This window comes from Ambystoma mexicanum, chromosome 10 (assembly GCF_040938575.1).
Source record: "Ambystoma mexicanum isolate Mex_15411 chromosome 10, UKY_AmexF1_1, whole genome shotgun sequence".
Classification (NCBI taxonomy): Eukaryota; Metazoa; Chordata; class Amphibia; order Caudata; family Ambystomatidae; genus Ambystoma; species Ambystoma mexicanum.
Window position 1 is genome coordinate 981,309,048 of NC_090932.1, and position 144,179 is coordinate 981,453,226.

Here is a 144,179-nt window from a genome sequence, read left to right on the forward strand (position 1 = left end):
CCCTACTCGTGACACATGTGGTGGAGCCACAGCACCACCATTCCACCGACGCATTATGTATGCACAATAGTTCATGCAAGTCTAGGGAAGCAAAATACCCCAGCCTTGCATCCGACTGGGCTTGCATATCTGGACACTGCAAGCTAAGGGGAATCATGTTTCCCTACATGTGCAAGGCCAGATCAGGAGCCTGCTGCAGCTGAGCGTGCTTCTTAGCTACTGCTCAATGGGTAGCAGTGCATGTGCACCTATTGTGGATGAGTTGCCACGGCTGACACTGAGCATGGTAATGTCAGAAAGTGGCATCAGAATGCAAAGGATTCCGAGCAAACATGTACCCTGTCAGCAATTATGTGACTAAGCTCCTGTGCTGTTTTAGGGCTCCAAACAAGACAGCATGTTAATAATACCATTTAGATCAAAACTAATATGAGAGATTAAAAAACTTCAGATCTAAAGAATATGACAGACGAGCTGCCCTTAAAGTGCAAGCTGAGAGTGAAAGATGAGTATTCCCTCTCCTCTTCTCCACTACACCAGCCACTGAAGGCCCCAAGTAAGACATCCAGGAAGTACTGAAGACCACACATCGTCCAGACATCTTGGCTCATTGCTGACATTTCCTAACTCTCCCCTCACCTTTCATCAGCAGTTGCTGCTGCCGCACTACCAGGGAGTATGTGGTCTCTTAATCGCGGAGAGGCGCTGCCCAGGACACAGGAAGCCCCAGACGTAAAGCTGCATCACAATGAACATCAGGTCCTTCTCAAAGAAATGTCACTCAATGCTGGTGGAGAGTGAACTGAGGATGATAACCCTGCTTGCGAAGAGCAAATCAGGGAGGCAGCAGAACAGCTGTTCCTTATTGGTCTTTTGTTGTATAAACTGCCTTAAAGAAATTCACCCAGTAAAATACCTATCCAAAGAAACAGCCATTTAACCAGGGAATACTCTTAGCCTCTGCAACTCTTTTAAATTAGTTTAAACCTTTTGAGGTGGGAGGACATTTTTAACCAATGAAGGCAAAAGGTGCACTCTCCTAGAATGGATACACCAGACGGTCAGCGACGGATGCACTCACAGGTTTTTTAGAGGTTAATTGTCCCACATGAAGGGCAGGTGAGATCGAACACACAATGTATGTGAGGAATGATGACAGCAGGACAAGAAAGGGAAACATTGAAGATGCTATCTTAATAACAAGCATTGCAAAACATGAAATAAACCTCAGATTCCTGGCAGTCAGAAACCTGACAAGCCCGATGGAATACACACAAGCAACCAAAATGAGACTTCAGAAAACTATAAGTGGGTCGGTCAAACACTAAGAGTGGGAAGTGTAACTGAAATTACCCCTTACTTCCTCATTTCACCAACACTGTAAGAAAGCAGATGAAGATGCCCCTATCTGGCAGACCTTGACCTTTGAAGAGGGATCCACCAGAAGAAGCAACAGCTGGTCACAGGATCCTTAGTGCTGATTAAAAAAGAAAACAATGCCTAAGTGTCTGATTCCAAAACAGGAAAACTAGCAAAGAGCAATGAAACATGTTCACATAGGCGTTCCTCAGGCCTAACGCAGCCAGTACCCAGTCTGAGTGTCCACCCACCAGATTGCACACATCCACTGATATCTTCATCATCACACCTACCATTAGAAAGCAGCTTGTATCCAACAATCACACCAGCTGCACAAATATCTGTTGCACCCATGCACCATACGACACTATCTCTCTTTACTGACTCGATCTACGGTTCGCGAGGGCATTCAACCTGCCAGCGCTTTGAGGTCATACCAATGATATATAAGGCACTATATAAATTCCAAGTAACATAACATAACATAACATAGTGTTCCTAAATTCAGTCAGATAAGCCGGTTTGACATGCATCAATGTCAAACACCCACCCGCGCAATATATTTTCCATTCCACTTGGTGGACAACGTCGATTACATTTATCTACATACTTGCTATGGTCGAATTCTGAAACAGCTTACATGAATCACTTAAGTTGATAAATGTAAGTGATCTTATGCTGAGAACAAACAAGACCAAATAACCTGTTTGGTGGGATGGTACCCAAGCACAACGGTCTAGAAACACCTTTAGCTCTCTGTTCTATAAAATATGAGAAATATGTGTTTGTGTATCATTCAGGTCCCACCCACAAGGACAGTGCAGCACTGAAATGCCAAACAACTTTCCTCACACTATGAGGACCGACCGCAACCTGATATATGTGTGTGTGCAAGATTGGGGTTCATCAGTGAGGTGTGGCTGAAGAACAGAATCTCTCTAAGCCAATTGTTGGCAAATGATTTAATGCTGAGTTCCCATTGGCAATTTTTTTTTAAAGTTTGGCGACCCAACTAGGAGGCTCCCAGATTAGTACTAGGTCGCCCATGGGAGACGGTATAGTGGAAGGCAGGCTTGTGGTGCAGAGACTATTTACATTTAGTTTCACGCTATGGTCGAGGTGCAAGCAAAAGGCTCCCACTGCCAAGCATACCTCTCAACCGAGTCGTCATCAAAGGGCGGTGCCATACATTTTTTAAGGCAACCACATTGAGGTAACTAAGAGTCTTTTCGTTGGTACGGTAAAGATGAGTCCAGGAGAAATGACAGCTTTGACACGAGGGAGATTTAATAGGATTGTATACATGATGGGAAGCTTCGCACTGGGGCATGATTCTAGGGTAGGCGTTTTATTGGGTTCTATGTCAAAATCTGGCTTGTTGGAGGCCACACCCCAAAAAGAGTGTCGTTTTTACCCTGATTTTGGTAGCCTTCAATGGGGCGGCGGGGGGGGGCATTATGACAGTTTTGGGGGTGACTCTGCCCCGAATCTCCATAAACACCTCTCCCCCATCCACGCTTCTACTCCCACCTTGACCTGTGCTGGCATGATTTGATTTCTATAGGGGAGAGCTTCACGCCTCGAACTCCTCTTTGCTCCCCCTCCCACCCCTGCCCTGCCCCATACGTTCTACCCCATTCTCTCCAGCCCTTGCACAGCCCACAGACACACGCACACACAGTACCTCTTTCTGTCTCTCTCTCTCTCTGTGTCTCTCTCTCTCTCTTTCACACACACACACACACACACTTATCTGCTCCCCAAACCAGGTGACTTCCCTCTTCCAGGCCACTCCTATCAGTCCCTGCATGCGCTGGAGCTAGGAAGGCTGCGGTATTCAACCTGTTTGCCGCAATCAATAGATCACAGGCAAAAGACCTAATACCTTTTATTGATCATAGTCTTCAACATGAGTAAAGGTAGTAACATGGACTAAATTCTCAGAGTGGGGTGCAGCCACAGACTTTATCACAAGGCAATACGTTATGTGTACTGCATGAGTTTATTACTGTCCATGTTTTCATCTGCGCCTGTCCTTCATTCTTCTTCCCCTGTCTTCTTACTCAATTGTCCCAACATTGTATTACTCTGCCTCCCATGTTGCTTATTTTAGTCCTCACTCTTCTGCTCTTGTTCTGTCAACCTTCTTTCTTTCCCTGCCTCACCTGTGCAAGCTCTAGTTACACACTCTTCTGATCTCCTTCTACTGTTCTCTCACCTTGCCTTTGAATTCTCCCTCTCTCTCTTCTTTCCTTCACACCCCTTCTAATCCATCCCTTCTCTGTCACTATATGTCATTCCTTCTTGTTCTCTTTTCCTCTGTCTCTCCCGGTTTGTCTCCATCTTCTCGTAGTGTCTATTCCAGTTCTGCTTTTGCAGTTGTGACTTTGTTAATTCTTTTCCTTTCATTCTGTCTTTTGACAATTTCTCTCATTCTTGTTCTCTTTTATCTCGAATGTGCTCTCCCTCCATCGCCTCTTTTCTCTCCCGATACTGTTTATTTTACCCTTCTATCTTAGTCCCCTGTTCTGTCTTCCTCACACCTTTTCTCTCTCCCACCCCTTATCGTCCCCTCTCTCTCACTTCATCATATGATGTGTGTCTCTCTTTCATTCCTCTCTCATCCCATTCTGTCAATGTTCTTTCTATATTGCTGCCAAGCTCTTTCACCCATGTATTTAGGTATCCTTGCCTCCCTTGGTCCCCTTTTTCAATTATTGCTCCTTTATTTCACCTTTGTGTCTTTCATTTCGTTCCAGCCTGCCAGGGCCTGCAAATGTGAATGTGGCTTATTATCTGGTAGACAGGCACCAGCCTGCCAAGTGATTAACCCGGGGTGGGGTGCAGCCAGGATATTGGCTGCATCTGCACACATCCTGAACCCTTGGGGGAAAACTGGAGCCAGCCAGTAGATTCATTAATTTATGATTCCACCATCATGTAGAACACTCATTGGCAATGCCAATAGTTTTGGCATTTACTGCTGTTATTTGCTTTTTGCATTTCTAGGTACCAGGGTCGAAGGGGAAGGGTGCAAAGTTTCAAAGGAGGATGTGATTAGGGGCGCGGTGTGCAAGAGAATGAGAAGGGAGAAGAATACAGCACAAGCCCAATATGAAATAACTGTAGCTGGGAAATGGAAAGCCACTGACCAGACTTGTTTCTTACGAAGCTGCTGATTGGAGCAAACATTATTAGGGAACTTCTCAAGTGCTGTACTTAGAACATATTCAAATACTTCTTCCATTTAAACTTGATGGTTTTCTTTGATCGAACTGGCTTCGGGATCATAATGTTGGATTTTTGCACATTTATTTTCAAATCGTTTTCGTCTGCATAGTTCACTGGCCTCCGAAGTCCTGTGGGTGTTTGGTCCTGTAGGACCAGATCATCGGCAGTTGTGCTATATAAAAGCCACTAACATGCCCTGCAACAAGAACTGTATTTATTTGATATTTTTTATTTGAATAGATTGAATTCCACTACTTGCTCAGTACGTTATATTTAAAGTTATGTCAGAAGTGAAAATACAGAAAAAGTTGGATTTTCAGGTATAAATGGGGCCCTTCTGCTGCCGAATAATGAAATATGCCAGATAATTGAGTAAGGGTTAGTCAGCCGTGAAACAAAATAAAATGTCTGAATAACAAAGCTTCCGGCCCTTCTGTTTTGTTTTACTAGACCTCCTCTATCTGGGACCTAGTCGGTTATTCTCTTCCGAAATGTATCTGGCATTTCAATAAAAAGAAGGTTATAAATATAACTGGAATAACAGAGCATTCCAGATGATGGAGGGCCAGATAGCAAAGCTTCTTCTGTAAACACGTAGTAAACATGAAATGTGCAAATGGATAAACATTGGATAACCAGCAGCCGCATATGATATTCAGAAGCGTATGTTATTTTCAGTAGATCCCCATAGGGTCCCCGTCGATCTACAGCATCTTCGTGAATGGCCGGTCTGAGAGGAGGGTGGGAAGATATGCCAGGCTCTTCCCTGGTGAAACAGAGCTGAGCAGGGCCCGCTCGCATCACAGAGGGATCTGGGCATCCTTGGCCATGGGCAAGGCAGTGACAGACACGCAGCCAGGCTCCCTATAAAGGCATGGCCAAGAACGAGCCGGCCAGGATGATAGGCAAGAGTTCAGGCTAGTAAAGGGATCTGAGTGTACACAGTAATGGGAGCATGAGTGTAGCATCCGGGTGCCGATGAAAAGCAGAGCATGTGTTAACCACAATAGAAGGGGCAGGGAAAGATTGGCTGTGGAAGCCACCTCAACACTGTACAAGGCCCTAGCATGCTGTGTTTACAGGTGGTCCACTTTAGAGCACCATGCTCCAGAGACGTTTTTATGGGAGGGGGAAAAGGGGCACTTGCCCAGGCCACCAACTTGGAGTGGGCCCCACAAGGCTGCCTGTTCTAAATAAGTAAGATTCAATGTGTCATCAGACTTAAACAGCACATGTCAGGATATGTGATGATGTGCTGCTGAGGCTCTAAACCTATTGCCTGTCGGTTTTTCTGCCATGATTAACTCAACATGTAATGCTGTCAGTGTTCACTGTGGTATACATAGTGTGCTCACTACTGCCCAACTCCTGTAGAATTCCTTTCTTCCTGTTGGAATTATGTTGATCATGTGCAATAGCCAACGTTGAAATGCATATTGATAGTTCAGAAGTTAGCTCAGGGTGTTAAGGACTCATTGCGGAGGCATGTGTTTATATGCAAGATTAGAATAGCACATTCCAGCAGGGCTGGCTGAGCCTTTCCTAGAACTGAAGTGTATAAACCTGCCTGCATATGTACTTGGTTTTGCAGCACAAAAGGTGCTATTATCAGCAATATAGCTGCACCAGATGGATGTTGCTATACAATGTAACATGTCATCAGATGATGACGGTCTAGAAATTGGTTTGTTCAGATGGGGTGTTGTAAAACCTAGGCAATTACCACCAATGATAAACATAAGCTGATAGCCAAAGAGGTGAATAGGTATCCAACTTCAAGACTGTGGAATCAAAGAGTTCATTCTTACTGGTCAAATCATCTAATATGTCTTACATCTCTATGCTGTCTTCTGTGAGGTTTGCCTTCTCGCATGCTGGTGGCATTGTTTAGCCCATTACTTTATCTTTCTTCTTGTCCATTTGAGTGGAAGGCGTGGTAGACAGAAGAGAGCGGACCAGATGTTGTAGGCCTCGGTCAAGCATATCTTAAGGTCTGCTCATACGACACAAAAAACGATTTGCTCTTTTGTAAAAAAGTCAAAGGTTTTTCTGCACGTATATAAATGACAATTTCACAAACCAGTGTTTTGGAAGTATTTAAATATTTAAAATACAAAAAACAAACCCAGAGCAAATCTGTTCAATCACATTGATTTCTATGCTGGTACTTATATACTTCCCTTGATGATGGAGAGAACGAAGCTAGAATCCTTCCCATTTTGCATAGACCCTTCTATAACATTTTGTTTTTAAAAATTGGTCATGTTTCGTAATGTAATTTGTGTACTTTCCAAGCCAATTTTATAAAATTAGATTATTTTAGTACATGGTAAGAACTGAGGAAAGAAGTGCTTCAATGCAGAAATTGCAGAGTTGGCACACATCCCAGCTTCAATCCTTAACTAATGTATGATCATGGCCATCTCATTTAATCCTTTATTGCCTAACCTCTGAAAATTGCCAGTCCACAAACCTTTCAAAATTGTCAGCCCTTCAGAGTGATATCCTTCTCATGGTATGAACTTCAAAAGAGCCTCACCCATGGTTTCACTGGCTATATTGTTGCTTCCACTATAACAGTGAGCATTGATATATTGCACACCACAGGCATTTGTTCCTTTGATCTCTAATGGCAGCACTATTTGTAAACCATGTGCCACTTTTAATCTTAGTCTGTCTGAAAACAGACACCTTTGTGGTAGCTTCTAATCTGCATCCACTATCCATGCTATGCTAAGTGTAGCTTTCTCCTTCCCTCCAATTGGTCTCCTGTATCCATGCTTGAGCACGTTTGCATTCTGTGAGGCAGATAATGTGAGTCTCTGTCTATTCTGGGTGACATGAACCTTTAACATACGGTCCTGCATGTTACTACAGGCTGTATTACTTACTGGATGCTATTGATAAAATTTCTCCTGTATCTATACTAGAACAGAAGTAACCTCTTTGTAGACTGCTAATGTTGGCATTCACATGCTACTTGTTTATAATTCTGATTAGAGCAAGAATGAAGTGGGTAAAATGACTTAACGGGAGTACTATTGCATGCTGCAAGGCAGCATATCAACTTATAGGTTGTGATTACAACGAGGGGGGTAGGTTGAGACCAGATATTCTTGATCACTTAATTCCTTTGGTTTGGTGGAGGGGCCTCAAATATGTCAGTGTGCAGGGCCCCAAGCATGTTTAAAATGGCCCTGCCATGTACAAAGAAACAGTGGCAATGCCAAGGGGTTTGGCTTGTTTATGAGCATTGTATGGGCATTCATCATGCACTACTGGTGGTATTGGTATTCCATGCCAGGATACTACAACTGTTTACTCTCCTACTTGCAACAGACGCCAAGTGTACTATGACTTATCATCTATTGGCATCAAATGCACAGGGCCCTGTGGGACACTGGGCCGGGCCTAAACGCTTAAGTGCAAGTAGTGATAGTGCGAACATCTTGGCCACTGACTACGGCAGTGTTCTCTGTGCTGGACCCTCAGCAGGCTACACCAAGGGAATGCAGGCACTGATTGAATCAAAAATGCCACATCAGACCCCTCTTCGGCCTCAAATGCCAGCCACAAGCCAATTGCATTAGCAGCATTCAGTGGCAGCCAGTAGAGAGAGAGAGTAGCATTCGAAACCTGATGCATCGCCTTAAAATACTTACAACCCTAAACCACCAAGTATCTCCAGGCCAATGACACACCACCAAATCATGCAGGCACCACCTTCGACCCCCAAGGACTGCCTGTAAAAACAGGGGTGGCAGATGATTCTCTGCAATTGGCACCACTTCCAGGCCAGGAGCAAAGGTTTGTTATTACCCCAATGTAATGGTATGCAATTAATAGACTTAGAAGGATGAAGGGCTGAGTTGACAATGAAATGATTTGAAACTGTGATGATGCCTTTTACATAAGAATCCGAGGTGAGTGTGTAACACTATCAGATAGTTTAATTAACATTGTGAAACACAGGAGGCAGTTTCTGGGGTACAAATTAATTAATTAATGCTGCCATATTCCCAGCCCCAGTAAAAGACACCAGACTAGCCTTTAAAATATTTCCACGTGGGCCTTTTGTTTATTTCAAATAAACTCAAATGACCTGTGTCCTCCTCGTTGGCAAACAGTCTGTCATGGTTTATGAAAGCAGCAAAGGGGAGCGCATGGCAGGTGCATAAGTACTTTGTTACTGTGTGTGTATGTGTATGTGTTGTGTGGAATGTGGACTCCTCTGACAGTAAGTTGCCCCTGATGCTAAAATCAACACTAGAACCCTGTTGACTCGGGCAGTTGTCTGCCTGGCACAATTCCCACCCGCTGGTGGGTCATGTGACGCAGCCGTGCCTGGGTCCACCAACTTTGTGGAAAGACCGGCGCTGAGGGAGATACATAGCCCCCCTGCCAATCCCCACAAGAAAAGAGAGGAAACTCTATTTCTGACCAGTAATGTTGTGTTTAGGTAACATTGAGAGGCTCTGCCCTTCTCTTGCATTATAGAGTGATGATGTGGGCCTTACACTGCCGTCAGGCTGCAAACGTGGGACTCATGGATCTCACATGCATCTCACGTACAGTTTTGTCCATGGAACGTTTTGAATAGAGAGTGAAAACGCTGAGAAGGGAGGCCTGCCTCAGTCTCCATTTCAAAACGATATCACTTCACGTTGGAAGTCACACAGACACGTGACATGTGACAGTACTCCTGATTCAGAGAAAAGGCATAAAACAAGGCACTAATGGATTACATGAGCATATTACAACATTAATTAAGTGCATTGGAAATTGTCATGCCAACCATGAAGACTGCTTCTTGGAATCCCTTTCTTTACTGTTGCAATGGTGTTGGCAATATTTTGATGGCTTATGCCACCAAAAAGCACCAAAACCAAAAATGCTGACTCAGAAGGAACTTGCTTCCAGGTTTTTTGAAACACAGTACCCTTGATCCTGAATACCCTGAACACTAAACTGGCATGGGAGACACAGAAAGAGCCAAAGGCTGGACTTTCCCTGTTTTTTTCAATATGCGGGAGACACAAGGCCCCCTTAAGGCGGCACACACCACAGTCTGAGTATCACTGTCCTTCTCAAAGAAAGACAGGGAACCATCTCTTGATTACGCTTACCAATTTAAGGTGATATCACAAGTGTTCAACATTTTCCAAATATGTGAGAGACATAAGGGTCTACTCTCTGGGTCTGCAACCTGCAGCTCGAGGATCTCGGTGTGCAATACAGCTCAATTGAATCCTCACCATTTTCATTTTCACAGCTGGCTCAGACTGATGGGAATTGTTGTGCAAAACATCAAGAGAAACAAAGGATGTGGCTCCCTGCTCGGCAATGTCATTTTTCCTCGATTAAATGAATCAAAGAAATAAATAACCATTTCCGTATCATTCAGATCCCACCCACAAGGACAGTCCTATAGCAAAATGCCAAGCAATTCTCCTCTTAGCAAGGGCACCAATTGCAACCTCACCCTTTTATGTTGTCTTTTAAATACTGATTTTGCATGAACAGTAATGATTAATGGAAAGATTCATGATTACAAGTGTGTGTTGAATTTCTTTAACTGATTTGGGGTTTTATCAATGTGCTTGAGATCCACATGAAATACATAGCATTTTGAAGCATAGCGTAATGAGTTATTAGCCATTTCTAAGCCTTTATCCCAGATACAATGGCCCTCATTACGGTTTTGCCACCAGCATTTATTGCGGACTGGCAAAACACAAGTTTTCTGGTGGGTGCTACGGATCTCCCGGCAGGTCCGACCTTCTGGTACATCAGGTAGTAGCAGTGCCAGTGATTCAGGCAATCCCATCCCATGGACTCCATTGAAATGGCAGCGTACCAGCTCTCTGCCACCCGTTATATCCCAGTAATATTGGGATATCGGGTGGCAGAGATGGTATGGGCAATTTGCCAGTATCCTGGCTGGACATAACATGATATGGCATGCATAACGCGCCTATACACAAGTGTTTTAAGGCAAGGGAGGGGGAACAGAGGGAAGACAGAGACACTGATCTTACTAGGCCTGGTAACATTGAGATTGCGCAAGTGAAGGGGAGGTGGGAGGGAAAAGTGCAGGGGGGAGGAGGAAGTGCAGTGCATAGATTAAACAGTAAAATAAATAAAGACTATAAATAAATACAAAGTGCAGCCAGCTGGTGGCAGTGCAAGGGTAAGTGCAGACTGTGGGATATATTGACCCACTCAATGGCACTGCCTCACATCACTGAGCTGCCTGTGCGCAAGAAACAGTAACCTGGCAGTGTTGGCTCTTGTGCGCACCAGGACCTCAAAGCTGCTTTTGGCAGCAACAACAGAAAAATGGCTGCACCATTTTGTCTCACACACTTTGGGCAAAATGGAACAAGGCGACACACTGAAAAATAGGCCAGTGTGTTCTGAAACATATATGGAATCAAGTGAAAAGGAAAGCCTAGCATTTCTGCAAAAGCCAAAATCCCCTTCAAAATGAAACCATTTTCACCATTTCAAAATGCGGCTTTGTTGCCAATTTCATCTGTTATTCTGAAACCACTGTGAGTTAAAAGGCCCAGTTAAAACCAACTCTCAGAGAAATCAAAAGCAAACTTAATTTTCACTTGCACGGGAAACACACATTTATTTCTTGACAAAATGTATCCAGGCTCAGCAGTTCAAAGAGACTTTTTACCCTCTGAGCCAGGTCAAGGAGAATTGTATCTATACTTTAGATATGAGTCCTGCTGCAAGGAAAATGACTACAGCTGCAAAGACAGTGGCAATCTGAGGAGCTGCAAACCGACTTAAAGAAATAAATGATAACAGTTTAAAACACATAGGCTGGAGTTGCAAGCTCTCAGAAACCTGTAATTCCAGTTGCAATCTATGAAACTCCTCCTAGGAAGGGAGATACGCCCTAAATCCAGGACACTTAGGTGCGAAGTACCAGCTTGAAAAACTTTGAATGGAAAAGGACAATGACAGTTCACATGCTCATCAGACATTCGTCTTTGCTCCAGGCTTGGACAGTAGCAGTCCTGGGACCCTCACCTGTCAAGTGTGAAGGGCAATAAAACCTTCAATTAAGAGAGAGGCCCCCCATCCGGCTTGGAAGAAACTGCCAGTTGGTGTTAGCTGAGAAGAATAAAATGACAGACAATGACTCCCAGTTTCTTAGGACTATTTTAGAAAGAACTTTACTTTACAAAGACTTATATCTCAGCTGTCAACATTGGTAAAAATGTTGAATTTTCACAGCATAAAAGTGGAATTGTGGTCTGTGTTTGAAAACTTGGTAGAATGTAGAGACACACTATGGACAGAAATGGTGATATATGTTGTATTACCAGAAAAGCATCGATGTTGCAAATGTCAAATTTTGTACATACATCACTGGGGACAATTTGCATCTGTGTATAAAATTGGGGAATTGTGGGCCAAATCTTAAATGTGGAAAATTACCAAAATGTGTCAGAAAGACGAAACAAGGTCTCACAGACTGGAGGCTTGGACTAATCTGTGCTGCACCAAATATGTAACCTGTGTATCTGATTTACTAAGAGGTGGCAACTGCATAAATATCTGTTTTTGGCAAAATCAGATTTTCAGTAAAGGAAATGTGGGAGTTTCTAGATACAGTAAAAAATCACCTCATAAACATGACATCACTTTTCTAATATCCAACCAATTGTGAACAAGGCGGAGACTATGCCCTTGCCCAATCCTATTGTTAGGGGGGTGGGTAGTGAATCCTGCCCTTGTCACATACTGTAATTATGTCATCTGGCATTATAAATAAGGGCCCCTGACTAGCACTCAAGACACACACTGATTCCTACGCTGGCAACCTGTTCCTGTCTGTTCCTGTCTTCATCCTGCATCTATCCATCTAAACTCCATATCCCAACCACAAGGACAAGCAATTGCTGATCCTGCTTCAGCTAGGCCTCAATTCTAAAATAATCCTCATAACCAAGGGAAGCGCTGTGGTGTTTTGGGGGAAGAATCCTGAATTTACCCGCTTGCTGTCACTCACTGCATGCTGCTACTATCCTGCTATCCTGACACTCTATAGTATCCAGTAACCAGAACTGCCAGTCCAGAAGAACTATCCTTTGGTATCCAGTCCCTGCCCAGCTGACTATGCCCCGCTGAGTTTGTCCAGCTGCCCTGTGTTAGACCAGATCCGTGTCGTGATCCAGAGCGCTGACTGTCCAAAATCTAAACTAAAAGTGGACTGTGAGTATCAATAGGAACCATAGAAACATTGAAAACCTTGCCTTGCTTTGTTCCATCCCAATCTCTAAGTCTTCCAATCCTCATCCTGATAACTGTTATATTCTCACAATCATTCTTGAAACCCTGCTTTTGATTCCTTGTGCTAGCGCCAATATCTTTAATAATTTTGTCTTGTGAAATTCTAAGCCCTCAGTGTTCCCTCGGGTAATCGGACTGGTGCCGCCAGGGCGGGCGCAGAGGTGCTAGGGTTGATTCCGCAGATCAACCCCGGAGCTTACTGTGTCTCAATCTGGTCACCTAACCCGAATGCCCTAGTGTAGAGTAAAACTGTCCTTGTCAAAATTGATTTCTGTTCCTTTTTCGCACCTTTATTTTCCAAAAATGCACCTCACTAGATATTGCATAACTCACTCAATTTAACAGCTAGAGACCTCATCCCAATTTCATATTGTATCTAGGATCCATAGCTACACCCCAACCCCAAATCCAGGTTTACAATATTTCACCCATTTTTATTAAAAACCGTTTTGTTAAATTCAGACGGGATTTGCAAAAGTGTGTAATTTTACATGTCATTTTGGTTATAAACAGTTTCCAATCTTCCATTCAATTTCAAATGATTTGCTTTTGCTCAATCCATTGCTTGTGATGGCTAGTATCTTTCCAGTGTTGCTCCAGTAAATAATTGTTTTTGTTTCAAGAGTTTTAGACACATTCATTGTTTATCCATTCATATCCGAGTGTCATTTTAGCATTGCCAGGGTTTAAATCTGTTTTCTCTCTTGTTTGGGGAGGGAAAGTCGGATTTCTATTCTGTTTCTTAATTGTTATTCCTGATTACCTGCTGATTCTGTTTATCTGCTTAAAAACGATTATTTGTGGGTTGAGGGGACGTTTCAGGGGGAAACTCCAATGCTATCTTACCTAAAATCAAAAGTACTCCTATTCCCTGGTGTTTTGTAGTTGCGTCAATAGAAGGTTAAACAAAGTGCATTGCTTACATTCATATTGTTCTTATCACCCCATTGGTGATTGCTGCCCCATTTATTAAAAAGTGTGTGATTTTCTTGAATTTCTAAATAAATAAATAAATAAATAAATAAATAAATAAATAAATAAATAAATAAATAAATATTACCATTACCAACCAGCCTGGTTCCTGGTCCATTGTGACCCAGGGTATTTGAAAAGGGGGTGTGATATGAGTGGTGTGTCTTTCAAATATTGAACCTATACATACCAAATAAGCATTTCAGTTGTGCACTGCATACTAGGCTGAGACCAGGGTGTATCGCCTGATTGAAATCCTTAACAAGACATCAGGTGTCAAGTGCTGGTAGGGGCCTGTAGGGATACAGAAAAAGTCCCTGAGTGCAAGGGTTGCTTGGGGGTCAGTGCAGGTGTGCAAGTGGTGGGGAGGGGACCTGGGCACGAGATCAGAGGGTAGCCAGGAAACCAGTGCAGTTTCATGTCCAGCCAGGAGATCAGCAGGGGAGAGGAGGAGAGAAAGCAGAAGCAAAGAGGAAGGTCTTGAGGTGCTTCTGGAACTGGAGATGGTTCTCTTCAAGTTTCAGAGAGGCAGGGAGGCTGTTCCAGAGGGAGGCCCCAGCAGATGAAAGAGATCTACCAACATCTTGTTGCTTGGAGTAGCGACTGACCCTGAGGGAATTGGAGGTGGATGAGTGAATATTTTGGAAGAGAGAGTTGAAGATATTGAGGCCTCAGGCCCCAGAAGGTCTCTTGCACAATGCACATGGTTTTTAACTTAATCCTCACCGCCACTGGGAGCCAGTTTAGACATTTCAGTCCTGGAGAGATACGATACCTGGGCTTGAGGCCAAGGACAAGTCTTGCAGTCCTGTTTTGGATGAGTTGCAGAGGGCGGAGAGTAGGGGCAGGCAGATTTAGAAAGATGCTGTTGCCGTAGTCCAGCCTAGAGAGAACCAGAGCTCTGGAGACAGTGATCTTCTGGGGAAGGAGAGGAAAGGAAGAATACCTCTGAGGAGGTGCAGCTGGTAGTGTGACTTCTTAGAGATGTCTTACTGACATTAATGCAGAGATCATTGGCGGCACACACACCTGGATAGCAGACAGACAGTCATAGATGAGAGAAGGAGAAGAGGTGGCAGAAGGGAGCCTGAAAATGAGTTGGGTGTCATCTGCATAGCACTGAAAGTTGGGGCAGAGAGCAGCAATGCAGTGGTCAAGAAGTGCCAGGTATTGGTTAAACTGCCAGGGAGAGAGGTTAGACACCTGGGGAACACCCCAGGTAGAGATAGAGGAAAGGAAGGACCCAAGTTGGACCTAGGAGGGTCGATCGGATGGAGGAAAGAGGTCAGCCAGGCCAGGGCCTGATCCATGATACCTAGGTTATCACGGAGACAGTTGAGTAGGATGGCATGGTTGACCATGTTAAAGGCAGAAGACAGATCAAGTAAGATGAGGATACCGGCAAACTCTTAATGGGGTCCAATGTCTAAGAGGTGTCATCAAATACTAAATAACAATTCTTTACCTTTCAATTTAACATATACCTTATACTGAAAACTAAGTCAGAATACTAGAGCAATGGTAAAATGCGTACAGAGTTAAAACAAAAGAGATCAGAAGATATAAAAGACAGCCCCCCAGCCAATGGTTGACCATAACGAAAGAAATAGACAGCACATAGACTGTAGATAACCTCAATATATATGAAAGACGTTTCATGGAAAAATCGCCATTTTCTCTGTTAGTCACACATCTCATAAAACATCTCCAGTTTTACATTTTGTGAAGGGGACGAGAGAGTGGTTGCTCTTGACCTTTCAGTTGCTCTAGTTGACCTGAACCACAAAATCATACATACACAGTAACGTGGATGCACAAAATAAGTTGCACACAGACACAGAAACCAAGCTCCAATTTCTCTTCAATTTAGAATTGACCACCAACAACTTTATATTAACAAAATGGTGGGAGACCCACATTGTCAGGGAGAAGCCCACTAAGATGTCAATGTGTAGCATGTACCAGAGGATGGGGGCAATAATCTAACATACAGAGAGGCATTGCCCATCCGTCACATGTATTGGTACACACAAATACACACACACACGCCCTGCCCCACTGGCATTGATCCACAATGTTGGCTACTTTTTACTTGTTAGCCATCATTCCTTTTCGGTCATTTGCACCACTAACACATGACCTCCTTATCTCAGGAACTGTACACTGGGCCACATCCCAAACTGAGTAATGCTACTACTGAAAGGCTACCCAAAATAGACCAACAATTGCCAGTTAACCCACAACAACACCCTGGGACATATAGCCACCAACCAAAAACGCCCACCAATCACCTCTGGATATAATGACGAGTCAATCCCAATCACAACTGAAGGTCAAGTGCAGAATAATGATTTCACAGATTGGAAATGCTATGATGCTTAGCATAAGGCCACCACTACCCTGCAATGCATCTGGTATGAAGTCCACAGCTTGGTGTTGAGGACCTTGAGAGGGAGGACCTTTGGGGTTGATTCCCTTCATGAACTAGAGCATGATCAGCTCAGCAGGGTTGTTATGGGGAGGATCCACTGGTCATCCGTCCTTGGTGCCCATGGGAGGACATATCACCATCAATTTGGACCTCCAAACACACACCCAATCCTTGTGCTCGATCATGATGCTCCCAAAAGCCACACCCAAGGTCCTTTACAGGAATCATCCACACCTGGGATCAGGGATACTTCAAATCCCCAAAGAAAACAAATTGTTAAACTTGGCATAAGGTTAGCAGAGAGCCTTGCTATGTTTGCAAGAAGCATGGAGGTTTCCAGAGAACCTGACGCTCTAGAGTGGGTTTTTGAACCCTTCCTGCATGTTTCCTGAACTCTGTGCGGCCTGCAAATCCTGCACTCTGAACCCAATAGAAAGGGATGCTGGTTCACCAACCAGCAGCAAGACTCCCTCTCGTTAACCCACACGTCCTGCAGGGCTCACAGACCCCTCAAGATCCCATCAAGCAAAGTGTTACCAGTAGGATAATCTGTATCCACGGATCTAGACTTATAGTTTTACTGCAGAGGCACCTTCCCTCTGTATTTCTAAGGGCCATCACAATTAAACGTTTTCAGCTACTCAACACAGGTGCTTTTGAAAGTAGATGGTGGAACCCTTCCCACGCAGCGCTCATCACAAACTAAACAGGGTAGGTGTCCTAATAAAAGCTTGGTCCAGCTCCTTCTATGGCAATTAGACCCATTGGGATTTAAAGAACACAGCAATTTATAGGAAACACTACATGTACAGACCCTCACCTAGAGTCTAGCCAAATCATCACACTATTTAAGCTCAGGCTCCCTGTCAGTTCGTGTGAGAATTTGGAGAAGGTGGTTGGAGTGCTTGATTCAGCAGAGCTGGAGAAGGGTGCCTGTTGGAGTATGTTGGAGATCATTGGAGCAGAAGGAGCTGGGAGGAGAGTTTGGAGAGTTGGGGGAGGCTAAATACCAGAGAGGGAGAAGGAAGATGAAGGAGAGTGTGGAGGAGGCTTTAAACCAGAGTCAGAGAAGGAGGTGGTAGGAGAGTTTGGAGGAGGTTGGAGACAAAGGGGGAAGCTAGAAGGACATTTGGAGTTTGGTGTAGGCTATGGAAGAAAGATGGCAGTAAATCATATTAGGAGAGGAGGTTGCAGAACAGTTGGGGTATAGGCAAAAGAACATCAGGAAAGGAGTTTGAAGGAAGACAGAACAGAGAAATACTTGACAGTGGTGACACAAGAGAGTCAGCTGGAGGAGGTAAATAGATAGACTAAGAGGGTACCAGCCTTTGACCCGATGCAGGGACTAAAGGTCAGAGTAGGAACACATTAGAGACACGAAGGTCGGGCGAGGTGTACAGAGGCAGAGAAGTGGAGAGGAGGGAGATTGACAAGAACCAAAGAAAACACCAGTGTGAAGATGTAGGAGAGGGGGAGTCATAACTGCCGCTTTCCCCAGTGAAAATCAGCTTCTGTGTTACCAATTTGTGGCAGACACCACAACATATCCATGAAGTCAATGTCTGAGGACGATCATACAAGAAGGTTTGGGACCATCTTGAAACCTACAACAAACATCAAAGAAGTATGCAGGCATCCCTTAAACCCAGATCTAAAACTGAAGGACACACAAAGTCCAACTCTGACATATCAAACCTGCAAAAAGTTGAAACAATATCAAAACCCAAACCTTTTTGTGACTATGTCCTTTCTTTGATCTTCCTAATATGATTGTTCTAGTTGTCATTAATAAAGAGGTCTCATCAAATATTATTTGAGTCCAGTCTTTTTGTGCCTCCTACTCGTCATATAACATAACAGTGTCACATGTCATAAAGAGTGTTGACGGCATTCGCTTGCACTGCTTCCGTGCTGCTCAAAGTTCCGTCAGACAATGGGCCCGAATCATGGACTTTTTTTGTACAGTCCAAGTGACTTTGCACTGCTGAAAAGGGACATTGCACTGCCGACACAAACCCTGATTCATGGATCTGTGCAAAGTCTATGTTTGCAGTGCAAAGTCAGTGTAATAACATTTTAGAAGTATGCTGATGCCATACCTACATTTTAATATTGAGTCTGTCATGTAACTGAGCAGCAAGCAAAGCTGAAGAAAACAACATCCCTTTGTTGCATAATGTCTGCCAAGATTGTATTTGTTTAGTTCTGTAATGTGAGCGCTCTTAGTGATATTTGAATAAGAAGAATATGCTGGCAGTGTTAGTTTGATTGTTGACATGTGTGCCTAAAGCCGCACGTTTAGGAACTCTTGAATTCGCTCATTCTGATGTCACTTCATTTATAGGACAAGATTGAATAGAATTTACCTTGAGCATGTGTGGGGCACTGTGAATGTTATAACCCGTGGAAAATGTGCAGGAAAACGCAATGCCAGAAATTGGCTTGCTAGCTAAGGGGCCTTTGAGAGGCGTGCTCTTGGAAAGACCCCCTAATAATCTATAACATGGAAGATGATGGGAATATGCACTCAGTGCTGGAGTGGGGCCACCGTGTCCTGGATTCAGAGCTGGGCAAACATTGTCTGCACGGATTCTGAATCCAGGGGAATCAAAAGCCGGTGCCCAATCCCGAGACACCTTAATTTAATGCACGCCTGGCGATCCGATGTTCCCCGCCCTCAGAGACATTTCGCGCACAGACGAGCTTTGCTCCTCCTACTTTATGTTTTGTTTGATTTGAATGTAAGCACATTAGAGCGCAATTAATCTTAAATGGCTGCAGCCCCAGCAGCCAGTAGATACTCGGAGTGGCTATTGTCTCTTAGAAGATGTGAATTGTGGGTGATTAATATACGATGGATGCACAATGCTGCATTGCACGTGGCAAAAGGACAACAATCAGGGGCATTTTCTTTCAATGCGTTTCTTTGAAGAGGAGGTTATTTTTCACATTTCTATTCTCATTGGAAGTTATAGGCTTGCATTTAGGATGGGAACAATAAAGATAGAATCATATAGGTTTTTCTAAACTGTATTGCCATCTTAGTTTATTAAGTCATTTGGACACGTTTCCAGTCATTTCTTTAAAAGTAGTGTTTTGTTTTCAGTTCTGTGTTTTTCACACTCACTTGTCATAAGCCTGCCGCTTGTCTGCCATGACTCAGCCTATAGACCCCTCCACATCACTCCCTCCGCCCCCCAGGTGGAATCCGAGAGTCTGTGCTTTCCATTACCAGCACTGCAAGCACCGTAAAACATCTCCACTGTTTACCAGGTCTCCATGCACAAAGCCGTCTTCATAACTACAAGCGCAAAGCAATGTTTTGCTTAACGTTGCACGAACGTAGACTAAGTGCCCAAGCTGCTGTGTATGTGATGTGACAGATGCTGTACAACAAACCGCGAAATATTCATAACGCCTTGCGGAGACTCTTGCTTGGAGTGTGTTTTCACTCCTCTTCTCATGTGCATCAAAGAATGATTCAAAAGGCAGTTTTTGCAGTGCGTAAACTGCACACTCTTTTGTTATACCACCAAATTTCCACAATTTGAGTGGATAAAGACTCTCTTGGGTTACTGGTTACACAATTCTCGCGAGTTCTGCGCTGCATAAGTTGTGCATCAATCTTGCATCTTTGAAGCTCGCTCTGATATTTGCCTACTGCCGCTGTGTCTGTGTTGTGTTTCATTTTACTTCTTGTACTAATGACCATTTAGAGGCAAACCAGCACCTTTTCAATTTAAAATGCAATCTTATTTGCTTTCATACTATGTTTAATGTAAAAAGGTGCTTAATATACTGGGCACTCTTCTTCTGTGACATGTTTTAAAAGTATCCGATCAGTTCTAGTTACTTGCAACACAGACATGGCTTGCCCTACACTCCTACTTTAGATAATGTGGTTTCCTAAGATCAACTCCTTTTTCCAAGTTGATCCATTAGATTGCAATGGGGCTGTAGAGGAGCAGGTGGGCGTATTTTCCCTAACTCCCGTCCCCTCACTGCCGTCATACTGGAACATTAGGAGGAGAACCCTGCATGGGACTCCATATGTTATGCCTATACCGCCTCGACTGTACGAAAGACAATATGCACTCAGACAACCGTATAAAATGTATCCTCGCACTAGGAAAGTGGAAGAATATTGTGTGGAAGGATGTCCGCACGCACTATTGGACATATTGTAATGCTAAGTGAAATCATACGAGGGCAGAGTGATGTCATGAAAAAGTTGTACAAAGACATACTGAAACGATATGAAAATACTTAAGAGTGACATGTACGCATTGATAAAGTGGTTATATACAAAGAAGACAAAGTAATTTGATAATAAATAAGTGTAAATACACAGCAACGCTAGGTAGATGAGACATATAGAAGCTTGCCATCGAGAAAAATATGACGTGGCAAGGACGGCCATGATAGAAAATTGATGTCAGCTTGTGTAAAGATTCAATTCAGATACATCAGAGGCAGGCCAGGGGTGCAGAGTCAAGAGACACTAGAAAACAGCATTGTGTGAAAAATGAAGAGTAGTCTGCATAGGCCTGGGATCAATGATCCTATTAAAGGAATAGCTGCAAAGCACAAAGGTTGGCAGAGGGGTAGGTCATGGACGCAAGACATATTTCTCTTAGACTAAAGAAGAAAACATTCACAAGAGCCAAGTATTTGACAATTAAAAGTGTATAAAGTCAATACCAGATGGAGTGAGCAAATCTCTAGAGGCCAGGAGGAGCAATGTCACCCAGCATAATTGAATTAAATAGCAGTAAATAAGAGCTGTACATGGACACATTTGTGGTCTCTTCACACGTGATCCAGAAAGCAAAAACAAGGGCTATTCATTAAGCTTTAAATGAAGATATTGATGTGCTCACACTCCATTGAATATCCCAAGGCTAAAAGGTCAACTACAGACAGGAAACCTTGGCTCATGGCGGTACTGATGAGAGATGAAGGACTAATTGGGAAAGTGGTGAGTAATCTGGCGTGGCTCAAGCACCTGGGTTTCATTTCACTCACGTGCTGTTGGCTGAGCCGAAAGTCAAAGGTTGAGTGGGGATGCAAGCCAATCAGCCAATCCATGGGGAAACCTGCTATACAATGTTGCATAGACCAATCCACTGCAATTTTGTCTGCAATAATCAGTATTATACGTATTTAGAGGTAGTTCAAGGCATCCCTTACAGATAAGAGACAACCAATGAAGTACTTACGCATATATAGTCTATAATAAGATATGTTCCCCTAAGCAATCCCTACCGTCAATAGGTTTTACAGTTTGATGCTCTAGCACCTTGAAGTGGTTTTTGTGCTAGATGGAATTACAATAATGATCTCAGACCAAATAATTAGACAGACTCAAATAATATGGGAAAGCACTACTTTATTATCTATTTAATAAAGCGGGAGAACTGGCAGACATCGCACTGATGCATGCACTCTCACAAACAAACTTGATTGAATGGAGCTCTTATACCCCAATACGCGTCATCTATCATGTTATTCTACGTGATGAAATACAAAACCTGTCAGGGGAACGGATTGGTGAAAAGGGAAATATCTACTTATAGAACATATAAGGATTAGTGCATCATTGGTTAACCCTTCTCTGTAGAGCATGCCTTGTGCTATCTCTAAATAAGTATAGTACTGATAATAGTGGACATAACAACAGTGGATTGGTATATGCTACATTGCGTGTTAGGTTGTCTCCCAACCCCACTTATTGGTTGGCATACTATCCCAACCTTGGACATTTGGCTCCTTAGCAGCACATATGAGAAATGAAACCTGGGTGTTTGACTCCCATCAGACTACTCCCCATTTTCCCAATTAGTCCATCATCTCCCATCAGTAGGCTTTCAGCCAAAGTCTTCCATTTTGTAGTTTGACCTTGTGTCTGCTTATTGTCCTGGAACATTCAAGCGAGTGTGAGCACACCACTATCTTAGCTTAAGGCTCTCATAAGTAGCCATTGTTTTCAACTTCTGAGTCACATGTGAAAAGATCACAAATGTGTCAATTTCAGCATTTCATTTAATTCTATTTAATTCAATGATGCAGAGTGCTATTGCTCCTCTTAGCCTATAGAGTCTTCCTCACATCAACTCACATGAACCTTGTATGCTTTTAATTGACCAACAGTTTGGCTCTCACATATGTTTTCATCTTATTCCATCTATAAATAATGTCCCACATTCAAATCTTATCCATGTACTCCCTTTGTGCACTGTGCTAATCCTTTGAAAATAGCATTGTTAACTGGGGACCAACCATGACTCATCGTCGGCTCTGTACACAAAGCTGTTTTCCTGCATCTCCTGATCCTACAGCCTTGGCCCACTTCTGAAGTAGCCTTGTTAAGTACAACGTGAGCCACCATCCATTTTCCTACTATAGCCATCCTTGCCATGTTATATATTCCTCTATAGCAAGCTTTGCTACATTTCATTCCTTTCTTGTGTTACTGCATATTTAAATTTATTGGTCAGTAAGTTAATTTATCTTCTTTAGATCCATGATTACTTTAGCTTTTGGTATATGTTGCCTTTAGTGCTTCAGTTACATCGTTACTTTTAAGTATTTTCATTTTGTTTCAGCATAGGTTCATATATCCTCTTCATGACATCACTTTGTCTTTGTTGGAATTCATTTTAACATCCATCCATAATATTCATTAATGCATTCTGACATCTTGGCAGATATATCCTTGCATGTAGCATTCTTCCATGCGACAACCTTCCACACTTTCAGTGTGAGGGTACATTCTGCGTGGCTGTCTGAGTGCATAATGTCTCTCATACACTCAATGTGGTATATGGACGAAGCAGGGGGTCCATGAATCGCTTTTCTTTGACTGGAACACACACAATTGTAAGGCTACCCCTCCCTCTATTGTGCAAGTAATATAACCTATCTCTTGAAGTGTGCAGTTTGTAGCAAGCAAATACTGCACTTGACCTCTATTTTTTCATACAGTAATTTTATTCAAACAAAAAACGCATATCATTCTAAAATCAGTGGTGACATTCAGCACAACAATGGAGGTGATTCATACTTTCTTAAACATTTCATATATTGCCACACAATAACAATTAAAAACACAACATTGGTGACAAAATAGTAGCAAGTAGTGAAGTTTCTCTGCTCATTAAAGTGAATTTGATATTACATACATTCAAGTGTGAAAAATATATGGGGATGGTGTATTAAAGTGCAATGTTTACAGTAAAACACGGGGTGTGTATTTTTGGGAATGTATTCTATTCTTGCAGGTTGGAATGGGCAAGCAGTTAAGCCTTACACACATAGACCTTCTTATTGATGACTCTTGGTCTGATTATTCTAGATTTTGGTCACATTTCTTACATTGGCTTCTGCATGCTAACATTTTCCTGTGGTTTTAACTATGTTTTAACATTCCACAAAAAGGGAAGGATATCTTTAAAAATATCTAGTCAATGCTAGGTGTCTTGGCCCTTAGTTGAAGTGCTGCGCCATCCCTGCGTGCTCTTTAAATAATTGAAGTTCGGGCCTTCATTAGGACATATATTGGATTGAATTTCAGTGTACCAGTTGTACAGTTACCCCTTGATCTCTTTTCTTTTACATCTGAGCTATATTCACACACATGGATGGTTTTGGTTTTTACTTTTGTGAGCTACTTCTAGTTCCGTGGTTAGTCATGATTGACTTTGTAAGTGACTTCAATCCAGCACTCCGACTAAGTCAATGCCTAGTCTGGGATGCCCAATGGAAGCCCTTATTTATATATTTTTATGTCAAAGTTCTTTAAATCTGGATGATGAACCCTTATATAACGCCCCTCTCTTTGAATCCCCCTGACCTCACTGAGCCAAGAAGTAGGTTTGTTTTGCAAATTAAAAGGTTTATTTGAAGAATTGAACAATATATATATATCACACTTTTATGAATATAAACAATATCTGAATAGCACACTTATGAATATGAACAGTGATCAGCAATGGGTAATATTACAGTCTCAACAATCTCTTTAATCAATAAGGAGTAGGACTAGGAAGGATAAGGTAACAGAGAATACTTTTATGGTTCAAGGAAATGCAAGATGGAAAAATGCAACACAGAAATAAACTTGATATGGTTTCAATCAAAAGACAAGATAATCACTTTTCCCCTGTAACTACTCACTCCCCCCAGTATGCAATATGAAGAGATGGAAATGAGGGCACACAGGTGCTCCCAGTTCCCCCAGCAAGCTTAGAGAAAACAGGTATGATTTTAAAACACAGGCCAAAAAGGCTTTGAATGTGATTGCAATGAATGGGAAAAATATGCTAAAATGATTTTAATTCACTAAAGGAGATTCAGGATAGGTGATAGTTACTTTGGATTTGTTCAAGTCAACACTAGCAATGATTCATGAATGATTATCAGATTGAATACGAATCTCAGCAGTTTAAAACAAGAAACAGCTATTTTAACAGAAAAATGAAATTGAGCCAAATTGCAATTTGCGGCAACTTTTCCGTGTGCGTGCATCGCGATTATGGAAAAACTATAAGGAATTGGAATGTCGTTTTGAGGTTGTTAGAAAGCTTAGTATCGTAGCTTCACAATGAAATACATTTTGATTCTAGGACGTATGGTTCAAAAGTTACAGAGGTTTTTGTGAAGGTAGATTTTTCAGAAATAAACTGAAGATTTCAGAAATGACAGATTGCGCTTTACAGATTTGGAATCAACAGGATGGACACAAGATTCTATAATACAGTTCTGGACAGGTTGAAATGGATGAGATAAGATTACTTTAGACTAAGAGATGACTATGCACAGTTCTAGACTAGATACCCACTCCCAGGCTTGGGAATAGAAGGGGCCCCGTCAGGATCTGGTCAAGGGTTTGGCTTCACTCGCCACCGGACAGGTCTCAGGCACTCTGGGTTCTGCTCTCAGCACTGCATTGAGGTCTGCACAGCCTCTTGAACTGGATCTGATGGGTTCTGGATACAGCACTGCTTTCTGGGTTTGGACCTTGGTTCTAGCACAGGGTTCTAGGCTAGAATAGCAAAACAGCACAGCCCGGCTGTTGGATGTGAGAGCCCCTTGGCAGTTTAGGGGTTAGAATCAGGTTGCTAGATTCTGCAGGCCTGCTGAGAAGGTTTCAGCTTTTGGATTAGGCCTCTCTGCTTCTAAGTTCTAGAGTTTGGTTCTAGAGTTGGTTCTAGATATGGAGTCTGGAGTCTAAGTTCTGGAGTCTTCCAGCAGGGTGCTGCGCCAAGAATAGTTGAGTAGTGGAAAAGAGTGTGTCTCTGGGTCTCAGCAGTCCCTTATTTATGTATTTCCAAAGTGGATGGGGAGGCTGATTCTCTATGCCCAACCCTCTAAGGATTTGATTGGATAGAGGATTCCCTGTCCCCTGACTGGAGAAAGGATCAGCGTGTCACCCGGTGTCATGTTTATGGCTTAGGTGAAAACACCCCCCTTTGTGTCTGTACAGCATATCTAATTTTTTATAAAACCCATATTTACAATATACACACGTGTTAATGCTACCTAAATTGCATGATAGATTGCTTGAGGTGCATTTCTGTTCAAGTCCGATGTTTCTACGAGCTTGGGTTCAGAAATGACCACTTATTCGCACTTTTGGTGGGTTTCCCAATATTGGTTCTGCACCAAATTTGATACATACATGCATATCTTCTCTGAGCATATTACTGAAATTTCTTAGGTTCATAGCAAAAATACTGCAGCTACAATATGAATAAATTCTGGGGTTTAGTCTCAGAACATCGCACGGCGTCCTACTTCGTCTTAAACTGTGAGTGAATTTTTCAATTTCACAATCTCAAAGTTTTACATTTTTGTCAGTTCAGTGCACTTTGTTATAAGCATTTTTATAAAAAAGTACATTTGCTTTCAATTCAATTCACATCTCAGTCTGGTCCGCCCCTTAGAGCTGGGCTGACTCAAAGGGTCACATGGCCTGTCCTCCTGCCAGGGGTTGTTGTCAGTTACACCCAAATTTAGCATATTCTATTCAGTTGAAAGACTCTATTGTCCCTTTCTCCTGCCAGCAGAGAAAATCCCCTTCCCATTTGATTAACATGTCCATGCGACTTCCTCCCTTTTGGTGAGAAGGCCCAAGGTGTGAAGGGTTCTCAGGGGAAGCAAGCCTTTTGGAGTTTTAACTGCATCAGGTTACTTTGTGATCAATTGCAACATAGTTCCATGTAAAAAAAAGTACATTATACACTTAAAATAAGCAACATATTTTTAAATCCAGTCTTTTTCCACATTAAATCAATGTGTGGCACTCTATATGGCATTTTGATGGCATTCTCTTCTTTGACATATTTAACTTCTGAAACACAGCTCTCCTGTCAGAATTATAAATCGCCAGCACCTGACAGAGGCGAGTAACGGTACTACACCCATTTTGACAGCTATCTTTCCATCAAGCATCTTTAAAATAGGATTTTGTTCTGAGAACATATGATTCTTGCTGACATTGTATTGATGTGGATTCTTGCAGTAGAGTAATGTGGAACAACCAACAAGAAGGTTGGATCTTTTTGGTGGTTTTGTGAGCCATGATTTTAGCAAATTTTGACAATCAAGAAAACGGATTTTCAAACAGCTCTGTGTTTCTTTTTCAATCAGCATTGCTATTTCCAAGTGGTTTCAGGCTACTTTGTGGGTAGCCCAATCATGGTTTTTGGCATTGATCTCCTGTGCTCACTAAGATAGGCAAACGTGGATGGTGGCCTATTTTTCAGGTTTTCACTGCACACTTTCTGGTGATTTCTGGCGAGCAGCATGCTTTCCAGTGGCCATTCTGATGTTTCTGCTGCCAGCAATGCACAGTGATGTTGCAGGGCTTGGATGAGTGGGTTGATACATCCCACAAGCCCCCCTCTTGCGATGGCCGTTGATCTTTCATCAATGGAACTTCGCAAGACTAGGATGTTAGCCTCATCTCTCCGGATTCCACAAATGGCAAAGTTCATTGTCTTTTCCTCCATCAGGGGTGGATAGATTGGTTCTCCTCGCCAGTCCTCATGGGAGTATTGAGCGATACCCCGGGCCCCTCGGATCTTTGCTCCCGGTCCCCGGGTCATCTACTTGGTCAATCTCCGTGGTTTCCAGTCAACTATAGGTTGCCTCTCCTAGGATGACAAAGCAAAAACATATTCGTAGACATTTCCCCACCACTATTAATGTAGTGGGGCGGACATATACATTTGGTAATTCAGGAGACATTTGCATTATTGTATTTTATAGACTATATCGGGAATATATTAAGGTTGGAATTTTATGGATCTGGAGTGGCCCCCTCTGGGGTTCCAGAAGACTCCTCCAGTTGCTGCAGAGTGTGCCTAGGATGGCAACACTTCAGCTGATTAATATGGACCCACTTGTCTTCCCCCTCTGCCAAACTGCCTTTGGGAATGCGGATCTTGTAGGCGACTGGTGAGATCTTGTCTACAATTTCAAAAGGTCCCTTCCAGGTAGGCAGACATTTCTGCTCTTTGGCCTGGTTCCTTTGGAAATTGTATAGATAAACCTGGTCTCATGCATTGTATTCTTTTCTAGTAGTCTTCAAGTCATAGTGGGTCTTCATGCATCTTTCTAGATTTTGCTGAGCATAGGCAAAAGCATGTTGAAGGTGTTTTCTTACATTTTCAACATACTCATGTGTTGTGGAGGCATTGATCAATGTCTGCTCTTGGGTCCTGTAGAGCAAATGCTGGAGAAGCACCATCCTGTGTCCAGTCATCAGTTCAAATGGTGACATTTTAGTTGCAGATGAAGGGGTAGATTTGATGGTCATTAGGACAAGAGGTAATCGGATATCCCAACTTGGCCCAGAATCTGCCACAAACTTATTTAACATGCTCACAATGGTTATGTTGTAATGTTCAACTGCACCACTAGAGGCTAGCCGGTAAGTAATGTGTAGCTTCCTTTTAACCCCAAGTATCTCCCACATCTTTGTCATTACTTCGCTGATGAAATGGCTTCCTCTGTCTGACTCAATCCTTTGAAAAGACGAAAACGTGAAAAGATGTGTTTGATCATCAGGGCAGCTGCTGTTTCTGGCTTGCAGTTTGGGGCCGGGAGACATTTCAACCATTTAGTAAATAAGCATGTCACGGTCAACATGTACTTATTCCCCCTAGAGGAGCGAATAATGGGCCCGATAAAGTCGACTTGCAAATCTGACCATGACAGTGTCATCCCCCTCTTTTGGAGAGACGCACGGTGTGTGAGGGATGTTGGCTGAAATTGTGCACACACAAAACACCCCTTCAAATATTGGTCGAGGTCCTGCCCCATGTGTGGCCAGTATGGAACCTCACTTAAGATTTTAAGTGTTGTATGAAACTTCCTAGGACCGGGTGTGGCCGCGTAATGGGCGTGACTTAACATAAGGCTTCGGAATGAGGTAGAAACCACCCACTGATCATGGCCAGCTTGGGATTTCCTTACCGACAAACTGTCTTGGATTCTGCACATTTTTGAACATTTCATCAACAATCTGAGGTCCTCTTTCCCAATGTAATCGGTATCCGTCAGGGGAAAGTTCTCAGGGTCCTCAATGTGTTGATAAAACTTACCAAATTTTTGGATCCCCTTTCTGAGCCGTAATCAAATCAGCTTCTGGGGTCTCCTTACTCCAATGTGCAGTTGAAAGATCATTGTGAGCATTTGTCTGGGACCTAGTGATAGCAGTGACCTGGATTTCCCCCAACAGTGACTCAATCTCTATTAGATCCCGTTGGGTGGCCCCAGTTTTGGACAGCTGATCAGCTAAGCCATTTACAGTTTTGTCTGGTCCCTCTACTTTGGAATGACCCTTGATCTTTTTCCAGTAGATGGTCAAGCCATTCAAGGTGACCAGATCATCAATATTTTGGATTAACTTCCCATGTTTCAAGGGTTTGTTATTAGCACATAACATGCCTCTGGTTTTCCAATTAACCAGGTGCTCCACGAACCCGTTCCGTACATAATCCGAATCTGTGATTATGACCATTCGGGGAGTTGATATTGGACAGCAGTGAGGATGGCCTGATGCACAGCTATCAACTCTGCCACTTGAGTACTTCGGGGACCAATCTTGTATCCAGCGGAGAGTTCTGGGGACTTATTCACCCATGCATTCCCTACGCCGGCCACAAGTTCTTTTTCCCTGTTGTTGTCAACATGGTAAGAGCATCCATCCACATAAACAGTGGGCATTCCCTCACACTTGTCTTCTTCAAAGACTTTGTGTGGGGAATTGAGGTATGCCTCCATGTTGTTGTAACGCTCACCTGGTATCCATGGGGACGTCATTCAGCCTGTTCTGACCTCTTACGACCTCAAACCCTTCCCTGGAGGCTATTCGACTGGAGACTGGGCCTGAGACACAGGATTGGTAGAGTTTAACTCCCTATTGTCTCTGTGTGCTTGTACCCCTTCTTCCCCGGTGTCCAACCCTTCCCTTTGATCCACAGCTCACGTTGTTTTCTTGGATATTGTGCTATCCATCCTGCCTTCAGCGCAGTGGCGTGTTGATTGATGCGGGCTCGTTGCTGCCTAGTTACTTCACTGGCAAGAGTCCGACAGGTAAGTATAATGTGTCATGATCTCTGCTTCCAAAGGGTCAGGACTTACCCAACTCCCTTGGAAGCAGACCCATAACCCCGGTTCCGGGTGCCGGCCAGTCCCAATTGGGACCTTTTGGACCCTGTCCTGGCGCCAGTGGCACCAGGCTCATAAATATGCCCAGTCCCAGCGCTGGAAGCGCCGGGCTCATAATGCTTGGGTGGACTTACCTGCAGCAGACCATGCTGCTTACTTACCTGCCAGTTGAGCCCCTGATCCTCTTCTGTTTGGGACTACTTTTCCTGTTGGGTGGGGCAGGAGCCACTCCCTAGGTTCAGAACACTGGAACTCTTCTGGAAAGCAGGAACTCTTTTCTTACCTAGGCGAGGCCGTGGAAGGAGACACCTCAGCACTACAGGAGGCTATTTAAACCACACCCGATGGATGAATCTTGCTTTGCGTTATTCTGCATTCTCTGCAGCAGAACGCTCACCGTGTCTTCTGATCCTGTGCCTAAGGGAACAAAGGCTTACCATCCTGGAATCCAGTCTTCAGCAGCACCTATAAAGACAAAGAAAGAACAGGTTAGCACTACGGTCTTCAGTGGCAGCGCATCTCTTACCTGGTCCAGCGGCTGTCACCAACGCCTCGCGCTGCATACCTGCATCTGAAAGACAAAGGCTTACCGACTCTTTGCACGCTCCGGAGGTCTTCGCGCTGCATTCCGGCATCTGAAAGACAAAAGAAGGTGCGTTTAGAGACATTGGGCAACTTTACTACTCATGTGCCATCACTCCTTCCCACGCCGAAATCAGCGGGTATCCCAGCACCCTTCAGCTTCTCTAAAGCTCCGAACTTGTACCTGCAAGGTAAAAGAGACAGTTAGTGCGCATCGTGAAGCAGGCAATAAGCGCTCACTTACGTGCTTCCAAGCGCTTCTATTCCTCACGCGGGTTCGATCCTCAACTCTCTTCAGCCCGCCATCCGCCATCGCCGGAACCCTGCAAAACAAGAGGTATCATTACAAAAGAACTTTACATAAGTCAAAAGCCATACTCACGTGCTCCTCGGCACCGCTCCACAGCAGCTACGCCTTACGCACTTAAAGACTTTTAAGACATTTGAAGTGCCCAGAACTTACCGTTCGTGCAGTAAATGACGGACAGCAGTCCTCTGAGGTCAAGAGGCCTGCACCCTTATCCAGTGAAGAAACTGGTTACGGCACCCTGCCCCCGAGGCAGATGGAAAGCTCGGCGTTCACCTACCTAAGGTGAGATCGTTAACATTTGGGGTCCTACAGGAGAAGAGAAAGGGAAGAGGAGAGAGGCACCCAATAACCCCAGTTCATTAATCCCATATTTTCTATCTGCAGACATCTTACTCTCCGAGTCAGACACACAGTGCACAGAGGTCCAGCCCGAGGAACCAACCGTGTGTCACACATCACCTTTGAAGACACGGCATTCACCCAGTCAAGACCGGCGCCTCTGCGGGAATCAGGTGAGCGTTACAGAACGCAAAGCCCACCGCAAAACTCCCACCCAGGCGCTATGGAAACCTCGGATACCGACCAGCTAGCCCAGTTACTTGGGGAACTAAGAGCAGAAGTGCATGCAGCCCGCCAGGAAACGAATGCTCTAAGAAGGGAACTGATTATTTCCAAGGAGCGAACAGATGATCTCGCTAGACAATTGCTACAGTCACAAGCCGGACAAACTCAGTTGCCCGCATCAGGGGCAAATCATCCTTCAACATCCTCTACGAACCCAGTGCAGATCAACCTACCCGGGAATGTGCCTCTGGCTCCGCCCGAACGATTTTCTGGTGACCCAAAGAGGTTTGCAGTATTCATTAATCAGTGCTGCTTGCACTTCTTATGCCGGCCAGCAGCCTTCCCAACAGATCAAGCTAAGGTAGCTTTCGTGCTTTCGTACCTCAGTGGCAGTGCGGCAGATTGGTCGATCCCTCTAGTTAATCAGGATGATCCGGTTCTCCATGATTTTCAAGCTTTTCAGCTCAGCATGGAAAAACTGTTCGCAAGACATTCACTGGGGCAGGCCTTGGACAATGAGCTCCTTTCATTACGACAGGGTAATCAAGACCTTTTGGCTTATATTGCGTCTTTCAACAGACTGATAGTGGAAACCCAATGGCCTGAGGACAAAAGGATTACGCTGTTTTATAGAGGTCTACGTGGAGAGCTCAAAGATGTGTTAGCCCAAGTAGTGAATCCCCCGCAAGACTGCTCGGACTATATTGACTTAGTCGTTCAAATAGACCACAGACTACAGAACAGGAAGGCCGATCGTTCCAAGTTTGATGCTCGAGTGTTTTCCAAACCACCAACTCCTACCAAAGGAGCAGACTCCGGGGAACCCATGCAAATAGGGGGCCTGAAAGGACCACTAACCCAAAAGGAGCGGGAAAGGAGAAAACAGCTGCAATTATGCCTTTATTGTGGAAACTCGGGGCACTTTCTTCGAGACTGTCCGGTGAAACCAGCCAAGAAGGCAGTAGGAGCTGCAGTTACCAGGGTCACAAACTCTGAGCAGGGAAACGACCTCGCCCGACAAGAATAGATGTCCTCTTGCCGAGCGTTAAAACCAGTTCCGTGACCTCGCATTTCGTGATACCTATGGTCCTCATTAGCCCTGAACGTCCGGATCGATTACATGCGATTGAAGCTTATGTCGACAGCGGTGCCATCGGCAATTATGTGGATCATGAAATGGTATTGAGGATGAATCTGACTCTTTGTCCAAAGGCTGTAAAGGACGTCATTACTACGGTGGATGGTACGGAGATAGCTTCCGGACCAGTAACGCATACCACCCAAGAAGTGACGTTAGTAAGTCAAGATGGACACTATGAGAAGATCGTGTTCGATGTGATCAAGGCCCCTCAGTTCCAGATTATTCTAGGAATTCCTTGCTTAGAGAAGCACAATCCTCAGATCGATTGGCGAGCAAGAACGGTTCGGTTTCCAAAATGTGTCTCCATTTGTTACCCTCGACCTGATGTTGCACTGGCAGCAATTTCTTCGGAGGTTCCCCAGTTACCTCCCGAATACCTAGAATTCCAAGATGTCTTCCGGAAGGATCAAGCTAACTCTCTACCTCCTCATAGGTCTTATGACTGTCAGATAGACCTGATACCTGGATCTACCCCTCCTTGTAGTAGAATTTATGCCCTCACCGAGCCTGAGAATCTTCACCTCCGACAATACCTGGATCAATACCTAGCGAATGGGTTTATCCGTCCTTCCAAGTCCCCTGCTTCCTCAGCTTTGTTCTTCGTTCCAAAAAAAGAAGGGGACCTTAGAACTTGTATAGATTATCGCGCCCTGAACCAGATCACCGTTAAGAATAGATATCCGTTACCTTTGATCCCTGAACTCCTGGACCAAGTCAGAAAAGCATGCATATATACAAAGCTGGATCTTAGAGGAGCCTACCACTTGGTACGAGTAAAAGAGGGCGATGAATGGAAGACGGCCTTCCGCACCAAGTATGGGCTATTTGAATATCAGGTCATGCCCTTCGGACTTTGCAATGCCCCGGCCGCCTTTCAATATTTTATGAACGACGTCCTCAGAGAGCTCATAGATGTGTGTGTCGTTGTCTATATTGACGACATCCTCGTTTATTCTTCATCGGAAACTGAACATCGGAAACACGTGAAAATGGTCCTCGAGAGGTTGCGTCAACACAAACTTTTCGCTAAGTTGGAAAAATGTGTTTTCAACGTGACTGAAGTTGAATTCTTGGGATTCATATTATCACCTAGCGGAGTGCGTATGGATTCAAAGAAGGTCGATGCAATTCTCAAGTGGTCTTCGCCATCCTCCGTAAAAGGTGTTCAAAGCATGTTAGGCTTCGCTAACTTTTACCGCAGGTTTATCCCCGAATTCTCTCGAATAGTCCAGCCCATCACCGCCCTGTTAAAGAAAAACAAACGTTTTGAATGGTCTACCGAGGCGGAACAAGCTTTCCAGAATTTGAAGACTAAATTTATCTCTGCACCGATCTTAAAACATCCTCGCCCAGAACTCCCCTACATTGTTGAAACTGATGCTTCGAGTCTTGCCATGGGAGCAGTTTTATCACAAAAGGACCCAGTAACCAATCAGTTGCATCCCGTGGCATTTTGGTCCCGCAAATTCTCGCCTCCTGAAATCAATTACACTATTACTGATAAGGAACTTCTGGCTATCAAGTCCGCCTTTAAGGCTTGGCGGCATTATCTTCTGGGGGCCCGACACACCGTTACTGTGATCACAGATCACCGTAACCTGCAATATTTGAAAACCGCGAAAGCTCAATCCTCTAGGCAACTCCGTTGGGCACTATTCTTTGCCGAGTTTGACTTCATAATTACCTACCGACCTGGTACGAAAAACGGTAAAGCTGACGCCCTTTCTCGGATGGGAGTGGAAGAACATTTGATCAATCCTAAACCTGTACCTATCATTCCCGAACAAAGAATTCTGGGTGTAATCGCCACACAATCCATTGAAGAAGTTAAGGATAAAGCAAGGCAACTGGTAACTCCAGCACACATACAGAATTGGCATCTGCAGGGAAAGGACTTTACGGTGAAGGACAATCTATTGTATTTCCAAGGACGGTTATACCTGCCCAGCACAGATTTACAGAAAAAGGTAATCTCCTGTTATCACGATTCTTTAATGGAAGGACATCCCGGTATGGCCAAAACCTCGGAAAAGATCAAGCGCTACTTCTGGTGGGCGTCTTGGAAAAAAGATATCAGAGACTTTATAATGTCCTGTGGAGTATGCGCCCAAAACAAGAGTCAAAAGGAAAAACCAGCCGGCCTCTTACGCCCTATTGACATCCCACCTCGCCCTTGGCATACGCTTTCTATGGACTTCATCACCGATCTACCTCCATGCTCCGGATACAATACGATCTTAGTAATCGTGGACCTATTCTCCAAGATGGCGCACTTCATTCCACTCAAAGGCTTACCATCAGCAGCAACTCTGGCCCGAGAATTTCTCGAAAACATCGTCCGACTGCACGGTTTTTCTTCGGTTCTAATTTCGGATCGAGGAAGTCAATTTATTTCTCATTTTTGGCGAAGTTGCTGTCGGTCGGCTCAAATTGATGTGAGACTTTCGACCAGCCACCACCCCCAAACCGACGGACAAACCGAGAGGACCAATCAAACTCTGGAACAGTATTTACGCTGCATGCTGCAACAAACTGAAAAAACTTGGAAAGATATCCATTGGATAGCCGAATATGCCTACAATAACTCTGTCCACTCGGGAACCGGGAAGACCCCGTTCTTTCTTTTATACGGTAGTCACCCTCGAACCTCGGATTTGGATCCACTCCAAGATCTTGGAACACCAGCAGTAGACCACCTGCATTCTACAATCACCCAAGCCTTTAAGGAAGCCGTTTCTCACCTTCAAAGGGCTAAAGAACAATACAAGAAATGAGCAGACCAACATCGGAAGGAAGCCCCCCAATATCAAGTAGGAGATCAAGTCTGGTTATCCACCAAATATCTACCTCTAAAAGGACCACGCACATTCAACCCAAGATACCTTGGTCCCTATTCAATCACTACCATAGTAAATCCGGTAGCGGTCAAGTTGGACTTGCCCCCTCACATGAAGATACACCCGGTCTTCCACGTCTCTCTACTAAAACCCGTGCAACCTAAAACCCGACTAACTAAATCTCCAAAACCTATCCTAGTTGATGGAGAACTCGAGTTTGAAGTCAAAAGTATCCTGGATTCTAAGATCTCCAAATCTAAACTATTTTACCTGATTGACTGGAAAGGTTACGGCCCCCAAGAAAGGTCCTGGGAACCTGCAGAATATGTCCACGCGCCTCGTCTAATCAAAAGATTTCATCGAACATTTCCTAACAAGCCCAAACCCCCGGAGAAGCCCGGTTTGGGAGGGGCCTTGAGGGGGGGTGCTGTCATGATCTCTGCTTCCAAAGGGTCAGGACTTACCCAACTCCCTTGGAAGCAGACCCATAACCCCGGTTCCGGGTGCCGGCCAGTCCCAATTGGGACCTTTTGGACCCTGTCCTGGCGCCAGTGGCACCAGGCTCATAAATATGCCCAGTCCCAGCGCTGGAAGCGCCGGGCTCATAATGCTTGGGTGGACTTACCTGCAGCAGACCATGCTGCTTACTTACCTGCCAGTTGAACCCCTGATCCTCTTCTGTTTGGGACTACTTTTCCTGTTGGGTGGGGCAGGAGCCACTCCCTAGGTTCAGAACACTGGAACTCTTCTGGAAAGCAGGAACTCTTTTCTTACCTAGGCGAGGCCGTGGAAGGAGACACCTAAGCACTACAGGAGGCTATTTAAACCACACCCGATGGATGAATCTTGCTTTGCGTTATTCTGCATTCTCTGCAGCAGAACGCTCACCGTGTCTTCTGATCCTGTGCCTAAGGGAACAAAGGCTTACCATCCTGGAATCCAGTCTTCAGCAGCACCTATAAAGACAAAGAAAGAACAGGTTAGCACTACGGTCTTCAGTGGCAGCGCATCTCTTACCTGGTCCAGCGGCTGTCACCAACGCCTCGCGCTGCATACCTGCATCTGAAAGACAAAGGCTTACTGACTCTTCGCACGCTCCGGAGGTCTTCGCGCTGCATTCCGGCATCTGAAAGACAAAAGCTTACCGGCTCTTCGCACGCTCTGGAGGCCTTCAACGCTGCATCCCGCATCTGAAAGGCAAAAGAAGGTGCGTTTAGAGACATTGGGCAACTTTACTACTCACGTGCCATCACTCCTTCCCACGCCGAAATCAGCGGGTATCCCAGCACCCTTCAGCTTCTCTAAAGCTCCGAACTTGTACCTGCAAGGTAAAAGAGACAGTTAGTGCGCATCGTGAAGCAGGCAATAAGCGCTCACTTACGTGCTTCCAAGCACTTCTATTCCTCACGCGGGTTCGATCCTCAACTCTCTTCAGCCTGCCATCCGCCATCGCCGGAACCCTGCAAAACAAGAGGTATCATTACAAAAGAACTTTACATAAGTCAAAAGCCATACTCACGTGCTCCTCGGCACCGCTCCACAGCAGCTACGCCTTACGCACTTAAAGACTTTTAAGACATTTGAAGTGCCCAGAACTTACCGTCCGTGCAGTAAACGACGGACAGCAGTCCTCTGAGGTCAAGAGGCCTGCACCCTTATCCAGTGAAGAAACTGGTTACGGCACCCTGCCCCCGAGGCAGATGGAGAGCTCGGCGTTCACCTACCTAAGGTGACATCGTTAACCTTTGGGGTCCTACAGGAGAAGAGAAAGGGAAGAGGAGAGAGGCACCCAATAACCCCAGTTCATTAATCCCATATTTTCTATCTGCAGACATCTTACTCTCCGAGTCAGACACACAGTGCACAGAGGTCCAGCCCGAGGAACCAACCGTGTGTCACACATCACCTTTGAAGACACGGCATTCACCCAGTCAAGACCGGCGCCTCTGCGGGAATCAGGTGAGCGTTACATAATGAGTCTTTTGAACAGTTCTCTAATTTCGTTCCTTTCCTTCCTTAGATGATGGCCGGCATCCGGGGATGGCGGCTTTCTGCTGAGATGAGTAGCACTGAAGGTGAGTGAGAGCGCAATCCGCGATGCACCCCTTTCATATTTGCATTGAACTGAGTTCTTTTTCTGTGTCTTTTAGGTGCCGCGACATTTTCAGCGTGGATGCCGGTTATGAAGAACAAATGCGGTGGGTAAGCGCGGTATGCGGCGCCTCTAGATGTTTCCACGCTAACCTGGAGTGTCTTTTCCCTCTTGCAGATGGATGAGAAGTTCCGGAGACAGAGTTCCCCCAGAGCGGCTGGGATTCAGGTAAGCGTTTGAAGCTCGTACAGTATTTAAAAATAAGTGAAGATTTGCAGAATGCTTACTAATGCCTTTTTTCTGTTCTTTTCCCTTTTACTTAGGAAGCGGTGTGCCGGGATGGGAATGACACCGCCGAAGATGCCCGCAGAACAGAAGGAGTGATGACTGAGGGGCAGAAGTGCTGCAAGGTAAGGCTGTTCCTAACAGTGTTCTTGTTCTTGCAGGAGCTGAGCGCAGAAGAAAGATGCAGGAGACCGATCCGAACATGGTGAGTGTCACGCTGCAGGTGCAGAAAATGCAAAGCATGTTTCTCAGCCTGGGTGTGGCTTAAATAGTCTCTGGGTATCCCAGGTGCCTCTCGGCTGAACCACACCCAAAAGACTAGACCGCACATGCAGTTCTGGGAACTAAAATATGTGGGTGCATCCATCTTGTCCCCATCAATGCATTACAAGTCCAATCCCCAATGTTATCCTATGGGAGTGAGTGAGTCTGGTGCCACAAGTGCCAAGTCTGACTCCAAGTGGGTCTTTGGAGGGATGGAAAGGCCCTTGAGGGCCATGCAGGTGATCGTGGCCTGGCTCCAGCCTGACATCTTGGAGGGATGGGGACATGAGGGGCAGGAATTATGACAGCACTCCCCCCAAGGCCACTCTCAAGGTGGCTCTTCTGTCTTTTCCTGGTTTGGTTGGATGGTTTTGATGAAATTGTCTAAGCAAGCGAGGTGCATGGATGTACTCACAAGACTCCCATGTCCTGTCTAGTGGACCATACCCCTTCCAGTCTACTAAGTAGTATAATTTGGATCTGACATACTTTGAATCTAGGATGTCCTTGACTTCGAATTCTGGCTCCCCGGCGACTACTACTGGCTGCGGTGGCGTTGCTACATGGGTCCCAGGTTGAACAGGTTTAAGGAGAGACATGTGGAACACAGGATGAATTTCCATGTTTGACAGCAAAGCTAGTCTGACCGCCACAGGATTTATCATGGAGGTGACGGTGAATGGACACAGGTATCTTGGACGGAAAGTTCGGGCTCCTTTAATGGACACGTGTTTAGACGCCAGCCAGACTTTGTCTCCCACTTGGTAGTTGGGGGCTTTGCTCGGTGTTGATCAGCAAACTTCTTTTGGCGATTCTTAGCTTGAAGTAGGTGTTCAGCTGCCCTTTTAAAGGTTTGAGAAATGGTCATGTGCAAGGTTTTGACTGCTGGCATTTCCAGGGTTGTAGGAACGTCCAACTCAGAAGTACGTGGGTGCCTGCCATACATGGTATAAAAGGGTTTCTGCCCAGTGCTGGTGTGTAGGGAATTATTTTAAGCATATTCAGCTATCCATAATAGGTCGAACCAGCTTCCTTCAGCTTGGTGTAACATGCAACGCAGATACTGCTCGAGCGTCTGATTTGTCCTCTCAGTTTGATCATCCGTTTGGGGATGGTGACTGGTGGATAGCCAGATATCGATCTGGGCCATAGAGCAGCATTTTCTCCAGAAGTTAGATAAAAATTGAGTACCTCGGTGTGAGACCAAAACTGAAGGAAACCCATGGAGCCGTATGATGCCTTCAAGAAATGCCTTTGCCAGAGTGGAAGCATTTTGGAGCCCCTTAAGAGGAATGAAATGTGCCATTTTTGAAAATAGGTCCACGACCACAAGCATAGTGTTAAACCCTTGACTGGGTGGTAAGTCAGTAATAAAATCGAGGGACAATGTGTGCCAAGGTGCTGGTGGGATTTCCAATGGTTGTAATAGCCCAGCCGGTTTCTGCTTGGATGACTTGTTTTGAGCAAACACTCCACAAGATAGGATCAATTGGATAATGTCTTTATGCCACATAGGCACCAATAATTTCGTTTTAACTTAGCTAGGGTTTTAGCGATTCCGGGGTGGCCCTTGATCAAGGAATCATGATAACCAGACATGACTTGTTCTCGTAGTTCTTGGTTTGGTAAGAATATACAATTCCTGAAGTAGGGCAACTGATCTTTTATCATGTGATGTTCTCCTTGTGCACTCCACGCTTGTATGCTCCAGACTCATCAGGTTTTGGATTTCTTCATATAATTCTTTCTGAGTTATGATTGCTGTGATTCCTAGGAGCTTGTCACTCGGGATGATTGCTATTGGGTCAGGGGTCTGATACCCTTGCTCTTCCACCCCATACGGAAAAGGGTTTCGGCCTTCCCGTTTTTCACCCCTGGTCGAAATGTAATCACGTAGTCATATTCAGCAAAAAAAAGAGCCCAACGTAGTTAATGTGAGGATTGGCCCTTTGCCGTTTTTAGGTACTGGAGGTTCCTGTGGTCAGCTATTATGGTGATTGTGTGTCTGGCGCCCAAGAGGTAGTGCCGTCATGCCTTGAAGGCTGACTTAATGGCCAGGAGTTCTTTGTCTTTGATAGCGTAACTGAGTTCAGGGGGTGTGAATTTACATGACCAGAAGGCAACAGGGTGTAACTGGCCCGTTTCAGGGTCCTTTTGTGAGAGGACGGCTCCTATAGCCATGCTTCAGGCGTCCGTTTCCTCCAGGTATGATAGATCAGGACTAGGGTGGCGTAAGATTGGGGCAGATGTGAATCTTGCTTTGAGTTCCTGGAAAGCCTCCTCGGCTTCTGTTTTCCACTTGAACTTTTTGTCGCTTTTCCTTAGTAATGACGTGATGGGATGCACGATTTGTGAAAATCGTGGGTTGAACCGGTGGTAGAAGTTTGCAAAACCCAGCATACTTTGAACCCCCTTGAATGAATTTGGGGATGGCCAGTTCAGGATAGCATCTACCTTTGTACATCCATTCGGATTCCATTCGGGCTGAGAATAAAGCCCAGGAATTCCACCTCAGAGACGTGGAATGAGCACTTTTCTAGCTTGGCGTAGAGCTGGTGTAGACAGAGTTTCTCCAATACGGATCGGACATGTTTAACGTGGTCCTGCTTTGATGCGGAACATACTAGGATATTGTCGATGTACACTGGAGCACAGACATCAATCAATTCCCGTAGGACATCGTTCATGAAGTATAGAAATGCAGCATGCGCGTTGCAAAGGTCAAAGAGCATTACTTGATATTCGTACAAGCCGTATTTGGTGCAAAAAGCGGTTTTCCATTTGTACCGATGTTTTACGCAAACAAGGTGATATGCCCCCCTCAGGTCTAGTTTTGTGTAGATTTGGGCATCTTTTACTTGATCAAGCAAATCAGGGATCAGTGGCAGGGGGTAGCGATTTTTTACGGTAATCTGGTTCAGTGCGTGATAGTCGAAGCACGTTCTCAAGTCCCTCTCCTTTTTCGGTACAAAGAATAGAGGACTGGCTGCTGGAGAGTTCGAGGGACGGATGAACCCTTTGGCCAGGTATTGTTCAAGATAGGCCTTCAGGTGCTGGTTTTCTGGTTCCGTGAGTGCGCAATTCGCCCACAAGGGATTTGTGCACCGGGTATCAGGTCGATTTGGCAATCGTATGGTCTATGCGGTGGCAAGGTATTAGCCTGTTCTTTCTGAAAGACATCTTGAAAGTCTTGGTATTCACTTGGTAGGGTGCTGATTGCCACAGTCGCAAGCGTAGAGGTTCTGGTGTCTATTGGTTGTTTCTCTTGGCGATAACATGTGTGGGCGCAAGTCTCGGGAAAGTCCAATTCTTTTGCTCCCCAATTGATTCGAGGATTGTGAGCTAACAACCATGGCATTCCCAAAAACAACCGGAACTGTGGTTTCTTAATGACATCGAAAACGATAGACTCTTGGTGTCCATCCTGGCACAGAAGGGTTAAAGCTGCAGTGCATTGGGATACTGGACCAGAAGCTATTTCCGTGCCGTCGACTGTGGTAACAGTATTGGTGGTTGATTTAGGGCGTAACGGAAGCCCCATCTTTGCCGCAAGATCCTGGTCGATGTAATTCCCAATGGCGCCACTGTCTATTTATGCTCTTACTGCGTGCATCCGAGATGGTTGTTGGTGATTGATCAAGACTACAGGTAGTACAAAATGGGAGGTCTGTAGTTCACTTTCTTCACTCGACAAGTGGACCACTAGACTTGTCGGGCTGGGAAGTTTTCCGATTCCTTGATGGTATCTTCCTTGTCCGTGGCCCCAACCATCCTCCTCGGTGGCTTCACAGGGCACTCTTTAAGGAAATGACCTGACCTTCGTAATACAGACATAACTGCTGCTGTCTCCTTTTATTCCTTTCCGCTTTAGTCAAGGGGGATCTGACCCCCCCGATTTGCATTGGTTCTCCTGAACCTTCCGTTGTTCGGGCAGTTCTGTACTTTGAACACACATACATAGGGCGAGGGTCCGGTCTGGTTCAATCTGCTCTTCAGTCCTGCAATCTATGATCCAGTTGAACAACAAGGTCGGGAGCTCCCTCCGCAGCTCCCGATGAAATAACGTGGTTCTCTTCTCCACTGGCCTTTCTGCTTCAACTATGAGTCTATTGAACATGGCTATGTATGTTAATAGGTCTTGATTCCTTTGGCGTATGGACAAAAGTTTGTTGTCTAATGCGTGCCCATGAGTATGACGGGTGAACAGCTTTTCCATCTCCTGCTGAAAGCCCCTGAAGTCATGCAGCAAAGGATTGTCTTGGGCCACAAAGGGTACAGACCAGTCCGCGGCGCTACCACTCAGGTAGGATAGCACAAAAGCGACCCGTGATTGGTCATTCGGAAAGGCCCCTGGCCTACAAAGGAAGTGCAGGCGGCACTGGTTCATGAATGTTGCCAACCTCTTGGAATCCCCCCTAAATCATTGGGGCGGAGCCAAGGGAACTGCCCCAAGAAGGGTTATCTGAACGGGATTGGCTGATGGCGCTGGCATCGAGGGCACGCTTCCCGGCAATGGTGCATGCCCTGCTTGTGACTGGAGAAGTTGCTGGCTTAAATCATCAGTGCGTTGTTTGGCTACTATCAGCTCTCTCCTCAGGGTGTTGGTATCCTGCCTGGCTGCATGTACTTCGGAACGTAGCTGCCCCAACATGTGAGCTAACTGGTCGGTTTCTGACGTTCCCATGACGCCCAGGTGGATTTTGATGTGAGGCTTTGCATTCTGTAATGCTCACCTGGTATCCACAGGGACATCACTCAGGCTGTTCTGACCTCTTACGACCTCAAACCCTTCCCTGGAGGCTATTCGACTGGAGACTGTGTCTGAAACACAGGATTGGTAGAGTTTAACTCCATCTTTTGTCTCTGTGTGCTTGAACCCCTTCTTCCCCGGGGTCCAACCCTTCCCTTTGATCCACAGCTCACCTTGTTTTCTTGGATAGTGTGCTCTCCGTCCTGCCTTCAGCGCAGGGGCACGTTGATTGATGCAGGCTCGTTGCTGCCTTGTTACTTCACTGGGAAGAGTCCGACAGGTAAGCATAAAGAGTCTTTTGAACAGTTCTCTAACTTCGTTCCTTTCCTTCCTTAGATGATGGCCAGCGTCCGGGGATGGCGGCGTGCTGCTGAAATGAGTAGCATTGAAGGTGATTGAGAGTGCGATGCGCGATGCACCCCTTTTGTATTTGCATTGAACTGAATTATTTTTCTGTGTCTTTAGGTTCCGCACATTTTTTTGCGTGGATGCTAGTTATGAAGAACAAATGCGGTTGTAAGCGCGGTATGCAGCGCCTCTAGATGTTTCCGCGCTAACCTGAAGTGTCTTTTCCCTCTTGCAGATGGATGAGAAGTTCCGGAGACAGAGTTCCCCCAGAGCGGCTGGGATTCAGGTAAGCGTTTGAAGCTCGTACAGTATTTAAAAATAAGCAAAGATTTGCAGAATGCGACGTGCCGGGATGGGAATGACACCGCCGAAGATGCCCGCAGAACAGAAGGAGCGATGACTGATGGGCAGAAGCGCCACACGGTAAGGCTGTTCCTAACAGTGTTCTTGTTCTTGCAGGAGCTGAGCGCAGAAGAAAGATGCAGGCCTACTCGAGACCGATCCGAACACGTTGAGTGTCACGCTGCAGGTGCAGAAAAAGAAAAGCACGTTTCTCAGCCTGGGTGTGGGTTAAATAGTCTCTGGGTATCCCAGGTGCCTCTGGGCTGAACCACACCCAAAAGACTAGACCGCACATGCAGTTCTGGGAACCGAAATATGTGGGGGCATCCATCTTGTCCCCATCAATGCACTACAAGTCCAATCCCCAATGTTATCCTATGGGAGTGAGTGAGTCTGGTGCCACAAGCGCCAAGTCTGACTCCAAGTGGGTCTTTGGAGGAATGGAGAGGCCCTTGAGGGCCATGTAGGTGATTGTGGCCTGGCTCCAGTCTGACATCTTTGAGGGCTGGGGACATGAGGGGCAGATATCATGACAGCTGTCCTTGATTTTTAGACTTTAGTCCTCGAGACAGTTTTCTCTGGCACAATCATGCAAGTCAGCCAGACCTTGCGTGAGGGGACTCTTCTTGTTTTGGCCATATCTGACTTGCACAGGAAAGCCTTGCATTGACAGAATCCAGGAAGCAATTTGGGAATTACTCACATTTCCGGCCCGGATTCTGTCACTTTGGAGATATTGCAGAGGCTGGCTTGGAGTCTCCACTATGATGTGGTCCCCCTGGATAAACGGGCGGTAATTCTTCAATGCCCACACCGTTGCCAGGAGTGCCTTCTCACAATCGTTGAATTTTTCCTCCACAGAGGATAAAGTTTTACTTGCATATGAGATTACTTTATTGACCTTGTCATGCTTTTGGTATAATACTGCAGTCAAGCATGTATTAGAGAACCCTGTCTCCAATAAGAACTCCTTGTTTCTGACAGGGTAAGCTAGGCAAGGTGCTTGTGAGAGGCTTCTTTTGAGTTGTCTTACTGCCTCGGATTGTTCTGGACCCCATTCCCACTTGTCCCCCCCTTTCAAAAGATGAATCAGGGGTCTGGTGATCTCTGCGTAGCCCTCAATGAACTTTATGCTGTAATTAGTCAGTCCAAGGAGGCTCCTTATTTCCCGCAGAGTTGTGGGGTCCATCAGTTTCTGGAGTGCTTCCACTTTCTTTTCCTGGGGACAGAGACGCAGAGGAGTAATCTCATGCCCCAAGAAATTAACCCGGGTTCTACACCACTGTGCTTTCTGAAAGGAAAGTTTTGCTCCGGCAACCCTCAACTGTGTCAGAACATAATGGATCTCCGCTATGTGTTCCTCCACAGTTGAGCTTTTGATGAGGACATCATCTACATAGGCCAGGTTACCCCTCTCACCCAGGTCGGGCATGGCCTTATGCAGAGAAATGTTGAACTCATTGCCGGAGTTGAGGTATCCGAAGGGAGTCCGGGTCCATGTGTACTGCTGGCCCCCAAAGGTAAAAGCCAGCTTGTATTGGTCCTTCCCACTGACAGGTACAGTCCAGCATCCATTGGTTAGGTCTATTGCAGTGAATACCTATGACCCCTGGATCTGGGCCAGCCCTTGGTCAATGTAGGGAAGAGGCCATCGGGAAGTATGGACCTGTTTGTTGAGCTCCCTAAGGTCGGCGCAGAGTCTCCACTGGCCGTTTGGCTTCAATAGCCCCAGCACCGGATTATTGAAGGTGCTGTGGACTGGATGGATTTCAGTCAGGGACTCCATTGATGCGAGAGTCAAGCGATATTGCTTCACAAACACTGGAGTCATACCAGGGTCCGTGGGAATTGTTGTTGTGTGGGTGTCGGTGCAACCACAGTCATATGAGTCCACCGCAAAGAGATCTTGAAAATCCAAGAAAACTTGTTTCAACTTTTGCTTCTGCTCCAGAGTCTCACAGGCATCAGCTAGGTTGACTCTCTCTTCAACCATCTGCCTGAAGCCTGGAAAGACTTCTGGTTTCGCTATCTCAGCGGCCTCCTCCAGCTGGGTGGAGAAGTCCCTGGTCAGAGTGCTGATTTGGACTGGTGGCTTCAGGTGGGAAAGGCAGTCCTCACGGACCTGGAAAATCACCTCAACCCTTCTGAAGTCACAAGTCACATCTTCCTTGCCATAAGGGCAGGAAGTGTACACCAGGAAGTTCCCCCCATGCCAGGTAAAGATCCTGTCTGGTGTTGTGTCATCATCACTGTCACTGTCAAAACAGTCCTTGTGGATTGGTCTTAACAGTTCATTGCCTAAATCAATGGAAAAATGTCAGTCATCAACCGCCATTCCAATAATGGTGACTGCGGCTAGAGTGATACTCTTTAAGTCGCTGTTATCCACCTCTATTGGAATGGTGTCATGTTCTATATTGACTAATGGTGTTGGGTTTACCCCCAACCCTTGCTGTTGGAGAGAAGCATTTAGTTGAATATAGGCACAAGGGTTTTTCAATTTCTATCCTCTTTTAACTTTCACATCCAGGGAGAATTGTCGGGTCCTTTCTGGGACGGTGACTTCCTCTCCAGTCTGAATTTCAACTGCATAAGGTAGCAATTGAGCTGACCTAAATGCTTTCTCTGGGTCATCAAAGCCCATGGGATTATCTGCTAATCATGACCAAGCTTTGAAGTTTATTAGGTCCAAACTAATGGCAAAGCGATTGAGAATATCACTGCCTAAGTAAAAGGTGGCAGTGACGTCTCGCACGACCCAACAATTATGGACTATGCTCTTGGTGCCTATGGAGATTTTGAGCATACACCTGCTTGGCAGGAGATGTTTGGAATTGGGTGTTTCCAGGTCCATTTCCCATTTGTCTTTAAGTCTAAAGATGGGAATGGCTGGATCTTTTGTGAGTTGGCGGAACATGGCTTCGCTGATGAAGCTCTTACCGTTGTTCACACACACTCGGGCGAGAACAGAGTCCGTCCCTTCATTTAACTGAACAGGGATGAACCACTGCTCTCCAATTTGCTGAATATCAGCCAGGCCCTGAGCTGATTTCACATCTTTCTGGACTATTGGAGTGGGAATGTCTGATTGTGGGTTGGTAAAGAATTTCAGAGTGTTTCCTTCCAGTTTGGAATACCACCTTAAACTGGAAGGAAGGTTGATTTTCAGAAATAGAGAGGACCGCCCATCCCCAGTCTGTTGTCCTACTGCTATTACTGTCATGTCTGGAATTTGGTTGTTCTGGAAGTGAAATTCTACTTGGTCAGATTTTTGTTCAACCATGTGGCATGTGCCGTTTAAACTAACATGGTTGACACTCTGTTTCAATTTTATTGGTCGGCTATTCTGGGTCCAGAGGACCTTGTTTACACAGTGTATTAGGGGTGATAACCTTCTCAGGAGGTCATTCCCTAGTAAACAAGGGGTGCCCTCTGGAGTCACTACTATGACCGTATGTTTCACCTTGTGACGCCCAATTTTAATGTCCAAATCTGCAGTCCCCTCGACGGGAATTTCCTTCCCGTCAAAGTTCTGAAGTTGTCCAGGAAGGGAGGTGAGAGGAATTTGGTTATTCTCCCCCCTTCCTGAATTCAGTTCATCAAAGGCCTTTTTGGACAGAAGGGTAGCTTGGGATCCAGTGTCCACCAGTGCCAAAATTGTACCTTGCCCCTGTACTTGAACTGGGACATAGTATCTTCCCTCCTTCTCTGCAAGGGGGCACAGATAATGCACATTTTTGGACAATTGGTGGGCTAATTTTCTGGTTTTTGACATTGAGAGAGAAGAGATTTGGGCAGAATTCGGTTGGGAGTCTTGGGAATCTGAAAGAAAAAGTTGGCAATTGGAGATAGGAGCGGTTTTGAGTTCCCCTGGTTCTGGTTCTGAGCTGCCCCCACCCTTTTTGGAGGCAGTTACCAGGATGGGTTTGAACCAGGGGATTTTCTTGCTGTTGGTTCTGGGATGGGATGATGGGCAGCGCTAGCTCAGTCCCCACATCTACCCAGTCTGAATGTGAATCCCTTGGGACCCATTTTTCTTTGGGAGGAGTTCCCCCATCTCTGAAGGAGAAGATCCTTTTCCCAGGATCCTCTGAGGATCCCTCTCCTTCAATTGGAAGATTTTTACCTCCTCCTCAAAATGGGTCTGATTGCGTCCTTTGTTTCTCCTACCCCCTCTCTGCTCCTTGGGTGGCAGACTTTCAGGGGTAGGAGATGTTGTTTCCGGGTTTCCAGGGGCTGTTTACAAGTGGGGAAGGAAGCTTCCTCCAAGGCTTTGCACCCCCCTTTCCCTTGTGCCTCCTCCCTGGGAACCGGTGAGTTATCGGGGTGCTGCCCCCGTCATTGTTCTGGAGCACCATGTCCAGAATTTGGGGCATTCTGTGCCGGCATGCTCATCTGAGGGTTCTGCTGATCCCTCAGCATGCGATCCAGATCGTGTGCCATATTTTAGACCTGGCGCTCAAGCTGTGAAACCCGCTCCGACTGATACGGGGTTCTGTTTTCTCCCCTGCGCTGATCCCGGGAAGGGTAACTATCCCTTCTCTGGTAGTACCCTGGGTTGGGAAGATTTGGGTACCCCTCCACCCTTGGCCTACCCTCTCCCAGATTAGGTGGTCTGGGTTCAGGAAAGTGGGGAAAGAAGGATGGATGACTTTGGGGTTGGGAGTTCTGTGGGTACCTGGGTAAAAAGTTCTGCCCAGGATTTGGGTAACTTCTGCCCTCCTGGGGGAAGTTAGGAGGGAGGTTCCCTGGGTTAGGTGCTTGGCTGGATTCCCCCCCACCGCCCCCCTTGGGCTGGAGTAGTGCACACAAAGCCCAGGATGGGTCGGTTTCCATTGTAGCGGGGACGTACATAGTCAGGGCAGTGAGGGACCCCATTTGTGGGACTACCTCCTTAACTCCCTGTCTTTGACTGGCCCGAGGGCCTTCTGGGCTTGGAATCATTCTGCGCAGGTGGGTTTTTAGGCCCCCCCATCTCCAAATCTAAAAAGCGGGCAACCTTTACCTCTGCCACCTTAGCAGCGGCTGGGGTGCTGGTCAGTTTGGGGCTGTTCTGAGCATTATTTTTATTTTCTATGGGCTTCTGCACCTTATAGATTCGGGTGGCCTGTTCAAGGACACAGTCTAGTGACCTTTTCTCATGAAAATCTCTCACTAGCTGGGTCATGATGTATTTTGGCAGCGCATGGAAAAAAAGTGTTAGCACCGTGTGCAAACTTCTGGTAGTCTGCGCAAAGGCACGCTTTAACTCCTGCACAATTCTTGTAGGGCCTGATCCTCCCCACAAAATTGTAAGCTGCCTTGCGAGCCTCTTGGGGATTTCTATGAACAGAAAAGTGCTTTAAGATGGCCGCCCTGTATGTGGACCATCTTGAATGATTTTTGTCCTCCAGCCCTGCAAAGAAACTGGAGTATTCTGGGGAGAATGTCCATTTTACGTATTGAAAGCAGCTACTGCTGTCTTTTAAATGGAAAGTCTCCATCATTTGCTCAAAGAGCTCTAAGTGTTCCCACACAATACTTGGTGTTTTTGTGATAAGGCGTGATGACACTCCTTATTGCCTTAAGCTGTTTTAAGGGGTGCTTAAGCAAGGCCCTTTTTTGCTTTATTGGCCTTCTTGGTTCGGGTAACCCTGGTCCATTCATCCTCTGACTCAGAAGTACTGCTCCCAGAGGTGCCCGTCTGATCTTCCAGGTTTTCCCGGATATTGCGAGCCTGGGAATGGCTGGCAGAATGTGGGGGCCTAGTCTCCTGTGTCCTGGGATGCTCACAGGAGTCTTCTGATTCCTCCTTGCTCCCAGGATTTGATGGGTACCCCACCACTGACCTAACTGGGCAGAGGCTTTCAGGATGCCCTTAGTGGGCCTACTCTCCTGGGGATCCCCACTAAATTGCACTGTACTTGGGTGCCAATACCCGGATACCCGCCCATCCATTCCTGGGAGGTACTGGCCTATGAGCCCCATACATCTGCCTGGATAGTAATCTGCCATCCCCGTGGCCCTGGGCTCATGTGCGCCAGAGGACATGAGGGTGGCAGAGTCCAGGGACTGGGAGAGATGGAGGCCTCTTGTACTAGGGCTCCTGAGGTTATGCTCAGGTGTTTCCCTTTCCCAGCGAACCTCATTTCTATCCGCCCCTGCTCCCTGTTGCCATGCAAGAGACTAAGCTTTCTGCTCTTCAATCAAGACCTTACTAGATTCTATCAGTCTCTCTTGCATGGCTACCTGTCGCTAGAGCCTATCATTGTGCTGACAGAGAGCCTCATGTTCCCTCTGTGCTTCCTGGTTGATCCTGGAGTACTGGGCCAGTCTTTGCTGTAGGAGGGTTACCTCCTGAGTCCCGTCCCTACTGGCCTGCTCCTTTCTTGCCAGAGCATCTTCCACCCTCCTGGTGTGCTCCAAAAAGTTTTGATGCTCTTTTTGGAGATCACCCAGTCCCTGGAGGGCCAGGTGATTTTCCTCCAGCTTCCCTTTTAAGTGGCAGATTTCCTGGCCTATGGTGTTCCTTTCCTGAGCAAGAGCCTGCCTCTGTGCCACCAGGTCGTCCCTCTGCCTTTGAAGGGCAACAGCTTTCTGGCGCTCTTCCTCAAATTCTGCCTGGGTGTCCAGGTCTTTCAGAAATAATTTGTTGCACTCTGCCTTTTCTCTATCTAGGTGACTTTGCAGGGTGACTAACTGCTCTGTGCATGCCCTATTGAAATCCAGTTGTTGCTCCAGCTTTTTATGGCTTTGCAGTAGGGAGTCCAAACCTTCTTGATACTCCTTCTGCAAGGCCAGAATTCTGGTATACTGGTCTGCCCTTTCCTGTTGCAGGATACCCATCTCCTCTTTGATTTTAACTAGATACTGCCTACTATCATTTTCTGACTCCTGGCTCCTCTGCAGCCTCTGCTAATGCCATGTTGCCTACTTGCCAGATCTTGGCCTTCAGCACCTTTGTCCTGTATGGCTCCCATATATAAATATAAATATGCCGCTACTCTGGCAATCTTGTTGTGCTCATCCTTGTCCTTAGGGGCCATATATAGTTCACTCAGGGCCACATGTAAGCGATCATGATCCCTCCAGATATCTAACCCAGTTGCAGTGACCTATTGTGTGATCGCCTGCAACCACACATTCTGGTCCTGCTCAATCCACTCACCTCTCACAAATAGCTTATGTAAAAGGTACTCTCTAGCTATCTTGATGTCTACCAATGTCACCATTCTGGAAATTAATTTTCTTCCTGATTTACAGAAGTTTATTATTTTATTTTGCAAAACAGACCGTTTCCTGAGTGTGTTCCTTTTTGAGGGGTGCTTTTACAGTGTAACACAGCGTAGTAGCCCAACAGGATTTATGTATCCTGTCAGTTAGCACACTGTATTAAGCTGCACAAGTGTTAGATCTAATCCTGAAGTCCCGGCTACCGAGCCCCCAATCTGTAAGTGACTTCAATCCAGCACTCCAACTAAGTCAATGCCTAGTCTGGGATACCCAATGGAAGCCCTTATTTATATATTTGTATGTCAAAGTTCTTTCAATCTGGATGATGAACTCTTATATAACGCCCCTCTATTTGAATCTCCCTGACCTCACTGAGCCAAAAAGTAGGTTTGTTTTGCAAATTAAAAGGTTTGTTTGAAGAATTGAACAATATATGTATATATCACACTTTTATGAATAGGAACAATATCTGAATAGCACACTTATGAATATGAACACTGATCAGCAATGGGTAATATTACAGTCTCAACAATCTCTTTAATCAATAAGGAGTAGGAATAGGAAGGATAAGGTAACAGAGAATATGTTTATGGTTCAAGGAAATGTTAGATGGAAAAATGCAACACAGAAATAAACTTGATATGGTTTCAATCAAAAGACAAGATAATCACTTTTTCCCCTGTGACTACTCACTCCCCCCAGTATGCAATATCAAGAGATGGAAATGAGGGCACAGAGGTTTCAGGAATACGATAAATAATGCAGTTCTGAAAGGGGCCCCTAGGGGACCCTGACGTCTATGGAAACAAGGCGAGTCACCACAAACGATAGAGACGCCAGACATGAGGTTGTATTCCCAAAGCTAGGGTTTTATTGCAAAGCAAAAGTCTCAGTTGGCCAACTCGGTCTCACGCCCCGCGACATGTATCTCTAGACCTCGAAGGACGCAAGAGAGTGAATTACGTACATCAGTTACATATATACAAAATGCATATCAAACAATCAGCTATGACATGTTTAACACCCCCCTTTATTGGGTTTCTTTGAACTTGGTGTGATGATGGACACCTCCAACCACTATGACACCTTCAAACATCTATTCTAGTAACAATTTGCAATTTGTGAGTGCAAAGGCATTTTACAGTTGTTGAATAGAACACAGCGCTTCTGTTCTTGAAGCGAACTACATACGGGGTGGTTGCATTCCGGACCTTGCTATCTATCAGGTGCTATTTGCGTCCTGGGAGCCGGCATGCTCTAGCGGGCTCAGCAAAGGGGGGCCATAAGAAAAGCATAATTCAAGCCTTTAATGGTATTATTCTAACATATTCTACCATACAACGAGACTGGCTGGCAGCTGTGAAATGATTAAATGCCCTGCAGCTCGGCTTCAAGGCTACATTTGGGAGGGAGCCGGGCATTCTTCCTGGCGCTGCCTACGTTTGTGTTTCAGCGAACCCTTGTTATCCTCATGGCCCTGCGGCCTTGTCCTTTTCACATACAGACAACAATGTTTCACAGTCGAGCAGTGTAAGCGGAAAATATACTGCGAAGCAAATAGGAACAGAAAGCAATGAGCAATGGTTAGAAAACAAAATGGCGATTCTTGTTATATCAAAATGGCCGTTCATTGGCAAACTCGAAAACCTATATTTTGTCATTTCGTGCATGAGACGGTTGGCCCACGGCCACCAAAATGCGTTTGCGGTTTCAAAGTAGAGGTATCCGTATTTCTAGACTGACAGTTCAATCCCAGTTCCCCCAGCAAGCTTAGAGAAAACAGTTATGATTTTAAAACACAGGCCAAAAAGGCTTTGAATGTGATTGCAATGAATGGGAAAAATATGCTAAAATGATTTTAATTCACTAAAGGAGATTCAGGATAAGTGATAGTTACTTTGGATTGGTTCAGGTCAACACTAGCAATGATTCATGAATGATTATCAGATTGAAAACAAATCTCAGCAGTTGAAAACAAGAAACAGTTATCTTAACAGAGAAATGAAATTGAGCCAAATTGCAATTCACTGAAACTTTTCCGCGTGCGTGAATCGCGATAATGGAAAAACTATAAGGAATTGGAATGTCATTTTGGGTTTGTTAGAATTTTGGTTCTTGGACGTACGGTTCAAAAGTTATGGAGGTTTTTGTGAAGTTAGATTTTTCAGAAATAAAATCAAGATTTCAGAAATGACAGATTGCGCTTTACAGATTTGGAATAAACAGGATGGACACAATATTCTATAATACAGTTATGGACAGATTGAAATGGATGGGATAAGATTACTTTAGACTAAGAGATGACTATGCACAGTTCTAGACTGGATACTCACTCCTAGGCTTGGGAATAGAAGGGGCCCCGTCAGGGTCTGGCCAAGGGTTTGGCTTCACTCGCCACTGGACAGGTCTCAGGCACTCTGGGTTATGCTCTCAGCACTGCACTGTGGTCTGCACAGTCTCTTGAACTGGATCTGATGGGTTCTGGATACAGCACTGCTTTCTGGGTCTGGACCTTGGTTCTAGCACAGGGTTCTAGGCTAGAATAGCAAAACAGCACAGCCCGGAAGTTGGATGTGAGAGCCCCTTGGCAGTTTAGGGGGTAGAATCAGGTTGCTAGATTCTGCAGACCTGCTGAGAAGGATTAGGCCTCTCTGCTTCTAAGTTCTAGAGTTTGGTTTTAGAGTTGGTTCTAGATCTGGAGTCTGGAGTCAAAGTTCTGGAGTCTTCCGGCAGGGCGCTTCGCCAAGAATAGTTGAGTAGTGGAAAAGGGTGTGTCTCTGGGTCTCAGCAGTCCCTCTGTACAGCATATCTGATTTTTCATAAAACCCATATTTACAATATACACACTTGTTAATGCTACTTAAATTGCATGACAGATTGCTTGAGGTGCATTTCTGTTCAAGTCCCATGTTTCTACAAGCTTGGGTTCAGAAATGACCACTTATTCACGCTTTTGGTGGGTTTCCTAATATTGGTTCTGCACCAAATTTGATACATACATGCATATCCTCTCTGAGCATATTACTGTAATTTCTTAGGTTCATAGCAAAAATACTGCAGCTACAATATGAATAAATTCCGGGGTTTAGACTCAGAACATCGCACGGAGTCCAGCTTCGTCTTAAACTGTGAGTGCATTTTTCAATTTCACAATCTCATTATAAGCATTTTTATAAAACATACATTTGCTTTCAATTCAATTCACATCTCAGTCTGGTCCGCCCCCTAGACCTGGGCTGACTCAGAGGGTCACATGGCCTGTCCTCCTGCGAGGAGTTGTTGTCAGTTACACCCAAATTTAGCATATTCTATTCAGTTGAAACACTCTATTGTCTCTTTCTCCTGCCAGCAGAGAAAATCCCCTTCCCATTTGATTAACATGTCCATGCGACTTCCTCCCTTTTGGTGAGAAGTCCCAAGGTGTGAAGGGTTCTCAGGGGAAGCAAGTCTTTTGGAGTTTTAACTGCATCGGGTTACTTTCTGATCAATTGCAACATAGTTCCTTGTAAAAGAAAAATACATTATACATTTAAAATAAGCAACATATCTTTAAATCCAGTCTTTTTCCACATTAAATCAATGTGTGGCACTCTATATGGCATTTTAATGGAATTCTCTTCTTTGGCATATTTAACTTCTGCAACACAGCTCTCCTGTTAGAATTATAAATCGCCAGCACCTGACAGAGGCGAGTAACGGAATTACACCCATTTTGACAGCTGTCTTTCCATCAAGTATCTTTAAAATAGGATTTTGTTCTGAGAACATATGATTCTTGCTGACATTGTATTGATGTGGATTCTTGCAGTAGAGTAATGTGGAACACCCAACAGGAAGGTTGGATCTTTTTGTTGGTTTTTTGAGCCATGATTTTAGCAAATTTTGGCAATCAAGAAAACAGATTTTCAAACAGCTCTGTGTTACTTTTTCAATCAGCATTGCTATTTCCAAGTGGTTTCAGGCTACTTTGTGGGTAGCCCAATGTTGGTTTTGGCATTGATCTCCTGTGCTCACTAAGATAGGCAAACGTGGATGGTGGCCTATTTTTCAGGTTTTCACTGTGCACTTTCTGGTGATTTCTGGCGAGCACCATGCTTTCCAGCGGCCATTATGATGTTTCTGCTGCCAGCAATTCACAGTGATGTTGCAGGGCTTGGATGAGTGGGTTGATACATTCCACAACTTTGCGAGTGGACGTGGACATCTACTGTAACACCTTAAGACTGACATGTGTTGGAGAATATTGTGCTGCACCATAGGCTGTTCATTTCCTCTCGTTACGTGCAATTCTTATTCTTATTTGATAGACACCCAATCCTTCAGGGTGTGTCTCTGACTGGCCAAAATGACGGCAGCGAGGTGGTGGAAACTGTCAAGATAGCATGTACCTGCTCCTCTACAGTTTGACACGTAGCCACGTAGGATGACATCATAGATGACGCATGTTTGGGTTTAAGACCTCTGTGTAATTAAGTTTGTATGTGAGTCTGCAAGCATCAGTCCGATGTCTGCCAGTTTTGCCTTGCTTTATTAAATTGATAATAAAGTTGTACTTTGCTATATTCTTTGAGTCTGTCCAGTTATTTACTTTGAGATCTTCATTTGTAATCCCGTCTAGCACAAGAGATGCTTCAAGGTGGTATAGCACAAGGCAGTTTCCAAGTTCATCCACTAGATTACAGTGCAGCAGTTTCCGAGATGAATTGCTAGATTGCAAAGGGACCGTTTCCAAGTTGATCCTCTAGATTGCAAGGGGCACTAGATTACAATGTGGCAGTCTTGACATCATTTCTAAGGAGTTTTTCAAATGTAACATTGTTTCCACTTCAATAGCCTCTGAAGTATTGTCCATCGTTGTTCCCTTTGGAATCACTTGAACTGTTTATTTTTGTAGTAGACCCATCTTAGAAAATACAGTCAACATGAACGATATTTCTTAAATATTGTCAAAGAAGCACATTGCTTCCAGAAGTCCTTATTTAAGCCTTAATTTAGCCCATCCAAGTCACTGCAAATGTAAATGTGCTACATAAACGGTCAGAGAACATTGTCAAAGTGGTTTATTCAATGCTTAGAGAAAAATAAACTGCTGTGGAAATAAATGTTTATCATTGCTTGAGAACTGTTATTGTAATATCCCCAACTCCTTGATAAGTTCTTAAGAAGTGAGAAGGAGGACATTTTGTTGCTTTTTCTTCTCCACTCCAAGCGCTCCATCCCTAATCTGCTCTTCACTTAGCCAGTCTGTTGTTGGGCAATTGTATTTTCAATTGTGGTATCAAAAAAATGCAGATGCTGATGTGTTCCTCTTTTAGCATTGTTACACAGAGCCCTCCGGTGGTTGCTGTTGCTCTAACCATGCATTAGGACAATGTTTGCAACATGTGGATCTACAGATGTTTTGGACTACAGCTCCCATGATCCCTCACCTTTGATTGTGGTGGTTAGGGCTGATTGGAGTTGTAGTCCAAAATAGAGAGCCAATTGCTGCAGACCCCGGCATTAAATGAAATTATGTCTATGTATTTTCCATCTTGATCACTGATGTTCAGAAAATAGTCCATGTGACATTTTTGTCCATTCAAGCCACTTGCATGGAGATTGGTGGCCATGTGGCTTACATATGTTCTCACTGGTAGGTCCAAGGTATCTTTTTAGGTAAGGCCCACCCAGGAGTTTGATGGCATGCGCCAGGTTCCATTTACTTTATTTATTTTGTGTATTTATTCAGCTTGGACCTAGCTTCATGAAGCAGTAAAACACTCTAAAACAATGGGTAAAATGGGTACAGGTAAGGGGTTCAAGATACATCTGGGCTGCTTTGTGTACAAACAAGCAACACAAGCGCTAGTTATATGTGAGGTGGTTTGGGTCGGCAGGTTGAATAAGGGGGTCTACTGTGTGTGAAGAAGGTACTCCGTGAAGAAGACGGTTTCAAGCTCCTGAGAATGCCTTAATCCTGTTTTCTTTTTTTTTGCTTTGCGTAAGCCCTAATCTGCCTTTGTCCTGACTTCTTGTGGCACACTGGCCGCCAGAGATGGTGACTTTGTCAGCCTGATGGCTTAATTCTATCGTCTGTCCTATTCAGCATACATTTGGGAGAATGGGATACGTAATCAAGGGCATCTACCCTGACCAATAGGCCACCGATCCTGAGTTATCTGTATGGGTTATATGAATGACATGAATCACCTGAATGAAGGTAAGATGAATCCATTAAAGTTCTTTCTCATCAAGCCTTGCACATCTGCACTGCCTTTTCAATCTTGGCACTCTAGATTTCACGTTTGGGCAATGCTCTTGCTTTGGCATATTCTGCAAGATTCCTTGACATTCCTATAGGATCTGCGCTCAATTTATAGACTAAGCGAAAAAGACTGCATTAAACACATGAACATAGTTCATTGTCCAGCACACACACACACACACACACACACACACGCACCATTACTCCCCAGTCCATCCATACCACTATTTCCTGACCTGAAATAAGATTGTTACTGTGCCATCAACCCATATGTACGCCCACTCCTCTCCATCTCCCTGCCTCCTGTCTACTTGACCTCTTCAGGTCTAGCCAAACGTACAAGCTGGCTATTCATACAGGCTAAGGGAGTCATCTCACCACACAGGCAGCTTGCTACTCAGACCAACTCTGGAAGTGGGCCCATGGTATTAGTGTTATTATAATGCCACCACAAGTATAGGGTGCCAACTCTTAATGCAAGCCATAGGCTTCTCCTATCAGCTCTGGGAGCAGACACCGGACAGTGACTTCAGTCTCCTAGCACACGTTTTAGGCTGTCACCTTAGAGTACATACTACAGGCTACTCGTACCTGATCTCGGAGCAGCCTCATGACATTGACTTCATCTTTTTATCACCTGGTTTGTGTGACATCTCACAGTGCAGATTGCCGGAGCTGCATGCCGGCACTTGACACAGACTGATGGCAATGAATTCAGGCTCTTACCAGATGTGTCATCACACAATGCAGGCTCGTCATACAATATAGGGGAGCAGAAGTATGACATTGACTTCATTCACCTTCCACAAGTGTAGCGTGCCAATTCAAACTGCGAGGTGCATGCTCTGTACATTGTATACAAGCAGGCTCAAGAAATTGGCATAATTCTACCGCAAGCTTAGGATGCCAACTCTCAGTGCAAGCTGCAAAACCTACCCATACCAGCTCTGGAAGAAGCCTCATCATGGCTTTCATTTCAGCCTCCTACCACACATTCCCTGTGCCATCTCACTGCAGAGGTTACATGACCTTTTTCAATCTATGGGAGCAGGTGGACTGCACATAGTGCAGCGTTGTCCAACATAACGAGAAGGCAGGTTCAAAACACAGAGGGCAAGTCACTTGTGTTGGGCTGAGGAACCGATTCACTCGAATGGCTGCAAGCTCTTCGCCTTCTGCACTTGCACGTTCTGAACACTGACAAGGCATAGTAGGTTTGTCCTCCGCCCACTGTATTTCATATTTGTTATGTCTTTTAATTGTTTCTCATCCCATTGTCCCCTTCCTGTTGCCCTGTGGGCGCATTGAAACAATATTTATTTCCTTTATAAGCGTCTAACAACCGAACACCAAGTAAATAAATAAATAAATGGTCTCAGATGGAAGACTCACAACACTGACAGAAGCAGAATGTAGCTGGCAGTTGTCAGCAGTTGAAGGGTTCCCACACCTATACTGTATATTAAGCACATTGTGCATGCAGTGTGTTAGGTGGACTGCAGTGCTTGCTTTCCAAAAACGTCACACCTGCATACACCGTGTGCATTGTGTGTGCAGTGTGTTAGGTGGACTGTAGTGTTTGCACGGATTTCCAAACCTGCTGGGAGTGACTGGAGTCTCTCTGCACTTCCTTTCCTTGGAGGGCAGAGTTCTCTACAAAAATTGCACACCGGCGCAGAGCACGCGCAGTGTCCGTGCATTGTGTTTGATGGACTGCAGTGCTTGCATGGATTTCCAAACCTGCTGGGAGTGACTGGAATCTATCTACACTTCCTGTCCTTGGAAGGCGGAGTTCTCTACCAAAACGTCACACCTGCATGCACCGTGTGCATTGTGTGTGCAGTGTGTTTGGTGGACTGTAGTGTTTGCACGGATTTCCAAACCAGCTGGGAGTGACTGGAGTCTGTCTACACTTCCTTTCCTTGGAGGGCAGAGTTCTCTACAAAAATTGCACACCGGCGCAGAGCACACGCAGTGTCCGTGCAGTGTGTTAGGTGGACTGCAGTGCTTGCACAGATTTCCATACCTGGTGGGAGTGACTGGAGTCTGTCTACACTTCCTATCCTTGGAAGACACTAGTTCTCTAGAAAAACATCACACCGCGCAGAGCACGCACAGTGTGTGTGCAGTGTGTTAGGTGTTGGGAAGTCGGCATAAGACAACAGCATTACGTCAGTTGGCTACAAAACTTGCACCAAACTAAGGCTGTGGTGAGTGACAACTTGTCTTCCATTCTGACTGGTTGTCCAACTATGTACGACATCCGTAGCGGCAGCTCTGATAACTTGCCTCCCCCCAGACCTATCATGGATGATGAGATGTTGACTGCCATTTCTTTGCCCCTTCCACTCTCACCAACTGAAACTGGTCCCCGGCTTGACGTAATTCTGCCCTCACTCGTCAAAGCGAAAAAAAGCTGTACAAACTCAAAAATTAAACAAACAATGCTTGAATTTGATCACTTCTTTTGTTCTGCTATCAGGCGAGACAGTGTTGACTGACTAAATAAGAAACATAGAAGGTGGGGGACTCGTCGCAAGTGACCTCGGCAACCTCCTCCAAGTGCCGACAGGGCCGGAGTCAGAGGTAATATCTGACTCTGGTGCACATTTTGAAGTAGATGCCTCATTTCATAATAAAGGGCAAATAGATCTATCGATGGCAAACACCGACCCGGACATGACGGCATGTTCGGGCCTTATACATCAAAATGACCAGTGTACTTCGGTTACTTCGGTCCCGACTTTTTTTCCTCCTCCCCAGCTCCCACATCTAAACACCCCCCCCCCCATCTCCCCCTCCAGAGGACTCTCAGCAATGATGCGCAGAATTGAGGACGGCAGGGGAGAGGAGCGAGGCAGCTTATTCACGGAAATAAACCAGGTCTTCTGTATTCTGATCTCTCTTTATGAGGGAATACAAAGTGAGACCCAGTGAAACATGGCTTTGCTCGAATCATTGCTGTTCAAGTTCGATCACATTAATCTGCATGTTGCTGCACGCGAGTTGCTCTTTTCACGGAAAAATGGTTCAGCAATATCATCAGCAAAGACGGTAGAGGGACCAAGGCGCCCGGACAGCGAGGACACCCGAGTAACTTGAGCACGGATGGTTAGCTATTCTGCAGCATCAAGAAACCCAGGTTACACTGGCCTCAGGGAAGGTGAATATGGCTATGCTGAATCACGCCCCGCTAGCCGACCGTTGTTCAGAGGACAGGCAGGATACCATTTGGAAAGTGTCCCAGGTGCTTTAGCCAGCCCAAAGGCTGACTAGAAGGCAAAATGGGGTGCAAGTAGAACCAGACAACAATTCGGAATGGTTCTGAGACTCGCCAGAGACTCCTGACAGTGCAACCCAGGTGGCTTCAGCCGAGGAGGCGGCGGAAGAACTCCTGAGCATGGCGTCGGTGAAGATGCCAGGGCCTAGAGGGCAGACCCATATGCACAACAGACACCAAGTGGTACAGCAGAAAAAAAATTGAAAAACATGCCACAAAAAAATACAAAAAACAAGGTGCATACAACTTCCTAAAATCACGGTTCTCACAGAGTGCAGTAAAGGCTGTTTTGTCTCAAATGGACTGGACCGGGGCATCAGTCGAGGATACAACCTTGGCCCCTAGATAGCCCATTCTGTAGAAGACTACAGGGTCGACAGGTCGAAGGTGAAGAGATTTCTCTCTTGGAGGGGGCCAGTCCGCCAGCGCCTCAAGTACCTGCGAAGTATGCCCCCTGTGCCCCAACCACAGAAACAAGTACTCGGCCTATGGCTCTGACTTCAGACTCAAATTCCTAGTCACAAGGGGCCACATTCACTGCCCCCTTGGAGATACAATTGGCACAGGGAGTCTTTAAGGAGCTGGTGGCGAAGAGACATGCGTGTTTCCCACAAGGTCCAAGGGGCTTGCAGAACACGTACCTCACATTGCAGCAGAAACTGCAAGAGGCACCATTAACTGTAATGATGGAGGGTGTCATCCCAGAAACCTGTTCCTCCATTTTTGAACCACTCACATTTTCTGTCTCTGCTACAGGAAATACCCTCGCTGGGTGGCATGCAATCTAGGTATGTGGCCAGAGTATTTTTTCCCTGTCCGCCACAACCTCGATCAAGTGGTGATTTACCTGAAATCCAAACTTGTTATGATAAACAACTTAAGGAATGGGACAATTTGAGATGCTTGGGCTATGACTTATAAGCATTTGATTGCAATGCTTTGCAGGGAGGTAAGCCCCGGGAGATCTTTATTGGGCCCTAGAGGTACAACATCAGTTCATTTGGCACGAGTGCCATGGTGGAGGACCAGGTCCTGGCATCAATGAGAAACATCACGGAGTCGAAAGAGGCTTGGGACTGGATCTGGGTCTTGGCATCTTCTTCAAATGAGACTTTTCAGCCTCAATCTGGGGTCCAAAAGTGTAAGGAGGTGGTCTCAAAGGGGAAGACTGGTTGTTTTTCAGTGGGCTCTTTTAATTCCAGAGGTCAAATACATCTGTTTAATAACTACTCCGTAGCAAACACACGTAGGAAACACACTGTTATTGTTTTACAGGAAAGTTGGCTGAAAGCAGAGCCTGCCTTTGGCAGATACCAAGTAATGTTTCAGGTGTCATGATAGGGCATGAATGGCTGCCCTTATGCAGGTCTTCTGACGCTAGTTAAATTATCTCTGTCAATTAAGGTGGTGGCTAGCATTGACCTTTGCCCTGTGTGTTGGCCATACACATTAGATTTGATTCGGGTCTGAACGTGAACGTGTTGGTGATCAACATTTACTGGTATCTGGGTATAGGGGCAATAACAGATGTGGTTGAAGTCGTTCACTCACAGCACAGGCAGGGTATGGGGCAATAACAGATGTGGTTGAAGTCGTTCACTCACAGCACAGGCAACATCATTTCCTAGAGGCTCTGTTGCAGCCTTACTACAGTGGCAGAAGACTCCTTTGGTGGCTTAGGACATAGAATGACAACACAGACAGTTTACCGCTTGTACAAGCTCACAGAAAAGAATGCACTGGCAGCAGGTCCTTGAAACCTGCTCAGCGAGCTGTCTCACAGCAGTCACTGCAGTTTCAGACTTAGGGAACACACTGAAAACAGGCTCCTACAGCAAGCCCATGACAAAAGGCACTCTATGGGCCACATTACGACCTCGGCGGTAGCCATGCCGCTATTGGCGGCATGGCTGCCGCCAAAATCGCGTCCAGGTCCAGGTTCCCAGAATGAGGAATTACCGGGCCATTCCGAGTTCGGAGGGCCCGGTTATTCCTCCTTCTAGGAACCCGGACCTGGAGCTTCCCCATTCCCATTTCAGCCCCAACGAGTGGCCCGTTGTTTGCTCCCTCCTCCCCTCGCGGGACCCGCTCTGCACGTCTGGTGAAAGCAGAAACCTCATAATCAGGCGGGACGGGGTTGACGGCGCCGGCACCTTTACCGGCGCCGTTAACACCGTCCTGCCTGGGTTATAATGAGGCCCTATCTATCTATCTATCTATCTATCTATCTATCTATCTATCTATCTATCTATCTATCTATCTATCTATCTATCTATCTATCTATCTATCCATATGATTCACATATTGCGCCACTCGCCCGAAGGCCTCAGGGTGCTCCCATGACGGACAACAAAAACATACAAGAATGCAATCGGCCTTAGCCAATTAGAACGAGCAGCAACAATATGATCTTAATCTATCGCTCTATGAAAAAGTAGAGTTTTCAGAAGCTTTTTGATATGGTTCATTGATGTACAACTCATATTGTCCTAGGGAAGCAAGTTCCATAATGTAGATGCCCATGTGTTAAAGCCAGCCCCACAAATCTTTTCAAGAAGACTTGCGGATGATAAAGTGTCACAATATTGTTTGAGCGTAGAGTTTGCCTGAAAGACTCTTAAGGAGAGATTCACAGGAGCTTCACCTGAAAGGCATTTAAACACAAGAACGTTACCATTAAACTGAATTCTTTGTTCAACAGGAAGCCAATGTATCTTCCTGCGAGACTCCGACGACCTAGCCCACAACCAGCACGTACTGCTCCATTATTTGACACTTGTAACTTTTTTATATTGGCTTGAGATGTACCTACTAGGAGACTATTATATTAGTCTAACTTTGTATTCGCAATAGCCAATGCAATCAAGGCTCTATTTGCCTCTGATAGATAAGGGCAGATCTGCCACAAAAGGTGAACATAGTAGGAGCATGAGGACTTAAGATATGAGACATGTTTCTGAAACGATAGATGTGAGTAAAAAAAAAATCCTAAGGCCTAAATACGACTTTGGAGGTAGCCATGGCAATATTGGCGCCATTGCTGCCTCCAAAATCGTGTCCGGGTTCCCTGAATGGGGAATTACTGGGCCATTCTGATTTCGGAGGGCCCAGTAATTCCTCCGTCCTTCCCCATTCCCATTTGAGCCCCCATAGGGCTCAATGGGAATGGGTGCGGGAGCTAACAACGGGCCGATTACGACCTGCCCGTTGTTAGCTCCCTGATCCCCTTGCGGGACCCGCTATAGACGTCTGGTGAAACCAGACGTCCAGATCAGGTCCCGCGAGGGGGACTCGTAATATTGCGGAATGGGTTTAATGGCGCCACCACCATTAGCGGCACCCGTTAACCGATTCCGCAATGGTTATAATGAGGCCCTTAGTGTTTTCACAGAGTCAGAGACTTTGATTGCATTCCCATTGACTATAATACTTTAGTACTGTGTGTCAAGTTTTTTAGTGCTTTGTTGGGTGCCAAGAATAAGCAGCTCAGTTTTCAAATTGTTCAAGGCCAAGGAGTTTATGGCTATCCATGTCTGTATGGCCTTAAAGACTTTGTTGACTCTAGCCACTTCCCCACTGTATGAACCAGATAGTACGATCATTATCTGGGTGTCAACAGCATAATTTGCAAACTGGACGCCCAAGGAGACAAGAAGGTAACATAGAGGTTTGGTGTACACATTAAAGAGTAACAGAGATAAGCACGAACCCTGTGGAACACCACAGGTTAAGAGTATTCTTTATGATTGGGCATTTCCTTTAACCACATTTGCCATCCTTGGTCCCAGAAAAGATTTAAACAAACTCGCAGCCGAGGGGGTACATTTACCCACCCTGATCAGTCTGTGCACCAGCAGGGTGTGATCAACCAGAATAAAAAGCAGAAGAGAGATTCAGAAGTAAGAGCAATGCAGCATTATATTTCTCAATTATTCCTGTGATATTAGCTTTTAAATCCAGGAGAGCAGCCTCCGTCCCATGTTTCAAACAAAAACGGACTGCTAATCAGCCAGGATATCATATTGTGCCACAAAGGATTGGTATTGAGAGCAAGCTATTCTGTCAATTATTCTGAAAAGAAAAGGAACATTTGTAATGGGCTTATAATTACCTGTGACTGTTGGATCAAGATTCTTCTTTTTTATTAGAGGAGTTATCCATTCCTCTTTAATATTCTCAGGAATAAAGGCCCCCTGAAAAGAGCGATTAATAAATCTTGTGACCCAGGGAACGAGAGTTCTAGAGAAGTCCTTAAAAGTGACACAGGAAAAATATCCCCTTACAAGATGCGTGTACCATCTTGTGTATTGTCTGCATAACCTCAATTTCTGAGACTTCTTTAAAGGCGAAAAGAACAGTCTCTGGATTAGTTATACTGCCAGAGGAGGAAATGATATCGTTTGTGGGCTGTATCAGTTTTACTTGGTCCAGAATATGTTGCTGATGTTGTGTAATTTTCTGGACACGTTGACACCAGTCATTGGGGGTCATTACGCATTTGGAGGTAGCCATGGCGCTCCTCCAAACCCAGGTCCGGTCTGGCTGAATGGGGACTTACCGGGACATTCCGACCTATGCAGGCCCGGTAAATCCCCATTCAGTTAACCATTCCCCATTCCCATTTGAGCCCGTGTAGGGCTCAATGGGAATGGGGAAGGCGCTAATAACGGGCCTGCAAATTGCGGGCCCATTATTAGCTCTAAGGTCCCTTAACAGGACCCGCAGAGGACAGCTGGTCAGACCAGCCGTTCCTGCTGGGACCCGCTAAGGGAGCTCTGAATAGGGCGGTAAGGGTTTACCGACACCGGCATCATTACCGGTGACCGTTAACCTTTACCGCCCAACTCGTAATGACCTCCATTGTCTACAACCATGGTTGACTCTTGAGTGGTTCCTTTTAGTTCCTGTAGGACTGTAAACAGTTTCTTTGGTTTTGACTTGGCCATTGCTATCCTCACATTTTTTTTTTTTTTTTTAATTTCCTTTAGCTTCAAACATTGTAGTCTTAAAATACCTAGCTGCAAGCTTCTAGGCAGCAGCCGTGTCATTAGAGGGATGTTTTCACCAGTTGCTTTCTGCCTTCAGTTTCACCCCGCTGGCACACCTATGTCTGCACCCAAAGCTGCCTACAGCCTAGGGTGACTTGATATTCTTGTTTTGCGCAGGAAGTCACATTATTGGGCCCTATGTCCCCTTGTCCAGAGAGTTGTATTGATTTAAAAACCCCACCCTGGTTTTGCAGAAAGTGAGGTTGACAGTCCTGTTTTTAAAAAAAAAACATTAATATATTTGAAGAATGTTGTCATCTGAGGACGTGCTTCAAACCCCAACATTCCAAGTACCAACTGTAAGTAACAGAGATAGGCAGTGACGCTACTTAATAGCAAGACATGTAATGCCAAACAAAGCCAAAGTGCCTTTGTTATTTATGTGCTTTTATCAACATTCAAAAACGGAAACTTTTTATGCAGTTACAGTGGGATTGAGGAGGTAGGGGGCGTTGTGGTGGCCGGATGCAACGTTCAGGTTAAGGTGGAAGGGGAAGTAGGGTGAGTGGGCTTGTCCTTCTTTTATGTTTTTGGCCGTCCCGGTTTTTTGTTTAGAAAATCTGGTCACCCAACTGCACGATCATCATACTTAACCTGGGAACAATCCCATTACAAGGACTGCTGGCTCCACAAAAAATACTCATGCCGAAGAAGGTTTAAAGATCAATTATAGGGCCGTGTATAGGCCAGAGAAGCAAGCTCACGACACTGACTGCTCAAACAGTGGAGCAGGAGGCTCCAGACACCAGGAGACATTAACAAGATGGACAATGACGCATTCAAGCTGTTATGTTCGTACCTGTTGCTACGTGGATCTGTGTGCGAAGCATAATCTCTTTTCTTGGCAGGACTTGAAGGGCTCTGTTCAGCTTCTCCTGTCTGCAGGGAATGTCCTGGTGAAAGGAGCCAAAAGGACGCTGGATCCGAACACCTCTATTTATGGTGAGAACAGGTACAGACCTTGCACAGGATGCTTACTGGTGCAAACAACTGTCTGGGCCACATAATACTGATCAGTCCTTTGGTGACTCACCACTTGTGACCCCAACCATCTGGCCCTGCACTGCTGACTCCAAACCACTACCCACATCCCATAGGCCTCACCATACGGATCTCACACTGCAGGCTGCACAGTGCAGAGGAAACTGCTGCTGGACCTATTTGTCACTCTCTGCTGACTACATACTGCTGTCAACTTTCTCCTGACCACAAAATATCATTATGTGCTCATCACGGACATCTGACCGCTAAATGATGCAAATAACTGCTTATCCCCGACCACGGACCACATACTCCCTAGAGGAAGAAGTGTTTCGTACTCCTAGTCAGCCCGACTGTCCTGTCAAAACAATGAAGTGCTTGTTAGATGCTTCTTTTATTTAAATGTTGTGTGTGTGCCTTGCAGGAAGCCATAGACAACGTTGTATCCTTCTGAATGCTGTATACTCCTGCTGTGAAGTCATGGCAGCGGAGATTGGAATTCACAATCAACTGCTATGGTGTACCCTCAGCCATCCACTGACTCCCCGTGCAATTCTGTTTCATAAGGGACAGCATAGTGGTGAAGAATGGATTCTGGGCACTCGGGAGGGTGGGTGGGGTCCAACCAAACTACATTTCTAGTTGAGTAGCTTTCAACTACAGAGTCTACTTTGTGTTGGGTTCTGAGTGACATCATGGACAACACCATCTTCAATCTCGTCTATCCGATACCTCGCTGAACCCCCTCAGTGCAGAGTAGCCCCATAGTTGATAGCTACAGACCTATAATTCGAAATATTCCAATTGCCTTCATTCAAAATTACCCTGATCTATGGCAATCACACCATTATTACATCAAAATGACAACGTAACTGTTTACAAAAGTCTGCCACATTTCACAATGTGGCCCCAAAAGTTCAGAAGGAGGACAAGGCCCCTTAAACATCCAATTATTGTTTTCTCTCTGTGGGGTCGGTGCAAGGCATTACGAAAGCATTTGCGACTCACGTGCCTTTATTTAATCAAGATTAAACCAAGGCAAATGACAGCATGTATGACCCTACACACTCGGCCTCATTACGAACCTGGCGCTCCCGGATTGAAGGGGGCCGGTACAGCACCGGCCCCCTTCATTCTGGGAACACCGATTACAAGCTTCCCATCGCGGGACCAGGATTGCACGCTTGGTAAAACCAGGCGTGCTTTCCGTGTACCGTGAGGGGAAGAGGGAGGCAATAACGGGCCAGATGTAATCTGCCCGTTATTACCTCCCTCCCCATTCCCATTGAGCCCTATGGGGGCTCAAATAGGAATGGGGAAGGGTTCCTGCATGGAGGACTTACCGGGTCCTCCTATCTCAGAGTAACCCGATAAGTCCCCATTGCATGAACCAGGTAATGGAGCCCGGAACGGTGGCAGCCATGGAGCTAATAGCTCCATGGCTACCACTGTTCTCGTAATGAGGCCCACTATCTGTGTGCAATAGGGATCCTCGGGCTCCATTATGATTATTCATTGGACGAATCATCTCCAGCCCAGCCACCAATTGATCATGTTCACACCTTAACAAAGGTCGTGATATGTATCTTTTGCTCGTTGAGTAGCATTGCCCAATGAAGACTGCTAGTCTCTGCAGGTTGAATCCAATTTTGTTTTCTGTATTGCCCTTGTGCTCTTGGCACTGTAACCACATGGTCATGGGAGAGCAGTCTGAGGAGTACAATGAGGTTCTGCCACATTGCATTTATTTCTTAAGAGTCCCAGAGCATGGGAGGAAAACCACGCAGCACACATCAAGCCCCAGGAAGATGTCACATGCCTGGGCACAGACGGTCTCTGGTGCTGACAAGCCAAGCAGTTTTAAGGCGATTAATAGAAAAGGGGAGTCCACACTACAGTTTATGGGGAGTGTGAAGAAGGTGATGCAAACGAGTGTGTGGTTTGTTTCTTTGTTCTTGCATTTGTGTAGGTACTCATGTTTGATTGAGTTCATCTGTAGATGTGTGCTTTTGCCTTCCTGCGTGTGTGTGCTCTGAATGCGTGTTTATTTGCCTCTGTGGGTTTGTGTATGGGCATGAATGTGTGTGTGTGTGTGTGTGCGTGCGTGCGTGTGTGCGTACACACATGAGTGGTTGGATTCCCTCTCCAAATGATTACACTGCCTGACATGTCTTGAGACTACCTATGCAGCTTGGCATATCATAGGTATATATCTGAATTACCAGAAATATCACAGTTGAACCTGTGCATATGAAGCAAGATATGGGTAAATTCGGCTGCCCTGGGCACCGGAGGCAGCATCTGGTCACGCAGGGACAATCCTGGACATTTGATTGATTAAACGGTATACCTAAGGCTGTGCAAATACGCATACATATGCACATGTGGGACTGTTCTTGGGTATATAAACCTGCAAAAGTGAAAATGATGCTTCCCCAGGTTACAGGCCTGTTCCTGCAATAATGATTATCAACCCACATATATTATGATCAGTGGAACTTGGCATATGAGGCAGTACTATTTCCATTGAGGCTATGCTTGCATTATGTAGCTGTAGCTGGCACATGACAGTGGTGCATGAACATACAATGTATTGATGTAATTATTCATATACAGAAGGAACAATGCACTTTTGATCACAAAATAACATACAATAGGTAAGAAAACAGATTTGACAGGAAGCAGTGTGCTTCTTACAATGTGGTGAGTTTGAGGGACATTCTGACCAGTTTGTGGATGCGAAAAAATGGAACAGTCACCGGGGACAATACAAAAGTGGACATACATAGATTAAGCACAACCTCTTTTAAGTGCAGGTAGGTGGTACAGCCAGTGGTGCTCGTGATGTGACCATGAGGGTGAAGTGCTAGAATGGAGGCAGAGGAAGTGAGGGACAGGGGCATGTTAGAGGCAAGGGAACATTGTTAGCTAGCAGACAGATAAGAGGTGGGTTAAGAGTGTAACCTTGAGGTGAGACAGTAGGCTTTTAGAATTCCATGCAAACGGAGTAAGACGTGAGAAAGAGTGCAGTGACAGGAGGCACAGGGAGGATGAGGAGCCACAAGGGTAGTCAAGGAGGCAGAGTGGAGATGGCGGTACCTGACAGAATGAAGAAGAAGATGCTGGATGGGTTTATGAGGCCACATGCAATTATTTTGGTTTCTGTCTAAAGTGTGGCTATATGTAGTTGCATAAAGACCAACCGAAGGATTGACAGAGTGAGAGATTGTGTGCAAGGATACAGACTCCTGAAGCTAAACTTGTTGTACCAGCTGATTTCATGGCAAATGGGGACAGAGGTCAGCAGACCCAGGTCCAATCACAGTGGAGATCCTTGGTCCCAAGCAAGAGGAAGTTGTTCACAGTCCACAGAGGTGTGTTCTGACACCTTGTCTTTTCGGGAAGATTTCAACCAGGGGGCCTGGTAGACAGTTTTCCAAACAGCATGAAACATTAATGGAACAACCAGATTCAGTCATTGTGCTGTCATCTGGTGTACTGCTAATTAATATCTGCTATGAAAATTACAACCCACTTCTGCGTAATTAATGGAAGTGGTTCGCTTCAGTTATCTCCTTTCTTTCTCTGCACTTACACGTTCCGAATGACACAAGGGGCCTCATTGCGACCCTGGCGGAACGGGTTAATGGGTGCCGCAAAAGGATGCAGACCCGTTAAACCTGTTCCGCCACATTACGAGGTCCCCTCGCGGGACACGGTAAGCAGGCCTGCTAAAACCAGGCGTGCTTACCTGATCCCGCGAGGGGAAGAGGGAGCAAACAACGGGCCACTCGTAATCGGCCCATTGTTTGCACCCTCTCCCATTCCCGTTTAGCCCTATGGGGGCTGAAATGGAAATGGGGAAGATCCGGGTCCGGGTCCTTGGTGGGAGGAATTACCGGTCCCTCCAAACTCGAAATGGCCCGGTAATTAGTCATTCAGAGAACCCGGACATGATTTCGGCGGCAGCCATGCCGCCAACAGCGGCATGGCTACCGCCGAGGTCATAATGAGGCCCAAGGCCTAGTAGGACCACCCTTGTTTATATGGTATCAGGTAATATTATCCTCATAAATAATGTTTCCTATGCCGTTTTCCTGCGACTATATACACAGCAACATTATTTAGGGGACAATATATGGGGTAAATGGGAGCAGGGATTGCAGGGGTCTCACGTGCTCCATTAAAAAGAAAATGGAGGGTTGGGGGGTGTCCCCCGCAAGTTCCATGTGATAATGTTGCTGCGACTTTTTTGAAGGATATTCAGTCATTTTCATTATTTCTTCTCTTCCCTTCTTGCCTTGTGGCGCTTTGAAACACTATCCAGTTGTACTAGCGCCCTTACAAATGTCCAATAAATAAAATAAATAAACCCCCAAATAAATAAACCCCCTTGCTGTATGATTTCATCAAAGTCTTGAAACCCAGAGAGAATGCAGAGTCCCATGAATTGATGAAATTCCCCTTCGACATTTCAAATATATTTTTATTTTGTTGCCAATTGTGGTCCTCAGAAAAGTGAATTGTGTCCTTACTGGTGCCCCAGTTCAGTAATGGGGGCAGGTATAGAGAAAGTGCCAATCTTAAGGCTGGGAGCTGGCCTATCTCCATGCTTGCTGCTAACTGCGAGCTGTTACTGGGGTGAGTCAATCTGTTGTTCTTTCTATATGCAGAATTACGAAAGAATGCTTACGGTAAACACAGCTTTAACACTTTTCTTAAGAAGTATCCAGCATGGAAAATAAAATCCCTTCTGTTGGCTGCTTTTATTTGAAGAGTGCTTTTGATGGGTGAGAGCCAAATACTCCCAATATGTGAAGACTTGCAGGGCCCTTGTCACTTTTTTTTTTTTTTTTTTTTTCCCTTCTGATTTCACAGTTCACGGCTGCAATAAGCAAGCTCTAAATATCTTGTTTTACCCACGAGAGGGTTGCAAAACAAAAATACACTCTGTCTCAACGGTGTGGCCTTGCATTAGTTGCTGTGTGCTTACTGTCTGGGTGGTGGAAGTTGTGCTTATGTTTTTGCTAGAGCATGTTGCTTTACTTAGGGTATAGGGCAAAGAAGGGATGTCTACCACCCACTGTGCTAAACTCCAAAAGCCTACTCAGCCAGTGTTTCCTGTTGATGAATGTGTGAGATAAAATCTAAGCAAACTTGCCTTCCTGTAGGTAGCCTTCCATGATCATACATAGAGGTGTTTTTTTATGCTTGCTTTCTGTGTACATATGCCTGTTTGTGCCACTGTGCCTTTCTTTGTATGCCTGTAAATTTCAAAATGAATGTACGTGTCATTGAGTGGCCATGACCAGCAAATCCCAATGGATGCACAATTTTTCTGTTGGGATGACCTGTGGGGTTCATTGTGAGTCTGGCGCTAACCGAGCCGGTACTACTGGCAGGATCCCGCCGGACCCGTAAAGACGTACCGGCGCCTGACTTGCCGGTAACACCGCGGTATTACAGCCACGGCAGTCCGGAAAGTCAGGCGCCGGTAAATTGTAAATCCCCATTACCATAGAGTCCCATAGGATTCTATGGGAGTGGGGAGCACGGAAGCACCGGCACCGTTAATAACAGTGGCAGTGCTTCCGCGATGGTCTGCCTACCATGGCCGCTGTGCCCGGCAGGGTCCGGCATGTCGGGCACAGCGGCTCCAGTAGGCAGACCTGTAATACACCGATCTGGAAACAACACTGACGGTAAGTTTACCGGCACCATTTTTTCTGGCCTGACATAGTCGTAATGAGCCGTATCCTCGCTGTCATTATTAGAAACTTGCATGCAACAGGGTCCTGGGAATATCGATTTTACAGAGTGGGACTTTGTTAAAGTGACGGTTTTACCATTTGGGAATCCATGGCAAAAGGCATGTTTGACCCAAGGAGGCCACATCTGTCTGTTTTGATTGAAAGGAGAAAGAGATGTCAAGCATCACCACTGGCCATTAGGTTTTAGCAAACCTACTGAAAATTGGCCTGTGATGATGGTGGAGAAACCTTTTAGAAAGGACTCATCCCTACGGCAAGAACTGGGTGGGATCTTGGGTGCTGAAGAATTCCTGACAAATATGCAGTTAGCTTCTGAGTATTGCACAATGATTATCTAATCTGGAGTGACAGGTCCCAAGGGTTTATTTGTTAGGTTAATCTAGCCAATACGCCCTACTCAGGTTATTCATCAAGTTTGTCCAAGCTCATGTAGCCAATCAGAGGACACACATCTCCTACAGGAAGTCTGTCCCTTTCTAGAAGGCCAATACAACATCATGTTCCCTTATGGGTTTTGCTTGGCTCAAGTGAAGGTGTTACACAGGGCAGATTCATACTAGGAGTGAAGCTTTTGGAGAGCTTTGAGAAGGCTTTGAAGAAGTGTTTTCTGTTTGCTTTTTGGTCCTTTATGTATTATCTTGTTGTTTAGTGTTTTTTTTTTGTGACAATTTGTCTGTTCCTCTTTGTATAGGTGTTTGTTCACTATTAGTGTTTTTGAAGGAGTTTGGAAGAGTGTTTTCTGTTTGTTTGTTGGTCCTTTGTGTAGTGTTTTGTTTAGTGTGTTTTTTTAACCATTTTATGTTCCCTTTTGTGTAGGTGTTTTCTCAGTTGTCTTTGAAGGAGTTTGGAATAGTGTTTCCTGTTTGTTTGTTGGTTCTTTGTCTACTATCTTGTTGTTCCGTGTATTTTTGTAACCATTTTTCTATTCCGCTTTGTATAGGTGTTTGTTCAGTGTTAGTTTTGTGTGTTAGATCACTTTTATTAAACAAAGACAACACTTAGGGCCTCATTACGACCCTTTGGTAAACATGCTGCTTTTTGCGGCATGGCTACCCCCATTCCGGGTACCAGGTCCGGGTTCCCTGAATGGGGAAATACCGGGCCATTCCGACCTTGGAGGGCCCGGGATTTCCCCATTCAGGGAACCCAGACCCGGTACATTCCCATTCCCATTTGAGCCCCCATAGGGCTCAATGGGAATGGGGAGGATGCAAACAACGGGCCCGTTAATGACGGGCCCGTTGTTTGCATCTTGGTCTACTCGCGGGACCCGCTAAGGACGCCTGGTTTTTCCGAGCATCATTAGCGGGTCCTACGAGGAGACCTCGTAATGAGATGGTAGGGGGTTAACAGGGCCGGCAGCTCTACCGGCCCCATTAAACCCCTACTGCCAGGGTTGTAATGAGGCCCTTAGTCTTTTCTTCTGGTGCCTTTCCCTTGTGTGCTCCTTTTTAATACTTAAAAATTTAAAAACATGTTCCCCCATGCATTTATTTCTCAAAGAGACCATATACAGGTGGGGGCAGAGCGTCAACTATTTTACCAACCTCTGAATCTGTCACAGTGTCATTCTCCTACTCTACGTCAGTATTTCGTACCTGGCCTCGCTCTCATGGAGCGCATTCTTTGTCAACATCATCCTCATCTATCTCATAATCACTGCCTGAACCAGTGAATGGGGCGGTGGAGATAGAGACCAGAGCTTGTCAGTCTCCGCCACTTGGACTTCGTTTGACTTCATGTGTCATTTTTCGGTGATCCTTGTTAGATAATAATAATTTGCATTTATATAGTGCTACGAACCCTCAGGTATCTGAGTGGTGCTTATTAATACCCATGGTGTGTGGTGCTCATTTATCGACCCAGAAGGATGAAAGGCTGAGTTTGGCCGTGCCGGGATTCGAACCTGCTTCAGCAGGCTCAGCACAGATGTCAAAGTGAGCACTCTACTCACTGTGCTACCTGGCTGGTAGCACAGTGAGTAGAGCTCAACCCCGCCTACCTCTGTCCATTAGAAACTGGTAGAAACTGAAAGTACACCCTCTTTTTTTGCCTTGGTGGATGTACGTTATCATGGTGCAATAACTGTTCACTTACTTTTTTCAAAGTAGATTCATGGGGGTCCCAAGATCAAGCAGAGATCTATCAGGAAAAGAGGCCCTCTTTTTTAGAGCCAAAAAGAGACATATGCAGATAAGCTCCAATAACAGCAGATCTAACAGTAAACATGCATGGGGATTTCCCCTCCGATTACATCCTCACTATAGTGAGTTTATTGTTATGTATTCATGCGTTACTGTTTTAATAGGTGTGCATGATAATATATTGCCTTTTAAACACCCCTCAACATAATGTCATTCAGTCATTGTGTTCACTATTCAGCCGTATAAATATGTGTGGAGTGATCCATTTAAGACCTTTTTGGATTTTCTTAAGATCGAACCAATCCAACAAACCACTATAATTAGTAGTCCAGAAGGTCAAAAACATCCATATATTGAATTATATATTAAATATGAATTCCAATTGTGAGGACTCTGAAGTATACGTACAACAAATACTAGCATTTTGAATACCAAAATAGTTGTATGACTTCAACATTTTTAGATATGGATTTTGAAGATGTCCTCTCACAAAGAATTAACAGAATCTCTGGATGTCTTAGCAGTGCACATTTACTTTTAACTGGCAGATTGTGTGACTTTTATTTGGCACTTCGTATTAAAGTGACCTCTCCTTTGGACTCTGTTGGTTTTATTTTCTGCGGAAGTACCCCCATTTCTTTTCACTAATTTGCTCCAATGTGGAGCTAATGTATTGGATTGCTAGTACATTACTTGTGATTAACTACTTCTGATGATACTAAATAATACTATATGCGTTTTTTATGTATGTTGTGCAAATATTTATTTTGGCATTAATATTTATTTAAAGATACAAGTCAATACATGTGCATATGAAGGCATGCCACTGAATGCTCACGTCAGAAAATAATATGTATATCATCAAAGAACTCTTATACTCGAGAACGTTCCCGCGAGAAATAGTATAAGCAAAAGGTTATAATGCAACACATTGGCCCTCATTACAACCTTGGCGGAGGACCATGGTGCTATTAGCACCATGGTCCATGCCGCTAATGTTACGATTCCGCCATGGTGGATGGCGGAATTACCGCCCCATTCCAAGGTGAGTGGGGCGGTAATTCCCCATTCACCATTTGCCCTTCCCCTTTCCCATTTTTGCCCCATAGGGCATAATGGGAATGGGGAAAGGCGCTAAGTACGGTGCCGCAAATTGCGGCACCGTACTTAGCACCAAGGTCACTTTGCGGCATGGGTTTTAACGCCTGCAAAAAGCAGGCGTTAAAACCCGAGACCTCTTAATCAGGCGTTAAGGGTTAATGGCGCAGACGGGGCCGTTAAACCCTTAACGCCTGACTTGTAATGAGGGCCCTTGTCATTACTGCCTCATACATACAGCAAAAACGTGTGTGGCTGCTTGGTGAGACCCTATACATGAGCAGCCCGCTCCAGAGGGCTGGGCTCATTTCTCCAGGGACTGAAGGTCGTGTTCCTCATTGGTTACTATTGTAAGACAATGCTACTCTATCCTTATGGTGTGCACCTGGGAAACTCCTGGAATGGGTCAAGAACATGCTGACCCACACATTCTACACTCAGTTGATATCACACTCTCTGTACCAAAGGTTTCCACCCTCGCTTTGGACTATAATGTATTCCTCCCAGTACCGCGTCTTACAAAGTGTGTCGTTATGAAATAAGGTGAAATGGTCATGTTCTTTCAGATCTTTTATGACCACTGGGTTTTCTGTTGTGGTCTGAAGTCACTTACTGTTGCAGAATTCAGGGGTTGTGGACTGAGTCAGTTGTGGGTGTCATAATTCCTGCTGTGCTGGGTGGGGTTTGGAGGTCTGCTTGTGGCCTAGCTTTGAAGGATGCACACAGCGAGAAACCTGGTGCAGTTTTGCGGCCTTGCAGGGCACATTTCATTCTGGGATAACAAGTATTCACAAAAGTTAAGAAACAAAGAGAAGATTCTATGGGAATTAGCAGTGCAGGTCTTTTTACCAACAGGACTTGGACTTATTCAGGTTTCTTTTCTTCGGGCCTGTGTTTATCGCGCAGCCATGCAGGGCCGAATGTATGTACCATAACTACAAAAATGGCATCTCCTTATACGTGCAAACTATTTATTTTGAATATTGTGTCCGTGCAGAGGTTTTTGTTGAGTCCCCTTCACCTCCGGTATATTGAAAGTGTGGTTATGGGATCTTGCTCTAAAGTGCCTAGGGGGATGGGAAAGGTTCATTTCCTTCCCAACATATATAATGCGAGGCAGTCTCCACATACACTCAGTGCTCAAACTACTCACAACAACGGCCCTACCTCTGTAGGTGTAGAAGCAAATAGGAGCTAACTTTAGAGAGTGTCATGGGTATTTACAGAAAATACAAGCTGAATATTGGGGACAGCATTAGTATATTTTAAGCAGGGACGTCATTTAGCGGACGCCAGGGGGCGCAAATGTGACCCATGGGTCTACCTTGCTAACCCTAAAAGAAAGAAAAGTGTGTAAAAAAAAAATATTAATGCAAGCTCATGGCTGTGGCCAGTGCCATAGGGCTATTTTCTTCTGGAGTGGTTGACATTCTTGTTTAAGCATCTTTTTTTTTAAAAAACTTTCTTTATTGATGGTCACAAAGGTACAGCGGCACCACATCTCGTGCAAACTTGCATATATGACAAAGAGTGCATTTAACCATAGTTCTATGTATACTGTTACAATGGCATGTCATCATTCTCAATCATGTTACATAAATAGACCCTGAAGGGGCCCCATATGTCCTTGGGCCTGCATGCTGTAGGTTGGGTCATAACAAATTGTTCCTCTGCCTCATTTACATGCGTTAATTCTTTCATAAAATGATTCATACTGGGAGGGGCGGGACTCTTCCATTTCTGGAGTATGCATTTCTTGGCCATGGCACAAATAATATTGAATAATCTTCGAATTTTTTCGGAACATTTGCCAATATCGCCAAATAAGTATTTCTGAGGAGTCATAACCGGGGGAACTTGTGTTATTTCTTCCAGCAATTCCGCCACTTCTCTCCAGAACCCCGCCACCACTGGACATTTCCAGTACATATGAAAGGCATCAGCCTGAGGTGTATCGCAACCTATTTAGGATCTTGAATTGAATCAATCTCAAACCAGAGTTAAGTGAGATGTTTTTAGTAAGCATGCAATACCTTGCCCATTTGTCCTCCTCAATTGGTGTCTGTAGGTCTGCCTCCCACCTCTTCCTGACGTGGTTCAGTGTAGGGGTGTGGGCCTGAACCATGGTGTATAACCTGGAGATCCCCAAGCCTTTAGTAGCTGTTATTAACTGTGTTCATCCGGGAACATCGGCCATCGCTTAATAAATGCAGACCTCATACGGTAGTATTGGAGAGTTTTAAGTGGTCCATCTCCCAGTGCCCTCAAGAACAACTTCAGATCCGCAAACTTCCCTTCTACAAACATATCGCCTACTTTCATTTCCCCATCTGGGTCCCACGATTCTTGTATGCCAGTGTCATGAGTGGGAGGCAAGCCCGGAAAGTTCCAAAGAGGGACCCCCAGGTTATAGGGTGTCTCAATCTTTAACCTTTTAAATATTGCCTCCCATGCCCTTACAGTGCAGCTCACAGGGTTGTAATCACAAGTATCTCTATACTTTGTGTCAAAAAGGACAGAGTGTATATTTGTGGGATGTGTAGTACGCTCCTCTATCCGTGCGTGTGGTGTGTTTTCTGGGGGCTCATACCAGTGTTTTGCAAACTGTGCCTGGGAAACATAATAATAAAGCTCAAAGTCGGGGGCCGCTATGCCTCCCATGGAATACGGTTCCGTCATTTTTTCCCAGCTTATTCTAGCCGTTTTTCCGCCCCAGAGAAATGTGACAGCTATAGATCGGAGTTTGGTGAAAAAGACTCTGCCCGGCCATATGGGGATGTTGACAAAGAGGTACAGTAGCTTGGGAAGGATCACCATTTTAAGGACCGCGACTCTCCCTGCCAGCGAGAGCGGGAGGCGCCCCCAAATCTGGAGTTTCGTGCTTATGTTACATAGTACAATCTCATGATTGTCGGAGTACAGCGTGTGCTTGTCTCTAGATACCAGAACCCCCAAGTATCTGATGTGGTGTTCTGACCATTTAAGCTCTCCAGTGGTGGGGGGGCGCCCAGTGGCCAGGGTAAGTGGAAAGATCTCAGACTTGGTCTTGTTTATGGTGTACCCGGAATATGCTGCGAATTCCTGTATCTCTTCCATTATAGGTGTTATATTTACCTCGGGTTCTTTGATATACAATAATGTGTCATCTGCATAGAGTGAAACCAGCTGGGTAGACCCCTTCATCATGATCCCTCGGTGTATGTGTCTCAATCTGACCGCGGCCGCCATTGGTTCGATGGTTAAAGCAAACAGTAGGGGCGAGAATGGGCATCCCTGTCTGGTACCCCTGCCCAAAAGGAACATATCAGAGATGGTTTTATTGGTTAATACTCGTGTACCAGGTTTTGTATATAGCAACCTGACATAGTTTACAAAATTGGGGCCCACCCCGAACGCCTCAAGAACCGCAAGAAGGTAAACCCACGAGACAGAGTCGAATGCCTTCTCTGCATCGAGGGCTATAACCACCGCGCTTCTTCCCGGATCTATCTGTGCCATAATGCCAAAAAGCCTACGCAGATTCAGGGCGGTGGACCTTGTGGGAATAAACCCATTCTGATCAGGGTGGACAAGGGTGGGAACAGCCGGGAGAAGTCGGTTCGCCAGGACTTTAGCAAATATTTTTGCATCTGTGTTTATAAGTGACAGGGGTCTATATGACGATACATCCTGTGGTGGTCGTCGTGGCTTGGGGAGGACCGTTATTACAGCTTCCCTCATGGTTGGAGGCAGGATTTTATTTTCAAGAGCCTCCTCCCACACCTGCATTAATACAGGGACAAGTTCCTCGTGGAACTCTTTGTAAAATTCGGCCCCAATTCCATCCGACCCAGGGGCCCTGCCTGACGCAAGCCCCTTGATTGCTTCCGTGACCTCATCTGGGGTTATCGGTAGGTCCATGGCGAGGCGTTCCTCCTCAGGGAGCTTAGGGAGCGAGAGGGCTTCTAAATATGACCTCATTTCCGGGAGTGACTTCACATCTTTGTTTGAGTAGAGGTGTTTATAGAAATTCACAAATTCCCCATTTATATCTCCGTCAGTGAGGCGTACATCGCCTTGTGCTGTATGAATACTAGTGATCAGGGTGGGTTGTCTACCCTGCTTGAGTAAATTGGAAAGGGTTCTACCCGCCTTATTCCCTTCCCCATATCTGCGAGCTCGTATGGGTGCTGCAATATATTGCACCTCTCTGCCGGCCAATTTGTTAAACTCTTGCAGGTGTGCCTGTATGTCTCCCAATATGTCTTTGTTTTGAGTACGTGTGAATTCTGTTTCTAACCTATCTAGTTTGGTCTCAACCTCCGTTAACTCGGTCGGTTCTCACCCTTTTAAGCATACCAGCAGACCTGGATATCAACACTCCCCTTAACCAAACCTTAAAGGATTCCCATACTGTTGAAATCTTATCAACCGATCCCACATTGTTCACCAAATACTCCACAATTTCAACATGCAATGTCTCAAATTCCCCGGGGTCTGCAAGCATTCTGACGGGCATTCTCCACCTTCTGGCGGGTGCGGGAACATTCTGGAGCAATAGATCTAACAACACTGGGGAATGGTCTGTCATAGTGCGTGGAAGAATTTCACATCCCCTCAGTGCCGTCGTCATTGATGAAGAGACCAACCAGTAATCAATTCTTGATTCAGAGTCGTGGACTGAAGAGTAAAATGTGTATCGTCTACCATCAGGATGTAGCTCCCTCCAGGAATCCACTAACAGAAGTTGAGACTGGATATGTGCCAGAGTCTGGGCGGCTTTACTGGGAGCTCTAAAGCCTTAGAGTCCCTGTCTAGGCTCGGGTCAAGGACCAGATTAAAATCCCCACCCCAAATGACCCCTGAAATTTCAAGCGAAACAATTATCTGATACAGTTCTAAGTAAAAGGCAGGGTCGTCGACATTGGGCCCATACGTGTTGACTAGGAGAAGGCTCTGGGAGGCGATCTCCCCCCATACCAAAACATACCTCCCCAGCGGGTGAACCCTGTGGCCTTCTGGCCTAAACCCCAGCCCTGGATGTATGAGTGTGATGACCCCCCTGGACTGAGACGAATAGTCTGTGTAGTACCTAAGGGATCCCCATCTAGGCAATATGTGCATATTATCGGTCCCCACCATATGAGTTTCTTGTAACATCAGTATCTGGGGGCTGTGTCTGGCGATGTAGTTACCAATTTTTTTTGCTTTCATATGATTATTTAGCCCCCGAACATTCCATGTTAACAGTTTAACCTTCAGCCCCTCGCCTGCACATTATGAGGAAGTATCTGCCATCGTCACGAACGACGGTTCTATAGTATTCATATACTTTGCTCGGTACCGGTCCAAATGTGACCACATTTTTACATTTCAGGTCATAATTACCAACTTTGTGCCACAGTAGGGCTAGTCCAGAACTGTAACGTCCAATCCCAACTCCCCTTTCTGCCCCCCCACCCTCATTGTCACCCCCAACTTGACAATGGATCAAACCAAACTCGTGGAACATTCCGAGGGTAGCCATGTTGCTTCACATGGCCGCCGACTGGGTCCCAGCCTCCACTTACTCGAACTGCCTGGACCAATAAGTATTACACATTTTTTTTTTTTTTACGCCCCTCAAGCACTTTATGTTATATCTTCGTTTGTCTCATGAGATCATAATCCCCCTTCAGTCTGCCGGTCTGGGCCTGTTGTTTTGCGCCGGTCTGCCCCCCTTGGGAGGAAGAGGTATAGAGGTTTCGATGTAGTGCGTAGCCTCAGCCGGAGATTCAAAAAAATGCGCCCTGCCTGCGTGCTGGATCCGCATTTTGGCAGGAAAAATGAGAGCATATGGGATTTGACGCTCTCGCAGGAGCTTCTTAACCGGCTCGTAGGATCTCCTGTTTGCCTGTACCCCGGCAGAGAAGTCAGGATACATATGAATGCGATTTTCCTCAAATTGAAGTGTTCCTGTCTCTCTTGCCCTGCGCAGGATTGTGTCCCTGTCTCTGTAGTTCAGGAGTTTTGCAATGATAGTGCGTGGCGGGGCACCCGGTTTAGGAGCCGGGGCCAAAGTGCGATGTGCCCTTTCGACCAGAAAGTGATCAGAGAATGCCTCTCGCCCAAACAAGCTTTTAAGTAGCTCCTCCAATTGCCGCTCCATCTGGCTTTTCCCAAAGGATTCAGAAACCCCCACCACTCGTATGTTGTTCCTCCTTGATCTCGATTCGAGATCCTCGCACTTGTTTTGCAATTTGGCCAAGTCTCCTTTGATCTGGGCAATATCTCGGGTATGGTGTGTGATGGTGTCTTCATTGGTGCTTATTCTGTTTTCAGCCTCTGTGACACGTGAGCTCTCCTTTTCCACTCTAGCCTTAAGGGAGCCCATGGTGGAAACAATGTCGTCCAGTTTTGTAATTAATAGAAAGGAAGCCACTCTGAACTATCTCTGTTAGTTTATCAACTTGATCGCCAGGTTCAGGGTTCGAGGTCACATCAGTGGGAGAATGAAGCTCCACAATCGTGGTAGGGTTTTGACTTCCCGTGTATGCATCCATCGGGCCCTTCTTCTTGCTTGCCGGGGTTTTGGAGCCCCTTCCCGCTTTGGATGGTTCCCCCATAATAGTATCCGCTATATTGGCTGTACCGATGGAGTGGTCCGTTTTCTCACCCTTGTGCAGTGTGTATGAAAAGGAACGGGATGCGGTGATCCACCCCCGACACCTGGGGGGAGCCACTCAATATGTCCGAATGAACTGTGTCCTCCCACGTACTGTGCAACTGCAGTGCCAACTCGTGATCTTATGCAGAGGTCTAAGAATGTATGTCAGCACTACCGGCCCCCGCAAGTTATTTCACCGGGAGATGGCTGTGGCGAACTTCAAATGGTGTAAGAGTGCCGGGTGGGTCCACCTCACCTTATTCAGATGTGTGTCACCGTTCCTGGGGGACCTCCGTCAGGCGGGACCCCCTCGCCGCCACCAACATCCGTATTTTCACTTTCCCTCTGCTGGGACAGCTCCGGTCCCCCCTCTCACGGTGATGTGGAGTTTACAATTCCCTCTCGGCGCCGCGTACAAGCCGCGTTGCGGGCTGGACACCCGCCGAGTGATCAGCCTGGGCGATGGACTCACCGGAGCTCCGAGCGCGGGGCCGCCTCAGGCTGAGTGCCCACCCGGTCGCGGGGTCCGGCCTTCCAGGCCTGTCCCACCAGCAGTGAGCCCAGCAGCGCGATCTCAGCACGGAGAGCGGGCGCCGGATAGGGCCTCAGGCTCCTCCCACCCGCGGCCTCTCCGCACGCCAAGGCCGTGGCGCTCGAGTGAGCTGCCCTGGTACCCGATTCCGGGTCTCGACTGCCGCAGGGGCCGGCCAATGTTCGGGTTGGCACAGCTCCGTCCTCTCCGGTCTCCGGCACACAGGAGTTGCAGGGGATGTTCACGGGTAATCGGGCCAGCGATGCCTGTGTCCGGGGTACGCTGGGCAGGTCCAAGACGGATTTCTACCAACAGGATTTGTCAGTGGAGCGGGAGCTCGGCAATCAAGCGGCCATTTGTAACGTGCGCAACAGCGCCCCCTTGCTGTTTAAGCATCTTAAAAAAAGAAAACAAAAAAAGAACAGGGGTTCCATAAGTCTAAGGGCCTCATAAGGACCCTGGCAGAATGGGTTTAACGGTGCCGATAAAGGTGCCATCACCGTTAAACCCATTCCGCCCTATTATGAGGTCCCCTTGCGGGACCCGCTCGGGTCGTCTGGTCAGACCCCTATGGGGCTCAAATGGGAATGGGGAATTATTTTTACCAGGTCCATGGAATGGGCAATTACCTGGTCCGCCAAGGTCGGCATGACCCTGTAATTGCCCATTCCATGGACACGGTAAAATTTCTTAATAGGGCGTGGTTACCGCCAGGGTCCTAATGAGGCCCTAAGACTTTCAGCAGTGATCCTAAATAAGAAAGAATAGGAATAGTAAATAATTTGTCTTTCTGGAATTCTATGCAATAATTGCCAGACTCATTACAGGTTTATTTCAGGCACACTTCAGGGGGTGAGTCACTGATTTAGGGCCTCATTACGACCCAGGCGGTAAGTTACCGCCTGGGTTGTACCTTTACCACCATGGCGTAAACTACGTTTACGCCATGGTGGTTGGCGGACTTACCGCCCCATTCCGAGGTTGGCGGGGCGGTAAGTCCCCAATCCCCATTTACCCTTCCCCATTCCCATTTTTGCCCCATAGGGCATAATGGGAGTGGGGAAGGCGTGAATTACGCCACCGTAAATTACGGTGGCGTAATTAACATCAAGGTCCCTTAACGCCATGGATTTTAACACCTGCTAAAAGCAGGTGTTAAAACCTCCATGGCGCTAAGGGACCTCGGAATCAGGCGCTAAGGGTTGGCGCTGTTTACGCCGCCGTAAACCCCTTACCGCCTGAGTCGTAATGAGGCCCTTAGTCTGTTCTTAAACGCCTCAACTCAGCCTTTCATCCTTCTGAGGTCGATAAATGAGTATCAAGACAGGTTGGGTGATATTGTATGTATATCTGTTCTATATAAAAGTCTTAAGCATAAGTACTATTTAATAACACATCATTATCATTTGTCTATCGATGTCTGCTGCTTGCATTCACAGTAATTTGGTAATATGGGCTTACACACACTGATCTTAACGATACATATGGCGATCCATTCTTGTATGAAATGTTAATCACATTATAGTGATATTGTAACCATGTTTTTCGTAGTGTTCTTATGAACAATGCTATTTGATGCCACTTCCTGTTTTGTCAAGGGGTTAAAGGTCATGTTCCATTGCTTCCCGTGATATCACTTCGGGGTGGGGTCAAACGAGATCACTTCCTGTGATGTCATCAGCAGTCAAGGGTTGTGTGATGTCACTTCCACTACCCCTGACATGTTGGTGAAATGGCATCCCTTATATTAAGACATCAACAAATTGATATTGTGGGACACAAGGGCCCATGCACATATCACAGTGACAATGTCATAATAAACCATCAATAGTGTGAACAGTAAACAATCTTATCTATATTTTATTTTCATTTCTGCATCCCTGAAACTTGCTAGCATATTGTTTCCTTTTTTATAGAATGCCTAATTATTACTTTATTATCGATTACCATCAAACTAACCAATGACATGTTGCACAGGTATCAAATGTACTCATGTATATATACCATATCCCAGGCAAAAGGTAGGTGGTCTTTGCAGTTTCCCACTGTGAGTGGCCCAGGACTGAGAGCATACTGAGACCTGGAGAGACCAGTAGGAGGAATGTTGATAGAGCTTCAAACAGGGCAATAGTGTGCATGGAAATCCTAAGGCAAAGCTGGTCATTTGTGAAGTTTTCCTCTGAAACAGAATCCTTTGCATGACCCCGGACTGAAGTAGCTCTAGGGTCCATGAGATGCTACCAAGGCAAACATTGAGGAAGCCTCATACAAAACGGCAGCATGAGAAGCAAGACAAGAGTAATGCTGCTTATGCAGCTTTCCTCTGCAACAGGACCCGTGCATGTCCTGACCTGATGGAGAACTAGGACTCATGATACACCACAGATGAGACATTGAACAAATATAAAAAAAGCACGACATTGTGCTCAGCAACCCTCGGGAAAGGGAGAGGCAGTTTGTGCAATGTTCCACTGTAATAGGACCCTGTAGGTGGCCCCGGACTGAAGGATAATTAGATCCCAGGAGAGTCCACATTGAAAAAGCTTCATTCGGCAGGGCAGCGTGTGGGGCAAGCCAAGCAAGGGTGATGCAGCTTGTGCAGTTAATGCAGGTAATGTGAAGTAAACTGCTGTAAAGTGACATGGGAGGGTTGAGCCCAGACTGGTAAAAGCCGTTGCAGGTATAATGTCCAGAGGAGCTCTGTAGACACTTGTCCTTGCAATCTTTGGGGTGTATCCTGTGAAGATCCAGTGAAGTCGGAAATCATATAACACTCTAACTGAAGACAGAATTGACTATCCAGGTGAATACAATTCCTCAAAATTATACACACTGCTGATTTGCTCCCTTTTGCTCGCTTAATCTGGCTGGTCTGGAAGTTCAGAGAGTGGAAGAGTGGCAGTGTTGGCTTCTGATCATTCGATCTATCTCTGAACGATGACTGTGGGATGATGTGGAGTTTAATAAATAGCTATTGGATTCATTTCCACGTGCTACGTAGCTCCTTGCACTGTTTGCTGGATGTTATACCAGCTTTGCATTAATTAACCGTATTGTACATCATGGCATCAATGTGCACATTGAGTGCACTCACCAGTTACCTGGCATAATGCAGGGGGAGGATAAATTACTCTAGGTACCCCCTAAGTCAGTTGAATGTTCTCTGTAAGCCTTGCATTAAATAAGATGACTGAGGGTTTTGCCCATTCATGTTCCTGTTTTTGCAGGTTTAACTATATGAATGACTGCATTTTTAATGCCTTCCAAAGTACGGTATGCACTTAAGCACTACACACATATCTTTTACCACTTATACACCACTAAATTGCTATTAGATTTATATAGCGTTGTCAGTGTTAATATTATTGCTCTCCCTGTGCTTCCCTTCCTCCTCGCCTTTGCCTCTGAGTTACCCTCTTAACCTACCTCTCATCTGCGTGCTAGCTAAACATTTTCCCTCACCTCTAACCTGCCTCTATTCCTCACTTGCTCTGCCTCCACTCTAGCACTTTACACATCATGGTCACATCCTGAGCACAGCTGGCCATACCACATACCTGCACTTAAAAATGTCCAATGTTGGTTGTCCTTAAATTATGTATGTCCACTTCTGTATTGTCCCCAGGGACAGTCCAATGTGGTCCCCTCCACAACCTGGTCAGAATGCCCCTCAAACTTACCCCATGGAAAGAAGCTCACTGCTTCCCATCTAATCGGACTTCTTATGTATTGTAAGTTCTTGTGTGATCAAAAGAGCATTGTTCCTCATGTGTATACAAGAATAAAATAAATAAATAAAATAATAGTGTCGATTGAAAACTAGTTTGAGTTGGATTGTGCCAGAGTGTGCTAGTTAAGTGTAATATGACTAATGGTAGAACCCTCCACCCCCTTAATAATAATAAGAACATGCAAACAGATGCAATAGATCAGCTGCTTGGAAATGTCACAGGCCGATTGGATGCTTACATTAGTGCAGCAGCATCTAGGATAGATTCTCAAGGAATAGCGGAGTCTGCCCATGCCTTTAAGTTGACCAAATTAGAAGGGGTTGCTCTAGCACTGAAGAAAAGACAAGGATGATTACTACAGGCAGTTTGATACATTGTTACCCCAGGCAAGAAAGGAATTGGGAAAATAAGGCATAAGAGCATGCAGGCACTGGCCAAAATAGCAGACTGTCATTTTGCAAATGAGATAAAAGCAATAAGGAGGGTGTCGGGAAAAGGGCCACGCTGCCTTCTATATTGGTGACAGCACTATTGTAGAGTCTGGTAATGTAGGTTGAACCCCTATGGAGAAGGGTCAGGTGAATGACCCTTCAAAATCTGGAACCTTTTTATCAGAACGATTTGAAGATGATATTCCTCTAGAAAATAACAAATGAAAGGTTATACACCTCAGGCACCCAAAGGTATTTAATTTGGTCAAGAGCATCACATCAATCAAACCCAGGTTACGCAAGATAATGCTAAATCCACTTGTAAGCCAGGACAGAAAGCTAAGGTTTTTTCCCACCATCCTCAGGTCCATCAAAGAATTTGCTTCTGAATGTGGAAGAGAGTGCTTTAAGGTTTGATGGATGGGACCTGAAGGGAACACATTTTGTACAGAGCTATAATGGGTTCCTGTTTCCCAACTTTGACTAGCAGACCCGGATGCTATGACTAAAAGACTGCTGAGGATCTGTCTCACATAGTGTTAAATTTGCCAACTGAGGTACCCCATTGGTGGTACTAAAGAGTGATATAGAGACTCTTTAGTACTAACACTAGCAGACTAATGGCTTAACAGTTATTGCTCTCTGAAGAACTGCACGTGTTCTGCTAAAATTCTACTAATTTAACTGACTCCTCATATATGATTACCATAGTAAGCACAATCAAGTCAGGAAAAGCCACATTATGGCAAATAAGTCCTGGGAGGTCTTTAAATGAGACGGGTGGGGCACACTTTTTAATGTAATTAATTGATGTAATAGTGATGATCAATATCAAGTATCAAGTCTTGCCAAATGTAGACAACAAAGATTAACCAGAATTGGTAGTAAGAATGACAGAGAAAGGTCATGAATCATTTTACACTAAGTAGTTAGACAACGAGAAGAGGCTGACAAAATTAGGCTGAGACATGAGACTTACTCTAAATGGCCTGCTTATTGATACACATCAGAGACAACTGACAGAAAACCATCCATAAAATGTTTCTAGCGTTTCTGCTAAGGTGCCAGGGATGGATATTATTATGATAGAAACTAATGAAAACACATATTGTATGCAACGTTGGATATAGCAGGCAGACCTAGCTTCCTGAATCGTCTATATTGTTGGAAACTGATGCCCAGATTTTATATTCTGGCATTTCACAAGAAATGACATGGGGTGTCCTTGGTGTTAGACGGGTATGTTGTTTATGAAAGTGATCCAAACAAATTCTTAACGTCTTACCTTCAAAGGGTTTGGTTATTAGGTTTTTCCTAAAAATGTGTGTATTCAACAAGCATCCTGCGTGATGAGGTCACAAAGTATAGCTTATATGATGAGCTGTTGATTTGTTTCTATAATGTGACAATGAAAACCCACAATGGGGGTTCTCCCGGGATAACCTGAAAGATTTGTGTCACAACTTGATTAATTCTGATGAAAGTTTGGAATACTGATTGGGAGTACCCCATGCATCCTTCTGATTGCTAATGGTAATGTCAAAATTGGACACACGTCAAGCATTGTGGTGAGATAATGGACGGGCCTCACAGAAATTAAGTCCACACATGTAATAAGAAAACAAAATCAGCAAAAATCTTGTGAGATGTTATGAAGAACTGCAGAATTAGAGACCATCTATGGCTGGCAACTTTCATATACTTTAGTGGCTCACAGCTACATGAACAGGACAGTAAAATAACTGATTGCTTACCGCGGTCTCAGCCTATTTTTTTATTAAATAATTTTAGTTGGCAGGAGGATCTCATATTATCATGATTCATTGATCACCCTACTATAGTTTGGGAGTTTTTTTCCTGATAAGGTCAGTGAAGCTACATGTGATTCTTTGGACAACATGGATGCAATTGTTAGAATTAAAGGTGGAGTGGGGCTAATTATGTAAACAACTTTTGTACATTGATAGGAACTGCACTACCACAGAGTATTCTCAAGACTGTGGCTCCCAGCACATTGAAGATTGGAATATTGCAGGCCTATGGTAGATTATTAAGTTGTCCAGGTGGTGGTTGTTCAGGATCCTGTACCAGAGATAGAATCAGCGATATCAAAGAAAGACCTAGTCATTGGTTTGATAGGACTTGCAGCCAGGTTAAAAGCGATTTGTTAGAGGCTCAGAATTCAGGTGGAACATCCCCAGGCATAGAGGGAAGGGTTAGAAGGAATCCCACACATCTAATAGCTCTGAAGAAGAGACAATTTAAATTAACAATGTGTGACTTATGGCATGGACTTGGTGATAACCAGAATAGTGTTCGAGGCAATTATCACAACTAGACTTTCAACAGTGAACACATACTATTGAAAACAATTGTTTATATCTGCATCTTGAAATTTTCAAATCGTGTTCCAGGAGAAATGCTAGCAGAAGTACTCTGGAGTATGGGCGTTCCTTGGCCATAGTGAAGTGCTTCATGGCAATGAATCACCAAAGCTCTGAGTGAGTTAGGTTAGATCATATCTACTCCATCCTTCACTGCCAAACACACAGTAAGACAAAGCTGTGTTTTAGGTTAATTTGTTTTCATTCTATATACGAATGGCCTTGCCAGTCTACTCCAAAATGCTACTGATGAGATGCCTAAGATTAAACGGGATGGGCATTCCATTAGGAATGATGATTCGATTCATGTAGCAAAAACAGAGCTGATTCCTAAGTAGTTACTGGGTGTCTCTTTGTGTACTACTACGTAAAGAGCACACACTGGATAGATCATGGTGTTTGCACAAAATACATATTTCAAGCAGAGATGTATGTTAAATAGCAATGTTTAGGATTGGGTGAAGACATTCAATTATCTTGGTGTCCTCTAAATTCATAATCGAACTTGGGCCATCCAATACATGAGCATTCAACCTATGTTGAAACAATGGCAATAGCAATATTTGCATTTTTTACAGAAATCCTTGCAGTCTCACTCTCAAACTGCTACCAACTCTCCAGGCTTTGCATGGATTAGAGGTGGGAGCTCAATACCAGCAGCTAGTTTGATCTCATAGAAAGTGCATTCCCAAAATAGCCTTTGTGGGTCCCCACATCAGTGGAAATGAGGTGAGTATGGATTTGATGAGAGCCACATTTCTATACAGCAGAGCAATGACCTGGACTAACATGTGGTTGGTAGAAACACATTTGTTTTCTAGAGACTTCGTTGTAGTGTAATTGTGTGCATATCTGGAAACTAATAAAGCAAAGAGGCTTACCAATGTGAAGAAGGTTATTGGTATGCTTGTGAAGGAGGGTTGGTACCATCAGCCAATTCATCCCAAGGAAAAAAAATCTACAGCATTGCGTCTATGACACAGAAGTAAGAATCCTTTTGGACCAAATCTATTTCAAAGAAATCTGTTTCCAGATAGTTGGAATTTGCCAAGTGGGAAGGCCCTTTCATACCTTGATGTGGCCACTGATCAATGCCACAGGAGACTGTTAACATTATTAAGATCGAGTCAATTGCAGCTTCTGGGGAGCGCGGGCACGCGCGCATACACACACACACACACACACACACACACACACACACATATGATAACGGATATCTTCCTGTGAGCTGAGTATCATGGTTGGCCATACTCATTTTTCATTGTCTGTACTGGGAATGGGGATTTTAGGAAGCAATGTCTACAGTGATGTTTTGGGATTAGGATTACGTTATGATTTCCCTGCTGTTTCTCAGGTTACCCACTTTTGCTCTTAAAGCTGGGACGTGTCAAAGAAATAGGCTGAAGCCATAGATTGAAGCATATTTTTCGAACGGATTGCCTTCCCATTGGGAGATCCTAAAATGGGCCTCATGACAGTTGGCTTGCAAAGGTACACGATCTTGGCATGGTGACTGTCAGGGCTGTATTATTGCTGCAAGTCACTGAGGGAGTTTTGTAATGCCACCTTATCTCATTCATTTCCAAGTAATCTCAAATGAAAACCCTTTATTATGATAGTGTTTTCAATCCTCAATATCATTAGTTCTGCTGGAATCTGTGGTTAATTATATATAACTGACTATACGAATAGCCATTTAGTTAATTAACACATGTTTTTGAAGGTATAACTTTGTAGACACCATTACATATTGCTGTTTATCACTGTACTCGTTTGAAGTATACTTTTAACATGGCACTTTGTTGCTTTTTAACATATATTTGTTCTATTATAAGTATTTCTTGAGAGAGTTCATTGTGTATAATTATATTTTCAAGTTGTGTGGATGTATTTATAATGATCCAAAATAAACGTATGTCAGATCTGATGTAAACTGACAATGTACTAATTTAGCACATCATTACTCAACTATCCTATGGTTATGGGAGTACCCTATGCATAACTTAGGTTATTGAAAAGAATACACTTCGGATGGATAAATCTTGCTTATTTAAAGATGTCCTTTATAAACAAGGTCAACTGGTTTATGCAATGCATTGTTGTGTGCATAAATCAGGACCAGATAGGTGACTATTACTATGAGACTACTATTTGGTGCTGATAGTTGAATATATAGGGGGGCCCCATTGGAATGCATATGGTTCACATTAGACAGAGGATAACAATCCTATTATTTTTTAAGCATAATTGCCTGTGTTGATTGTTGAACACGGCGTGGCTCTAATAAAACCTGTTTTGTTTTCCTTTCTTGGTGTGTTATTCTTAGGAAAGTATCGCACCAGCGTCTTCTACAGTAAGCACAGTCTAATAGGGAGAGAATATGTGTTCCAATCATATTGAAATTGATCTTTTTCAATGTGTTGTTTCCATTATCTTTAAATAACCCACCATTGCCTTAAATGTCCTCTCCTCATGGGCTTTACCAACTGTTGCCAGTGCTGAAAAGAAAGGAGGTCGATGCACCACATGTCTGTCTAGGGCCCCAATGACAGTAAGACTGCAACCAGTGGAGAACAAAGCCGCAACCACGCCCTCACCCCACCCAACAGTGTCTTTATAAGCTTTCAGGTTGGCTGGGGTGTCTGAACTGCCAGTCCCAGCCAGCCTCAGCCTGTCATCAAGCAGGCAGGTCTTGGATGGGCTTCTCGCAGCATGAACCTCTAGTAACATCTTCACGTCACATGTATATTTACAGTTGTGTGGCCAACGAAGCACTCCCGGTGCACCCCTCCAACAGTCTCCCAGCACAAACTCTGGCTTCACCACCACTGCCAAGATCATCGGGAAGTAAAGGGACAGAAGGCACAGACATCAGGCAGACCTAACAGGCTGCCTTGAGAGCAAGAACACTTTTTTTTAAAGACTTGTTTATTATTAAAGTGCACACATTGTCGATGTATATTTTAAATGCAGCTTCTTAGTCAGGGATTATTGCACATATCTGTATGTATGTGTAGAGGCATAATTAGGTTGGATGGAACTGTTGTCAGGAGTGTGTTGAACCCCTTTCTGATACAACATACTAAAAAATCTTGTGTCATGAAAGAGGCTTTTCCCTTTTTCCACCCAGTGCAAACTCAGAAACTATGTACACCAAAGAAAAATTAAAGAGACAGTACACCCAATAAAAAGTGGTCCACGTTGAATTTTTTCTGCTTCTCCAGCATGTGGTCTTACATGGATTCACATGCTCATTCATGAATATTCTCCATTGTCAGGCTGGAAATCCTCTGTAATATTAAAAGCAGTTTTTCTTTAAAGCTAAAACTGCTTGTCACTTATACAGCCTATTACTGTCACTTTGGGTCATACTGCCCAAGCCAATGGCATTCATCCTCCTCAGTTCCATCGCCAGTGGCCACCCTCAGACTTTTACCACATGTTTTATTGTTGGAAGCCCTTGGATTTCGCACCTCAATAATCTCTACAATTTGTTCAATTTTTGTGACAAATCTTCATCATTTTCATCTTCGATCACTTTGGTGACCACCGGTGTTACTGACCCATTGTCTGTGAGAACGCTAACAGGATCAAGCCGTTACATTGCATTCTAAGTTATCATTGAAACGAAGCTGCGTAAGATATACATCATAGATACAGCGCAAGTGTGCGTCCTCAATGAGATGAAAAGGAAGACTGTACGCTTTCTACCCTAAGTTTGATACCACTGTGAAGCAAGATCTTGGAGTGAAGCTTGAATTTTAAAGAGGCCGCCAAACGCAATGCATAAATAAATGGGGATATGGTTCTCGATTATTCCACGAGGTTGTGAGCTTTAAGAGTGACACATATACAGCTAGGAGCAAAACACAGCAATTAAGGGAAAACGGCAAAAGAGTTAGCTAGAAAGTACTGTATTAAGTGCATTCAAAGTTTGCACAGAAGCCGCTATGGCAAAAGCAGGAGCCAGCGTGCCCCTGAAGGCATTCCTGTTTATGTTTTTTAATGTTTTTAGAGAGGAATAAAACGTGTAGGGTGAATGAGGTTTATATTGTTGAATGAGTGAATTGAGTTGAGTATGAGTGAATAGCAATGTTTAGCTTTTAGCAATTGTTCTATAGTGTTCAAACTAGCACTGGTTTAATTATTATCTTTACAATTGGTATAATAGCAATGTTAGTAGTTGCCATTGAGACAATGCAATGAGAGCTACTATCTGTCTGTAGTCAAAAGTGAGGAAATAAAGTAACGTTGATTGTTTATGTACTGTAATAAATGAAACCATATTTTTGTACAAATAAATTGTATTTTTTTTACAGTGGTATATTAGACCCACTTTCCTTTGTGTAATTATGAGGATTGTTTCCTGCAGAGGGGCTTCTTAATAGGGTATTTAAACAACCCTGATGTCTCTTCATGTTGTGAGACAGTTATGATACATTTTGTCTTCTGGTAGCTGGAAAGAAAGCTCAGCGGGTTGAGCAGTCACTGCTCCGATCTATGTGAGAGATGCAGATTACCGGTTAAAATCCTGGAAAGGCCAACACAGTCTTTCATCCTTTTGAGGTTGATAAATGAGTACCAACTCAGGTTGGGTGATATCGTATGCATATATGTTCTTTTTAAAGCTCTTAGGTGTAAGTGCTTTTTGAAAAAATACTCATCTTCTTCTGATATTTTTCTTCATGGGAGGCCTTATCCTTGGGCTTGGGCCATACGTTCACCATGTGGCATGGTGGATACCAGAAAGAAGAGTCTGTTCACGACCTGTTCCAAGTGCAACCTGAGGAACATCTTTGCCAATGATTGGCATGATAAATGCCTCCACTGCTTACACCCGGACCACAATAGGGAAAACTGTTCCCTCTGCAAGTCCTTCTCCTCAAAATCTCGACAGGATTGTCACAGAAGGTTGGTGACTTGGTTGGAGGAATTGGTGCAGAGTCATGCCTCTGCCTGGGTCAGCAGATCAGTTGAGGGTACTCCCTCTACTAAGAGGTCGAGATCAGTTCAGGACACTTCCCTGAGGAAGAAACCTAAAAAGAATAGGAAGTCCCATGCCCCAAATTTTTCTCCATCAATCACGCCCAAGGTTCTATCTATAACTCGAGTGGGCTCATCATCAAAAAAAGAATGCACAACAATGACTTCTCCATCGACGAGTCAACCACCATTAACTGGCCACACACCATCCACAAGCATTTGCTCTGCAAGTCACGTTCATGTTCCGTTAACCAATACACTGTCATCGGTTCATGACCAAAATCTTCATCTGCCACCTTGTCGACAGCTTCTTTGTCTACCATCTCATTGACGGGACTGACTACATCAACAACTTTCCCATCAATGGCTTCATCAGTGACCTCATTGACAACCTCGTTGCTGACTACAATAACTGTCTCCAAAGTTGCTCTACTTCCACGGCTGCCCTCATCCAGCCCATCTGCATTCTCCTGTCATTGCATCCTTACCCAGGGGTGCGAGTATGGAGAAGGCAATGCCTCCAGCTATCTCTTTTCTCTCAAAGTCAAGGCAAAACCACGCTTCACCCTATCATCAGTGGTTTCTCCTTGAGCATTACCACCTGCTCAACTACTATATGCAGGCACTCTCTCAGATGCCTCCAGGGGCTTTCTGTTCTGATCTGGAAAAGGTTGAGAATTTGCCTGACCCCATTCTTCATATGCCTCATCACTCTCCACAGCCACAACAGACTCTACCAACTCTAACCTTGCCCATGGCTCCTGTGAGTACAGCACCGAGAGACTTGCCCTTGGAAATCCTATCTACTCTGCACACCGTGGTTTCTGAGCTTCAGCAGCATCTGCCTCCACCAGCTCCCCAGGCGACTACTTCTAGGAGTCCACCATTGCCCTCAAGATCTGCTTCCTCAAGGAGTCCATGACTGCCCTCAGTTTTGAGGCCTCATTTAGTGCCTCCTCCTCCTCCATCTAGGTTGTTTTCCATCCCTGTGGCTACCCTCACTGCTGCTGAGGTTGTTTTCCATCCCTGTGGCTACCCTCACAAACACAAATACTAATCCTGATACTTCAAAAGGGACTCACGGTACATATAATTTGATGACCTAATGCCAGCTGATAGTGAACCCCCATGAAGTGGATCTGCCCTCTAGAGACTCTCCACCAGATGAGATGAGCTTGTTGCATGCACTGTTGACCTGTGCCGCAAAATTATTCAATCTGGTTCCTGAAAAGAAGTTAAAGAAGGGTTTCCTTTTTCAAAGGAGGGGGTCCTCTAGGAAATCAGTTGTACCAATCCCTCTGTGCGACGACATATGGGAAGACGACTTATTGGTCATGAAAACTCCCTTCTCTGCACCTCCAAGGAAGGACTGCCTAGTGAAGAAGTACTGAATACCAGATTCTGCCAGTAGGTGTCTTTTTTCCCAACCTTCACCCATCTCCGTGGTTTCTGCTGCAGCAAGGACAATGTCCATTAACCCCTCCTCTCCATGCATGGTTCCACCAGACCAAGAGGGTAAGAAGTTAGATGTGTTTGGGAAACACATCATCCCCACCGCCGCCTCCACCAGTCAAGCAATTAACGCTTTATCTATACTCTCCAAATACAATAGAGAGCTATGGTATAAGCTGTGACCCATCTTAGATTTCGTCCTGGAGGACAAGAAAAACAAGTCATTAGCATTATTTCATGAAGCTGAGGTTGCCTCTGATCACGCGATTGACATTGTGGGTTCAAACTTTTGATAAATGGGCAACGTAGCAGTGCTCTGCAGAACAAGACTGGTTGAAGGCTACTAACTTTCACCCGGAGGTTCAATCAAAAGTTATTGATATGACTTTTGGAGGGTTAGACTTTTTATACAAGGCTATAGTTGAGACCCTACATTCCATAAAAGCAGACACGGATATGGAATGCTTGCTGGGTACTCTTTAGCTATGATCGCAGTCCTGTTGTTCATGCAAGAGCCTCTTCTCCAGGCCACAAATGAGTAAAGGCTAGCATATCACCAACCTACACGCTCTCGCAAGCAAGAGGCGTACAGAAGACGTTCACAGTCCTACAGAGCGGGAAATCCATGTTGACGTAGAACATCCTCCAGGATGCAGATGCCCAAAGAGGACTGACCAAGTCCACCTCTTCAGTTCCCAAGTGGGAGGCCTCCTATCACAGTATGTCAATGAGTGGTGGAACTCCGACAAGTGGGTGCTCAGCATTACCCTGCAGTGTCACACCCTTCAATACCTGGATAAATGCCCCATCCATCCCTCCCATCATTAGAATCATCACCTGCCTCTATTCCTGCAAGAGATTCGGGCCCAGTAAAATATTTTTTAAAAAGGGAGCAATAGAGACAGTGCCACAACACTTCTGGGGCTCAACAGCGTACTCCAGACACTTCCTAATGAGAAAGAAGTCAGGTGGTTCGAGGCCCATCCTCGACCTGAGGAAACTCAACACATTTCTCAAGTTTCAAAAGTTCTGGTTTGTCACGTTGCAGCATGTCTTCGAACAGCTGGGGCATGGAGACTTCCTAGCTTCCCTAGGCCTATTTCAACATCCCCATTCATTGCAGACATTGCTACTTCCCCCGGTTTGTTGTAAACATCAGACATTACCAATTCATGGCTTTTCCCTTTGGCCTCAAGTCAGCTCTGAGGCTCTTCACAAAGTGTCTGACTGCAGTGGCAGCCATGTATGGCATTCAGGGATCTATGTTTATCCCTATCTGAAAAAACGAGCTGATCCACACCCATTCTCGTCTACTGGCCTTATAGCACACCACAGAGACCACCAGGGTCTATTTTTGCAGGGATTCTCGATCAACTTTCTGAAATCATGCATGGTGCTATTGCAGAACACTCTGTTTCTGGGTTCACGTCTCCACACACTGAAGTGTCTGGATTCATCCTCGGGGAGAGACTCCAAGCAATCTTGAGCAAAGTGCAACAAGAGCAACCCGCTCCACCATTCTATCCCAGGAAGCACATGCAATATGGAAATGGGTGATGGATCAGAAGATTTTCTCATGCCATTCCATCTGGCAGGCATTCACAATACTATTACCGATTCTCTCAGATTAGAACTGCAATCCTGCCACGAGAGGGAGCTTCATCACACTCAATTTCTTCTTCTCTTCTCCAGGTGGGGTTGCCCTCAAATTGACTTATTCACCATAGCAGAAAACACAAAGTGCCCCAGGTTTGCCAGACAGTACCTGCAATCAAGGAGTCTGCATGACAGTTTCACACTCCCCTGGGAGTGCCAATTTCACTATGACCGATTCCCCTGATTCTGTGAGTGATAAGGGGACTCAAACAGACATTTAGCAAGATGATTCTCATTGCTCCAGTGTGGCCCAGGCAGATCTGGTACTCAGAACTTCTCCGCCTGTCTGTGGATCCTTGCATCAAACTTGACCTTGAAACTGGTGGCTTGGGTCCTGCAAACCTAAAGTTTGGCCGTTATTCTTTGCACGCAGAATGTAAAGATATTCTGGCTAAATCTAGGGCACCGTCTACCCTTGCGTGCTATAAGCACAAATTGAATGCTTCTCCGTGTGGTGTAATTTGCAGGGGTTTTATCCCCTTCGCATGATAGCTCCTCAAATCCTGCTGTACCTCCTCTCCCTAGCAAAGGCAGTCCTTGTCCACTCATCCTTCAAAGTACACCTGGCATCTATCTGCCAATACACTCAGAAGCGTGGCATCTTTTCTTGCGGTCTCACGAACTTGCTAAATTATTGCTGAAAGGTCTGTTCTGAGCATTCCCTCCTATGGAGGCTCCAGCCCCTGCATGGGAGCTCAATGTCATTCTGTCTACATTTTTTTAGTCCTCCTTTTGAACCTCTTCACAGTGTTTCTCTAAAGTTGCTGTCTTGGAAGACTGTTTTTCTGGTTGCTTAGACTTCAACTAGACATGTTGATGAGTTACAGGCTCTCTCTTGTAAACCAACTTATTTGACTTTCCATCAGTCCAGGATGATGCTATGTACTCATCCATCATTCATGCCAAAGGTCCAACAGATTTTCATTTGAACACACCTTTAGTCCTGCCCGTCTCCTAACCCAGTCTTGCTGCTCCTGCAGAACTAGATTTGCATTCGTTGAACGTGGTGTGTGCTTTGTTGCACTCACTAAAACTGTTCACACAATTTCTCTGTTGTTTTTGACATTTTCACATCGGGGGCAGGGAAAAGCCTACTCCAAGGCATCCATTTCCAGGTGGCTCTCTGGATGTATTATGTATTACTACCAACTTGCATACAGGCTGTTACCAGGAAGACTGAGAGGTCATTCAACCAAAGCCATGGCTGCTACTAGGGCATTCCTGTCTGGAGTTTCCCTGTTGCTCATTTTCAGGGATGCTACGTGGAGGTTGACTCATACCTTCAAATAATTCTACTGCATTGACAGGGATTCCAGGGTTAAGTCCTGTGTTGGCCAGGCAGTGCTGAACAAACAGGTTTAATTAAGGTTAGTGTGTTCCAGAGGAGAGAGTTCTTGTAATGCTTCCATTTAGCCTGTGGAACCTCCCGTGGTTGTGTATGTACTGCTGTATAATCGTATTCATGAGCATGTCCATCCATGTAAGATCCCATGCTGGAGAAGGAACACATTATTTACCTGTAACTCCTGTTCTCCAGCATGGGTATCTTACATGGATTCACATGCAATCCATCCTCCTACCCACCTATGGCGCTTTTGGGTTCCTACTGCCTCTTCGTGTGTGCCTCACAATCTGATAAGGTTCCTTGGGGCTGGAGCTGAGGAGGATGAATGCAATTGGCTTGGGCAGTCTGACCCAAACTGACAGCAATAGTCTGTATATGTGACAAGCAGTTTTAGTTTTAAAGCCAAATTGATTTTTATATTATCAAGGATTCCCTGCGTGATGATGGGGAATATTCATGAGCATGTGAATCCATATAAGATACCCATGCTAGAGAACAGGAGTTACAGGTAAGCAACTTGCTCCTCCCTGATTACATATTGCATTTTAGAGTGTGTTGATACTGCATTTGTTTATATTTAGGGTAATTGAGACTAATTCTCTGTAATTCACTATCCGGTGGCCCTGACTTCCTCCACCTTCCCTCCTATCATGGTGTGTAAGTGATTTCAATCCGGCACTCACCCAAGTCAACGCCTGGCATGTAATGCACAACTGAAATCCTTATTTATTTTTGTCTAAAAGTTCTTTATTCTGAATGATATACCACTCATATCACGCCCCTCGCCTGGAACTCCCCCACCCCCACTGGTCACACTGAACCAGGAATCAGGCTGGTTTGCAAAGTTAAAATATTTATTTATGTATTCACAATTTAATCACAGTATGTTTTAATGGGTACACAATAATCACCATTGGCGTGATGTAACAATGAATGATCTCTTTAGTACACAAGGAGTAAGAGTGAGCAAAACAATACAGCACCGAAATAATACTTTTGTGTGTGTGTTCAAGTCAAAATAGCACTGTGGTTAACGGTTCCCCCTGCACACCATTCAACCCCCCAATAGGCAATGTAAAGAGATAGGAGGAGTTAGCAGGTATTCTGGAATGGCAGAATTCAAACAAAATAACAATCCCACTTTCCCCCAGTAAACACAAGAGAAAACAGAATTGACTGTCAAGCTGTCTGAATGGCTTTTAAAGAAATCTTGAGACTGGATTGGGCAAAAACACAAATATGGTCAAAATTGCTGACATTGCTATCAATTCTTATGGGAGCCGCTTTGGATGGTTGCACAGAAACACAAGCAATGATTCAATACCAAGAAACAATTTGAAATATTAAAATTAAAGTCGGAAGCAATCAAAAGCTGTTTTGCACGTGTCAGAATTTCCCAAAAATGAAATTTGTGGAAAACATTTCACTGTGTGATAACAGGAGAAATGTAAGGATTTGGCATGTGATTTAAATAGAGATAGGTGCAAGAATGGAAAACGGGAATGCGCTTTTAAAATGACAAATGGGATTTCTAACACTAGAGGATGACTTTGAACAAAACAAATCCCCACAAGAACACAGACACTTGATCAGAATGACTGCCTGCCCGGGACACGCCCTCTTCATATGAGAAAAGACCAGTGCAAAGATAGTTTTAGCAATACTAGTCAGGAGGAAGAAAGGAGGGATTAGATAGAGAGTTCAGACAATTCAAAAATACTCCTAACACTAGATGTTATGAATACAAGATAGGATGGGTTTAAGATAGGGATTAACTAGACAAGGTACATATGCTAGCGACACAGTTCTATCTATAGATACTCATTAAACATGTTTTTAAACGGAACCGTCAGGGTTCTGGTCCGTCTAGATTCTGGTCATGGAAGGGAATATGGTTCTGGGACAGACAGCTGGGCACACCGGATGGGATCTGCAATCAGCAAGGCGCTCTGGTCACAGCAAGGCACAGGACTGGATCGAATCTGCAAAGGCCCTCTGGACACAGCATGGCACAGGACTGGATTGGATCTGCTCTTTTTGGTTCTGATGATAATTATTTCAGCAGGCAAGCAGTACAGCGCAGCCCGGCTGAATTTTGATACCTCCCCTTAGGTTTGTGGGATTTTGGTTCTGGAATTTGAGGTCTAGCTGAAAGTGGTACAGCTATGCAATGGGTTCTGCTTTGCCAAGTTTCTGGAGTCTGGAGCAAGGAAGATGGAAAGTTCTGCAGTAGGGTGTTCAGCCAGCATTCGGATAGTGGGTGAATCTGTCTGTCTCTTTCTGCCCTCTGCTGTCTCTATTTATACTATGATAAAGGGGGTGTGTGTGCTGGTTTAGGCTAAGCCCGCCCCTTTGACAGGGATTGGTCAGAAACACCTTTCTGCTATGATAGGAGGAGAAAAACAGTGTGTCACCTTCATGGTGTGGGTTTATGTAGCTTAGAGTCCACCCCTAGCCTCTTGAACACAAAATCTACTGTTGACACAATACATATTTACACATGTGCAACCTCTACAACAACCACATATACAGATTACATATTTAGCACAGCAGCTACTCCTCCAAACCCTTTTGCTGTGGGATCTTGTGTCTGCTTTTCACAGAATTCTGTCCTTTTCATCCGGAACAGAATGTCCAATTTATCAGCAAATTTCTACACGTGTGTGCATATAACATGGGCATTAGTGTCTAAAGTTTCATAATTCTAGCAGAAATACATTTTCTGCCGTTTACTTCCAAGATATGTCACACGATTTAGCCGTCTCTTGAAATACATTTTCTGCCGTTTACTTCCAAAATATGTCACACGATTTTGCCGCCTCTTGAAATGTGCAGCCAGAATTTAGATTTACAATTCTGTTACTTTTGTGTTTTTGACAATTTTAAGTGGCAAGTGATATGTATTTAAACAAAATGTTCTTTGTGAATGTTCAGCCACAGATAGCTGTTTGGGTCCGCCTCTTTTTCTCTCCCTTCAGTCCAGAAGCATCTCTTCCCTGTTGGCTCTTGGCAGAGTCCATTTAGGACAGTCCTCAAACCTAACCTTTCCTGCTTTGCAGCTGTTCATTGTTTCCTTCCCCACTGCCGACCATGTTCTTCCTCCACCCTATAATTATCTTTTTGGTGTGATTTCCTGGTGGAGGGAGCTGGAGGAAGAGGCCTTGCCTCTGTGAGGAAAGCTGTTATTCCAGTTTGGTAGGGTTTAGCCAGCTTATTTTAACTGTTAATTCTGTTGAATTTTCCCTTAACATACAACAAACTTGTGGGATCACATCACAGCTAAATACTTATTCAAGATTTTAAACCATGGAATCAAAAGAATTACAAGATGGGTTACTCTCAATAACAGGCCTCTTAGATTGCAAACATTTGATTTCAATTTATACATGTTTAAGGTTTAATCAGGCAGGCACCTGATAGCTGTCATTCAGGCGGCCGAGGGTACTGTGCCCAGATTTTGACAGATCCACAGACAAGCACTTTTGCTGTGGAAATCCCTTGATGCTTTCAGCTTTTCAGGACATTGTAAGTTCACAATGATTTCTTACACTCAGTGAATTGTAGCACCCAGCACGAATTTTGGATGTTTGAGGGTGTTTTGTACCGACATTCTGCAGTATCAGCAACAAAGAAAAAAGGATTTAAAGCAAGATTTAGCAAAGCACTGCTTTTCCTTCTGTACTCCATCTACACATGTTGGGGAGCCCAGTGACATGTTTCAGGAGTGAGATCTCTGTTCCACCACTGGCAACCTGCATGGCAGATTGGGTAGCCATCTTTTTGTGCTTTGCAAAGTGCGATTTTCTGAGGTTTTTGCGCGCACAAGGGTTTTGCGGCCATTTTGATGTTTCTGGCACCATCAGAACACAGTGATGTCGTATGGCATAGCAGAAATGGGTTAAGACATCTCATAGAGCCCCCCTCATGACTTGAGTTTGACCGCCCGTCAAGGGGAAGTCGGGAGATTCGGATGTCCTTTCTTTCTTTTTGGTCCAGGTGGAGAAAGTCGTCTGCTTCTCCCATCAGTGCTGGATCGACATGTTCTCCTAGCTGGTTCTGGATGGGAGTATGGAGCGATACTCCAGGCTCCTTGGGTCTTTCCTCCCGGTCCCCGAGTGGTCCTCCTTGGTACTTAGAATCCTTGGTTTCAGTGCTATGAGATAGAACAGAGCATGGTTATGGAAATGTCCCCACTACTATTCATGTAGTGGGGCAGATGCATACATTTGACATACAATTTACAATATTCCCCGCCTGTATTTACTAATGGTTTTAACAATTGGATTCTTCTAGGTATCCGGACTGTCCCTCTCTGGGTTTCTGGTTGGCTCCACTATTTGCCGCAGAGTATGCTTTTGATGGCAACTCTTCAGCTGGTTTATGTGGACCCACTTATCTTCCCCTTCTGCCAAACTGCCCTTGGGGATGCGGATTTTGTAGGCGACTGGTGAAATTCTGTCTACAATTTCAAAAGGACCCCGCCAACTGGGAAGAAATGTGCGCTGTTTGGCCTGGTTCCTTTGAAAATTGTACAAGTAGACCCGGTCTCCCACTTGGTATTCTTTTTTAGTTGTCTTAAGGTCATAGTGGGTCGTCATACTGTCTGCAGATCTTTCTAGATTCCGCTGAGTATATGCAAAAGCATGTTGAAGGTGTTTTCTCCGATTCTCAACATACTCATGAGTTGTGGAGGCATTTATCAAGGTCTGCTCTTGGGTTCTGTAGAGCAGATGCTGGGTTAGCACCATGCGTTGTCCAGTCATTAGCTCAAACAGAGACATGTTTGTTGCAGAAGAAGGGGGAGATCTGATGGCTATCAGGACAAGAGGTAATTGAATGTCCCAACCTGGCCCAGAATCTGCCACACATTTTTTTAATATGCTCACAATAGTCTTGTTGAATCTCTCAACTCAACCACTAAAGGCTGCCAGTAAGCAATGTGTAGTTTCCTTTTGACCCCAAGTATCTGCCACATCTTTGTCATCACTTCGCTAGCAAAGTGGCTACCTCGGTCTGACTCAATCCTTTGGGGTAGTCCAAAACACAAGAAGATGTGATTGATCATCAGGGCAGCTGCTGTTTCTGCCTTGCAATTTGGGGCAGGGAGATATTCCACCCATTTAGTGAACAAGCATGTTACGGTCAACATGTACTTTTTCCCCCTAGAGGAGCGAATCAGGGACCCGATGAAATCGACTTATAAATCTGATTACAGCAGTGTCATCCCCCTCTTTTGGAGGGGAGCACAGTGTGTGAGTGATGTTGGCTGAAATTGTGCACACACAAGACACCCCTTCAAGTATTGGTCGAGGTCCTGACCCATGGGAGGCCAGTATGCAACCTCTTGCAAGATTTCTAATGTCGTATGAAAATCCCGATGACCGGCTGTGGCCGCATCATGGGTGTGACTTATCTTCAGGCTTCAGAATGAGGTGGAGACCACCCACTGGTCATGGCCAGCTATGGATCTCCTCACCAACAAACCGTCTTGGATTCAGAACATTTTTGGACATTTCATCAACACTCTGAGGTCCTCTTTCCCTATGTAATCGGTATCCGTCAGGGGGAAGTTCTCAGGGTCCTCAATGTGTTGATAAAACATACCAATTGTTTGATACCCTTTTTTAGCCATAATCAAATCAGCATTTGGGGTCTCCTTACTCCATTGTGCAGTTGAGAGTTCATTGTGAGCATTTGTCTGGAGCCTAGTGATAGCAGTGACCTGGATTTCCCCCAACAGGAATTTGTTCTCAAGTAGATCCTCTTGGGTGGCTCCGGTTTTGGCCAGCTGATCAGCTAGATCATTTCCAGCTTTGTCTGCTCCCTCTACTTTAGAATGACCCTTGATCTTTTTCCAGTAGATGGTCATCCCATTCGAGGAGACCAGATCAACAATATTTTGTATTAATTTCCCATGTTTCAATGGTTTGTTATTAGCACATAGCATGCCTCTGGTTTTCCAGTTAGCCAGGTGCTCCACAAACCCATTCCGTACATAATCTGAATTAGTGATTATGACCAGTTCGTGGAGTAGGTTTTGGACAGCAGTGAGGATGGCTTGATGCACAGCCATCAGCTCTGCTTCTTGAGCACTTCGGGGACTGATTTTGTACCCAGCGGAGGGTTCTGGGGCATCATTCACCCATGCATTCCCTATACCGGCCACAAGATCCCTTTCCCCATTGTTGTCAACATGGTAGCAGCACCCATCCACATAGACAGTGGGCATTCCCTCACACTGGTCTTCTTCATAGACTTTGTGTGGGGAATTAAGGTAGTCTTCCGTGTTGTCCTTGATTTTAAGACTTTTGTCCTCGAGACAGTTTTCTCTGGCACATTCATGCAAGTCAGTCAGACCTTGCGCGAGGGGACTCTTATTGTTATGGCCATATCTGACCTCCCCAGGAAAGCCTTGCATTTACAGAATCCAGGAAGTAATTTGGGAATGACTCACATTTCCGGCCCGGATTCTGTCACTTTGAAGATATTGCAAAGTTTGGTGTGGAGTCTCCACTATGATGTGTTCCCCCCTGGATAAACGGGCGGTAATTCTTCAATGCCCACACCGTTGCCAGGAGTGCCTTCTCACAATCGTTGAATTTTTCCTCCACAGAGGATGAAGTCTTACTCGCATAGGAGATTACTTTATTGACCTTGCCATGGTTTTGATATAATACTGCAGTCAAGTATGTATCTGAGAACCCTGTCTCCAAGAAGAACTCCTTGTTTTGACAGGGTAAGCAAGGCAAGGCGTTTGTGAGAGGTTTCTCTTGAGATGTCTTACTGCCTCGGCTTGTTCTGGACCCCACTCCCACTTGAGCCCTCCCTTAAAAAGATGGATCAGGGGTCTTGTGATCTCTGCGTAATCCTCAATGAACTTTCTGCTGTAACTAGTTAGTACTAGGAGGCTCCTAGTTCCGCAGAGTTGTGGGGTCATTTATTTTCTGGAGGGCTTCTACTTTCTTTTCCTGTGGACAGAGACCTTGAGGAGTTATCTCATGCCCCAAGAAATTGACATGGGTTCTGCACCACTGTGCCTTTTGAAAGGAGAGTTTTGTTCCGGCAGCCCTCAACTGTGTCAGGACGTAACAGATCTCCGCTATGTGTTCCTCCACAGTTGAGCTTTTGACTAGAACATCATCTAGATAGGCCAGGTAACCCCTCTCACCCAGGTCGGGCATGGCCTTGTGTAGAAAGATATTAAATTCATTGCCGGAGTTGATGTATCCGAAGGGAGTCGGGGTTCAAGTTTACTGCTGCCACCCCGAAGGTAAAGGCCAACTTGTATTGGTCCTCCCTACTGACAGGTACAGTACAGTACCCATTGGTCAAGTCTATTAGCAGGAATACCTTTGACCCCTGGATCTGGGCCAGCCCTTGGTCAATGTAGGGAAGAGGCCATAGGGAAGTATGGACCTATTTGTTGAGCTCCCTTAGGTCAGCACAGATTCTCCACTGGCCGTTTGGTTTCAAAATCCCCAGCCCAGATTATTGAAGGTTCTGTGGACCAGACAAATTATCCCACGGGACTCAAGGTTCTTAATTATTTCAGTATGGGACTCCATTGATGTGAGAGGCAAGCAATATTGCCTCACAAACACTGGAGTCATGCCAGGGTCCGTGGGAATTGTTGTAGTGTGGATGTCGGTGCGACCACAGTCATATGAGTCCACTGCAAAGAGAACTTGAAAATCTAAGAAAACATGTTTCAATTTTTGCTTTTGCTCCAGATTCTCAGAGGCATCAGCTAGGTTGACTCTTTCTTCAACCATCTGCCTGAATCCTGGAAAGACCTCCGGTTTGGCTATCTCAGCGGCCTCCTCCAGCTGGGTGGAGAAGTCCCTGGTCAAAGTGCTGATTTGGACTAATGATTTCAGGTCGGGAAGGCAGTCCGCGTGGACTTGAAAGATCCCGTGACCCCTCCTGAAGTCACATGTCATATCTTCCTTACCATAAGGGCAGGAAGAGTACACCAGGAAATTTCCCCCATACCAGGTGAAGATCCTGTCTGGTGTTGTGTCATTGTCGCTATCACTGTCAAAACAGTCAAAAAGAGTCAACACAGTCCTTAGGGATGGGTTGACTAGTGGTGTTGGGTTTACCCCCAACCCTTGCTGTTGCAAATGAGAATTAAGATGGACATAAGCGTCAGGATTTCTCAGTTTCTGTCCTCTTTTAATTTTTACTTTCAGTGAGAATTGTCGGGTATGTTCTGGGATGGTGACTTCCTCTCCAATCTGAATTTCAACTGCATATGGCAGCAGTTGAACTGACTGAAATGCTTTCTCTGGGTCATCAAATTTCAAGGGATTACCCGTTAATCAGGAACAAGCTTTGAAGTTTATTAGGTCCAAACTAATGGCAAAGCAATTGAGAATGTCACCGCCTAAATGAAATGCAGCAGGGACGTCTTGCACGACCCAACAATTATGGACTATGCTCTTGTTGCCTATGGAAATTTTGAGCATACACCTGCAGGAGATGTTTGGAATTGGGTTTTACCAGGTCCATTTCCCATTGTCTAACAGTTTAAATGTGGGAACGGCTGGAACTTTTGGGAGTTTGCGGAACATGGCCTCACTGATGTAGCTCTTACCATTGTTCACACATACTTGGGCGAGAACAGAGTCCTTCCTCTCATTTAACTGAATAGGGATGAACAACCGCTCTCCAATTTTTGATTATCAGCCAAGCTTTGAGCTGATTTCTCATCCTTTTGGACCATAGGAATGGGATTTTCTGATTGTGAATTTGTATAGAATTTCAGAGTGTTTCCTTCCAGTGTGGAATGCCACCTTAGACTGGATGGAAGGTTGATTTCCAGAAATAGAGAGGACTCCCCATCACCAGTTTGTTGTCCTACTGCAATTACTGTCACGTCTGGAATTTGATTATTCTGGAAGTGAAATTCAATTTGGTCAGGTTTTTGTTCAATCATGTGGCATTTGCCATTTAAACTAACATGGTTGACACTCAGTTTTCATTTTATTGGTCGGTTAGTCTGGGTCCAGAGGACCTAGTTTACACAATCTATGAGGGGAGACAATCTACACAGGATGTCATTCCCTAGTAAACAAGGTGTGCCCTCTGGAGTCACAACTATGACTGGGTGCTTCACCTTGTGTCGCCCAATTTTAATGTCTAAATCCGCAGTTCCCTCAACAGGAATTTCCTTCCTGTCAAAGTTCTGAAGTTGTCCAGGAAGAGGGGTGAGAGGAATTTGGTATTTTTCTCCCCTTCCGGAATTCAGTTGATCAAAGGCCCCTTTTGACAGAAGGGTAGCTTGGGATTCAAGGTCCACCAGTGCCAAAATTGTACATTGCCCCTGTATTCTGACAGGGGCATAAAATCCTCCCTCCTTTTCCTTAAGGGGGCAAATATAATGCACATTTTTGGCCAATTTATGGGTTAATTTCTTTGCTTGGGATACTGACAGAGAGGTGATTTTGGCAGGATTCTGTTTGGGATCTTGGGAACCCGTAAGAAAGAGGTGACAGCTAGATATGGGGGAAGTGTTGGACTCCCCTGATTCTGATTCTGGTCTGCCCCCCTACCCCCTTTTTGGAGGCAGTCACCAGAATGGGTTTGAACCAGGGGATTTTCGTGCTGGTCATTCTGGGGTTTGATGATGGGCGGTTCTAACTCAGTCCCCACATCTACCTAGTCTGGATTTGGATCCTTTGGGACCCATTTTTCTTTGGGAGGAGTTCCCCCATCTCTGAAGGAGAAGATCATTTTCCCAGAAACCTCTGAGGACCCCTCTCCTTCAAACTGGAAGATTTGCACCACCTCCACAAAATGGGTCTTTTTAGGCTTTTTATTTCTCCTACCGCCCTCTGCTCCTTGGGAGGCAGACTTTCGGGGGCAGGAGATTTTGGTTCCAGTTTCTGGGTTTCCAGGGGCCTTTCACAAGTGGGGAAGGAATCTTCATCCAAGGCTTTATACCCCCCTTCCCCCTGTGCCTCCTCCCTGGGAACCGGTGGGTTGTCAGTGTTCTTCCCTTGTCATTGTTCTGGAGCACCAGACCCTGGATTGGAGGAGTTCTGAGCCGCCATGCTCATCTGAGGGTTCTGTTGAGCACTCAGCATGCGACCCAGATCCTGTTCCATGTTCTGGACCTGGCGCTCTAGTTGGGGCACCAGCTCTGGTTGGTACGGGGTCCTCAGGTCGACTCTGGATTGATCCCGGGAAGGGTAACTATCCCTTATTGCATAAAACCCCTTTTTGGGAAAGTTGGGGTACCCCTCCACCCTTGGCCTCCCCTCTCCCGGATCAGGCTGTCTGGGCTCAGGAAATTGGGGAAAGAAAGAAGGGTTGTTTTCAGGGTTGAAGTTTGGCAGGTACCGGGGAAAGAAATTTGGTCCGGCATTTGGGGGATTACTGCCCTCCTGGTTAAAGTGAGGAGGGAAGTTCCCTGGGTTGGCAGCTGCCTGGTTGAATCCCCCCCACCTTAGGCTGGAGGAGTCCACATATAGCCCAGGATGGGTCTATTTCCCTTGTAGCGTGGGATGATATAGTCAGGGGAGTTAGGGGTCCAATCTGTGGAGTTACCTTCCTGGCTCCCAATTTGGGATTGGCCTGAGGGCCTTCTGTGTTTGGGGTTGGTCGGATTCTGCACAGGAAGGTTTTTAGGCCCCCCCATCTCCAGATCTAAAATGGGGGCAACCTTCACCTCTGCCACCTTGGCAGCAGCATGAGTGTTGATTGGTTTAGGGCTATTGCTAAGATTTTTACTTTCCAACGGCTTCTGTACTTCATAGATGTGCGTTGTTTGTTCAATCACCCAGTCTAGTGATCTTTTCTCATGAAAGTTCCTCACTAGCTGGGCCATAATATACTTAGGGAGAGGATGAAAGAAGGTTTTCACAAATTCCTTACTGTCAGTGCGCACACTTCTAGTGGTCTGCGCAAATGCGTGTTTCAATTCCTGAACAAATTCTTGTGGGGCCTGATCTTCCCCACATTGTAAGTTGTAGGCTGCCTTGCGAGCCTCTTGAGGGTTCCTATGAATGGAAAAATGTTTCAGGATGGTAGCCCTATAGGTGGACCATCTGGAATTGTTCTGATCCTCCAGCTCCGCAAAGAAGCTGGAGTACTCAGGAGAAAACGTCCACTTTACATACTGAATACAGCATTGGCTGTCCTTCAGATGGAAAGTTTCCATCATCTACTCAAATGGTTGAAGGTGCTCTGAAACCGAATATTTGGCATTTTTGTGGTAGGGCGTGATGACGCTCCTAATAGCTTTTATTTGTTTCAGTGGATCCTTGAGTAAAGCCCTCTTAACTTTGTTAGCCTTTTTAGTTTTTGTCACCCTGGTCCACTGATCCTCTGACTCAGAGGCACTGCTACCAGAGGTGGCTGTCTGGTCTTCTAGACTCTCCCGGATTCTGCAAGCTTGGGAATGGCTGGCAGAATGTGGGGGCCTAGTTCCTTGGGTCCTGTGGCGCTCAGAAGAGTCTTCTGGCTCTTCCTTGTTCCCCATATTGGTTGAGTGCCCCCACCCCCACTGTGCCAGCTGGGAAGAGGATTTTAGTATGCTCTTATTGGGCCTAATATCACTGCCTGATCTCTTGATGAATTATATTTCTGAGGATTCATTTCTCTAGCACTTGGGAACCTGTACATAGATGCCCGCCTATCCGTTTCTGAGTGGCGCTGACCTATCAGTCCCATATTCCCCATTGGGTTGAAGTCTACCATCCCCATGGCCCTTGGTTCATGTGAGCCAGCGGACATGGGGGTGGCAAAGTCCATGTAATTGAATAGATTAAAGTCTCTGGTGCCAGGGCTCCTGAGGTTATGCTCAGGGGTTTCCCTCTCCTATCTGACCTCATCTCTCTCAGCCCCCACTCCCTGATAACATGCATGAATCTGACCCTTTTGTTCTTCTATTAAATCCTTACTGGTCTCTATTAGTTGTTCCTGCATGGCTATCTGTCTATGGAGCCTGTCATTTTTCTCACAGAGAGCCTCATTGTCTCTCTATGATTCCTGCCTGCTTTGGGAGTATTGGGCCAACGCTTCAGGAGACTCACCTCCTGAGTTCTGTCCTTACTGGCCTGATTATTCTTTGCCAGAGCATCTTTTCATAGTCCATTTTGAGTTCACGCAGTCCCTGAAGGGACAGGTGATTTTCTTCCATCTTGGTTTTTAAATGGCTAACTTCCTGGCCTCAGGCGTCCCTTTCTTGAATTAGAGTACCCCTCTGTGCAGCCATGTCGTCCTTTTGTTTTCTGAATGCGCCAGCTCTCTGCCGCTCTTCACCGAACTCTGTTTTGGGATTCAAGGTCTTTAAGAATTAATTTATTATTTTCTTCTTTTAATTGGTCTATCTGGTCTTGTAAGTCGACCATCTGTTCTGCGTAAACTCTATTAAAAGTTAATTGTTGCACAAGTTTTTGTTGACTCTGTTGTAGAGAGTCCAATCTTTCCTGACACTCTTTTTGCAGTGTCAGTAATTTGGTATATTGCTCTACCTTCTCTTGCTGAAGGAGATCCATATCTTCCTTTACTTTTGTCAGGTACTGTCTGATGTCTCTGTCTGAATCTTGGCTCTAGGCTCTTTTGTTAACTTTGCTCTGCAGAGTTCAAATCAGTTTGGGTTTTCTCTAGGGAGTGTACTTGCCTCTTTGCCAAATCTAGGTTTTCGGCATATTTTTCCTGTATAACTCCAATGTGGAGGTGTAGGTTTGCCGCTATTTTGGCAATTTTACATTGCACTTCTTTTACTCTTGGGGCCATATACAATTCACTAAGTGCCTGGTGTAATGGACCCTGGTCCTGCCATTAATCTAATTCTGTGGCAGTGGCTTGTTGTTTGATTTCCTGCAGCCAAACATTCTCATACTGCGCAACCCATTCACTCCTGACAAACAATTTGTGCAGTAGTCTTTTGCCATATTGATTTCCACTGGGGCCGCCATTCCGGAAATATTAATTTCCTTCTGACTTATCTCAGGGTTACTTTTAGTTTTGCAAATCAGGCCCAACTCTTTTGAGTGTTTCTATTGAAGGGTGCTTTTACAGTGTAGCACAGTGTGGTAGCCCAAAAGGGTGTATGTACCCCGTCAGTTAGTACGCTGTGTTAGACAGTCACAAGTGGTATGTCTAATTCAGGATCTCGTGACGAGCCCGCAAGCTGTAAGTGATTTCAATCTGGCACTCACCCAAGTCAATGCCTGGCAAGTAATGCACAACTGAAATCCTTCTTTATTTGTGTCTAAAAGTTCTTTATTCTGAACGATATACTACTCATATCAGGCCCCTCTCATGGAACCCCCTCAAACCCCCCGGTCCCACTGAACCAGGAATCAGGCTGGTTTGCAAAGTTAAAATATTGATTTATGTATTCTCAATTTAATCAAACTATGTTTTAATGAGTACACAATAATCACCAATCGGGTGATGTAACAATGAATAATCTCTTTAATACACAAGGAGTAAGAGTGAGCAAAACAATCCAGCACCAAAATAATACTTTTGTGTGTGTGTGTTCAGGTCAAAATAGCACTGTAGTTAACAGTTCCCCCTGCACACCCTTCAACCCCCCAATAGGCAATGTAAAGAGATAGGAGGAGAGAGCAGGTATTCAAGAATGGCAGAATTCAAACACAATAACAAACCCACTTTCCCCCAGCAAACACAAGAGAAAGCAGAATTGACTGTCAAGCTGTCTGAATGGCTTTTAAAGTTATCTTGAGACTGGATTGAGCAAAAACACTAATATGGTCAACATTTACTGAAATTGCTATACATTCTTATGGGAGCCTCTTCGGATGGTTGCACACAAACACAAGCAACGATTCAATACAAAGAAACAATTTGAAATATTAAAATTAAATTTGGAAGCAATCAAAAGCTGTTTTACACGTGTCCGAATTTCCCAAAAACAAAATTTGTGGCAAACTTTTCACTGCGCGATAAACCCAATAACAGGAGAACCGTAAGGATTTGGAATGTTAACATCTTGATTCGAGCATGAAAACTGAGGAAGTTATGGACGTTTTAGCGGAGCTCATTTTTTCGAGATGCAAGAATGGAAAACGGGAATGTGCTTTCAAAATGACAAATGGGATTTCTAACACTTGCGGATGATTATGAACAAAATGAATCCCCACAAGAACACAGCCACTTGATCAGCATGACTGCCTGCCAAGGACAGGCCTTCTTCAGATGAGAAAAGATCAGCACAAAGATAGTTTTAGCAATACTAGTCAGGAGGAAGACAGAAGGGATTAGATAGAGAGTTCAGACAATTCAAAAATACTCATAACAATACGGGTTCTGAATACAAGATAGGATGGTTTTAAGATAGGGATTAACTACACAGGGTACATATGCTAGTGACACAGTTCTATCTATAGATACTGACTAGACATGTTTTTAAATGGAACCGTCAGGATTCTGGTCCGTCTAGATTCTGGTCATGGAAAGGAATCTGGTTCTGAGACAGACAGCTGGGCACACCGGATGGGATCTGCAATCAGCAAGGCGCTCTGGTCACAGCACGGCACAGGAATGGATCGAATCTGCAAGGGTCCTCTGGACACAGCACGGCACAGGACTGAATTGGATATGTCCTTTTTGGTTCTGATGATAATTATTTCAACAGGCAAGCAGTACAGCGCAGCCCGGCTGTATTTTCATACCTCCCCTTAGGTTTGTGGGATTTTGGTTCTGGAATTTGAGGCCTAGCTGAAAGTGGTTCAGCTGTGCAATGGGTTCTGCTTTGCCAAGTTTCTGCAGTCTGGAGAAAGGAAGATGGAAATTTCTGCAGCAGTGTGCTCCGCCAGCATTCGGTTAGTGGGTGAATCCGTCTGTCTTTTTCTGCCCTCTGCTGTCTCTATTTATGCTATGATAAAGGGTGTGTGTGTGCTGGTTTAGCCTACGCTCTCCCCTTTGACATGGATTGGTCAGAATCTCCTCTCTGCCTTGATAGGAGGAGAAAAACAGTGTGTCACCTTTAGGGTGTGGGTTTATGAGGCTTAGAGTCCACCCTTAGCCTCTTGAACACAAAATCGACTTTTGAAACAATACATATTTACACATGTGCAACCTCTATAACAACCACATATACAGATTACATATTTTGTACTGCAGCTACTCCTCCAAACCCCATAGCTGTGGGATCTTGTGTCTGTTCTTCACAGAATTTTGCCCTTTTCATCCAGAACACAATGTCCAATTTATCAGCAAATTTTTACAAGTGTGCACGTATAACATGGCATAAGTGTCTAAAGTTTCATACTTTAGCGGAAATACATTTGGTGTAAAATCACATTTTCTGCCGTTTTCCTTCCAAAATATGTCACACGATTTTGCCGCCTTTTGAAAGGTGTAGCAACAATTTAGATTTACAATTCTGTTACTTTTGTGTTTTTGACAATTTTAAGTGGCAAGTTATATGTATTTAAACAAACTGTTCTTTGTGAATGTTCAGCCACAGATGGCTGTTTCTGTCCACCTCTTTTTCTCTCCCTTCATTCCGGAAGCATCTACTTCCTGTGGCCCTTGGCAGAGTCCTTTTACGACAGTCCTCACACCTAGCCCTTCCTGCCTTACAGCTGTTCATTGTTTCCTTCCCCACTTCAGACCAGGTTCTTCCCTCACCCTATAATTATCGCTTTGGTGTGATTTCCTGGTGGAGGGAGCTGGAGTGAGAGGCCTTGCCTCTGTGAGGAAAGCTGTTATTCCAGTTTGGTAGCTTTTAGCCAGCTTATTTTAACTGTTAATTCTGTTGAATTTCCCCTTAACATACAGCAAACGTGTGGGATCACATCACAGCTAAATACTTATTCAAGATTTTAAACCATGGAATCAAAACAATCACAAGATGGGTTACTCTCAATAACAGGCCTCTTAGATTGCAAACATTTGATTTCAATGTATACATGTTTAAGGTTTAATCAGGCAGGCCTCTGATAGCTGTCATTCAGGCGGCCGAGGGTACTATGCCCAGATGTTGACAGATCCACAGACAAGCCACTTTTGCTGTGGAAATCCCTTGATGCTTTCAGCTTTTCAGGACATTGTGAACTCACAATGATTTCTTACACTAATTGAATTGCAGCACCCAACACGAATTTTGGATGTTTGAATGTGTTTTGTACCGACATTCTGCAGTTTCAGCAACAAAGAAAAAAGGATTTAGAGCAAGATTTAGCAAAGCATTGCTTTTCCTTCTGTAGTCCATCTTCGCATGTTGGGGAGCCCAGTGACATGTTCCCGGAGTGAGATCTCTCTTCCACTGTGAAAGCAAAAGAAGATATCCAGGCTGAGTACCCCCAAAGGAAATACACCAACACAGGTTTACAAAGATACACAAATCTTTATTCTACAACTGAACAGTTTTCAAAGGACAAAGTAAAAGATAGCTATCAGGCCCTCAGTACAACACAGCGAATACCAGCCCTGTTCGCTGTGTGAAGTGAGTGGGACTGTACATCAGAATGTTTGTGCTCTTTATACAGTTTGTAACCTGATGTCCAGCCCATTTGCAGGTTAACCATTTCTCGGGGTAAGGGTTCATGCCGAGTTTGTTCCTAATTTATTCATCTATACATTTCTGGATCATCCTTAATACATACTCCAATAGGTTACAATAGTAACAGTGTTTCTTTGGATTCAACATTAAGCCTTCATACATACCTTGTACAATATAGTTAAACAAGTGTTCACATTAAATGCCCGAATAGTATTGTGCATAATATATGTTCATGGATTAGTATCGTTGGCACAGGTAATCCTCTATCCACAGGTCAACGAAGGACAAGGTCTCATTACATGACCCTAACATTTGGCCTATAGGCAGTTTAAGCATTGTAGAGGACAAGACGGCCATGTTACAAGCAGAACAACACAGTCCACCATCTTAGAACACAGCGTGACTTTGGAGTGAGAATCATAATGGCGAATGAACCTAAAAATGGCGGCTAAAACTGATCTATGGTCAGGACTTTGCCACGCGGATTTCTTCACAGAGCGACTGGGTTTAGGCCAAGATATACAATGAAGAAGGCACAATATGATTTCCCGTTCGACACTGCCACTGACAACATGCATGGCAGATTGGGCAGCCATCTTTTTGTTCTTTGCAAAGCGCGTTTTTCAGAGGTTTTGGCACGCACAAGGGTTTTGTGGCCATTTTGATGTTTCTGGCACCATCAGAACACAGCGATTCCGCATGGCAGAGCAGAAGTGGTTTAAGACATCCCACAGAGCAAACCCCTGAGTGGTCTGCAGCTGTCCCATTGGGGTAAAGAGTGATAGGTATGAGGTGGGGCAAGGGTGATATGTGTTTGCAAAAAAGCTGGATAAGTGCCTTGCCAACCTATGCCTGTCGCTGGCACGCCATGATATCCAACATCGCTCTGCAGCAATTAGCTGCTGTGCAATTTTAACATCTGCATCTGTGTTAGCACTGGAACTAACACCAGCAACAATGTGGTTATTGTGCAAGCCCTAACACTAGCACAGATGCTGTCGTTAAAATAATACTAAGACCAACATACATCTGGTTGGTGTGCTGGCTGGAGAACTAGCAATTTAGGCTTGCCATAAAGGTATCGAAAGAGAAACCTCAGAAAACCATGGTATTCGGCCAATTTGCACATCATGAGATATTCTGAACAATCATGCTATATGTCCTATTATTTGTGTCATGATACATCAAATCATGCTATGTCATCATCTGTCGTGTCAGAACAATTGTTATGTCGTGATTCCATGTCATGTCATGCTCTGCTGAGTCATGTTGTGAAATGTCATGTTATAATGTACGATGTCATGTTAAGCCAGGATATGCCATGTCGTGATATGTTATATTACATTATGTCATGATAAATGCACTTCTTTGTCACAACACACCATGCTATTTTATCATACAACATGTTATATGTACACCATGTCACATGTCACATCAAGCATGCAATACAATGTCATTTCATACCATGATTTGCCATGTCATGGCGTGGCACGACATGACAATCCCTGCATGCTACCAGTTTGACATTTCCAGTTAAGTCCCAGTTTGACACTGGGCGTAAGCTTGGCTTTCACAGTAAGCTTCTAGCTTGAAATTACCAGAAAGTTCAACATTGCTAGTAAGCTCCAAGTCCTTGGCATAAGTCCTTGTTTGACATTTCTAGTAAGCTTATAATTTACACACCTCCAGTATGCTACAATGACAAATCCTGAAACCCGTCCCATAAACGATGGGGAGCAGGCTGCTGTTGCAGTAACCCTGCTTGTGCAGCTCAAACTGATAAGGGACAGCAGAGATCACTGCGGCCTATAGAACATGAAGCCAAGCAAGCAGAGCCACTAGGCTCCTGACATTGATCCCATATGAGGCTCCTGACATCGATCCCATAAGGTGGCAACTCAAAACCTAAAACTTGCAAGATAGTATTTAAGGACAGTATTTGCATTTTTAAGGAAAGGAGATAAGGTCATTTGTATGACAAAATGAAAGATGTTTTGGATTATTTCAAGCTTATAGTTGAATGATAAGTACTGATGATTTGAGAATGCTAAAAGTTCATGTCATGTCATCACTTCATTGGTGCTAGTGGATGCTCTGTTTGTTTCGCAAATGATGGGCAGCCGGTTGATTTTTAATTGCGTTTTCTGAATTTGTTTTCAAAGTATCTCCTTGACCGATAGGCCTGAATTTGTAAGATCGTTATGACGTCTGCGCTGTCTCTTCTCTGAACCTGGGGGTCTAACCTAAGAACTAACTCTGTTGTCTTAGAGGGTGGGATGGTGAGATATTTGTAACTTTGCATATTCCCATATGTTCCTTTATATGTATTATTGGACTGGGACTCTATGTGGAACACATAGAAGGGGAAATTAAAGGAAGAGGGGGTACACCTTCTGTGCAACTGAAAATAACATGAACTTTTGCCATGTTTTTAGTAAATGGTTTTGCAAAATTGACTGTTATTCCCAAATATTTCAAACTGCTTGTGGATGGAGCTAGAAAACAGGACTTGTGTTATTTGCCACCCTAGGCTGTTGCTAGGTCTGGAAAAGATCAGGGGCTAAGCTAATGTTGGGATTGCCGGGATTCAGGGATAGCTATAGTCTTTTGGTTGTAGTCCCAGAGCTTCTATCCGGGGCTACAACAAAAAGACCTGGGGCTAGAGGCCCCTGAGCCCCCCCCCCTAGAAACGCCTCTGGTGCCACCTATCTCAAAGTTCACCAGCCTCCAATGCCATACTTTTGCTTTGCTTCAGTCATGCCCGCTATTTGCAGTCTGCACAGACATTTTGTGAAGTTCTCTATGCAAGGCAATCTGAAAAAAAAATAAAAAAAATAATATATATATATATATATATATATATATATATATATATATATATATATATGGAAAGAATCAGAAGACAGGCCTTCTCTGTCTATGCTCCAAGACTCTGGAATCTCCTCACCATCAACATCAGCCTTACCCGCTCAGTTCTTCATTTCAGGAGAGAGCTCAAGACATTTCTCTTGAAGGAATGGCTCTTCCTTAACACCTAGGCCCACACACCTTGAACTCCCCACCATACCTGATACTCAGCAATCTTCTCCCGTCTATCTTCTGTCTTCCCCCATGCTGCCAATTGCTCACCCTCCCCTGTTAGCCCCACACTTCTTTTTTCTCTGCTTCACTCACTGTGTTCTTCCCCTATGATTGTTAAGCACTCTGTTGCTTCCAACAGCTCGGTCTGCACTCAGTAAACACCCTTATAATAATGCAGAAAAATAGTAATAATATTAGCCTCTAAAGATCTTTATAGAGAGATTCCTTGGACCAGCATTATTATACACCATGCCCAGAGTGTTGATTGTTGCTTTACAGGAGTCAGGTGCTCCCTTTAAGGCCATGTTATGTGTTATTTGGGCCTGGGACAAACACACACACACACACACGTGGGGCTCCTCCCAAAACCAAAGAAATTAAGGGGTCCAAGATTCTTTGATTGCTGGACTCCTCCATCCCCCTTTAGTTGTGGTGACAATAGATATGCTGTTTCCTTGCTCCTTCATCCTGGCTGGAATCAGAATATTAAGCAATTTCAACATTAGCCTTTCATAATAACAGTATTTGGGGCCACGGCATGGCACACATGTTTTAAATAGCAGCCACATGGAAGGAATGATGGCTGTAGTACTGGTGCAGTACAGAGGTCAGTGCCCGTTTGAACATTGTGCACATTCCTTAACGTAGAAACAGATGATTAACAGCCTCTCAGAATTGTTAAAAGAACAAGAAATTGGTTTATTAGGTAACGTATTAACTAAAAGGGGAATGGTGGAGTGGTCGATAAAGGTCTCAATGGGAAAGAAGGGATTGCGTTGTGCTCGCCATATTGGTGACTAGGGTGACAGTGATGTTAATGCAATGTTTGCGATCTAGCATGTATCTAGTGTAGTTAATGCAAAAGGGATGAGTGTTACTATTAGTGTTACTTTGTGTGTAGTGATACATTTTAGATGTGCACGTGCGTAGCAACATAATGGCAAGTGACTATGCAAGACAAACACAATGTAGTCACGAGGCGTGCCACTTAGTGCCTAAAGATGGGAAGCAAGGAGCTTCATATGTGCACGTGAGACAGGAGATTTGTGGATAAAGAAGCCACTGTGAGGGGACGTTGTAGTCAGGGATGTCATTTAGGGTTTGCCAAGGGGTGCACTTGTGACCCCTGAGGTCTCTCTCGCTACCCCTGTGGTCGCGCTTGCTGCTCCTGAAATAATATATATTTTGATTTTCTTTTTTTTTTACAAACTGAAGCTCCTGGGCTGTGGCCAATGCCATGTGCCTCTCTGTTTCTAGAGTGGCTGGCTTTCTTGTTCAGGCTTCTTAAAAAAACAGGGGGTTTCACAAGTGTAACAATTTGAATAGTGACCCTAAGTAAGAAAGAATGGGAATGACAAATAATGTGTCTTTCTGGAATTCTAAACAATAATTGCTAGACTCATTAAAGGTTTATTTCAGGCACACTTCAGGGGGTGGATCACTGATTTAGTTTGTTCTTAAACACCTCAAATTCACAATGCAGAAACAATCCTCCAAAAAGCATTTAGAGTAGAATAAGCATCCATTTTGGACTATGTATTTTGCTTTTCGCAAGTTGCAGTTATAGTATGTTTTTTTTCTGCCGATGCATATGGTGATCCATTCTTGTACGAAATGTATATCACGTTACAGTGATATATTAACCATATGTTTCATAGTGTACTTAGAACCAAGGCTATGTGATGCCACTTCCTGTTTTGTCAAGGGGTAAACGGTCATGTTCCATCGCTTCCTGTGATTTCACTTCGGGGTGGGTCAAATGACAACACTTCCTGTGATGTCATCAGAGATCAAGGGTTATGTGATGTCACTTCCGCTACCCCAGGCATTTTGGTGAAATGCCGTCCCTGGCTGTATTCTTGAGCATACACGCAGAGACATACTGGTACATAGGTCTTCAGGGAGATGTGCTGGGATAGTTGGGGAACACAGGGTTTCAGAATGAGTAAGTAATCAAGCATGGGTACAGGAGACAGATTGCAAGTAACAAGAAAGGTTCCTTCGACATCCCTACCACATCGCATATTTGGAGAATACAGGTTAAATTGATCCGGGAAGATGCACACATCTGAAAATATAGTGAGATGAGAAGAGAGCCATGGGTTTGTGGTGCTGTTATTAGCAAGCAAAGAAACAAAGGTAGCTTTTATTATATACAAAGCACCACTGCAGTCTGCTAAATCATGAGTGAGGCTTTTACGAAGAGTTTACCCTGAGAAATGAATCACTCTTCTGGGATGACAATTTTCAAATATGAAACGGTGCCCGGTTTTTACAGATTAGACACTATTAAAATAAAAAATAAAAGGTTACTCAGGATCACACGCTTTCAATAAATCGTGCAGCTGGGATTTGAGCCCTATCTGTAATTTCAGCACTTGACCCTATTGTTTCCCAATTCATGTTATACATCAAGGTGCAAGTACCAAAATACTGGCTGATGTGAGCCTCACAAATCGAATCTGGGTTTTACTATTGTATTTTAAAGCTATAAATCAACATACACAAATGAACTGTGAGATAACCACACCAGAACACATTCATTGTTTGTCACAGTGATGCAAATTGTCATTAATGATTTGAAGAAAACGTGTGAAATTTTACAAAAGCAAACTATTTTTGGGCCCTTTTGAACATCACATAAATATGTTTCTGGATTCTCATTAATTAAGCAGGCCCCAGATTTTGGAAAGGTTCACTCCATGCTGTTCACTTTCAAGATTTGGCATGTACTAGCTGTACTTGTACCTACCATGCTCTCTCTCTCTCTCTCTCTCTCTCTCTCCCTCTCTCTCTCTCATCCTCTTTCTTTCTCTCTGTATAGCTATCTTTCTCGCTCTCTTCTCTCTCTTTGTTTCTCTGGGTGAAATTCACGTTGTCATGCACAGCCTTGCTAAAGAAATCCCAGTAGATGCTGACAGCAATGTGACCAGAGAAAAAGCACAGATAGCTCAAAGAAGGTGAGGAGACTGTTTTGTATGAATATAAATCGATTGAAAGAATCATAGACAGATGCATGACTCCAAGGTGGGCACCTTCTTGACATTTGGAGGCAGGTGTGCGCACTGCAGGAATGGAGCCTTCACACTGATGGAACATTAGCCATAAATGGGCAATTGTTTGGGCTGTAATAGGCTCTGCAGGGGATGCTGGGGTTCTGACAGAGCTTGTAAGAGACCTGAAGACCAGGTGGTAGAGCCTGAAATGTCATTGCTATTTTTATTTTGTGTTCATTATTAGTGTCAGTGCACACTGTAAATTGAATTGATGCTCACAGAATAAGGACACCATTGGTCCTAATCTAAGTGTGACACTTCCCAAAAGGGAAGGTCTTTCAAAGGGACAAAATGGTGTCTATTCACTGCGAAAGAATCTTTTTTTTTCAGAAGGACATTATTTATTGTTTCTAACATTGAAAGACGGCTTTAAAAAAATGCTATTACATTAATTAAGAATAATCATGTCCAGAATATGTTGTAGTCGAAATAAAAAAAAATGCACACTTGCCCTACCCAGCGAAGCACATTATCAAAGCCCAAAGCAAATAAATACATTCTTTCATTATAAAAAATTACCATTACAAGATGGGCAGTCTGGAGCACTCCTAGTGCACACTTTGGAAACAACTTTTGGCCCTGATTCATGGAAATATTTTCGTGTAAAACGCGTATTTGCGTGCCTTTATGCGCGCAAATCCGTGTTTGACGAATGGGGATTTGCGGGGTACAACGGCACGCAAATCCCCGTTTTACACGCAAATGATTCCACGATTGAGTCACTGATAAAATGCTTATATGTAAGGACCTCTAAGCACATAATGCACAGTGGTCTTGGTGCTCATTTCGCTTTCACAACACTCGCCGCCCGAACAATGAAATGTTTCACCATGAGCCATGTATACACTCATTTAAACAACCTCAAGATGTGCACGTGTGAAGAAAATTCCTGTGAAATCTGTCACTCTGTCGGAGGTTTGAACGTTGTCCTGCGTCTTAGGTTTTTTTTTTTTTTTTTTGGCAGCCTCAAACAACTTTAGAAGAGGAAAGGCTGGATCTAGTTCAATATAGCTGTGCAAATGCCCAGCAACCAGACTGCCTTATAGGTATGTGTAGGGTGTTCATTCCAGCCATCTAACACGGTTTTAAGGTGTTCATCAGATGCCTTAAGAACCCTTTATTGCAGCTCCATTTTACATAAACAAAGGATAATATGAATCTGGCTGATAGTAGGCGGATACTCATAGAGGGTGTCTGAGGTTGTGAAGGGGTGCAAGGGCACATTGTGGAGTAATGTGCTGGTTTTCAGGGAAAAACTGTAATTGACTGGCAGTGCGGTAGTTGTGGGTTTTGAGATCCAATTGGAAGAACTGGGGACGTTTTCTAAAAACATAGCAGCAGCCATGTTCCCAGTTTTGAAATCTAAAAAGCATATTTCCCACATTTTAAAAAATAGTATGCTATCGATTTCCTGCTCACACCCTGAGGCTTCTTACCAGGGCCAATAGGAAAGGTGACGATGGGCTCAACGTTCAAGGCATTCATGAAAGACATAGGAACGGATTAACTGAGGGGAGAGCCTACGCAGTGATAGCGCTCTGCAGTGTGCTTCTTTCGCTAACATGCGGGCAGGGCACCTTTTACATACAAGTCATTTTTGGGTAGAATAGAGTATTTTCTTTTCCCAGAAAAAGAGCGTGAGAAAATGTGTGACCGCATGAGCCACATGGGCCAGACCCAGACAGAATGTTTACAAACAGAGCTCGCGGAGCAGCTGCAAGCGCTCCCCGCTCTGCCATAATCCCCTTTCTGCAATCCTTCACGTCTACAGCCCCTGACCCCACACTCCCCTCGCCCCCATCCGAATGCAGGGTATCATTTCCCACCGCAAAGCATCTGAATGGCCGCTCGAGCCTAAGAGAGAGTGATTGGGCCAGTGTTTAATCCTCCACCCCGGTCTCGCCTTTGTTGAGTTTGCCATGTTTATCCTCAATGCAAGCGGGGCGAGACTTGCCGCAGCACATTCCGCAGGCAGACCGCGGGGATTATGCTTATAAGTGGAACGAGGCAAACACTGCACTTGCCTTTGTTGATGGCTGTGTGGAGGGAAATATGAAGCAATTTTTGGGTGGGGATTTCTCTGTGGTAACTTAAGATGTCAGCACAGAAAGAACGTCTTTTGGCATGGATCCACTGGCGGAGACCAGGCTAGAAGTCAGCAGACAGCGATAAAGCCAGAGATCCACAGGAGGGAACAGGTTGGGTGGGTAAACATATATCACCAGTTGCTGAACATGTTAAGTAAACAGGGGCCACATCAACAGAGAATTACCAGTTCAGAAACAATGATGAGTAATGTTATGTTATGTTATATGGCATTCATATAGTGCCTAGTGCCATTGGTGTGGCCTGAAAGCGCTGTGGTCGAACGCCCTTGAAAGGCCGCAAGTCCAAGGAATGAGAATTGATAAGAGGAGTTTAGAATCTGTGTGTGCATTTCAGTCAGTAGGAAGGTAGGTAGGGGCGGCAAAGACCCTGCTAGCGACCCGTGGAGATCTGGCTAGCGGATGGGTGCTGTGTTAGGCTGTCAGGAGAGTATGTGAGCCAAGGAGGCTAATAGAAAAGCAAGGGGTAGGTGGGGAAACAATCATGACCAACTGGCAAGGAAGAGGTCAGCGCCAATGAACGGAGGAAGGGGTTCCAGAGAACAGGCAGGAACAGGTCAAGGATTGACTCTGTGGAGCAGGTCAGGAATCAAAAGGCAGTGAACATGTCTGGAATCAGTAATGATATACACATGTAAAGGCTGTTATCAGGTCAAGTATCACGTGCGGGGAACAAGCCACACATTACCATGCAGTCGGCATGCCTCATTTCGTCATGCAATTGACAGGCATATGCTTAGGACAGGCAATGCACCAACAGACAGGGATCAGCCCAGAACCAACAGGGACAATGTCCAAAAGGTGCTAACGAGTTTGCCTTTCCATGTTAGGAAAAATGCACCAAATAAGTGTGAAATCTAACCTACAAATTCAGATCTTAGAAACCATTGTGCTTAATTAAGCTGGCCACTCCTAGGGCGTGCCATTGTATCTCATGCTGTGTAATAGCTCTGCATTGTACATATGGCTTGCAATGTTCTCCCGGGTGCATTGAAATGGATCCACCGAAGAGTCTGCACCATCCAAAATTCCAAATAAGCAAATGAATAAGCATGTTTAGAGTCAGCAGGGCAGGGCTCACTTGATTGCAATGCTACCCGTAGATCGAAAATGAAAAATCGAATGGAGAAATGACTGCATCATTTATTTTCGTAATTATGGGACTTTTGTCTAAAATATAGGTGTGGGATCGGGTAAGAGCAATAGTTAAGGTGCGGCAGAGAGGGACCGTCAGGTCTCCCCCCGCATTATGTAAAAAAAAAAGATGCAGTCATTTCTTCATTTGACCTTTTCATTGACATCCGGTTGGGAACAGGCCACACATCAACAGGTGGGAATCCAGTGTGAAATCAAGCAGCAAGGGACAGGAGAAGACTTGATGCATGGGAATACATATCCAATCAACAGATGGAGAACAGGCGAAGGTTCAGCGGATTGGGATGAGTTAAAAATGCCACAGGGGATGACACAGCGAAAACTAAACAGAGGGACAATTGGTGAAGGGTCAAAATGTGTGGAACAGATGAGCGATGATAAGGGGGGACACATTTCACACAATCTAAAGGGGAAAAGTTTTCACAACATCAATAGAAATATATTAGAAATACAATGGACAGGAGAATGAGAGCACTAGCATGGAAAATCAACCTGCACGTGGCATTACTTAATTAAGCTCTTCTATAATAGAGCGCCTTGGTGTATATCATATAAACCTGCAGCGAGTGGGCAGGCATTGGAAGACCAGTTCAATACCTCATGGATTGTAAGGTACACAAGATTCCTTGGTTACTCATGCTGGTTGTGGCCATATATGTGGCCAGTCCCTTTGTCAATATGCCTACAATTCTTGAACTGATTAATCTTTTTTTTCCAAAGAGTTACAAGTTTGTTTCTTAGTTGGAGACTATTTACTAACAATTGTCAGCCAACACGTGTTTCAACCTATCCTGGGTCTTTTTCAAGGCTGTGCAATCTGAATCCATATTCGAAATGTGTGTAAGGATGAGCAATTAGATAATTGCACTAATGCTGGAAAGGAAGTCCCGTTCTTTTCGCCAGGTTGGTTGGGCGCATGCACATCTGGGAGAGACGTGAATCCATCTTCCTCCCGCTTGCGGCATGAACAATTACCATAGTTCAGAGTGCACAGCCTTGATAAAGACCCAAGATGGGTCAAAACACGTGTTGGCTAACAATTATTAATAAATAGTCTCCAACTGACAAACAAACTTCTAACTCTTTGGAACAAAAGATTAACCAGTTCAAGAATTTTAGGCACCTTGACAAAGTGAGTGGACACATATCTGATGGAAACCAGCGCGAGTAACCCAGGCATCTTGTGTACCTTACATGTTAGAAATACAAATTGAAACCTACAGGCTGGCTCTGAGACAAAAAAGAGGAGTGCAAATGTGGAGAGCATACAAGGTAGTGAAAGGCAGAGAAGAAGCAGGTGGAAAATGGGGGAAACATTCTAAGCATCAAAGACATAGTCCTGCAGGCGATGGGATCAGAATGAATACTTCAGTTCCCTCGTAGGAACAACGCACATCATTCTGTGCATTGCGTACATGTGATGATAGTAGGTGCTGTTATTACTCAGTTACACGTCGTCTGTGTAGCAGGGGGATTCGAACTTGGGACATTCTGGCTGTACAAAGATCACTTCATGGGATGCATCAGTCCTCTGAGCTATCTTGTCATCTTAAGGCCGCTAGGAAATAGGAGACACTTTCAGACAGGCCATATGGCAGAGATCTGCAGAACATAATCACAATTGTTTTGCTGGTTTGGATATGCGAAACCAGAAGACCTGTTGATTTCCTTATTTAGCGGGTTACTAACATAGTATAGCTCTGTCATGATTTGAGCAGTCTATAACACACACATTGGCAAAGGCATCAGTTTGAGCTCTTTTGTAGGCATGCACTCACACACACATGTGAGGACATCCATAATGCTCACAAATAAAGTGGCCACAAGTTCACTTGATTAAGTCATGTTTATTACACCAGTAACACATTAACATCTCTATTAACTCTCAGAATAGTGTCTTGAAATAACACTGGCAGGCTCTAAGAACCCCAATGTTTGATATTACTGCTTGATACAGGTAGCTCAAAGAGATCCCAGGGGAATCTGTTTTGGGAAGTTAGGGGAAGGTATTGGGGATGAATGGCCGTAGGGATTAGCATGTCCATGGATTCTTAATGGGTGGTTAAAAACACACAAACGCACAAGCTCACAAGCTCTGTGTCCATCCTCATAACTCATCCCCTTCATGTTTGTAATAAAATGAAATACTTTTGCCTTATACATGGAGCGTAAGTACCACCCAACCGCATTAACTGAAAAGCAAACGCAGGATGTGAAAGCTCAGAGAGACAATGCTTGAGTGAGGAGTGGAATGGAACATGTGAAAGAAGGTGTAGTGTACAGGACGTACTTTAGCGACATTGACTTAAGGAATGTATTGGGTCATAGAAGAAGCATTGGCGGAGGTCTGGCGATACCCTTGCTTGGAAGGATGCGTGTTTGCTCCTCTAACTTTGTGTTAGTATTCTACCAGCACTGTTCAGACTGCCCTTTGGCCTTCACTTTCACTGACCTGTCAAAGCGGACTGTGCAATTAGCCCGAATGTGCATATATACTCATGCCCCATTCTAATGCTGTATTTCCATTGCCACTCTTATGGCATGGGTGTTTACAGTGCTGACTCTTGCTGTGCCTTTCTGTTGTAGGCAGCCCCATTGCCTCGGTTCAAAGTGGGTCCCTTTATATATATGCCCTCTTCCTTTCTTTCTTTTTGAATGGTGGTCCCCCCGTTCATCCCTGTGTCATGCCCCCTTCTCCCTCAACTTCCCTTCTGCCTCTGTCCCCCATTTTCTTCTGCCTTGGATACTGGTTGTGTAGTGTCTTTCTGGGTTGTTTCCTCCCTGCTCCACCCTTCCCACGTCCTGCCCTTTGCCACCCCCATCTCACTCTGCCACCTGTCCTACCATCAGCCGTGTGGTAATAACTGATTTAAAAAATCTGGCGAGGCCATTAGCAACTTGGTAAAGACATTTCTGCTGTGAATGAAACACGTGACTTAGGGTGACGCCTGGAAGGAGGAGCTGGGAAATCCTGAGAGCAGCTTCTGGGAGAATGATGCTCACCTGATTTTGCTAGGAGGACACAGGAGTCATTCAGGGAGGTGGATGATACACCAGTCAGTGTCCCTCTCCTCAGGGGCTTGGACACGACTTGTGCCATTAGGAGAAACCTGGGATGAACCGCTTGGAACCATAAGGTTGCTTTTGGGATCGCCATTCTCATCTGATTCTGCTGGGAGGAAGCAGCTGGGATTCACATGCTTTATCAGAAATCGTGAGACTGTCAAGGAAATGGTATCTGTGGCTCAGAAGATCAGGTAGCTACCATTTCAGCCTGGCTTATCTGGCCACAAATCAACATCACCAACTTCAAGTGCAACACAAGGTGCCACTGCACAACCTGTACATCTCGGTGGGCACCAATTGGAACTCTACTTTGCACATGCGGGACGGGCTGCTTGAGCAGTGCAATTCCATCACAGACTACTGCAATACTCACAGCAGAGCTGCAAAATGGGTATTTCAAACACTTCGTCCATGGGAGCTGATCTCTCATTTATGCTCCAAAGCTTTCAGGAGGTCACTGAGTCAGTTAGATGCCCCACCCCTGAGGGAAGTTCTCCATCCGGTCTACCTGCTACAGTGCAATTTGATCAACATGGCAAGAGTACATGCTTTGCCTGGTGATGCTGATGCTGCAAAGCTAGTGAGGGACCTGCTTTCAACCTTTTGTGGATTTAGTTTTATTTAAAGGTAACACTGAGTATTTGTTTGCCTCCTTTGTAGATCTGTGTTTCACAGTAAAAGTCGATGCTTTCATCCGCATTTCTAGGCAGATGAGGTTTAGCAGGAAGCATCAAAAGATAGAGACAGGGTGCGCATGCAACAAGCTGCATACCCGCAGTGCTTACATCAATTGTGCAAGAAAGCGAGCAGCAGCAAAAGTGCCAACCAGCCCAAATGGGTCCAAGTGTACCAGGAATACCAATCTCACTCACTACAGTGCATTAATGCACAGTATATTAGTGGCACCTGTTGAAAGCTTGAAGAACAGTGCAGGTGCAGCCTACTAAAGGGAGGGGAATCTGTGGGACACCCTCCTCAGCGACTCAGGAGTTTTTAATAAAAATAGGTTATCATGAATAGTCAATGGACTATCAGCAGCACAGATACTTGATGCTTATCTACTGGACACTTCCCCCGTGGGAACAGATGATGACTGGTTGGTACCGCATGCCAACAACACTTTGCAACTCACCCTAACCATCTAGCCAACAGCACTCTGCAACTCACCCTAACATTGTTAATCCACACCAAAAAAAAGTGTGCTGTGCAAGAGAGTTTTGTGTGGCTATTGTCTATCATCACAGAAATCACAGAGAGCTGCATGTCGATAGCAACTATGGCACTTCATCGTTTTGAGGGCCCACTACGGTGCTGTTTGTGTAATCTGCAGTACACAGGTTTGAATCCGAGCAGGGCTAATTTAGCCTTTTATCCTTCCAAGGTCGATAAATGAGTACCATTTTCGGTTGGGTCCTATTTGTATGTTCATTTTCTATGTCTAGCACTTTGCTGAAAGCAATATATTTAAAAAACCAAATCATTATCATTTGGCATTTATACCAATGAACAGCTGTTTCATTGCTGAAGACTTCATTAGATTACTCTCCATAGCCATCACAACCGTGCAGAAGATGATGATTTTTCTTACCCAATACTTGTCAAACCCTGTAGAGTGGAGCACACTTGTGTAGTGCCTTTGTTTGAGCAACTGGTCGCTGTGGTGTTGAGGGTGACTGCGTAGTTCTGACCTGTTTGTAGTGGTGGGGTGGTACCACACACTTATTGGGAGACAGTCATAGGAAGTCACAATAATATGCTTTTATATCCCCAAAATAATACTTGACTTGCCTCTTACCGGTCTCCAAATATCCCCAAAATAATACTTGACTTGCCTCTTACCGGTCTCCAAATATCCCCAAAATAATACTTGACTTGCCTCTTACCGGTCTCCAAATATCCCCAAAATAATAATTGACTTGCCTCTTACTGGTCTCCAAATCCCCCTTACCAGAGCTCTAATTCTCCGTGTTGGCCTTGGCTGGAAGTAGACAAGGAATGAAAAGGCAAAGGTGAGGGCAGGTTGGGGATCCTCAAAACTCCTAAAGAGGAAAACATGGGGTTAGAATAACTTTTCACTGAAAAGAAAAGGCAGACAAAGGAATGCTGGTGCATGGTTCTTTAGTTGTTTTAGAGTTAACTAAAAAAAACATTTTTTTTTTATAAAAGAGTCCTTTAAAAGATCCCAAAACAGTTCTTTCAAAATATTTACAAAGTCCTTAAATAGATACAAAGTCTCTATACAGTGCGCTGTACAATAATACATATAAACACATTGCTTTGGAGCCAGCCTGACCAGGGCCATAGCATGGTCCTTGCTGCTGTTGTTGATGTCCCTTTTCTTCTGCTTGGTGATGTCTTTAGCAGGCTTGGTGTTTCTTGGGTAGGCGGACAGCAGCAGTGTGTGTGTGTGGGGGGGGGGGCAATGTCTTTAGTATGCCTAGGCTGCACATGTCTGATGCACCCCAACAATTTCCAGCAGCGCTGGGGGAGTCCTAAGATTAATTTGGCTGAGCTGCGTATGTCAAATGCAGCCTGGCATTGACTGCAGCACTAGGGGGACCCACACACTCCTCAAGCTGGGCCGCTTCTTCCAGCTGCGAACCGGGGAGTTAACGTGGGCTACCTGGCAGGAGGCAGCACTTTGAAACAAAACACATGGCCCAGGAGGCTGTAATGTTGGGCGATCCCCACTGTGTGGAGCAACGTTTATTAGAGAGACCAGTGCCGCGGAGAGAGGAGGCACAGCAGGAGGTGCCAGTGATGGCATGGAGTGGAGCACCTCTCAATCCTCCTTTGCAATGGTTGTGACCATTTCTTTTTTTCAACTGTGCTCCGCTTGCACCATGCAACAGTGATTTTAGAGTAAAGCATCCCTTGTGCGGCCCCACACGAGAGTCCTTGCTCTATTATTTTCTTTATGTTCAAAAGGATCCCTGCATGGTGTCAAGTGCCGTAGATCCTTCCTTTTATTTGTATTTCTCTTTGCCCCCCGCAGGAGTTACATAATTGTAGCTTACATATTCAATTTCTTTGACTGTACTGCATAGTTTCTTCAACTATTATTCACGCGTCAACCTTTAAGGATCTTGGCTGTTTTGATAGGGCACAGCTATCCAATAAGGTTCTCAGGTATTATAGGAGCACACAAACACCCAGTGAGGTTCCCACATTCTTCCCCCTGGGTGCAACCATCCACTAAAGTTCTCAGGTTTTTCTCACAGGATGCAGACATCCATTAAGGCCATTGGGTATTTTTACAGGGCAGACACACCTCTTAAGATGCTTGGGTTCTTTCACACGGTAAAGTACCCACTAACGCCCTCAAGCTTTTCCTCAGTCTGCTGTCACATTCTTGTGTGGGTTAGTCCCTCTGTGAGGCCACTCCCTTTCCCATGATTGACTCATTTCCTAAATCCAGCACAATTCCATACAGGAGGGAACAGGGGTGGAGCTCCATATGCCTCCTCAAGCTGTCCACCACCACTATGCTGTCCACAGCTAACCAGCACTTATAGAGATCCTCAATAAATTCAGTTGGTCCCCCATACTGACTACTCTTATCCAGGTGGTCCACAGGAAAGATGCATGCTTTCTGTAGTGCCAAACTATCCCCAACCACTTGTGCGGGTGGTGCTGGCAAGTGGGACCTGTCACTGGGATGGTGGACGTGGCTGCATGGTAGTATTTTCTGAGGACACATTCCTCTAGTGAACTCTTTTTATACCACCAGCACATTTCAATACATGGCTGTGGTCCCTAGGGCTAGCACCCCGTTGGCAATTTGCTTCTGCCCCTAATTAGTCCACTTCCCACAGGTGTTATTTGTGGAGGCTTTTTTCCCCTTACAATTTTCCTTCTTGACAGGGCAACATTGTCCCACATCCAGGATCCTGTGTGATGAGCGGGGCGTTGAGGTCAAAGCTTCCTGCTCCTCCTCGTGGTTTTCCTCCTCCAGTATAACAGGAAGGGACTCCTCCATCACCATCTCTCCCTGTACCTCCTGCTGTGTGCACATGTTGGTGTTAGCCCTCACCCTGCACCAACTACCAACAATCATGTCCCTTGCCAGTAGCCACACCTGCTGGCTGAAGACAACTTCCTCCTTGGGTGGAAACTGTTTCCTACTATTTGCCCCCACCCAGTCATGACTCAAACCAAGTATCTCCTTCAGGTTCCTTGCTGCAGAAATCCCTTCAACCACATCATGTAAATGCAGTGTTTTCGGCCCTGGGCCCCTGAACTGGCACTCAAAGAGATTACAATGTCCTCCTGCCACATTAATCATTTAGTAATTATTGTTGTGCAAGAGAAATGGAGCTCCTCCTGCTCCATTGCCCAGATTTCTTGCACTTTGCCCCACTCTGCAGCAGATGTACCATTTCAACCCTTGCAGGTACAACTTTGTTTTTTCTCTCCACCACCTCTCTGTCCACATGTGGTGTTCCCCAGGGCTCTATCCTCTCACCCTGGCTCTTCGATGTCTATTTGGCCCCTATGGCCCACCTGATCTCTACCTTGTCCTCAAACGATCACTGTTATGCGGATGACACTCAGTTCTCATTCAGGCTCCCCTCAGCCTCCTCTCATCTCTCGCTCATTCCTGACTGTCTAGCTGTGATTCAGGATTGGTGCACCTCCAACGATCTCTGCCTTAATTCCAGTAGGACGGAGATCCATCTTGTTAGTATCCCCGTTCCCACTTTCCCTCTCTCACTCTGGCTGCCCTGGTTGGGCACTCTTTCTTCACTTTACTGTTTGGCAAAAAACCTTGACGTCATCTTCAATTATACTCTCTCATTCTCTCCTCACATCACACACTTTGCCAAGATGGCCCACTAGCAGCTGCATCTCCTCAGAGGTATTCTTCCTTTTCTTACTTTCCCCCAGAAGCTCACTGTCTTTAAAGCCCTGGTACTCTAGGCTGGACTACTGCAACAGCCTCTTTCCCAACCTGCCTTCCTCTACTCTCCACCCTCTGCAACAAACCCAGAACAGGACTGCAAGACTTATCCATGGCATCAAGCCCAGGCACTGTATCTCACCAGCTCTAAAATCTCTCCCATGGCTCCCAGTGGCTGCAAGGGTCAAGTTCAAGACCCTCTGCATTGTCCACAAGGCTTCCTGGGGCCTGTAAGAGGATTCAATTCAACACTACAGCTAAGTCAATGCCTAGTCTGGGATACTGAATGGAAACCCTTATTAATATATCTTTATGTCCAGTTCATGCGTTCTGGATGACTACCCCTATATAACACCCCTCTCTTTGAACAACCCTGACCCCACTGAGCCAAGAAGGAGTTCTGTTTTGCAGGTTAAAAGGTTTATTTGAGAAATTAAACAATATAGATATATATCACACTTAATAATAAATTAATAATTGGATATCACACTGAATCTGAGCAGTAATCAATAATGGATAGTCTGGCACTAGCACACTTGTGAATAGGAACAGAAGAATAAGGTGGTAGAGAATGCTTTATATAAGTTCAGATGGATGTAATGTTGAATGAAAATGCAATACAGAAAAGACTCAATATGATTTCAACAAAACAATGTAATCACTTTTCTCTGGCAATCCCCACCCCCCTTTATGCAATGCAAGGAAATGGAAGGAAAACACACAGTTCTCAGAAATGCAATCAAATGTAATTCAGTTCACCCCAGCAAGCTTAGACTACAGAAGTTGGAAACACAGGCCCAAAATGCTTTTATATGTGCTGGTAATGAAGTGAAAAATATGCTAGAATGCTTTTAATTCCCTCTAGAGGTTCAGGGTGAATGGTATCAAGTTAATATTAGTCCAGGCTCACTTTAGCAAGGATCTAGGAGTAACTAGCAGGTTAAACGAATTTTTGGCAACTGAAAGCAAGAAAACTGCTGTTTTCACACGTTGAGAAATTTGCAAATCGCGGCAAATTCGTGAGTGCGTTTTTCGCGATTGCGGCAAAAGTATCGGGGGTAGGAATGCGGTTCTAAGTTCGTAGAAAAGCCACGATACCCAGCTTTCAGAGGAAAGTTACTGCAAGTCTCTAAGACAAACGGTCACGGAGATATGAGCGATTAAATAAAGGTAGTTTTTCGGATTTGGAATGTTAAAATTCAAAGTGACAAGTGCAGCTTGCAACTAGAAAATGACAGGTGACAGCTTTACAAATGACAGGTGACAGTTAGGAGAGAGTTCTACTTAGATTAAAATAGATTGAATTATATTATTTTAACTAGAAGATTGGTTCTGCACAGTTCTGCTGGGTACTCACACTATATTCTTGAATTAAATGGGCCTCGCCACGGATCTGGTCAGGTTTTAGACTGGACTCTGGTCTGGTCTCTGCACTTCACAGTGATCTGGGTCAGTTCTCTCTCTCTCTGGATTCTGGAGATTGATGGATTTGAAGTCTGGATCTTTCTGCACAGCTTTCTCTAGAGATTGATGGAGGTAAAGTATGGATTTTCCCGGCAGAGCGTCCCGCAGCAAATGGATTTGAAGGTCCCTATCTGTCCTGTCTGTCTGCTTTTATGTGTTTTGAAAATGGGTGTGTGTGCAGCATCACTAGCTCTACCCCTCTCCACTTGTCATTGGCCAAGCTTTCATTTCTCCCCTGATTGGGGGAGCTAAGTTGTGTCAGAGTGATGTCATTTTACAGCCTGCAGAAAGTCCACTCCTCCTGTCAACTTGCACACAAATCTAGATTTGAACCAAATACATATTTGCAGAGGTACATATTGTTTTAAAATCATATGCACCCCTCACATATCACAGGAGGTGTACCCTGTCCAAATCTGCTCTTCCTGGGAGCTTGCATTCAGAAATGGCGACATTTGCACTTTTTAACTGGTTTCGCAATATCGGACATTAACCCAAATTTACACACATGTGCGCAAGGAGTATGGACATTAATTGATGAAGTGTCAGATTTTTCACATGCACACATTTTGAGTAATATCCTCTTTTCCGCTAAAACCCCCCTGAACATACCACCGGGTCCTAACACGTCTTAAAATGTGGGCAGAAAAATCACAAGAATTATGGTATCATTTAAATAATTTTCACAAGTCCGCTCTATGAATGATCCATCTTTTTCTAAAACCATATTCTGGCTACAGGGTTGTGTCCTTTCAGGTCACATGGTACAGAAATTAGTCTTTCCAGTTTCTGCCAAGCTCAGCGACCCTGCCCCTCCCAGCTTCTGCCAAGAGGAAGCTGTTTTACGACATCTGCAATAAACCATCTGCCTGGGTGAAGGGGGTTGCATTGTTCAGAGCTCCTGTATTCTGTGGGTGCTCCCCTTAATTCAATTATCAGAGAGATGGCATATCCTTAGTGTGGCCAGCAGGAAACAGCCAGGCCTGGGAAGTTACTTGTGAATCAAGTTTCACTCCTGATGGGGGTAGTTGCCAGGCAAAATTGGAATCTCTTTAAGCCAGTTTTTAGCCACATGTCGTTTCTGTTCCCCAGTTTTCTGCATTCAAATAACTAACAATTTTTTACATATGCAGCTAGAATGCTGATTCTAAGTTTAAAACTATGGGCCTCATTACAACTCAGGCGGTAAGGGGTTTACGGCAGCGTTAACAGCGCCGACCCTTACCGCCTGATTACGAGGTCCCCTAGCGCCATGGTGCTTTTAACACCTGCTTTTAGCAGGTGTTAAAATCCATGGCGCTAAGGGACCATGGAGTTAATTACGCCACCGTAATTTACGGTGGCGTAATTAACGCCTTCCCCACTCCCATTATGCCCTATGGGGCAAAAATGGGAATGGGGAAGGGTAAATGGGGATTGGGGACTTACCGCCCCGCCTAGGTCGGAATGGGGCGGTAAGTCCGCCAACCACCATGGCGTAAACGTAGTTTACGCCATGGTGGTAAAGTCACGGCCCAGGCGGTAACTTACCGCCTGGGTCGTAATGAGGCCCTATGACATTTAAACAATTGCAGCCTATGTGACACTCAAAAGTAGGTCACTCATTTCTTTTAAACATTTAGATTTTTAGTGTCTTTCAGTCCAAATTTACTTAAACTGCTGAAATCCACAGCTCAGCCAGTCTTGTTATAAACCTTCAAGTCACTTCAGAATATAACTTTTCATCCTCTTTCCAGATTTTGTATGCCCACAATACTTTATTCTGCCAGATGTCCGCTGGTGTTCAGTGAGATTTTTGGATGTGTTGCAAATAGGCATTTTGAGCTGGCATTCAGAGAAACAAAAGGTGATTTTAAAATGCGGTTTTTCCTTTGGCACACATTTCACTCATGGCACCCCGGCCCATCCTGCTTGCATTGGTGGGTGGCAAGTTAGGCAACCATTTTAGTGTGCACAACTGCGCGGTTTTCATAGATTCTGGCGCACATGTGGGCTTTTTCGGCCATCTTGGATTTCCTAAGCCCACAGCACCAAATGTTGTAGCCTAATAGTCCAAACGTGGGTCAGAACACCCAACAAACCCCCCCGCCCGACGGCACTTGGATTGAGTCGAGGGGATGTCGGGTGCACAAGGGTTTTGACCCACGCCCTGGTATGTCCGCATAATCTTCTTCCAATTCTGCAAATGGCACAGTTCAGCATCTTTTCCTCCATCCGGTACTGATCGATCGGTTCTCCTCGCCGGTCCTGATGGGAATATTGGGCGGTACACCGGGCCCCTTGCGTCTCTGCTCCCGGTCTCCGGATCGTCCTCCTTGTCCCGTCTCCAGGTTTTCTTTCTCCTAGGACGACAAAGGAAGAGCGGCAATACCTATTCATAGACATTTTTCCACCACTGTTGAGATAGTGGGGCAGCATATGCATTTCATCATAACGAAACATTACATTCTTATTTTGAAAAAAAAACAGTATAACTAAGAGACAGTTTCATGCAAATCACAATATTTTAGAGACTAGATGTGGTATGTTTTATGGTTGGAACTGAATTAGTCTGAGACAGTACCCTCTAGGATTCCAGAGGATTCCTCCAGTTGTTGCAGAGTGTGCCTGGGATGGCAACACTTCAACTGGTTAATGTGGACCCACTTGTCTTCCCCCTCTGCCAAACCGCCTTTGGGGATGCGGATCTTATAGGCCACAGGGGAGATTTTGTCCATAATCTCAAAGGGTCCCTTCCATGTAGGCAAAAATTTGCGCTGCTTGGCCTGGTTCCTTTGGAAGTTGTATAGATAGACCCGGTCTCCCACCTGATATTCCTTCCTGGAAGTTTTCAGGTCATAATGGGTCTTCATGCTATCAGCCGATCTTTCTAGATTCCGCTGAGCGTAAGCAAAAGCATGTTGGAGGTGTTTCCTTAAATTGTCCACATACTCATGAGTAGTGGAGGCATTTATCAGTGTCTGCTCTTGGGTCCTATAGAGCAAATGCTGCGGAAGCACCATCTTGCGCCCAGTCATCAACTCAAATGGTGACATTTTGGTTGCAGATGAAGGGGTAGATCTGATGGCCATTAGGACCAGAGGTAATCGGATATCCAAACTTGGCCCCGAATCTGCCACAAACGTCTTTAATATGCTCACAATGGTTCGGTTATATCTCTCTACTGCCCCAGAAGAAGCTGGCCTGTAAGCAATATGCAACTTCCTTTTGACCCCCAGTATCTCCCACATCTTTGTCATTACTTCACTGGTGAAGTGGCTACCCCTGTCTGACTCAATCCTTGGAGGTAGACCAAAACGGGAAAAGATGTGGTTAATCATCAGGGCAGCTGCGGTTTCTGCCTTGCAATTTGGGGCTGGGAGACATTCCACCCACTTGGTAAACAAGCATGTCACAGTCAACATGTACTTATTCCCCCTAGCAGAGCGAATCACGGGGCCTACAAAGTCGATTTGTAAATCTGACCATGGCAGTGTCATCCCCCTCTTTTGGAGAGGCGCACGGTGCGTGAGGGATGATGGCTGAAATTGTGCACACACAAGACACCCCTTCAAGTATTGGTCAAGGTCCTGCCCCATGTGTGGCCAGTATGCAACCTCTCTTAAAATTTCCAGTGTTGTGTGAAACCCCCTATGACCGGCGGTGACCGCATCATGGGCGTGACTTAACATCAGGCTTCGGAATGAGGTAGGAACCACCCACTGATCGTGGCCAGCTTTGGATTTCCTTACCAGCAAACCGTCTTGGATTCAGAACATTTTTGGACATTTCATCAACACTCTTAGGTCCTCTTTCCCAATGTAATCGGTATCCGTCAGGGGGAAGTTCTCAGGGTCCTCAAAGTGTTGGTAAAACTTACCAATAATTGGATCCCCCTTCTGAGCTGTAATCAAATCAGCATCAGGGGTCTCCTTGCTCCATTGTGCAATTGAAAGGTCCTTGTGAGCATTTGTCTGGGACCTAGTGATAGCAGTGACCTGGATTTCCCCCAACAGGGACTCAATCTCAATTAGATCCCCTTGGATGGCCCCGGTTTTGGCCAGCTGATCAGCTAAGTCATTTCCAGTTTTGTCTGGTCCCTCTACTTTGGAATGACCCTTGATCTTTTTCCAATGGATGGTCATCTCATTCGAGGTGACCAGATCGTCAATGTTTTGGATCAACTTCCCATGTTTCAAGGGTTTGTTGTTAGCACATAACATGCCTCTGGTTTTCCAATTAACCAGGTGCTCCACGAACCCGTTCCGTACATAATCCGAATCTGTGATTATGACCAGTTCGTGGAGTTGATGCTGGACAGCAGTGAGGATGGCCTGATGCACAGCCATCAATTCTGCCACCTGACTACTTCGGGGACCAATTTTGTATCCAGCGGAGGGTTCTGGGAACTCCTTCACCCATGCATTCCCTACGCCGGCCACCAGTTCTTTCTCCCCATCGTTGTCAACATGGTAAGAGCATCCATCCACATACACAGTGGGCATTCCCTCACACTTGTCCTCTTCAAAGACTTTGTGGGGGGAATTACGGTATGCCTCCGTGTTGTCCTTGATTTTTAGACTTTCGTCCTCGAGACAGTTTTCTCTGGCACAATCATGCAAGTCAGCCAGACCTTGCGCGAGGGGACTCTTCTTGTTTTGGCCATATCTGACCTCCACAGGAAAGCCTTGCATTGACAGAATCCAGGAAGTAATTCGGAAATTACTCACATTTCCGGCCCGGATTCTGTCACTTTGGAGATATTGCAGAGGCTGGTGTGAAGTCTCCACTATGATGTGTTCCCCCTGGATAAACGGGCGGTAATTCTTCAATGCCCACACCGTTGCCAGGAGTGCCTTCTCACAATCATTGAATTTTTCCTCCACAGAGGATAAAGTTTTGCTCGCATAGGAGATTACTTTATTGACCTTGTCATGCTTTTGGTATAATACTGCCGTCAAGCACGTATTAGAGAACCCCATCTCCAGGAAGAACTCATTGTTTCTGACAGGGTAAGCTAGGCAAGGCGCTTGTGAGAGGCTTCTTTTGAGTTGTTTTACTGCCTCGGCTTGTTCTGGACCCCATTCCCACTTGACCCCCCCCTTCAGGAGATGAATCAGGGGTCTGGTGATCTCTGCGTAGCCCTCAATGAACTTTCTGCTGTAATTAGTCAGTCCAAGGAGGCTCCTTAGTTCCCGCAGAGTTGTGGGGTCTTTCAGTTTCTGAAGTGCTTCCACTTTCTTTTCCTGGGGACAGAGACCCTGAGGAGTAATCTCATGCCCCAAGAAATTAACACGGGTTCTACACCACTGTGCTTTCTGAAAGGAAAGTTTTGCTCCGGCGGCCCTCAACTGTGTCAGAACATAACGGATCTCCGCTATGTGTTCCTCCACAGATGAACTTTTGATGAGGACATCATCTACATAAGCCAGGTTACCCCTCGCACCCAGGTCGGGCATGGCCTTATGTAGGAAAATATTGAACTCATTACCGGAGTTAAGGTATCCGAAGGGAGTCCGGGTCCATGTGTACTGCTGGCCCCCAAAGGTAAAAGCCAGTTTGTATTGGTCCTCCCTACTGACCGGCACGGTCCAGTATCCATTGGTCAGGTCTATTGCAGTGAATACCTGTGACCCCTGGATCTGGGCCAGCCCTTGGTCAATGTAGGGAAGAGGCCATCGGGAAGTATGGACCCGTTTGTTGAGCTCCCTGAGGTCGGCGCAGAGTCTCCACTGGCCGTTTGGCTTCAATATTCCCGGCACCGGATTATTGAAGGTGCTGTGGACTGGACGGATTATTCCCCGGGACTCAAGGTTCTTAATTATTTCAGTAAGGGACTCCATTGATGCGAGAGGCAAGCGATATTGCTTCACAAACATACGAGTCATGCCAGGGTCCGTGGGGATTGTTGTCGTGTGGATGTCAGTGCGACCACAGTCATATGAGTCTACCACAAAGAGATCTTGGAAATCCAAGAAAAATTGTTTCAACTTTTGCTTTTGTTCCAGAGTCACACAGGCATCAGCTAGGTTGACTCTCTCTTCCACCATCTGCCTGAAGCCTGGAAAGACTTCTGGTTTGGCTATTTCAGCGGCCTCCTCCAGCTGGGTGGAGAAGTCCCTGGTCAGAGTGCTGATTTGGACTGGAGGCTTCAGGTGGGAAAGGCAGCCCTCATGGACCTGGAAAATCACCTCATCCCTCCTGAAGTCACAAGTCACATCTTCCTTACCATAAGGGCAAGAAGTGTACACCAGGAAGTTCCCCCCATGCCGGGTAAAAATCCTGTCCGGTGTTGTATTGTCATCACTGTCACTGTCAAAGCAGTCCTTGGGGATTGGCCCTAACAGTTCATTACCTAAATCGATGGAAAAATGTCGGTCATCAACCGCCATTCCAATAATGGTGCCTGCGGCTAGAGTAATACTCTTTAAGTCGCTGTTATCCACCTCTATTAGAATGGTGTCATGTTCTATGTTGACTAATGGTGTTGGGTTTACCCCTAACCCTTGCTGTTGGAGAGAAGCATTTAGATGTATGTAAGCATCAGGGTTTTGCAAATATTGTCCTCTTTTAGCTTTCACTTCCAGGGAGAATTGTCGGGTCCTTTCTGGGATGGTGACTTCCTCTTTGATCTAAATTTCAACTGCATAAGGTAGCAATTGAGCTGACCTAAATGCTTTTTCCGGATCATCAAAGCCCATGGGATTATCCGCTAATCGGGACCAAGCTTTGAAGTTTATTAGGTCCAAACTAATGGCAAAGCGATTGAGAATGTAACTGCCTAAGTAAAAGGCGGCAGTGACGTCTCGCACGACCCAACAATTATGGACTATGCTCTTGTTGCCAATGGAGATTTTGAGCATACACCTGCTTGGCAGGAGATGTTTGGAATTAGGTGCTTCCAGGTCCATTTCCCATTTGTCTATCAGTTTGAATGTGGGAATGGCTGGATCTTTTGGGAGTTGGCGGAACATGGCTTCGCTGATGAAGCTCTTACCGTTGTTCACACACACTCGAGCGAGAACAGAGTCCTTCCCATCATTTAATTGGACAGGGATGAACAACTGCTCTCCAATTTGCTGAATATCAGCCAGGCTCTGAGCTGATTTCACATCTTTCTGGACTATTGGAGTGGGAGTTTCTGATTGTGGATTAGTATAGAATCTCAGAGTGTTTCCTTCCAGCGTGGAGTACCACTTTAAACTGGAAGGAAGGTTGATTTTCAGAAATAGAGAGGACCCTCCATCACCAGTCTGTTGTCCTACTGCTATTACTGTCACGTCTGGAATTTGGCTATTCTGGAAGTGAAATTCTACTTGGTCAGATTTTTGTTCAACCATGTGGCAGGTGCCGTTTAAACTAACATGGTTGACACTCTGTTTTAATTTTATTGGTCGGCTAGTCTGGGTCCAGAGGACCTTGTTTACGCAATCTATTAAGGGTGACAACCTCCTCAGGAGATCATTCCCCAGTAAACAAGGGGTGCCCTCTGGAGTCACTACTATGACTGGGTGTTTTAACTTGTGTCGCCCGATCTTAATGTCCAAGTCTGCAGTCCCCTCAACGGGAATTTCCTTCCCGTCAAAGTTCTGCAGTTGTCCAGGAAGAGAGGTGAGAGGAATTTGGTAATTCTCTCCCCTTCCTGCATTCAGTTCATCAAAGGCCCTTCTGGACAGAAGGGTAGCTTGAGATCCCGTGTCCAACAGCGCTGAAATCGTACCCTGCCCCTGGACTTGTACCGGGGCATAGTATCTTCCCTCCTTCTCCTCAAGGGGGCACAGATAATGCACATTTTTGGACAACTGGTGGGCTAATCTTCTGGTTTTGGACATTGCTAGCGAAGAGATTTGGGCAGAATTCTGTGGAGAGCCTTGGGAGTCTGAAAGAAAAAGTTGGCAACTGGAGATCAGAGCCATTGTGGGTTCCCCTGGCTCCGGTTCTGGGCCGCCCCCCCCCTTTTTGGAGGCAGTCACCAGGATGGGTTTGAACCAGGGGATTTTCTTGCTGTTGGTTCTGGGATGAGATGGTGGGCGGCGGTAGCTCAGTCTCCACATCTCCCCAGTCTGGATTTGCATCCCTAGGGACCCATTTTTCTTTGGGAGGAGTTGCCCCATCTCTGAAGGAGAAGATCCGTTTCCCAGGATCCTCTGAGGATCCCTCTCCCTCAAATTGGAAGATCTGTACCTCCTCCTCAAACTGAGTCTGTTTGGGTCTTTTGTTTCTCCTACCACCCCTCTGCTCCTTAGGAGGCAGACTTTCAGGGGCAAGAGATTTTGTTTCCGGTTCCTGGGTTTCCAGGGGCTGTTTACAAGTGAGGAAGGAAGCTTCCTCCAAGGCTTTACACCCCCCTTCCCTTTGTGCCTCCTCCCTGGGAACCGGTGAGTTGTCGGGGTGCTGCCCCCGTCATTGTTCTGGAGCACCAGGTCCAGAGTTGGGTGCGTTCTGCGCCGGCATGCCGATCTGAGGGTTCTGCTGAGCCCTCAGTATGTGACCCAGATCCCGCGCCATGTTTTGAACCTGGCGCTCTAACTGGGAAACCCGCTCAGGCTGATACGGGGCCCTGTTTTCTCCCCTGGGCTGATCCCGGGAAGGGTAGCCATCCCTTCTTTGGTAGTACCCCTGGTTGGGAAGATTTGGATACCCCTCCACCCTTGGCCTCCCCTCTCCCGGATTCGGTTGTCTGGGCTCAGGGAATTGGGGAAAGAAGGGTGGAGGATTTTGGGGCTGGAAATTGGGTGGATACCTGGGGAAAAAGTTCTGCCCAGGATTTGGAGAATTTCTGCCCTCCTGTGAGAAGTTGGGAGGGAAGTTCTCTGGGTTAGGTGCTTGGCTGGATCCCCCCCCTTGGGCTGGAGGAGTCCACACATAACCCAGGATGGGTCGATTTCCCTTGTAACGGGGACTTACATAATCAGGAGAGCGAGGGACCCCATTTGTGGGGCTGCCTCCCTGGCTCCCTGTCTGTGCCTGGCCTGAGGACCTTCTGGGCCTAGCATTATTAGGTGCAGGTAGGTTTTTAGGCCCCCCTATCTCCAAATCCAAAACGGGGGTGACCTTTACCTCTGCCACCTTGGCAGCAGCAGGGGTGCTGTTGGTTTTGGGATTTTTCTGGGTATTGCTTTTATTTTCTATGGGCTTCTGCACCTCATAGATCCGGGTCGCCTGTTGAATGACCTAGTCTAAAGATCTTTTCTCGTGAAAATCCCTCACGAGCTGGGTCATTATGTATTTGGGCAAGGCATGGAAAAACGTATTAATAAATTCTCTGCTATCCGTGCGCACCCTTCTTGTGGTCTGTGCAAAAGCACGCTTTAACTCCTGCACAAATTCTTGTGGGGCCTGGTCCTCCCCACATTGTAAATTGTAGGCTGCCTTGTGAGCCTCTTGGGGATTTCTGTGAACAGAAAAATGTTTTAATATGGCCGCCCTATAGGTGGACCACCTGGAATGATTTTGGTCCTCCAGCCCTGCAAAGAAACTGGAGTACTCTGGGGAGAATGTCCACTTTACATATTGGATACAGCTTTGGCTGTCCTTCAAATGAAAAGTCTCCATCATTTGCTCATAGAGCTCCAAGTGTTCCCAAACAGAGTACTTGGCGTTCTTATGATAAGGCGTGATGACACTCCTGATTGCCTTAATCTGTTTCAATGGGTCCTTAATCAAGGACCTTTTTGCCTTATTGGCCTTTTTGGTTCGGGTAACCCTTGTCCATTCATCTTCTGACTCAGAGGCACTGCTCCCAGAGGTTCCCGTCTGTTCTTCCAGGTTTTCCCGGATTCTGCGATCCTGGGAATGGCTGGCAGAATGTGGGGACCTGGTCTCCTGTGTCCTGTACCGCTCAGAGGAGTCTTCAGATCCCTCCTTGCTGCCAGGATTTGATGGGTACCCCCCCCACTGACCTAACTGGGCAGAGGTTTTCAGGATGCCCTTAATGGGCCTACTCTCCTGGGGTTCCCCATCAAATTGCACTGTGCTTGGCTGCCCATACCAGGATGCCCGCCCCTCCATTCCTGGGTGGTACTGGCCTATGAGCCCCATGCTTCTGGCTGGATAGTAATCTGCCATCCCTGTGGCCCTGTGCTCATGTGCGCCAGGGGACATGGGGGTGGCAGAGTCCAGGGACTGAGAGAAATAAAGGCCTCTGGTACTAGGGCTCCTGGGGTTATGCTCAGGAGTTTCTCTTTCCCAGCGAACCTCATCTCTATCCGCCCCTGCTCCCTGTTGCAATGCAAGAGCCTGCGCCTTCAGTTCCTCAGTTAAGGCCTTACTAGACTCTATCAGTCTCTCCTGCATCGCTACCTGTTGTTGGAGCCTATCATTGTGCTGGCAGAGAGCCTCATTCTCTCTCTGCGTTTCCTGATTGGTCCTGGAGCACTGGGCCAGTCTTTGCTGCAGGAGGGTTACCTCCTGAGCTGTGTCCCTATTGGCCTGCTCCTGTCTTGCCAGACCATCCTCCACCCTCCTGG